The 114,670-nt window shown below is 32.5% G+C and overlaps 9 protein-coding genes across 18 annotated transcripts; 7 read left to right on the forward strand and 2 right to left on the reverse strand.

Annotated features, from left to right (window-relative positions):
- Nucleotides 1-27,299: 27,299 nt before the first annotated feature.
- Nucleotides 27,300-29,081, forward strand: LOC7455187 (uncharacterized). The gene is made up of 2 exons (XM_024601327.2): nt 27,300-27,829; nt 28,505-29,081. Exons 1-2 carry the CDS (start codon nt 27,312-27,314, stop codon nt 28,509-28,511), a joined length of 525 nt encoding a protein of 174 aa, XP_024457095.2. The 5' UTR covers nt 27,300-27,311; the 3' UTR covers nt 28,512-29,081.
- Nucleotides 29,082-30,084: 1,003 nt separating this feature from the next.
- Nucleotides 30,085-37,939, reverse strand: LOC18099054 (uncharacterized). 2 transcript variants are annotated; one of them, XM_006382830.3, is made up of 14 exons: nt 37,583-37,939; nt 37,312-37,388; nt 36,782-36,940; nt 36,215-36,428; nt 35,155-35,241; nt 34,925-35,064; nt 33,781-33,861; nt 33,614-33,678; nt 33,096-33,271; nt 32,842-32,972; nt 32,635-32,719; nt 31,399-31,612; nt 31,171-31,271; nt 30,085-30,916 (listed from the first exon to the last, which is right to left on the reverse strand). In XM_006382830.3, exons 1-14 carry the CDS (start codon nt 37,748-37,750, stop codon nt 30,455-30,457), a joined length of 2,160 nt encoding a protein of 719 aa, XP_006382892.1. In that variant the 5' UTR covers nt 37,751-37,939; the 3' UTR covers nt 30,085-30,454. The 2 variants fall into 2 exon arrangements, with proteins under 2 accessions (XP_006382892.1, XP_024458110.1); XM_024602342.2 differs by having other exon boundaries at nt 36,782-36,918; nt 37,583-37,645.
- A 1,741-nt stretch (nt 37,940-39,680) lies between these two features.
- LOC7455189 (histone H3.3) lies at nt 39,681-69,766 on the forward strand. 4 transcript variants are annotated; one of them, XM_052452894.1, is made up of 5 exons: nt 39,681-39,687; nt 68,713-68,786; nt 68,900-68,976; nt 69,095-69,185; nt 69,289-69,766. In XM_052452894.1, exons 2-5 carry the CDS (start codon nt 68,715-68,717, stop codon nt 69,457-69,459), a joined length of 411 nt encoding a protein of 136 aa, XP_052308854.1. In that variant the 5' UTR covers nt 39,681-39,687; nt 68,713-68,714; the 3' UTR covers nt 69,460-69,766. The 4 variants fall into 4 exon arrangements, with proteins under 4 accessions (XP_052308854.1, XP_052308853.1, XP_006382893.1 ...); XM_052452893.1 differs by lacking the exon at nt 39,681-39,687 and adding an exon at nt 67,995-68,087; XM_006382831.3 differs by lacking the exon at nt 39,681-39,687 and adding an exon at nt 68,012-68,103 and having other exon boundaries at nt 68,715-68,786.
- LOC7479181 (uncharacterized) lies at nt 55,657-62,951 on the forward strand. 2 transcript variants are annotated; one of them, XM_024602279.2, is made up of 9 exons: nt 55,657-56,415; nt 57,996-58,202; nt 58,325-58,594; nt 59,120-59,186; nt 59,273-59,464; nt 59,584-59,675; nt 61,356-61,535; nt 61,624-61,760; nt 62,008-62,951. In XM_024602279.2, exons 1-9 carry the CDS (start codon nt 55,906-55,908, stop codon nt 62,201-62,203), a joined length of 1,851 nt encoding a protein of 616 aa, XP_024458047.1. In that variant the 5' UTR covers nt 55,657-55,905; the 3' UTR covers nt 62,204-62,951. The 2 variants fall into 2 exon arrangements, 1 of the variants encoding a protein (XP_024458047.1); XR_002982048.2 differs by lacking the exon at nt 62,008-62,951 and having other exon boundaries at nt 59,584-59,679.
- Nucleotides 69,767-74,993: 5,227 nt separating the features above from the next.
- LOC7455190 (uncharacterized) lies at nt 74,994-78,218 on the forward strand. Of its 3 annotated transcripts, none has more exons than XM_002306259.4 (3): nt 74,994-75,187; nt 75,398-75,556; nt 76,100-78,218. In XM_002306259.4, the coding sequence occupies exon 3, from the start codon at nt 76,125-76,127 to the stop codon at nt 77,952-77,954; it is 1,830 nt and encodes a 609-aa protein (XP_002306295.4). In that variant the 5' UTR covers nt 74,994-75,187; nt 75,398-75,556; nt 76,100-76,124; the 3' UTR covers nt 77,955-78,218. The 3 variants fall into 3 exon arrangements, with proteins under 3 accessions (XP_002306295.4, XP_052308848.1, XP_024456656.2); XM_052452888.1 differs by having other exon boundaries at nt 75,447-75,556; XM_024600888.2 differs by having other exon boundaries at nt 75,470-75,556.
- A 3,601-nt stretch (nt 78,219-81,819) lies between these two features.
- LOC7455191 (lanC-like protein GCL1) lies at nt 81,820-87,097 on the forward strand. Its single transcript, XM_002306260.4, has 5 exons — nt 81,820-82,255; nt 82,796-82,983; nt 83,996-84,107; nt 85,542-86,012; nt 86,601-87,097. The coding sequence occupies exons 1-5, from the start codon at nt 82,103-82,105 to the stop codon at nt 86,940-86,942; spliced, it is 1,266 nt and encodes a 421-aa protein (XP_002306296.2). The 5' UTR covers nt 81,820-82,102; the 3' UTR covers nt 86,943-87,097.
- Nucleotides 87,098-92,184: 5,087 nt separating this feature from the next.
- LOC7455192 (serine/threonine-protein kinase SAPK2-like) lies at nt 92,185-94,944 on the forward strand. 3 transcript variants are annotated; one of them, XM_052452889.1, is made up of 9 exons: nt 92,185-92,517; nt 92,830-92,904; nt 93,329-93,430; nt 93,528-93,581; nt 93,693-93,785; nt 93,869-93,961; nt 94,060-94,164; nt 94,251-94,349; nt 94,468-94,944. In XM_052452889.1, the coding sequence occupies exons 1-9, from the start codon at nt 92,398-92,400 to the stop codon at nt 94,747-94,749; spliced, it is 1,023 nt and encodes a 340-aa protein (XP_052308849.1). In that variant the 5' UTR covers nt 92,185-92,397; the 3' UTR covers nt 94,750-94,944. The 3 variants fall into 3 exon arrangements, with proteins under 3 accessions (XP_052308849.1, XP_052308850.1, XP_052308851.1); XM_052452890.1 differs by lacking the exon at nt 93,329-93,430; XM_052452891.1 differs by lacking the exons at nt 93,329-93,430; nt 93,528-93,581.
- Nucleotides 94,945-96,626: 1,682 nt separating this feature from the next.
- LOC7455193 (40S ribosomal protein S6) lies at nt 96,627-98,871 on the forward strand. The gene is made up of 6 exons (XM_006382832.3): nt 96,627-96,791; nt 96,888-96,952; nt 97,641-97,698; nt 97,797-97,905; nt 98,000-98,272; nt 98,423-98,871. Exons 1-6 carry the CDS (start codon nt 96,786-96,788, stop codon nt 98,659-98,661), a joined length of 750 nt encoding a protein of 249 aa, XP_006382894.1. The 5' UTR covers nt 96,627-96,785; the 3' UTR covers nt 98,662-98,871.
- Nucleotides 98,872-109,335: 10,464 nt separating this feature from the next.
- LOC7455194 (peroxidase 17) lies at nt 109,336-111,536 on the reverse strand. The gene is made up of 3 exons (XM_002307034.4): nt 111,235-111,536; nt 110,915-111,106; nt 109,336-110,137 (listed from the first exon to the last, which is right to left on the reverse strand). The coding sequence occupies exons 1-3, from the start codon at nt 111,439-111,441 to the stop codon at nt 109,544-109,546; spliced, it is 993 nt and encodes a 330-aa protein (XP_002307070.1). The 5' UTR covers nt 111,442-111,536; the 3' UTR covers nt 109,336-109,543.
- Between the last annotated feature and the right edge of the window lie 3,134 nt (nt 111,537-114,670).

The raw sequence follows: 114,670 nt of genomic DNA on the forward strand, positions 1-114,670 counted from the left end.
AGAAAAGAGGAAAAGGAAAGAAAGAAAATTAAAAAAAAATAGAGGAGTATAAACTACTACTATAAAATAAATAAAAAATAAATAAAAGTAAATTACGAAAGCTCAGAATTCAAAAAGAAAAAAAAAAAGAAGATTTAAGAGAACCTAAAAAGAAGAGTTTACATGATTGGATGCCGAAACATACGTGTCTAATGGGAGCCGCAGCTTTCTGGCGCCCCTTAACATCCTACGCTTTTATCATCCCACTTTTGTGCTAAAGTTCGTGAAAATAGCACTCCCCCTTTTCTGGACCACATGATAGTATATATATATATATATATTTTTAACAAACTATCACCTTTTAAAAAAAAGAAAAATGGAAAAATAACATAGTTAATGGATTGTTCTATACATTCTTAATAGATTATTATGTTCTAAACAATGCAATTTATTGAATAATTTTTTAATGAATTACAGTGATTAATATGTTGAAATATCGTTAATATTTCTATCAATGTTTTAATACAAATTGTATACATTTAGGAAACTTAGCTGTATTTTTAATTTATCAAACAATAATTAAGAATCCCAAACTAGCTAAATTAAGTATTGTAATTGTATATAAACTCTATTAAAAAACCATTTTTATTCTTAAAAATATATGTTTTGTTCACCCAATGGGTTTTTAATTAAAAAAAAAAAGAATAGTTTTTTGAATAGACTTTGTATAGAAATGGCAAACTTAATTACGAATTTTTCATTGTAGAGAAGAATAATGAAGAATCCTAGTCTAGTTAAACTATTGCCTATTATTTTTTTAATTTTTAAAAATAAAAATACATTTTTTTAATATAAAAATAAAAATAAAAAATAATTTTCTTAAATAGAATTTGTATACAAAGAGTAAAGATAATATATATATATATATGTTGATTGCAAAAATGTTGTTTCGATATATTACATTGTTATCATGAAATAATAATATATAATTAGTTTTTTGCATTCAAATGATTGCTTTATTAAGAATCACGCAACTTATTAAATTGCATTATTTTCAAAAATACAATCTATTAATTTATATTGTTTTAAATAGTGTAATCTATGGGTTTTATCATTAGAAAAAACGCAACCCATTAACACAGCTAATTTTTAAATTATTTTCTTAATTATGCTAGTTTATATATAAAAAAACAATTGGCACGTGAAATATTCAAAATAATTCCACTTTTCACTCTCTCCTCGTAATTAAGAAAAAACATAATTATTACTATTACTTACACCGATGTGACCTTGGAATTGATGACTGATTAGTGATTTGGTTGTTTTTTTTCTTTTTTCTTTTTTCGCGGTCCGATATCCTGGGACTTATGTAGGAAACCTCACGTGGCTTGATTCTCGTTTTGTTTTCCTTTATGTTCTTGGTTTTTTAGTGTTTTGAAAATAATTTTTTAAAATTATTACGCTGAAATTCATTTATGCTCCTGAATTTCATAGAGAGTTTTATCTTCGTTTGTAGTGTTTATATATATATATATATATCCTAGAATGATAATGTAGGAACAATCTCACTTATGAGGTGACCATATTTTTTAGAATATTAGAATTTTATTAGTTTTAAAATATTTTTTTATATTTTTAAATCATTTTAATATACTAATATTAAAAATAATAACATTTTGATCCATCTCCAAACAAAATACTTTGAAAAATAACATTTACTATATTCTCAAATATATTCTTGACATTAAACTAAGTTCACATATCCAAGTTTGTACACACACACACACATATATATATATATAGGAAACTTAATTATGCTAGTTATTTTAGAAAAGAATAATTAAGAATCCTAATCTTGCTAACTTTTTGCTCCTTGATTTTAATTTTATTTTTACAAAAGAATAAATAGATTCTACCCCTTTACTCACGTAGGGAAATCTCATGTGGCATGGTTGTCGTTTTCTTTTCCTTTTTTTTTTTGGTTTTTAGGGTTGTGAAAATAAATTTTAAAAATAAAAAAGAGTTGGAAGAAATGATGACTTTGGATATAAAAAATATGAAAAAACCTAGCATAGTTAGTGAAAATTTTGAAAAAAAAATTTGAAGAAAAGAACAGAGAAAAAAAAGAAGATACAATGATACCTGGAACTTATTGAGTTCCAATAATATAATTGATTGAGTTGGGAATATATTTTTGATAATATATTGTTGAAATGATTTAATAAACTGATAAGATTTTTTTTTCTATGCATTGGAAGTCCATATCCATTGATGGAATATGTTTTTCTACTTTTTTATTTATTAAAAAAGGCATATACAAATGAACTCTTCTCTAATTTATCTTTAAAACGATTTCCTCTCCCAACAAAAATAAAAAATGGATATGAAAATCGATCTTGGTATTAGAACCAATTAACGCCCCATAATTAATTACTGGTGATACCAGATGACTAGCTAGGTGTCCCCTAAACTCGACCCAATAGCCCAGCAAGCAAGTCGACCCGAATATACACACAGGAAATGCCCAAGGGTTCGAAGCATCACCAGCAGCGAAGCGAGGATGCATCGCCTAAGGGCGGAGCAGCCACTGAGAAACAGAAAACGATTTAATCGACCGACTGTTACTCTTTCAGGCGCCTCCCGATGAGAGAACCGATCGATCTATGGGAACCATGATAGATATCCCACTATACTCTATATACCACCACAGACCACAGAAGCTGGCATCTGCCACCGTTCAGATTCTACCCATTAATGCCTAGGCATGCTTGTTGGATAGGTGATGTCCGTACGTCACTATCATTCAAGTCGCAAGCCACACCCCTTACTGGAATATTGAAGACAGATCTGTCTCCCATAGTTGCACGTAGGGCTGTTGAGATCACAGACAACCCCTCATTAGGTACTCTTTCTACATGGACTCATTGGTATGAATATTCTCAAAGGCATCCCACGCAGCGCCAGAAATTCTACGCTTCATCATACAGCAGGGATCTAAAACAAGCCACATCATTCTCAGTATCCGTTCGTTGTGTGTAAAATATTTTATAGAAAGAGACACCTGAAAAACTATAAAATACAATAAAAAATATTGTTAAAATAAATTAAAATCATATAGAAACTTGTGAGTTTATTTCGAGAATAATGTATGGATCAATGTTTTACATAATGATATAGTACAGTCATTTATGGAGGGAGTGTCATTAACATTTTAAACTTTTAAATTAAAATAATTCTTTGATTGAGTATTAATCAATTAAAATCTTTTAATCAAGCAGTTAAGAATTTAAATCTCATCAATTTTATTATTTTAAATTAAATTAATTTATGTGCTATTTTTTTTAATATCTCAGTAAAAACAAAAGAGAAACAACGAGATAGAATGCCCCACCATTGTAGTGAATCAAGCTGGTTGCCACGTAAACTCTCCAATCACTTGTCTAAAAAGCAAGTTGTCTTTTTCTTTAGTTTGCGATGTAAATATTGTTTTTAAAAATATTTTTGTATTTAAAAATATATTTTTTTTATTTTATAAAATTTATGTTTTAATCAGCTCATTAAAATAATGTATAATTATTAAAAGATAATTTAAATTTAATTTTTTTAAAAAAAATTCTTAAAAATACAATTGAAACACATGAACTGAATTTTGCCTTGTTTCTTTCTCTTCTTTTGCGCGTACGGTTTGTTGACAGCAAGCGTAAAACTCGCTCTAGTACTCTGTTATCAAGCACAGAGGTTGCACATGCACTGCCTCTTCCCCCCTCTTCCACACCCACTGCTCAACTTAGCTTTTTGTGATTGTGCGTGTGTACTCTCTGAATCTATATTTGTACACGTGTACGGTGATGGCCCCCTGAATGGATGTCACATCATGAATTTACTTGCCCAGTTCGAGGCTTCGATGAGGCCATGGCCAGTTACATGCATTCACGGGATATGCTCTGCTCATGCATGCATGGACTTTTTTTTTACCGGGGGGAGATGTAACTATCACAGTAAATTAAAAAAAAAAACCCTTCATGGCCTGAAGGCCCTGAACTACTTGGGATTTGGCATAGCACGAAATTTGATAGTTCTGTCCAGAATTTTTCAATTGAAAAAAAACTCTATTTAATTATTATTGGATAAGTTGTTGACGCATTATGTTCATCTTTGCCAAAATAATTTAGAGCCTTAATATGTATAGTATACTTTTCTATCAAAAGGATAACATATTGATAGGGAGATGAAGTAGCTAAAAACATTAGACGTTAAACTCGATTTGATTTGAAAAGTTAATTAAAATACAGTGATTTAAAATTTTATCCGAATCAGGTGTGACATCAAATCAATTTTGCAAAATTAAATTTGATTGGCATAGTTAAAACAATCAAAAATATTTTCAAAACGCAAAAAGACTTAGTTCTAAAGAATAAAGATGAATTATTACATGAATAGTTATTATCGGAATAATTTTCAAGGATGTAGAGGTTGTTTTAAAACATATTTAATGAGTTAATAGATTGTAGGGTAAATTGTCGGTGGACACTGAGAGATCAGAGATGGTTAAGATATTAGCAATGTTTGGAGATAAAACGTAAGAAAAGGAATGACAATAGTTTAAAAGAAACAATGAGTTACAATTTAACCCTCTTGAGGGTGAATTTTAACCTTCTTCATAAAATAAGAGGCACCCTTGTTCTTTTTTTTCGATGAGCAAATATTCTTAAATTTTCATAAAATACTGTAAATGTTCTGGTCTTCTTGGAGTCTCACATGGAGGTGCTGATTAATTATGCTAGCCAGAGCACTCCAAAAATATTCGCAAGCGGTGCTAGCTAGGATCAAATCAATCAACTGTAGGACGGATAAGCTCGAACCATCCGCTACCATTTACGTATATTGCCTAGAGACCATCGAAGAGAAGCTACACCTCTCCATCACTACGATAGAAACAAAAGGCAGTCAGTGAACTTCCAGGCTAATTCTACGTACTGGGTCTAGTGGGCAGAACCTACACAAGGTGATCCTCAGTAGCTCTGAATTTGGACTTGACTGGTGCACTGAGTTCCACTAGCAGGGACCTTGGATCGACCGCTTACGATAGATGTGTGATGGTTCACTGTGCATCTTGTTGGAAACAGAAGAGAGTCCAATTACTTTTGCTTCCCACGATTCAAGTAACAGGAAAGGTGCTAGGCTAGCTAGCTTTACTAGCTATCCAAAAAGGGACGGTCCCCTACATTTTATCTCCGGTGGGCCCCCTTTAATGTATACTTTTCTTGCGGGGATTGGTGGAGGCATGTGATGCGGGGCCCTTGATTGCATCAAAACAAAGAGTCATTCTCATCATGGGTCACCATCTCTTGGAAATTAATTTGCTGCAAAGCTGGAGCCTTGAGAGGAGAAGAAATGTGCCATGTTCCCACTCCTTGGAGCCCATTGATTAGTGACAGCTCATCTACTGGGACAACATGTACGCCATGTAAACTACAGCTGATCAGAGAAAAATATCGAACCTAACCCCCCCAGCTCTGCTTCGAACGCCTCCCACTTCAACCGCACCGCCTGGCTCACGCCAGCCCAGCTCTAAGGCACCGTGGCCAAATCATAAAATCCCTTTCTCTTATTCCTTTAATATGATCTGGTTCTTTTCGAGTGATATGGACACCTGTGATTTTCGATGCATATGCATAGGTGTAATTGCATGACATTAGAGAGACAGTGGGCCCAAGTTTTTTAAAACGGGAATCTCTTTGTTGCTTCTCCTTTTCTCCCTCCAGGTGCTTCACGTTAGCTTATTTTAATCCCGCTCTCTATCCCCACTTTCTCTACTTGATTAACGAAATACATTGCTTTGTTTACTTTTGTAATCTTGCTTATTTGTTTATAATCATAACACTTTCCCACCCTTTAATTTTATTTGGAAATCCCAGGCAGCTTGCACAGAGGGTGGTATGCTCCGCTTTGTTCACACAAAGAATACAATGTTCTGGGCTCCATATAACATTCCAAAAGCAACCTCATCAGTGTTTTTTTTTTTTTTTTGGCGTTTGGTTTGCCTTTTCGTTTTGTTCTTTTTGTGATCTCTTTTAACCCCTTGATGGATTTCAAAGTGCATGAACCACTTACGTAGGTTATGAACCCCAATGATGCATGTTCAAGGTGTTGAACACAAGTATATATTTAGCCAATCGATCATTCTCACGAGACTTAGGCAGCCATCAATTGATATCTTTGGATTTCGGCGTTGAAATTTCGCAGGGAGATGCCATGTTTGAGAAGAGTGAAGCATCGAACATTTGACAAAAAAAAAAAAAAAAACGCAATGACAAATTGATTATATATATCTTCACTTCGAAAAGGAACTTCTAGGGGAAGGATTATCTGGCTAAAATATGATGATGGAACATCCAATTTCAAATATCTCACTTTAAATATCATATTATTATAATAACAAATATACGAGACTAAAAATAAGATAACTACCAAATGGACCCCATATTCCACACACATGCCATGGCCTCAGCAACCACAAAGTATCTTTTTCTAAGAAATTATGACAAAAAAATATTAAAGAAGAGTCTTTCAATAAAGAAAATGATGATGGTTGTGTGTGTTTGGTGGATTTTTTTTTATATAGAAAAAAGTAGAAAACCAAGGATTTTATGTTGTCATTTGGAGGTGTGTTATGAGAATCTTAAGATATGCCCTAGGTAGAAAACTATATATACCTAGGCTGGAACTCCTGGGGTCACCCTTAAGTCCATTAGCTAGCCAGCCACGTACGAACTGTATGTTCTAGATGATCAAATTATTGTTTAATTTGCACTCGTCAAGATTCAAATAAAAGAGAACTCCGGTCCATTTTGTAAACTATATTATACTAAGTATCCTATTTTTAACTTAATTAATAGATTAGCCTGGAAGATTTAGAATCTTGTTAAAATATTTTGATAAGGAGAGAGCATCATATAAGAAGCCTTGTTTGAGACTCTGATTGCGACCCCATACACCGTCTAAACCAAGTATCGCTTACGATGGTTCAAGAACCATTCAAAATACAGTGGTTGAATTTAAAGAAAATAAAATAAATATTCAAATTAAGAGTAGTTGCTTGGGCAGCTTATTTTTCATCGTTGAAATTAAAGAAGTTTTTCAAATAAAATATGCAGCGATGAAACGTTACAGGTGACTGGCAGAGATCTAAGTTCTCTTATCAACCACTCCCTTGGTCGATCGCGCCATGTTCTTTGGGGGTGGGAAGCTTGCCTTACTCTTAATTTATAGCTTAAAATACATTAATGTAGGCTTTTTAACATTATTATTCAACGTTTCGTGATTGCTAATTGTTTTACTTACTAACTAAAAATGCGATTCCTTGAGTATTCGAGATAGGCAATATTAGCCAAAGTTATTTAGGAATATCAGCCGTAACTCATACAATTTATTATATCAAGTCATGAGATTTTGATTCTCATGAATTTCTTAGGTCTAATATAATTGGTACATTTGTTTTTTATTCGGACTAAAAATATTGATTTAATTGATATTATCATATTAAAATTATCAAAAAAACAACTAAAAATACTAATTTAATAATTTTCATACAAAAAATAAATTAAAAACAATTTAAAAAGCAGAAAAGATAATTTAAATTCTTGTTGATTTAGTTAAAAGTACAAGCGAATTCATAATTTCTTATGTTGGAGGCACGCATCTCAAATAATTTCTTTTAGGATTTAAGTTTAATAAACTTATTAAGTACCTAAAGTTAAGCTTAATCATGAATTCTGAATGATGCAAAAAAAAAATGGTTACTAGAATAATCACACCATCAAAACAAGGGCAGGGAGCTCGTGTTAATTGAAAGGACAAAAACGGAAGATGGATCGGACGGTCAGTTTTTAGCCTGAGTGGCGTGGAAGACAATAAAGTGTGACGGAGACAGTAACTTGGGGCCTGTTTGATTAGATTTGGAAAGTTCAATAAGACGGCGCCGTTCAGGACAAGCCAACGAGAGTGACTGACACCGTGGAATGGTTTTTCTCTTCCAGGGTCAATATCTTTGACCTACTGCAATTCTTTGTGTGGGTCCTACAGGTGATGACTTGGAAGCCATATTCGAACCAATCTTTCTTGGACACATCCCCAAGTGGTTCTGAGTAGCTGTAAGTAATTGTTATGCCAATCACAATCGTCCGACATCATAAATATATACACATTTTGTTAATAAATAAAAAATTAAATAGTTATATAAAATTTGGTCAATGATGTCAATCCCTGGATAAATTAATAACATTATTTTTTATGAATGAATATCAATTATTTTCCCAAAGAAAAATTAAAGTCAGTGCTTGGAACATCACAATCCAGACCACGCCCTCTTCTTCCCTGCAAGAAAGCAAGATGAATGATCAAGTCATATATGTTTGGCTTCTAATATGATAACTACTAGAAAATAGAGCGATTTAAAACATGTGAAATATAATGAAGTAGACTTATATATCAAATCTGTTCATGTGAATAATCCTGGCCATGTTTATGATTCATATGTATGTGTGGTGTGTTTGGAACTATACAATCACACAGACACACACATAAATGAGGAGGGAGAAGCAAAACTAGCTGCCAGAAAACAGCCCAAAAGGGCACATGAGGTGAAATTATGAACACAGATGTATGCGGGTTACAAAAGTCTAAAGGATTTGAACATGTAAATAAGGATTATATCATGCAAAAAGTCTACTAAACTCATTTATTCAATATGAGTGATCTATTTAAGGAGTTGAGACAAACCACGTCAAAATTATAATTCAATATGATTTCTATTCAGCTTCAAATCTGTTTTTTGTTTGTATTTTCATCTGCGTCGTCATGTTTTTTTTTAAAAAGAAGCTATATTTACAAAGCTACAGTCACCAATCCATAACAGTATAATATGAACATTGTGAAACTGTCGAAGTTGTCGAGTCTTGAATGAATAGAAGCACTCACGCGGGAAATAAATCCGACGAGAACTGGCCACCGAGAAAACACAAACACCAAGCCTCTACAAGGTGATATGATATATATTTTTCAACAATTATCCAAATTAACATATAAACAACTATGACCTGCATATATGAAAGATGAAGGCTAGATAGCTTTTAACTCCAGAGTAGAGTGATTTATCTGTCAACGTTTTCACAGTTACCCCAAAAAAAAAAAAAAAACTCTGCATTTTGTGAAGTTACCGAGAAAGACAACTCCAGCCGGACTGCTGAGAACTATCAATACATATCTCACGGGTCTTATCACAGGCTTGTATTAATATGATATGGGTTGATAAAGTGTACTTCGCCTGATAGATTGTCCACTAAGTTACTCGTGTAAGGGCCTGGATCATACGTACCGTCCTGTTTTCTTCAAAGCTGGGAGATACAGGGACATATATATAGACCACCCAGGGAAGGGTCTGAGCGGGTATTTTCTTAATCATTTTGATTCCATTAATAATGAAGATTCAGAGTATTACAACTTATTCAATCAAAGAGAGATTGTTTTTTATTTTGAACTTTGAATACGAGTTTGAAATTGATGGCGGGCTGTTCATTTTGGAGAAGGGAAAGGAGATGATGATGGGTTTGGATGGATTCTAGTGGTTGGAATCAAGCTTTTTTGTACTCTATTGCTATTATTTTTCTTTATTTCAAGTTCTTCAAGCAAGTCCTTGTTATCCCTGCCAGCAGCCAGTAATTAGCTGATGCTTGTTCTAAAGAAAAGAGTAGATGAATCAAAATCAACGAAGTAAGAGGTTAATTAGGAGTTTGGTTCAGAGGGACTTGAGGTCAATTAGCCTTAAGGCTTCTAGAAGGATGCATGGGTTGTGTGCGTGAGTGGACCATGGCTCCATTCTAGCTCAAATGTTTATTGCGATCCTTTTTTTTTTTTTTTTACTTAATTTATCGTTTGTGGAGCTTAACCAAATAGCTATTGCGGGTGGGGTCACTGGTTTTGTATTATTATTAAACCATCATTGTCCACGTAGTACTTCTGATTAGTACAATTCAACTGTTGCTGATGTTTCATGTACTCCCTCTGTAAAGTTACTAATATTTCTTTACCCGTTTTATATATACCCAAGTTAGATTATTAATTTGCGCTCAGCCTTGAAAGTAAAGAAATATTTAAATATTGATAATAATTTAAATTTTTCAGTGAAAAATAAATAAATTATGTAGAGATTGATTCGTTGTGACTCGGTTGATTTTATAGTTTTTAAAGTAACCCAGATAATTTATAAAAACATAGTTTAACTTGGAAAAAATTTCAAGAATATTTTTTTTAATATTAAGATAACAACATATTGAATTAGTTTTATGTGAAATTTGTGATATGGGTTATGAGACCATGATAATCCTATAAAAAATAAATCAAAATAAATTATAAAGTTTAATTTTCAATCAATTAAATATTGAAGGATAAAATTAAAAATAATAATTAAAAAGAAACATAAAAAGCAAACTGAGCTAGTCTGTCAAACTAGCTACTCAAGTCATAAGACCGAGATAACCACGTAGAAAGCAAATCAAAATAAATTAAGAACTTCAATTCCTAATCAACTCAATATATATTAAAGGATGAGATTATAAAAGATGAAAATAACATCTTGAAAAAAAGACTTGATTTATTTTGTAAATTTTTTTTATATCTTACATTTGGATGGGCAAGACATGCATGAAGAGCTTGTAGGATTGGCAAATATTTTTTTTTAGAGTTAAATAGATTTGGCAAAATAAGTAAAACCTCTCCACCTTATCAACGCAATATAATTTCTTCGTATTATTCTAGCAGATATTAATTAGATTATTGGATCTTGCTAGTAGTTTGAATTAATTTTTTCAATATAAAAAATATTAAAATTATATGAGAATTGATTCAATGTGACTTGGTCACCTTGACAGATCTAAAAACAATCTAAATGACCGATAAAAATATAGTTTGACTCAAAATAAATATTTAAGATGAGATTTTTCAATAAATATTGAGACAACAACATATTAGATCTATTCGAGTTAACTTGTCAATCTGCATACCAAGTCATAAGATCACAACAACCCTATAGAAATCAATTTAAAACAAATTACAAAACTCAGTTTCTAATAAAATCATATTGAATGAGAAAACTGGAAAAAAAATCAATTAAAAAAAAACCTAAAAAAATGACTCCCTTCTCCTTAAATTTTTTTTGTTAATGTGATGATTTAGATGTTATGTGAGTCATTTCATTAATATATTGATTAGAAAAAAATTATGAAGCTCAATCTACTACAAGTCTAATGTTAAAGGATAAAATCAAAATAAAAAAAATAAATTAGAAATAAAAAACCAAAAGAGAGGAAAAAAATCATTATTCCAATTAATAATATTATGTGATGAGTGATACAATAAAACTCCCTTCTCCTTTAATTTTTTTTTGTTAATGTGATGATTTAGATGTTATGTGAGTCATTTCATTAATATATTGATTACAATCAAGTTTCTTCCTATACAAAATTATCATATTTATAAGAATTATAAATCAAGGACTACGGTATTTTTTTTTATTTCTTAAAAGAAATTTGGGTTAACCTACCGTTCATTAAGTCAATCCAAATATATTATTTTTATTAAAAATAATATTTTAATTTTTTAAAAATTATTTTATTTTTAATTTCATCACATCAAACTAATTTCAGATCAGCCCATAACATTATCTTGATTTTAATCATGTTAATAGTAAAATCATTTTAAAAATTAAAATTTAACCCAAATTAGCTTTAAATCTCCTATTTATCATGTTAATTTGTAACACTGAAATTAATAACTTTATTTTAAAGCTTTTAATTTATTGTAAATATAGTAATTATTTATGCTAAAACATTCTTCACGATAAGATCCTACATAAAATATATCTTATAAAACTGTGACACATTTCATTGGCTGCATTTGTGGTCCAGACACTAATGCAGGCCGGCCTTTCACTTCTTCATTCTAGAATCTTGATATCCATGGTTTTTCTTTTTTTTTTTTCTTTTTTTTTTTTTCTTTTTTTTTTCCTTCTCCTTTAAACAATAGCAAACTTTCGTTCAAATTTGAAATACTGGCCGGAAATATATGCTCTCTCACACACACATAGAGGCTCCAAATTTAAAGGATGTAAGAAATAAATATTTATTGAATTATGAAATCAAGGATATTTGAAATAAAATGCGTGCAAGAAGTTATTTGCATTTTATAAAATCTAAAGCCAACCAAAAGTTTACTTTGCAAGCAGGTGGTGGAATATGCATTTAACTCTCTCCGAGCTGCTTAAATTTGACCCCCAAAAAAATATTGTCAATGGAAACAAGCTTCCTGGGAGATGAAGTTTAATTAATTTTCATCGCATAAAAAAATTAGTTTCATTGGCAAAGAACATCTAAATTATCAAGAATATCACTTTGTTTTGGTACGACATTCAGTTATGATTTCACAACTTAAGCTTTTCTCTTCATTTTTTTTAATAAATCTAATTTTATTAAAAAATTAAAGTTGTGAGAAAAGCTGAAATAAGCGATTTGGAGACAATATATACGTCGGTGCTATTAGTAACGCGGCATAAACAGCTCTGCATAAGAATTTGAATGTTTTTTATTTAAAATTATTTTGTATATATTTTTATATTATTTTGATATATATACTAATATTAAAAACTATCCCCAGTAAAAACAAGATTAGCGAGAGGAATAATTAAATACAAGTTGGTTGAAAATGGTGGGAATTGGATTGGAGACAAGAAGAAGAAAACATGAAGGGTACTATTTTATCTTTTTGCTTTTATACATTGATGATCGATCTTCCAATAAAAGAACAACACCCCCTTTCCCTTTCTAAAGATCAGCAGGTGATTCAAGTGTTTTTTATATCGATTCTTCTTCTTTTCCATGTCTTTCTCACTACAAATATGCTGTCAAGGAGGGAGGTCTCTCCCCCCATCAACCTTTTTAAAAATTTGCAGTTCGGCATCCGTCTTATTTTCGTGGTGTCGTGGGGACACGGCATTGAAAAGCTGTATATCCCAAGATTATACTTGTCAAGGCCATCTTTGAAATTCTGGATCTATTTCTTGCAAGGAACACTCATGTCTCTTTCCATCCTGTCACTGTCATCTTAAGCCAAATTCTTCGTAAGCCTCGGCTAAATGGCTATATATTTAAGCTTAGCTGCTGTTGATCCAATCAAAATACCTAACGTTTTACCTGTGGAAAACACGAAATGGGAGAGGATTTCAACAGGAGATTATATATTAATACGTTGCGATATCATAGTTTAACGCAAGAGATTTCAACGTGCAGGACCACATTAGTAGATCAAATCTCAATAAATATCTTGATATTATATATTAATTATACGTTGATTATTAACGTTTTACCTGTGGAAAACATGAAATGGGAGAGGATTACGGCTTGCGATATCATAGTTTTATCAATACATGTTAATTATATATCGCCGTTAATCTTTATACATCGTGTGTATGGTTTTAGTCGAAGTAATTAGGATTAAATTTGAAAGAGAGAGATCCACACGCAATGAACAGATCCCAGGGAAAAAACTATGGGCATGGAGTAGTTATTTGAGTGAATTATAGATCCCGGGGAAAAAAGATGCGGTCAAAGTGAACGTTTATTTTTCAAATTACACCGACTAATTTGTAGCAAAATCTCAGCTAACTGAAATATGTGATGGTTACTTTAACTAGTTTGCCATGGCCCCAGCAGGAAGAATATCGGTGTGTGTTTTCACATCTTAATTGTGATGTCACTATACCATTTTAAGCAATGGTAGGGTCGATTTATATCACATAAATTGCAAGATTTTCCACGATTAATCATAATTATTATAGAGACCTCAACAGGAGGGAGGTCAATTTATCATTTTAATTCTTACACGAATTTCCACAGGTTAATTATCAATGTAAAGACGCACATCATCTTGGGGCCCAAGTTGGGTATTTTTCTTTTTGAAGGCTCTTCCATTGACAATAATGCCTCGTCTTAATTTATTAATCTCCCTCTCTGTCTGTTTTCCAGGTTAACCGGTGGTGTTAATTAATTTAAAGTTTAAACCATTTTGTCACTTCATGTTTGTCTCCAGGGAACTATTGTAAAAAATAAAATAAAAAAGGAATCCAATTACTTTTATGTTAACCAGAAATCCTCTAGATAAATGGTTAGTTATATAATAAAAAATATAACAATTACTTTATATATCTAATCTAAAATAGGTTATTTCATGCTTATTTTGAATGATAAAGATATCTAATATATTTACACGCTAAGAATTTATTTAAATTAGTATATATATAAAATACTAAGAGACCTGAGGCCAGTAAAAAATAATAAACATTAATATATTTAATATTATAATAATTGAAACATATCAAAAGATCACCACTCCCACTCAATAAATGTACATAGAATTACATTGAACCGGTCCATATTTAATATTACGAGGGTAAAATTATGTTCTTACATGGAAGAATCTGATGACGCAATCTGATAGTGAGAACATGTAATATTTATTGATGGGAATAGGGAGGGCATACAATTTAAAAATTCAAATAAATATGCACTGTTTACATTTTGAAAATATGTAATGTTTATTTATTGGTAGGGGGACAATACAGGCCTGGAGCTTCGTAGTTTGTCTAAGCTCTCTTTCGAAGAAGAGAAGATCTATTTCCTCTGTAAATATTTTATTGGAATAAAAAAATATATGTTCTCTTGGACAACCATATGAAGAAACCAATTAGTGCATCCTTATCACATAGCTGATATGCTTCGAATTCGATCAACATGCTGGTTGATAAAATCCCTAACAATCTAGCTAGCTAGGGATCGATAAGCCTCTCTTCTTCTAGCTATACAGTTTTTGCTTCGTCATCTCCATGCTTTTCACCCACCAAACTCGGCATGTGCACCATTTCTAACATGTTCACGAAATAAAGTTGACATTGGCATTATTTAGCATATGACTTTTTTTTTTTTTAGAAAAATGAATTAAAAAACAGAGAGAATCCCGTTGTGATTTGAAATGAAACTCTCCATTAAAAGAGAAGGAAATACGCGAGTAAAAGTAAATAGAGAATGTTCGAGAAATAATATAAATTATATTTTGAAATTTTATTTAATAGTTTAAAATATTATGTTGAGATGTTTTTTTGACATGATATCAGCGTCTTGATAACCAGCGGTTATGAGTTCGAATTTCACCATCTCCATTTATATTTGATAAAAAATAAAAGTATAAATAATATGAGTTTGTGTAAGTTTCAAGAAAAAAAAACGGTTGTATATTAAAAAAATATATGTTAGAAAGCATAAGATCTTGTAATTAATTTGTCCTCATCTTGACATGAAATCATTTTGGAGTCCTTTTATATCTCTTTTTTCTTCATCAAGAGCATATAAAGTTATATTTATTTTATCAATATTCTCAGACAAATGCATCTCAGTGTCTCGTAGCAGCCGATCCCTAGGATTATTCTCTCTCTTTTTACGCTTAACCTCATGTGAACTCCAAGTTGCCCCGCTAATTAAGAGATAAATAACATGGGTGCTTTATATAGAATATAAGTATTTTTTGTCTGGACCTACAAGTTAGGCTTCCCATGCCCATATGCATTATTTTTAGAGGCAGAAGAGACAAGGATAATATAGCAAGGCGAGAGTTTCCTTCTTCACCACACTGCAGTATAATACATAAATAAAATAATAGTTAATTAAAGAATTTAATTTCTCTGAAACATATGAATTCAACAATCGGTTTTAATGGCATACGATACCACTAAATTATCTTTTCCCATGTGGTTGGCTTAGTATAAAATATATAAGACTCATTCATAGCCGGCCACAGCATATTAGTAATTTGAGAATGGTTGAAGACGTACCTTCATTTAATAAAAAAAAAAACTTTAAGAATAAATAAGGTATATTTATCAAAATTTAATAAAAAATTTAAAATACAAAATGAAGATAGCTCAAAACCATATATAAAAAATAAAAAATATATTTCTTAAATATTTTAAAAAATATCTTTTATAATTTTGTTCAAAGTTCTTATTCATCTTAAATCGGCTATAAACTCACTTGATACACTTTGAAAACAGTTGAGGAATACAAGAGGGTGAGTTAGGGGTAATCATTTTTTGTTCGATTCGGTTTTTATAAAAAAAAAGTAACCAAACCGAATTTTTTTTTAAAAAAACCAAAACCGGTTCAAACCGATCGATTTCGATTCGGTTTTTAAGGACAAAAACCGAGTCAAATCGATTTTTCTGGTTTGGCTCGGTTTTTTTTCCGGTTTGACACGGTTTGGGTTCGGTTTCAGGCTTATAAACCCGAAACCGAACCGGTCGGTTTTTTTAAAATTTTAATCGGTTTAATCTGTTTTTTTCATGGTTCGGCTTTTTTGGTTATTTTTTTTTCCGGTTTAATCGGTTTTTTGATTTTTTTTCTCCTCGGCTGAGTGCATGAAAATCTTCAAAAATAGAAAGTTTCTAAAATAAAGAAAACAAAAGTCCCACTTTTTTAAGGAATTATAATTAAATAACATGTCCTTAAACATAATTTCCTTTTCTATTTTTGGAGAGTATTTAAAAAAAAATAGAAAATAGTAAAGTTTGGGCTTTTGGCCCTTTGTCATGAAAGTCATATTTATATATATATAAAAAAAAAAACTCACAAAATAGAAAAAAATAAAAATGATCCCTGAAAGCAAAGAAAAAAAGAAAAGAAAAGCCGTGCCATCATGACTAAAATTTTTGTATGGGAAGTTTCCTTCCTTTCCATTAAACAGACGATTCGCCTGATTTCAATTTTTTTTTTTAAAAAGAGAGTTTCATCTCTAAAAATAAATAACTATATAAATAGTCCATATTTTACAAAAGGGTGTATTTAAGAATTTTAATTACCTCTCCCTGCTTTCTCCGTCCTTAAATTTGCCCCTTGGCGTAGTGAGAGCTGCCAACAACAATATTGGTGGAATATTAGTGGTTCAGACTCTCAGAGTAATTCTTTTGGTTTTTCTCTTTTCATCACATCACCTCCAAAAAAATGGACAGTAAATGAGCAGAGTGACGGTGCTAGTTATACGTTGGCAAATGGCAGTAGCGGTGGAGAACCGGAAGATCAAAAGAGACTTTGTTTTTTAGGCTGTTCTTGCTTTTTTTTACGTACTTTTTTTTTTGTAAAATAAATTTTTAAATTTTTTTTAATGATTTTAATATATTAACATTAAAAATTAAAAAAAAATATTTTTTAATATATTCTCAATTGAATAGTATTTTAAAAGAAATATTAAATACATCAGAAGTTAGGGTAGTATGCAGAAAGGGTGCTTTTTCAAGGGGTTCACAAAAGTCAGTATCTAAGGTGGGGGCCAAATGGGCCCTCACTCCCAAAGAGCCCGGACAAAATGGCCCAATGAAAGCTATGGTTGATAGGATTCTCTTTATCCCCGAGAATTGCATTATGTTTTGCATAAAACAAGCGTGAAAAACACCAACAATAGATTTTTTTTTTAAAAAAAAAAAATACTTCAACCATGAATAAATTTCTTATTACGGTCCACACAAAAGGTTAAATGTTAATTAATTTTTCACATTAAAACTTATATCTTACAAAAAGAATTCTGTTTGGTTCGGTTGGATTTTCATTTTGAGAGCTGGTTTTTTTAAAAAATAGTGATAGAACTCATCCTTAAAATCGTATTTTTCTCCATTTTAAATACTAATATTAATATTACCTTATAAATACTATTAAATGCCATCAGCATTACATCTTAACTATCCATGCTGAGAATGAAGATCTTTGGAAGAATCTAACTTTACATATATAATGGAAGATTTTGAATTAGGTTAAGAGTAGAATATGTTCATCTCTGTCAAGTTTTACAAAAAATAATGGCAACGTGCAGTCATATCAAGAACTCATGCTGGTTTGAAAAGGGTTTTGACGTTCACTAGTAAGAAAAGAAAAACTGGTTAATTCAAAAAAAAAAAAAAAAAGAAACCTCCATCGATCTCATGTGGGATTGACGAAGCCTATGGCTACTCCAAAATAGAAGGGATAATGGAAAGTCGAAGCCGTTTCTTCATGGAGATTTGCATAAGAACATGGTCGTATCACGAACATCAACTGGATAACCTGGGATAAAAAGATAAGCAATATCACCATCGGAAATAAGAATATGCTCGTATCGTGGAGGAAAAATCACAATAAAAGATGGCGAGAAAAGGAGGAAGAGGGCGCGTGGGAGAGGTAAATCCAGGGAGAGGGGTCACATGGTTGGTGAGAGAGGGAGCCCCCACGAACACATCAATTCAGCTTCTTTTTTCTACCATCAAAAGAAGACGACGACGTCAGGGTTGGCTTTTGGATCCATCCAATAGCTTTCCCTGTTAACATCCGTCCTCCTCTTCTGGCTTCCACTTCATCCCTGTTCTTGAGCTCTGTTTTTCTGCAATTAGTTTGGGTTATTTGAATTTTTTTCTTAAGATTCTTTTGGATTGTTAATCACAATAAGAAATAAAATATAATTAAATTGGTGTCACCTAACACACATTGAATCGGTTGAGTTTTGAGTTCTTGTAGATAGATTAATCAAAGAATTCGTGGAATCATTGTTTGAGTATTTTATCATGGTATTGCGCAATCATTTTATGGATAATATGATAATTTTCAGATTTTTTTTATTTTCTACAAAAATATATTAAGAATACTAAAACAAACCTATTCATTTTTTTTATAACAAAAGTATTTTTAAAATGCAATAATTACAGTTTTTTTTTTTTTAAAAAAAAAAAAACAGACGGCCTTCAAGGAGCGGAGAAGACAAGAAGAAGAGAGATAAATTACCCGGGTAAAGAAAGAGATGGATGGGAAATGGGGCCCAGTGAAGGACTATTTAGTCTTTCTAGCAGTCAGGTAGTGGGACCCAATAGCAGTAGTCTCACGTCACCAATGTTTGACTCCCTTGCCCATGCCCACAGCATATCTCAGATTTTATGCAAAATAAATGAAAAGAAATTGTTTGCTTAGCAGTTTTGTTTTCTTACACAGATCCCTAGAAAATCATGGGCACCCCTAGAATTCTGTGCCCACTGTTATGGGGCTCAAACTACTTGGTGGATTGCTGTTTTTGGGATTTGAGAAACACTGTTGTTCCAAGTGGCTTTAGCCGATGAGCCAATCTCCTTGTTTTCTGCTCGCCATCTCTCTCTCTCTCTCATCAATTTCTTTATTCATACAAAGGGTACATCCCCTCGTTTTCCAAAGATTCCACGCTAGGCAATAACCTCACCAATTACATGATAAAAATATGATTTTATTTATCAATATAAATAGTGTTTTAACTAAATCTTTATATAATCATTTTGTTAATGTGTTTTCTTCTCTTGAATTTTATAATTCAGCTATTCAACAACTATAAGATCTAGGGGATGTTTGAGTGAGCGGTGCAATTTTTATTTTCACAAAATTTTAAGATTATTTGAACTATAATAATGTTAAACAACCTAGGCAATTTATGATGTAGCAGCACTTGCCTTACTTTTATCAAGCAAGCTCATCAACAACGCACAATTCAGCACCCACAATATATATGATCTTCTACCTCCGAGAGTGCACCAGCTGGTTGGCTGTCCGATGGAGCAAACCATATCCATGAAAATTTTAGCTTTGCTAGTGAGTGACATCAAATTGAAGTTGATAGAGATACACCAAATCTTCAAACAGAAGAAATTACATGATTAATGACGTGTGTGATTTTCCTATGTCTTGTCAAGAAAACAAAGACGCTTCAATTCAGACAATAGAATGAAGCATTTCAACACATCAAAGTTATCTCTCTCAGGAAAGATTGATATAATGTTCCACCTAGAAATAAAAGAAAGTAGAAAAGGAAATATTTCACTTCTCAGGCCAGTCGTACTAGTCCCAGCTTCCAGTATTTATGGATCGAACTTCTGGCCAGAAACATGAACCAGGGATCGATTGATTCCAAAATATGTGTGTGTGTGTGTGTGTGTGTTGCGAGTTGCATATTCAAATTTAACCCTATATAGCATGTCCTATTTGAAATGTCACTTCGGCTGGCCTACCTAGCTAAATAAGTACAAGGGTCTGGCTTTTTTTCATGATGTTTTGATCGAAGCTGGATAGACATCTGGACCAAAGATGTCCATTCCTTTGAGGTCATAAAGAGATAGGAACCTCCATGAAAAATATAGATGGCAATATGCCCCTAGAATGCAATGAAAGATGAAAGCTCCCTCACATGCTATCCGTTAGGCAAGGCATTAAACTTGTAGAAAACAGTGACTCGTGGGGACACCTAGCTAGCACAAATTTCACAGATTTGGTTTGATTGCTTGAGGTGATAGGACACATTAGCTAACTAATTTATGAAAAGATAGAACAACCCAGAACCAGAAGAACCCACATCAAGAGAAAGCTCTGTTCCTGTATAAAATGTGTCATCCACAGTACGTTCCATGTATTGTGGCCTTATCTTCCATGAAACAAGAATGGAATGCGGCAACTTTGAGAGGAATATATCGTGATGGCAATCGATCTGATACAGTTTCTTCTAAGAACGAATTCAGGTTAAACATGATCGAGGAACATATGGTTATATATCGTGATGGCAATCGATCTGATACAGTTTCTTCTAAGAACGAATTCAGGTTAAACATGATCGAGGAACATATGGTTATTTGGCTGGGCTTGCAAGAGGCTTCTATAACAATACAGGATTTGGTCATCTGGGGAGAATTATTAGATTGATCGGATCATTCATATGGATCGAATTGTCTTATTAAGTAACTTTATTTTTTTATTTATTGCTAAAATGAATGTTTAATCCGCTAATAATCCCTTTCGAATTATCATATCTAACATACAAATAAGTCTTTATAAACTAATACATCTGCGGCAAGAGAATTTATTAATTAAGCGAGATGTTAATTATTTAATCGATAACTTATACATTAATTAATAAGAAAATAATTTATCAAGATCTTTTTTTATTTTTTTCAAAACATTAAACTTAATACATTTATAGTGTATTGTAATTATACGAGTATTGCTTAATTATCAAATTAATACTTAACTCATATACTTCATCGACATTGAATAAAGCAAGACCGATATCAGTAAAAATATTATTGCACTGCAAGAGAATGGATAAATCTAAAAAGGGTTTGCAGAAGGAAAAAGCATTTACAGGGATGTGTTGGGTGGTTTGAAACCTTGAATTAGTGTTATGCTTCTGCATGAATGGCTTCATTGCATAACAAAAAATTCACCTTCCAAGCACAGAATAGAAAATCTGCTTTTTTTCCAAACTGAAAATGGTGGAAGCCTCATCGAATAGAGGAGGGAAAATGGATGGTGTATGCATAAAAAAAAAATCTAAAAGCAAAATCAGCTAAATCCAAGAACTGAAACTACACTTTTTTTTCATGGAAATATTTTGGGTTGAAAGATTTATTCAAAGCGAAAATGCATTAACGCATTATTGTTTTAGACTTCAGTGCTGAGTGATTTGCCTGTTTAAGAAAAAACCACTGACTCTATAAGAGTTTAGATTAATAGGCTAAGGAGGGAACTGGTAGAAAAGCTTTTCTTATAATACATATTAATGTGTTCTTGGTGAGGACATAATTTGCCCCACAAAATTTGCAGGCAGCTTCCATCACCAAGTAGAGAGGGTCAATCAATCTCTTATTGAAGAAGAGTCTTTAAGCCCAGTAATAAAAGTATAAGCCCATTAATATGAGCCCAAGTTTCGACCCAGCCAGAAATAGCATAACTTCGAAATGGAACCAAGTTTTCAAGCCCGGTAATAAAAGTATAAGCCCATTAACATGAGCCCAAGTTTGGACCCAGTCACAAATAGCATAACTTCGAAATGGAACCACCCACCTCTTGTCCACTTGCTGTAATCCCAAGTAAATTTGATGTTTCGATTGATGGAGGATCAGGTGTTCGTCCAACCAGTGTCAAGCTGCTAATTTGCAGTTCATGTGCATCAATGAAGGAAATTTCAGCTGCGATTTCACTCCTCTTAATTTTTTCCCTTTTAATTAAAGGGGATTGGTCTGATTGTTAAGATTTTATTTAATAATTGAGTTTCAAATCTTAGATCTAACTGTAAGAAATAAATTTTGTATACATTCTTTAATTTTTATATAGATAATCTATCTTTAATGGAATTTGAGAGGTGAATTTATAACGAAAGTTGACCTGTTTATGATACCTTAGCCTTAGAAATGTTTTTTTAAAAAAAAAAAAAATTCGCTACTTTTACTCCTCCAATTTGTGTTTTTTTCTTTTTTAATATGGACTGAAGGCTTTGATGGGAACTCAACCCCTGGACACTTTTATTTTACAAGAAGAAAATGCTGGAAATTTATTTTAATTAAATAGATTATAGCTGAATGGAAAATTAATTTAAAAGAATTTTTAGTTTTTCTACTTAAATAACCCTTTGTTTTTATAGATTTAATTTTTTTTATTATGATAATTAATCAAAGTTGATAATGGTGAGAATTAATTATTAATTCTTTAACCTTTTAGCTTATGAAATTCACTATGGAAAGAAGGTATTGGAAAAGTTTTTAACTTGGATTTTTTTATATTTTACACCCTTTTTCTCATCTCATTTTTATTGTTTTTCTTCTCCTTTTTATGTTTTGGTTTGCCTCCCAAATCGAGAACTTAGGTTTATCTTATTGAGAGATATTTGAGATGCATAATTTCTTGTTTAAAAATCTTTTTTATTAATGCATCTAAACTAAAGTAGTGTTGTTAGAATCTTCTGAAGTATATTGCAAACATTTTAGTTACACAAGTGAGAAGCAATAAAGTTTTATTGACAAGGCATTAACAACAAAAAGAGATTTATTATTTTAAAGTGTTTTAACAAATACCCTTCTTATTTAATTTAAACATAGTTAATTTTATTATTAGTATACATGCTAGAATTTTTTATTTTATATTAATTACAAGTTTGAATATATATTTAGCATGCATGCTAGTATTTTATTATTATTTTTATGTTGAAAGCATGTTTACCTTTCATAATACTCTTACATGCTTATAATTTTAAATATATATAAAATTCAGGTTTTTGGTGGATATTTTTTTTGTTTATCATGCTTTTATAATATGAACTAAATTATCACTAGTAGAATATATATGTTTATAAACTCTGATTTACAGAAGAATATTGAGCTATAGACACGTTAGTGAGGTAAAGTGTATTGGGTTTTGGTCAAAGTTTTACTTGGGCTTTGGGCCCAGGAATGTGGGTTCTGTTTTCGACATGAAGCAGTCTTCTGTCACGAATCTAAGGTGAAAGATTTTCGAGCTCCAAGCCACATAAAGTTCGATGTTTTGAAAGGTAAGTGCGAAGCAAAACATAGTGGATGGAACATGCACGAAGCCATAAGCAGATTCAGCAGCCATCAATGATGCCGTTCTATACCAGTTGTTTTCTTTCTTTATTATGTTAAAGGAAGATTAAATTTCATTAACCGGCAAACCAAATACAAGGAAATCCAAAGAAAACAGATTACATACTACAATACAGGCCAATGGTTGTCCCAATAATTTCTTTTTTTTTTTTTTTTTTGTAACCGGGGTGTCCAGGCAGCTTACGTGCACCACAACTAATCTCCGGGCCCACTGAACATCCTACAAGCCCAGTGAGCATGTAAGGCACCGCGGGGGTGACAGGCGTGCACAGTAAGGTTTGAACCCTGATGCAGAGGAAGGGAACAAGTCCCTTCCACCGCTGGGCCACAACCTCAAGTGCCCCAATAATTACTTTGACACAAGGTGATCATGGTTTCGGTAGTTTTTGTTTTTGCGGTGGCACCGTGTTTTAAAAAAAAATTAATTTTTTTTTGTTTTAAATTAATTTTTTTTATGCTTTTGAATCGTTTTAATGTATTGATATCAAAAATAAATCTTAAAAAATAAAAACATATATTATTTTAATATATTTTTAAATAAAAAAACACTTTAATAACAAACAATACCACAGTAGTTTTGTTTTAATTTTCAGTCAAGCCACCAAATGGGCTGCCCCTTTATCACCTAGTATGAGATTAAAATGTTTTTAATCTGTATGGCAAAATTGAATTTAGATCTGTCCTAGTGGTCTGGATATTAATTGTATGCAATTAATCTCGGATGAAATGTTGCTGTCATAGAATCAACAGACATGAATGCTCCTTTTTTGCTTAATGGTTTCTCATCTCAATGTAATTTTCCATCGAACAAGGAACTATGAAACCCATCGAACCAATCCTATGTCGTATCGATATCGCTGATCCTGGTTGCTCGTTTCACCTACATCCCATGTGGCATCAACCCCAATGAACACTGCAAATAGGGATGGCATTTTCTTTTATAATTTATATGCTGTTATTTTTATTATTAATATTTGTGTAAAAAATATATTTTTCCATGAAATTAATCACCAACTCAATGATAAGGTTTTTTTTAGATTGAAATAGCTGCATAAAATATATAGTGAAATACAACTCTAAATCTTAAAAATATAACATTAAATAACCGTCTAGGTGATGGTCCAGTGGTAAGAGGTTGTGACCAAGAGGTTTGCTCCGTCTGTGGTCTCAGGTTCAAGCCATGTGGTTGCTCATATGATGCCCACTGGAGGCTTACATGATCGTTAACTTCAGGGCCCGTGGGATTAGTCGAGGTGCGCGCAAGCTGGCCCGGACACCCACGCTAAACTAAAAAGAAATTGTAACATTAAAGGATCAAATTAAAATTAAAAAAAAAACAATGATCAAGGATAAAAAAGAAAAAGAAAAAGAAAGAACCCCAAAGCTAGCACCACTGTTTTTTTAAAAATAAAAGGCCTGATTTTTTATTTTTTTTTCAATTTTAATCCTTTTCATTTTTTTTTTCTCAAAATCAATAAAATTAAAATTAAAAAAAAACCGTGAAACCATGCTCTTATTCGATGCCAAGATCCTCTTAGCGTAGATATAATACTATTAGCGTAGATATCAAAAACCCTCGTGCGGATGCGACTGACGTTTTGGTACCAAACCACACGTGGCTCTGGAGACCACAGACTATCCTTTCCACGTGCATTACCGACACGTAAGGAGATTGCTACGTATCGCTCAATCCGCCATGACACTAGCTGTATGGTATCTGTCTTTAATTAATTAAGTGGGCACCCACTTTTCTGGGCTTTATGACCCTGCCGTCCATTTTGTTGTGCTGTTCAACTTCGAATGCTCCAACTGACCGTGCAAGCTATTAATTGAAAAACTAAAACTACGAATTAATTAATTAATTAATGCTACATGGAGAATGGTCTGAACTTTGAAGTCAAATCTAGCCCACCTCTAATATAAATAAATTGTGATAGATACATCAAGTTTCCGGTGAAAAAAGCATGAGATGAAATGAGACAAATCTCAAACCAATTAATTATTTTATGGTTTGGTAGATTGACGTGAATTCAAAATAAAGTTATATGGGATGAAATGGAGGGCATCTATACATGTTAATTAATTCACCCAGATAAAAAAGAAAAGAGAGATCTTATATAATTGGACCTTATGCACTCATTAGGATATCTCTTGCTAATTTCACCCTACCTTTCATTTGATTTGAATTGAAGAATTTAGAATTGAACATCTCAAGTTGTAACCGCTAACTAAAATGTTATTTTATAAAATTTTAAAATTTTTCACCATTTAATTTTTCAGAATCACTAATGGAGTCTACGCTCTTAATATAAATAATATTTTCTTAAAAATATTATATAAAGAGTGTTTGTTTTTGTGGCAGCTGCTGCATTTATAACACAATATAATTAAAGTATTTGGTTAGCATTTAAACTATAGTTTTAGAATGTGGGATCCATTGAAATTGGCAGTCCAACCACATGTTAATGAGAAGCATTTCACATTTGTTTTTGCTGATTTGCAACCTCATTTAATTCATCTTTTTTCACCGACAACTTTTGACAAAAAAGAGAAAAGAATTGTTGTTTTATTGGCTAACCAAAATACTCTCATCATCTTCTCAATCGGCCTCCTTTTCTTCTGTGTTTCCTTGAGTGATCTCTGGTCCTCCCTACCTTGTTGTTTTGCTTTTCTATTGTTTTGAGATTGACAATATGAGGTCATAACTCATTTTGTTCTCTCCAAAAGAAAATCTTTACCCAAAAAACAAGTCATCAAATTTTATATGGGCAGAAATTACCCTCATCTTCTTCTAAAATCCCTAATATTCTTCCATCAGATCTACCTGGCTTTTATCTTCTTCTCTTTTATGCTAACAAACCACTATGATTTACATGAATAGATCTTAGTAAGCTAACCTTAACAATTTATTACACCCATTTTCAATCTCTACATGTCAATGTTATATAACTATTTCTCAAGTGAAAAACATCACCTTTTTTTTTTTTTGTTAAGTTAAAGCTTTTCATTTTGTTTTATTGCAAGAACGAAAGTTGAATTTTTCTTATCAACAGAGCTCTCATCAGTCAAAAATATATTATCAAATTTAAAATCTTTGTATTTTTGAACCTCCTCAACTAATTTCTGGCTATTTTCTAGGCGCTCTAGCATTCTCTTCTCACTGCTATTATTTTTTCTGGATTTCATCCGAATATATATATATTTTTGGAAGAGAAACGTGAATTTAAAGAATAGCCAAAAAATAGATTATGAGAGTAGTTGTAGTGGTATTGACTTGGATTATTATTCTGTTTGGAATTTAGATGAGAATAGTTAGGTTTGAAATTGCAATATCTAATGATCAAAATTCAAATAAGAAATTAATTCTTGTTTGTTTTTTTTTGTCATTTTATTTACAACATCAATTTCAACTACAATTTTAAACAAATACTTTTTAACATGTTTTTGGTTAAATAATAATTAATTCAATTATAATTTTAATCAAATATATATTTTAATTCAAATCAACTACAACTAAAAATAATTTTTCTAAATTTTTTTTAATTACAACCATAAAAATAACCACAATATCAAATTCTATCAAAAATATTTACATGATATTATTATAAAATTTATGGTGGGGTTTACGATAGCAGTTGGCAAACAGACGTAAATTCGGAGTGGTCCAATATTCAATACAATGAACCTTCGTGGAAATTAATGAATTAATAATTAATTCGTATGTGTCTCTGAATCTACATGACCAATCATCATCTACGTTCTTCTTATCTTATATATATATATATATATATATAAACATAGACAAGACATGGCAAGAAAGATAAACATGAGTTGTCACTTAAAAGCAAATTCAAAGTTAGGTTCGATCATCACAGAGAAAATACAAACCATGGGAGTTTCTGAGCCAGGAAAAGTATGCAAGAATCATCCATATCACGATCAGAAACAAGGGGTTTGTGCATCATGTTTAAGAGATAGATTAACGCAGCTAATCTATGTCAATACTTTACAATCAGCAGTGCTTGCACCTCCTTCATCATCATCTTCTCCTGATCATCCCTACTCTTTTGTTGCCTCTACAAACCATGTATCTCGCCGCCAGCATCACCGGAACATTTCAGATAATTATAATATGGGTTCAGTATCTTTCAGGGTAAGTGTCGGTAACCGCTTGAAGAAGAGTAGATCAATTGCTTTTGTGACAAGAAACCATACTGGAGAGGTAAAAAATGGGAAGAAGAGTAATGGGTTCTGGACTAAGTTGCTTCATTTGAAGGGAAAGAAGGATCGGGTTTTGATGCGTTCTGCTGTCTCTATGAATGAAAGGTTGTATTAAGAGGGGTATAATTTTATGTATGAAATTAAGCTTCTTCTTCTCCTTTTATTTCTTTTGTGAGAGAATTTGAGGCTATTACAAAATAATTAATTAATTAGGAGCTATGTGTATAAGTTTGTCTATGATTACAAAGTTAATTATGCAACGGGTTTAATTTGTTTTTGTTATGACATGTTGAGCTCTACTTCCAATGGTTTTAACTTTTAATTAGTTGAAGAATTGTGAAGTTTCTTTGCACATTCTATGTGAATGCTATCCTCTCTGATCTTTTTCTTTTTCATAGAGGTATTTGATTGATGTTATTATGTTATTTTTAATTAAATCCTTAAAATATAGTAAACAGATATAAGAAAATACATAAAAAGAATTTATCGATAAAATAAATGTATTTGAAAATAATTTTTTATATAAAAAATACAAGAAACATGTCTTATGCTTTCGTTATCTCTGTCTTGTATATTTTTATGTTGGTAATAAGCAAAGAAGTGTTTAGTTTTTTAAAGTGTTTTTACTTGTAAATATTTTAAAATAATATTTTTTATTTTTTAAAATTTAATTTTCATCGAGTAAATTAAAAACACAAAAATAATCAAAAATTCATAAAACTCTAATTTGACGGCTGTCCAAACGAGAATTTGTCGATTCGAGTCTGTGATTTTTTTTAGATCATGAGCCCATGGATTTGGATGGGTAGCGTTTCTATGTATCTCGCAGCCCCTACACGCCTGCCTGCCAACAAAAATTGCATCTCGAACACTTAAATATAGATTTTCATGATAATTTAATTAAGCTGCCTTCCTTCCTTCCTGAGATGAGTAGTAGATGGAGGGAGATGTTATCACGGACAGCACATTGGTAAGACAAATGCTTTGTGTTCCTTGACATGTAAGTTAGGTCTTGCATATGCGATATTCTTTGACTAACTGGTCATTTCTCCATTCCATTGTCATGCTCTACCTCCATGTTCTTGCGAATTTCTTGAACACCCAAGTGTGGTGGAATATTGACTTGAAGAGCCGTGTTCAAACACATAATCATTGATTATATATGATGTCGGGACAGCCAGGTGATTGCTTCTGAAATGGTCTTCACTTTTACAGGTGGTTTGTTCTGCCGTAGATCATTTGGTTTCCTTTCTGCATGTAATTTGAGATGAATTGATTTATTAATTATACTTTCCATATTAAAAAGGGGATGCAAATGCAATGCACGGCGAAGAAGGTGTCTTCTTCTTGGTTTTCTTTTTCCTTTTTTTTTCCATTTTACATCTCCTTTTTTTTCCTTTCAATTTATCATTTTATTTTCAATTTCATCTTTTAATATTTTTTATTTTAAATTTATCTTCATAAATTATTTTAGTTTATTTTCTATAAATTTATCACAATTTAAAATAAACATGGATGTTTGACTTGTGCTTGGTATATGCTTAATTTTTATTATCGTATAATTAAAAGAAAAAAAATAGCAAAGTTTTTAAATCCAGGAAAGTCCATCGTCCGGATTGCAGATTTTACGGGTTAAGCCGCAAAGCCCAAGTCAATTAAATATATCATCATTTTAATATTAAAAAAAATCATCTTAAGTATTTTTTAATATCAAACTATGTTTTTTACCAGTCGTGTGAGTTACTTTTAGACTCACGTCAAGGCAACTCTAACACGATTTAATTTTAAACTCAAGTCAAGCAAAGAGCTAGGTCAAAAAATTTCTACGTTGACCATTGAATCAGATTTAATAACAATTAAATCAGATTTAATAACAATACTAAATAGTTTTCTATCATCTAAATTTTTTTTTATATTACAAAAACAAAATTGATTCAAGTCGTAGCACAGCTTAGAATGATATATTTTAATATTTTAAAATCCATTAAAATGAGTAATTAGAAGAAACATATCTTTAGAGCTGTGACCTTATATATATTTTAGCTTTAAAGACACGGCCGACTAGTTTCCAACAAAACAATATATGCATAATAGATTATTTATTTTTACGTTTTAAAATTATTTTAAAAAAATTAAGTTCAAAATTTTTTATATATTTTTATACTGGTATTAAAAATAAATTTTAAAAAATAATAAAAAATTGTTATTTTAATTTACTTTCATATATTTTTTTCACTTGTCTTGAAACTTGTACAAGAAGAATAGAATCAGCAAGCAAAACTTTAATCAAAATCCCCTGAGCTTAAATTCCAAACCAGAGGGAAACGATCCAGTATGAAGACATTAAATACTATAGAGCATCAACTAAATCGTGATAAAAATGTTATTAGTGTATAAACTGCCCATCAAAGGAAGCTCATGCCAAGATCGGTTTAATGGTACAATTGACAAGAAAGAATTTTGCCTGCACAAATTCAGTGGTGTTCATAAACATAATCCTCTACTTTTGCTATTGTATCATCTGAGTTTCTAATTGCTGATACACGTATGGAGTCTCCATGATACATCCCCCAGGCTTCCATCAAAAAATGTTGTATTTGCTGGGTGTCGCCCTTTATCTATACACCTTGTATTCCAGTCTACAACAGGCATTTTAGTTTCATAGTGTCCTGGGCAAGACTAACATTATCTGGTAGGACCTGGAATCTTGATATCAGTCCCATGCCCATATCAATCATCATCATCACTGAGACTTCCATGGTCTGCAGATGGTCGTTTCAGTCTCTGGAATATCTCATCGAGGGGTTGAGATGATGAATCGTGAGACCCAAGTTGTGGTTCCTGCGCTTGGCGTAATGGAAGAAATTTGTTGGCTCCTATATTCACTTTAAAACTTTGAAAACCGTTCTTCATTGATTCCCATTTAAAGGCCAAACCAGCCAATGGCCCAGCTGTCGTGTTGTGGGAGTGAGAGCTGCCAGCATCAAGCAATGGCACCTTTGCAGAGGCAATGTTCTCCACCGGCCTTGTATTGGCATGCCTGCTCTGTGCTCTAACAGCAGCATACTTGTTACTGATGGCTTCTTTGCTTGTGTTGTATCTCTGACTTTCTTTCAAGGGTCTGGCTCGACTTCCCTTCCTCTCATCAGAGGCTAAACTGCTCGTTGCCTTCATTCCAGCGGCAGTCCTATCCTGAGCATTTTACATGTGGGTTAGAAGGATCATAAGAAATCTAGCTATCATTTTAAGATGAATAGGAAATACAATTGACGATGTTTTTATGGTGGTATCACATAAATGAACCTCAGCATGAGTTGCAAATCTGTCATTCAAGTGGGGATCTAATCCAGACAAATCACATGTGATATGTACATAAATGCAGATACACACATGTATAAAAACAGCGAAAAAATAGATAGATTTCATTGCTTGACATGAATACATACTGTACTGTTGCTGCCAGTCTCCACATCAACACCGTTAAAGTTTCTTGCCAGTGGCACAACCAGCTCACCAACTTTTAGTCCTTGATCCAACCAAGATCTTTCTGTAAAAAATATACAAGAGAAGGAGAGGGCTTATAAACTATCAAGGAATAATTGGACAACTTTTTAATTTCAAGCATATAATATCATAAGCTCAAACCATTAATAAGGAGATTATGGTACACTTACCTTTTTGTAGGATAATTAATCCCGATGGATCAAATCCATCAGTACCATCTGCCTCAGTTTGAAACCTAAATCTATTCAAGCTCCCAAAGAAACCAATCACACGATCAAAGAAATTGCTCGCAACCAACAGGGTGTATATAACCATAATAAGTGGATAGATTCTGTTAAAATCATTTCCAAAGAAAGGGACGGCATTGTCGATTTTTCCCATTCGCTGCAACCAGAAATCATGAGAGACCGAAGTAAAAGAGTCAATTTTCATGCGGGAAAAAGATTAAAATTCTCCTGTAGAAGTTCTATGGTTATAGCAGTTAGTTAGTCACCAGACCAAGGAAACTTAAAAATAAAAGTACAAGTAGAAACTCTCTTATTTATATAGAGATGCAAGCATATATTATGTGTTCACATAACTTTTTTCTTAACAGAAACAAGTGAGGTGCAAATTGAAGCCCAGCTAGGGAACAGGAATATTGATTTGATAGAAATTCATTCAGATCTTGAGGGTGAAAATTAATTATTAGAAGCTTAGATCATCCAAGGATTCTTATAAAGAAAGAGATGCCATAACAGATCATTCAAAATTGAAAAATATAAGTAGTGAACCCATTTCCTAAAATGCATGTCTTTCTCAATCCTTCCCAAATGTTATACAAAAAGAAATACAGATAAGTCCAATTTGAGAACATCCACAGTTGCATGAAGTACCAAAAATGGAGATCAATTTCTGAGCTTTCGATCCGGTCCCTCAATTATAGGAAAAACAATAAACAAAAGAGATCCCACTTGAAACCCGATCCAAAAACTAGAACATTGCACTATACAAATATTGGAATTTTCTATTACGTCAATCTCACATGCTCAACTAGTCAAGTTTTTTCTAAAAGCAAAACTGCCAAAAGAGGTCCAGTATTAAAACAAAATAAATAAAAAATTTATGCTTCAATCAGAACATACATGAAAGTTTAACCACTGGAAAAACACTAGGAAATCTTATATATTTGATACCTCAAATGCTGATCTTGGTAAATAAATAAAAAATTTATGCTTCAATCAGAACATACATGAAAGTTTAACCACTGGAAAAACACTAGGAAATCTTATATATTTGATACCTCAAATGCTGATCTTGGTACCAGATGGGACAGAAAGACCCAAAATATCACTTTATTCTATTTGCAATTACAACTGGTACTAAACATAAATATAGAAGAGAGAGAGAGAGGGAGAGAGAACTACCTTCTCAAATATAGTTTGCTTAGGATCCAGATTAATGAGGTTGAGAAAATTGTACGAAATTGGAGGAGCATATCGAGCAACCATCCTAACAAAGATGCCACAATAAGATAAACTGACTTTTCTCAAATGAGAGGAGGGGCCAAAGAAGGGTGCAGAGCAGGAGAGGGGGGAATTCATGACAGCATAGCTCTGAATGGAAAAACTTACGAGCATATCATAAGCAAGCTGACTGAACTTGTCTGCCTAGGTGTTAAAGAGTAAAACATTAACATTCCGATTTTGAACAAGGAGTAGTATGTGCAGATGCACATATACATCAAAGGTACAAAAGCCAAAACCTGGAATACATTAACAGTAGAAGAGTAGAGCAAAATATAAGAGTGTACTCCATAACTATAAGCACAGTGCACATAAACCACATATAGCCATGTAAGAATTGTAAACAAAAGAAAAGAATCTACCTGCATAGGTAGCTCTTGTTTTCCTGCAGAGTTTATAAGGATTGAAAATAGAGAGAGATCAACTCCACCAATTAGTATAGTTGCCTCTGCTAAAAGAATTGTAGCTGACATGGTGCCAAGTATGACAGCCAACACCTTCTCAAGTTGCTTTCTTAAGATGCATTGCCACAAAAATTCTGCACAAGGCAACAATTTTTTCCAAGGTTTCGGCTTCAAAGCATGTCAAAACAACAGACCACTTCTACATACATGTGTTTGTGCATGTGTGTGTGTGTGTACAGTGTGTACATATAGAAATAGAATATGTGCATCATAACCCCTCAAATTAAGCAGAATTGATTACACTTGGGAATACAGTCACTGCAAAAGCATGTTATTTTCTGAGTTCACATCTGGACCTCAATATCAAGGCCATCTATCAAGCTAAATATAATGACAAACCAAAAAAGAATCCTCGTTGTGATGCTTTGAAACTCAAACTCAAAGGAAAGAAAAGGGATAATGTATCTGGAAATTACCCATTCTATCAAAGGAAGCACCCAACTTCCCAGTGCGAGCAGGCCTGAAGCTTGAAATATATTTCCTAACATGACAGCATACAAATATTTCAAGTCCAGAGAGTCCAGCTTGGAACACAAATAGAAAGAGACGGGAAAATGATAATAAAAACATAATTAGGACAAACCATCCAGTTGAACTGCTGCGTTCATAGTTTTTAACAGTGTCTTCCAGTTCAAGCGCTTCCATGACATAGGTCATATACTCGCTGCAAATAAATAAAGTAAAATATATAAAAGCAGCATGAGCAGTAAAAGCATTCACTCAAAACTATTTTGTTAAAATATGACAGGTATCCAAGAAGCAAATCTGAAAGATACTAAAAGCATCCTGTGACCACAAACACATCAACAGCTTGACACAATATCATAAACCAGAACATGAACATATTAATTTCAGAAGGTTATATCTAAAAGGAAAAAAAACACAAGTCTAAAAAGTCCCCAGATATGGAAAAGAGAAATCAAGCGCGAAACAAACGACAAGCCATACAAGAGCCAACACCCAAAAGTGTGAGATATTATGAATAATACCATGCGAGGAACAAAACAGCCACACAAACATCAATCAAAATTAAGAGGTTCACACCGAGAAGTAGAAGACAAACATGGGAGCATTTTTTTTTTAATTTTAACTAAATAAGAACTTAGAAGAGAATCTTTTTTAAATGACTGCATAGAGTACATACACTGTGATGAGGATTTTGAGTGTCTGTGCATGCATCTGTGTATGTATTCATGTGTGCAGCCATTGATGCTAGCCTGTGTGTATGAACTAGGAGTTGAGTAGTGGGAAGAGCACTTCGTTACACTCCTTGCATGTTCAGTTAACTTCACCGGTTCATATATAAAGTGACATCTCCATTAATTCAAGTGACTCCCAAGAATTTTTTCTTTCTCTTGATCTCTTCTATTAAATGAAAGGCAATGATACTGCCTTCTCCCAAATAATGTCACCCAGCCCCACCAATTGGGGGGGGGAAATTCTGAAAGAGTTTATAATCACATCCATGCAGTCAGAAAGAAAAACTCTCTGGGAACAGATCAGGGCATCCCCTAAAAGAAGTGACATGACATAGTTGTTGCAAAAGAGGTATGCAGCATATAAATATATATGAATTTATACATGACTCTGTTCCAATATAAAGAAACTACAAGGCAAATCTACATGTCGAGAAAAAACAAATATTAATAAGAACAACTTGGAGATAAATGAGCAAATCCTCTACAGATGAACACACATCAAAGATTCAATTTTAGCATTCAATTCACCTTCTACAGCGATAATACTCTTCTCGAGCTCCTTGAAGATGACGCCTGAGTGTTGCCATTGATTTCTCATCCGTGTCAAAGTCCATATCATTTTCTCCCAACCGACCACCTTGTGGTTTAAAGGATGGGTCTTGCTTAAACTTAAAAATAGAAAAATGCCATTATAAGGAGCACTTTACTGGAACAAGTGAAGTTCTAGGAAGTGAGCAAGACATATTAAGAAGAATTACCATTTGTGCTAGCATATTATCAATAACATCCATGTAGGGCCTCAAAGGGTCACGCTTGGACATCTGATTGGATGTTGCTTGAGCAACCTATTCAGTAAATCGTCACCAATATTTAAGCAACATATCAGTAAGAAATCAGGTCAGACACAGCCATGCTAGGTAATATGAAACTAGAAGTTTTCTTAAAATGCAGACCTGGATACATATCTAATTATACCTTATCTCCACAGAAAAAAAATGAACAAACTACTGACAGGTACAACTAGATGAGAATTTGCTTACTGTATAAAACAGATGTTGAAACAGTGGGGTGTTTATTGCCCAATAAAAGGATCCTGATATCAAAGCAATTATAGATAATTATGTTTTGGAAACCCCAAAATGGACCACTTAGCACTCAACACTCACTACCCATCTAGGGCTTTAAATCCCATCCCAATCATACTGTTTTAAGAGCAGGCTATAGCAAGTGAACATGTACAACCATGGCTTACCATGATTGTAGTTGTCTGTCAGATAATGCCATAACAGACTGTGAAGTGTTGATAAACTAAAGATTCATTACATAACAGCCAATACAGTACATATGTAGCAGGCTCTAGAGTATTGGCAATCTAGAAACAAAAACCTTGCATGCATATACAGACAAAGTACATCACATCCTCTATAAATTTATGACATGTAAATCTTACTGACCAGGAAATGGAAATGCAGAAGGACTAGAAGTTCATTTGGCAAGACAAATAGAACACCATAAACTGCTTACTATTGATCCAGGATGTCTCTCAAGTTTCCGAAAAACACAAAAAATAAAGATCAATGTGTCCATCCCACAGACCAACTTCAATGGAACCGAGGAGACAGATAAAGAAAATTTCATCGAGCACAGGTGAAGATAGAAAAAATAAAACCTTTATAAGAGACAAGAATAAGGATCAGCCTGTGGTGATAATTGGTAAAACTAGAAACTTAAGAAACTCAACAGTAAAATTAAAAACTCTACTACTCTATGTATAACTTTTCAAACCAATTTAAAATAAGAAATGTGAAGAATACTTACTACAATAGCATTTGAAAGATCTTGATGAGCATCATCAAGTTTCACAGCCATTTTGGCAATTTTATGAGAAAGTACTTTTTGGCGGACTGACCACTCTGAATTTCTCCACAGGCTCTTGGGAATTTCACTCAAACCAAAACCAAGAAGAAATGCACCAGTAACAAGTCCAAAAGTATTTGAGCAGGCCATGGCAACAGCAAGCACGTTTCCAATCCTGTTGAGGAAGATGGAGAATCACGAAATAAGTGAGCAATTTTCTCACAAAGCCAAGAAAAAAAAGTGCCAATGATTCATATTGTTGTTCATAACTTTACAAGAATCCGCCTCCATACCACGTCCAACATGACTAGTCAATAACAAAATTATTTGAACATGCAAAGTATGATAGTAGGTGAAGAAGAAGATTTTACAAATAAAAAAATAAGCTTCTGTAGTGATGAAGTGAACGAAAAAGGTTAAAAAATAGAGCAAAAATAAATCTGTAAAAAGCAAACTCTATGAATATAAAGGAAAAAAACTATACTCCACTACAAAGCAAGTAACTTTTTCAGAGGGAAAGGAAGGAACCTTATCTTGTTCATCGTGATGAGAAGAATAAATCCAAAGAGGCCAATGGCTCCCACAATTAAATAGAAGACTAAGTTTGCACGTACACTAGTCTTTAATCTTTCCATCACGGTAAAATCTCCTGCATCTTCAAAACCCTGAATAAGGGGCACCGCACCCCTGCTTAGAGATAACATAATTTAAATTCCATGAGGAAACATGCATCTACAAACTAAGAAAAAAAAAATTACCGGTATTTTCATAACAAAATGATATGCAACATCAATTAAGAGTATAAAAAATTGAAAACGTGAATTTACTTATAATTCCACGAAGATAGACTATTACAGGTTCACATCTGCGCACAAGTCCATCCAGCTACAAGCAAACAGATTCTACATGGTTCGGTTTACGACATACCAACAGAAAGGACATCAATCGTATGATTACTATAAAAGCTTAAAAACAATCTTAAAATCATGTCAACCACTTTCAGCATTACAACTCAGTAAGGTAAAGATGCAATCACTACGTATACTCGGACGACTTACCAGGTCAGTAAAAATGTACTCCAATACGACCAACTCCAAAAGAAAGAAATGCCTTCGCGATCAAGATCAAATTTAGTCTGCACGTATAACAAGAACATAAACCGGCTATTTTGCCTAGTGCAGCCACAGCGGCAGCATTACAAGTTTTTATTTATTATTGTTTTTTAATCAACAGACCGAAAAAACAACTCGGGTTAAAAATACATATAAAATTAAAGCATAATTCAATAAAAATTGGCAAAAAAAAGAGTAAAAATAGAAAAGAAGTTACCGTGTAGATATCGGCAGGGACGAGGATGATGATGGAGAGAGAACAGAACCAGGTGTATCCGACAGTGAAGAAGACATACCGAGGAACCTCAGGTCCTGCGAAGTATCTGGCAGTTAAAATCACCATGCCTAGTGTTAGAGGTAACCATATCAAATAAAGCACCCACATCTCTCTCTCTCCAGCGATTTTTCTCCTTTTCTTTTTCTTTCTCCGCAATTTGTGAAATGAATTAATTTGTTCTTCTTTGACAGAGAAGACGAGGAAAGAAATGGCAGGGACCCGGTAAAAAGGCTCCGAGACAGGTCCGATTGCTGCTATTTTTTTATTTTTTTTTCTAAGCTAACGTGCGCTTCTGCTTTCCTCCCTCTCTCTCTTTATATAATAATCCGCCTGTTGCTGGCCAGAGTGCAGACTAGTTTCTTTTTGGGAAACCTCAAATCCAGTCCCTAAGTTTTAAATACATTTCCGATTGGGTGTTAATACATGCTATTTTATCAATTGTATCTCAAGTGTTGAAGATATTTCTTAATTGGGTCCTTTTTTTGATGCTTTTTTTGTCTGTGTGCTATTAAAAATATGATTTTTGAAAAAAATAATAGTAATATATAAAAGGGAAATTTTTTAAATGTAAGAGGCGTTTAGGTTTTATTTGAGAAAATATTTTGTTTTGGGACTGGAATGAAATTTAGATGATACATTCAAGATTGATTTGAGGTTGTTCCATCCACGGTTATATGATTAGAAATGTTTTTTATAATGAGTTTTGGAATTGATTTGTCTTTTGTTTTTTTTTTAAATTATTATTATTATTGTACCGTCGGTTGGGAAGAAGAATATATATATATATATATATATATATATGCTAAACAGATCTGAAGTCTTTGATTTGAGTATGTTTTTCGCCTTTTTTTAAGGAAATGTGATTTGCATACATTTCTTTGGCCAAAGCTTTATTTCCCTTGTTCCTCCACATGACAATCCCTTCAAATCTAAAATTCTCCCCATACATAAGAGCTCTGTAACCTAACTAAACTAGAGAAAAAAACTGAAAAACTAATTAAATCAAGAAAATTTAAAAAACAATAACTAAAAAAACCGAATTATAAAAAATATATGTTATGCAAACATGAAGTCTTTGATTTGATTGTGTTTTTCTCCTTGTAAAAGGAAATGTGATTTGCATGCATTTCTTTGGCCAAAGCTTTATTTTCCTTATTCCTCCACTGGGATGAAATTGAAAACTGCATTAAAGAATTATCATAGAATTGAGGAATAAATCGAACAAAGATGAAAAAAATATACGGTACATATAATGCACGAGTCACATGTGAGAAGGCTGCCACATTGTGGAGGTGCTTGTTGATTCTTCTGAGCTTCGATAGCTGCCTTTTCCGGTGTTGTTGTGATTATCTAGATAAGAGCTTCTTTTTTAAATGGCGGGTGACAATGTAGCTATGGTATGGTTCTGAGTCTAATTTTTTCTATTTTTTGTTAGAGGTTTTATTTTTTTTATGTTAAAGTTGATCTTTGTTATTTTAATTGTTATTTTAATCATAATTATAATTTGATTTTGCAAGATTGATTTTCAATTAATCATATAATAGAATGCTGTCAAGAATCATGAACACACAGGATAATGCAAAATGACGGAAATATTTGGAAAAAAATGGAAATGCATCATAGGAGGATAAAATCGTAAAGACCAAAACTTTGAATACCAAAAAAAGTACATTAATGATGAAACGAGTTTGAGTGAACCGAGAATGAATAGGAAATGAGCAGGTAGTTTTAGTTTTTTTTTAATTTAATTTTTAATTGTTTAATGTTAGATGTGCTAGTAGTATATTCGATTTATTATTATTATTATTGGATGACATTAAAATTTTTTATAGTGGAAAAATAAATATGTAATAAATGTGAATTATCTTTAAAGTAAAACTATTTACATTATCGAAATAAAATATTTAAAAATAAAAGATAAAGCTAAATACTTATTTTTTTTTATTAATATATATATCCAGATCAGCTTGTGTGCACCTCAACTAATTTTACGTGTCATATAGTTAACAACTATGTAAGTATCTAGTGGTCCTGAGGAGATTCAAACTCATAATTATTAGGGAACAAACTCAAGATCTGACAAATTAAGTTACTTCTCAAGTTACTATTGACCTGTTATTTAGATTATTATGATGTTGATTTTTTATTCTTGAATTTCTATAAATAAGAGTTGTTATATTTAAGAACATGGTAAATTCGATAATATTTTTACCATCGGAAAAAGATACATGTAATATTAAATGATGGCCCAAGCTTTGATTATTTTAGTTTAGTTTAGTTTAGGTAATGTTGTCTTCCGTTAATGTTTTTTATTTTCAATATACTTTGTTCGACATCTAATTTAAAACTCAGTAATCACCTCTCAAAAAGTAACAATCGGAGAAAAAAAATGTAAATAAAAACATGCAAGCGATTTGAAAATCACTTTGGTTTGTCATCACTCTGGTTCTTTTTATATTTAGCTTGATAGATGGCCTTGGTTCAGGTGGGGGCACGCAAACATTCACTTGGATGGAAACATGCTAGGTCTTGATTAGTATTGTAGTGGAATTGTGTTTTTAAATTTTTTTGATTTTTTTTAGTTTAAAATTATTATTTCTTTATAATTTTAAATAATTTTGATGTGTTGATGTTAAAAATAAATTTTTAAAATAAAAATATATTATTTTGATATATTTTCAAATAAAACATATCTTGAAAAATAATAACTACCACGTTTACTAAAACTAACATATAGACTTCATTTCTCAACCTGGTTTCCATCACCGGTCCTTCTTACACGTAACTCTTTTTGTATTTTTTGTTTGAATTGCAACATTCATCTTCCCATGGCAGTCCTTCAAATCTAAAAGTATCCCCATATATACCTCTGGAACTAACTATTACAACTTCATCAAACCTTTTTTTTATCTTGGATATTCAAGCTAATTTGTGTGTATTTCAATTAATCTCACAAGATCCTAAAATTAATGATTAGGTAAGTTTCAAGTGATCATTAAAAAGACTCGAACTGATGATCATTAAAGAACAAACCTAAGACCTAATAAGTTAAACTACCTCTCGGGATGAACTCATCAAAAATCCATTCTTACACATATCATGTATGTCCTAGAGAGAGAGAAAAAAAAATCAGCTTGAGCTTTTTACATGTGTGATTGTAGAAATATTCCTTCAATTGAATGTGTTTATTTTAATATCACTCCAACTACAAAGGTCTATTTTTAATATTTTCATAACAAATTCTGACGAACTCTTGACTCAAGTAAGATCATATGTTTTTTTATAGCTCAATACGCATACCACACAAGTCCCTTTGCAACCTGACTTTTCATTCTCCTAAACTCCTGAAATATTTAATGGATATCTAACAATTATGACATTTATTAATTGTATCTTTGAATCCTAAAAACCCATCAACCCTCGTGCAACTCTTCTCGCACATTTGATGTTTCAATATGTAATTCAAAGAACCTCTAGTATTTTAATACTAAGATATGTTTGTAATTGTATTCTAAACAACTATTTATAAAAATTACTTTTTTATATTTTTTTTTATCGTTTTGAGTTTTGATTTTAATATACTGATATCAATAATAATTTTTTAAAAATAATTACAACCGCATTTAAAAAAAAATTATGAATTGAGATCCTCTCCCTGGCTATGATTCTCACTGCCTATTCTTCTGACCTGTATCAATTATTAAGAGAGAAACCACCCATCCCCATAAAAAAAAAAACACATAATGGTGATGGCCAGTCCAATACAGCGGGCACCAGCCTGCTCCTTGGAATTTGTAGGCTCGGCAACAAATTGATGAATTTCCAGTTTTTGGGCCACAAACTAGAGAAGAGAAAGAACTTGCCGACCAAAAGGCCCACAACATGATTCGTTCGGGCTAAGGGTGTTTGCAGCCTGATAATTTATAATTGGGATCCTGCACTCAGCAGACTTTTTAGGCATTGCAACATTTCGGTGGATCTCTTTCTTTTGTTCAATAAAAGAGCTCGGGGTCAATCTAATGACTCCATCACACACACATATATGTTAGAATTTCGAGTGAAACAATGACAAGAAAGAAAAGGGAAAATAGAGTAAATTAACGGGGAGTTTTTTGCAAATAATAAAAGAATAGTTGATGAATTTTTTATCTAGAATTCTATAGCCATGCTCTTGCGAAAACAAAAACCAGAAAAAAAAAAAAAAAAGATGGGAATTATTCGTTGCATGGAGTTCACACTCCCTTCCATCACATACAAGTGAAGTCCATGAATAATCTTCACCATGGACACGAACATGGTAGATATAAGCAAGACTACAGCCTCATTCGTTTTACAAGATCTAAATTAACCACATTTCTAATTAAATCATGGAAGCTCCCTTAAAACGTAAAATATGGCATAGAATGAGAATATTGTTTCCACGTAGTTATATTTTTGTAAGGTGTTTTTTTTTAGAAAAATATTGAAATAATATTTTTTTTATTTTTTAAAATTTATTTTTAATATCAATACATTTAAATAATATAAAAATATCAAAATAAATTAATTTAAAAAAAACATTTATAAAACCAAAAAGACCAACTGGGCCTAGCGAATTATGATAAATGCATTTGCGCTTGAAAGTTGAAAGTTGAAACCCCACTTATGTGGTTTCCATGTTCTTTTGACAGTTCTGTCGCTTGAAGACATTTTTCTTCTTTTCCTGACCTCTACAAATTCCAAGTTCGAAACCAACCTATCTCAAATCCATGTCTGTCCTATTTCAAATACTATTTTCAATTGAGTGCAAGGATTGGGCCACTAGGGCACACACAAACTTCGAAGCACAAGCTATCACGTATACAAGAAACTGTCAAGATTTGAAGCTTCCTTTCCTCTCACCATCATTACATGCTCCCCTTTTCTTCATCACTAATTCACTATCTTCGGATCACTTTCTCTTCCCTTTCTTGACCCTTGAATAATGGGCATGCTTTGGAAGATTCTCAAGACATACTCTGCGAGAAAGCTCTATTAATGCACTTCCTTTGGTGGCTGGCTGGCCATCGGGTTCTTTTTGTGTGACATCAAGGGCCATTTTAGCTTTTATCCTCTCTTTTTTCCAGAGCAATATACTTCTACTCGATCGCCTGACAAATTTCTTCATTGGTGGTGATCGCCACCACACGTGGCTGTGAAATCATCCTCTAAAAAAGTTGATTGATCAACTGAACGGCTTGCCATTACCAAAGAAAATAAAGAGACACTAGAGCAATTTGCTTTGTCCGACGCCATCAATATTCAACTCTCGAAAGAAAGCAGAACCGCCAAATTGCCACTAGAAAGGAAAACGAGAATCTAAAGAGATGGATGGAAGAAGACTCGATCGACTCGATTAGTCATGTGGATCTACTTTCAATTAACTCTAAAAATAATAAGTTTGACTCTTTTTCTAAACCCTAATGAAGCCTTCAAATGAAAGACAGGAATATGCCTTTGTTTTCTAAAGGGTAAAAGTTATACTGAATGCAGTAATTATAAATCGGGAAGAAGGTTTTGAAATAGGAGCTCGCATTAATTAAACTAATAAAAATAAATAATTCTTTCAGACTTTTTTAGTTTTGGTATGGATCTGTATACTTTTTTACCAAATTAGAGATTTATAAATATAATCACCGACAGTTAATAAAAAATACATGAACTCTTGATTGAAAAACAGAATTTAAAATAAAAAGTGCTTGAAAACATTGAGAATTCCTAACAAGTTGACGTTGAATTGGTTTTACAAGTCGAGTCCTCATTCTAATAATAATAATAATAATAATAATAATAACAATAATAGAAAAAAAGTCTAGTCCTCCTATAATTCAGACCATGACATTGGAAAGTTCATATCGTAGCTATCTGATTTAACTCATCCGCTACTAAAGTACACGGGAGTATGTTGGTTTATGTTGTTTTTTATATGTTTTAAAAATATTAAATTAATGATATTTTTATATTTTTTTATAATTTTGATATGTTGATATTAAAAATAAAAAATATATATTTTAATATATTTTAATATATTTTCAAATAAAAAATAATCTTAAACTCAGCATATAGCATCTGTAAATACGAGTCAAAACATGTATTATGTTTCCTCTTATTATATTTGTACTAAAAAATATATTTTACTATCAAAATTTAAATTTGGTTCAATAATTAAAAAAAAATTCAATTTATAAAGTTTAATAACTTTCTTTACACAAATTTATTTATTTATAATATTATTTAATAATTTTAACAACAATCATTTTTAGTGTCGCTGCTATCACTGTCATCACTCATACGCTAGAACCATCATCCCTACTTCATCATTTAATATATTATTATATATTCTTTTATTATTGTATTTTCACCGTATTATTTATCAAATATCATAAAATATTTTTCATATAAAATAATATTTTACATATACATAAAACTAACATCTTTCATGTTAGGGTTTTTTTATTATATAGTTTTGATATTTTTATATTAAAATAATTCAAAATCACATAAAATTAATGTTTGATCATTTCAAATGTACTTTTGAAAATTAATATTTTTCATTAAAAATAATATTTTACATATACGTAAAACTAACATCTTTCGTGTTGATGTTTTTTAGGTTTTTTTATTATATAGTTTTAATATTTTTATATCAACATGATTCAAAATCACGTGTTTGATCATTTCACATGTACTTTGAAAACTTCTTTTTTGAAACACAGTCTGAACAAATTATCAAACACATACAAAACTGTAATTCAAACTAGCCCAAGAAAGTCCCAATCCCTTATTAGTTGTCCGGGTTTGGCTATATGCAGATACGTCAGTGCATTCAATTTTGTCGTGGATTCAATTTTCCACGAGAAGCCGATAAGAAATGGATGAGAAAAATGTGCTTCAGATCTCAGCTCCACCAAGGAAATTGCACAAACGGCAGGGAATTTCACCTAATAAAGTAAAAGAAAACGACTTCCATTGAGAATAGCGAAAGCAAATGAAAGGCCATGCAATCAAAGTCTAGAAGAGACTAAAGCTGGAGCAACTTTAACTTTATGCATAAGATTAAAACGGCAACCATTTTGATGGTCTTTAGTAGTAACAACTTGGGATTAAGAGATTTGTTTTCTATGTGGTCTCAGGTTCGAGCCCTGTGGTTGCTCATATGATGACCACTGGAAGTTTACATGGTCGTTAACTTTAGGGTCCGTGAAATTAATCGAGGTATGCGCAAGTTGATCCGAACACCCACATTAAACTAAAAAAAAAATCCAGCTGCAATGTATTAATTTCCATGCAAGAAATCGAATTCAGACAAGTATCATCCAACCCCTCCCCCGTACAATAATTCATTCTATCATGCTCTCTTATTTGGTTACGTGCGCATCTGGGCTCCGGCGCCCTAGGGGTCCTCGTAAAAATTAATAATTTAAAAGATAAAGACATGGACTTGTCACTTGTAAAGAGGAATTGTAAGTTTCTTCTTACAATTTTGTTGTGTTTATTTTAAAGTTTTTTAAGAATCAACAAGCCATGCTGGATTATTGTATCAAGGCTAGCTTTTCTCTACATCCGTAGACACAAACTCTAAGTAGTCGGTCGTACATTTAAGTCAATAGTTATCTTAAAGATCTTCGTAAGATGATTGTACAGTACTATGCTCAAAATATCCCATCAAGTTGTCCACGGCACATATATTTTTTCTAAAAACAAATTGGCAAATAACTATATAATAGTTTTAAAATTTGATTTAAAAAAAATAAATTAAAGTTTTTTTTAATATATCCATTCCAAAAAAAGAAACAAATTGGAGCATCAAAAACTTAATGAACTTGTTTCAATATGAGATTGAAACAAAATTATTTTTTTAATTTTTTAAATATTTTTTTTTAGAATCACTAATACTTACATTGTGTTTATTTTGAATATGTAGAAATTATTGGAAAGAAAAAATTATGATTCAATTAATTTTAAGATAATTTATAAATTGAAAATTGAATGTAGAAGATACTCATTAATTTTGACAAATAAAAAAACTAACAATAATTATTCAAGATAGTTTAAATGATGATAATTAATGATTAATTTTTTGTAATACTTCTTTGTTAATTGTATTTTAAATGTGAATTTCATGAATACTTTATGTTTTTATTGACCCAACTTACTTACTCGTGATCCGGTAATTGTACCGGGTTTAAAAACTTCGGTTATAATAAGAAGGCGGTTTCTTTCAGTTCTGGAAATCCACCTCATTACAAACAAGAAGAAGAGCGTGAACGGTCCATTTTCCATTGATTGTCATGGAAAAAGGAGGACACGAACGAGCCATGAGTGTTTGGCTTGAGCGCGACGTATCATATCTGTCACATCTTTTGTCTTTTCAAAGGTCAACTCTTACATTTAAAAAAGGCATCAAATAGTTAATCTAAGATAAAACATCATTACTTGTTTGCAAGAACATTGGATTCACCTACGGTTTATGTATGCATGTATTGTTTGTTTTCATACTTGGATTTGTAATTAAACCTTACATTTATTATTTATTATTTGTTGTTGAGATGAATTGTAGTGTTTAGTATTGCATGATTATTTTTTAAAATAATTTTTACTTAAAAATATATTAAAATAATATATTTTTTATTTTTTAAATTTTTTTTTAACATCAAAATATTAAAAAATTATTTTTTTGAGAAAGGCCTAGTATTCTACTTGCCGCTTTTTTAACATGATTCTATTTATACTCTCAACGACAATATCAAAATCATGGGTCTAGCTGCTGTGAGGGTCTAGCTGCTGTGGTCAATCGTGTGACTTGTTCCGCCCCCGTTCCGGGTTCGACACTCTATGTGCACGCCTGTCACCCCCGCAGTGCCTTACCTGTTCCTGGGCTTGCAGGATGTCCAGTATGCCGTGGGGAATAGTCGTGGTGCGCGTAAGCTGGTCAGGACACCCCACGTAAATAAAAAAAAAAAATAATTCATGGGTCTATTCTTGGACCAAATCAATTTATTTGATTGATTGACGTGGTAGAAGCTACTGTCATTGTTGGTTATTACATAATTAATGATTTTTCTCATGCAAAATCTTAATCTATAAACATATTATAATGTGTGAGGTCATTACCTGCTTAATCGTGTTATATTTATTTATTTATTTATTAAAACGTCACATAGTAAGCCTTTGTGATTTATATACATTTTGGCAAAGCTTTTCTCAACCAAAGAGGTAAAATCATAACCAGCATGATTGCCTAAAATACCACATGGAAACAATTATTTCACGAGGAAAACCAGGGCGCAAGCATGTTCCAATATTGAATGATTGATCACAACAAGACAATAAAATTAAATTAATTAACTGAGACCCAAAAGCTCCTCTGACTTTTTTTCATCTTTGCAATAATTAAGACCACATTGCAAACTGGGTGTCGTGCAATTAACATGATGAAATTTCTCTGTGATTCTAGAATTCCTCTTTCATAGGAGAATATATATTTTGACTGAATTTTTTTATGTTTTTTCTATTGTTTTATTGTTGAAAATAAATTTTTAAAAATAAAAAATATATTATTTTTATATTTTTATAAACAAAAATACTTTAAAAAATAATTACTATTATTGTCCCGAACACCCTCCAAATTTGCTTATATGAAAATAATGAGATATGCCGGGTGGCCCTTAGATCTTTTTTTCCCAAATAATTTTAACTTTTGGCTTTTTCTAGAAAAGAAATTTTAATTTAACCTAAGAAACAAAATTTTTGGCTCTCGATATGTATAGAAATTAATAATTTAAGATAAGAAAGAACAAAATAGCAATAATAAATTAAAAATAAATGATGAAAATGATTATGCTTATGATCATGCAAATTGAAAAACCACTAATGCAATTCTAATAGAAATTTAGGTTGTTTTAGCCGTTATATATTGAGTTAGGAATATATGTAGCATGCATGTAGAGGAATACTTAGTTTCTTTATTTAAAAACCTGGCATTAGTATAAATAACCTAATATCAAATCCCATTCGATTATGAATCAGAGAAATCAAGAAAAATTGATAGTTATCTCGTTATGCAATGAAAGCATACTTTTCAAACCCGGCCCGACTGGTTGACCCGGGATCCAGCAGATCCGGAGTTGGGCCGGGTTAAAGAAAAAACAAAAAAAAAAAAATTCAGCATGATCCGGTTAAAAACTTGATTATAACCTGTTTACTTTTATTTACTCGGTCAAAATCCATGATAATAACGGGTCTTGAATTAAAGCATTAGCATGAGGCCGTGAATAATATAGGCATGCACGAGATCCAAGGAATATTATTACCTATTCTCCAAACCGCGTGAAAAAAAAAAATGTGGCCATTTAGTGTTTTTCCCATTTTGCCCTTGTAACAAAACACTTTTATTGGCACCTTAAAAAAACAGAAAACAGGTGTAAAACAGTCATTTTATAGGATGTAAAAGTCAATGTATAATTGTTGAAGGATGTAAACGATTTTTCATAAATTTTGTGGACTTAGAAACACTACTTTGCCCTCGAATGAAGAAAGAAATGTTTGATGCTGAGGAGTGATGGGATTTTCTAATTTTTTGCACAGTGTAATTACTCAATTAACCTTGGAATTAAATTTGTTAAACCTTTGCTTTAGGGTTTTTTTTTTTTTTGTATTTTTGCACATGTTTTTCTGTTATTATCAGATGTTTTTTGAAAAATGTTATACCGTCCAAGGTGTTTTTTGATTTTTCACAGTAGAGCCAACCATGCTGCGCGACTAGTGGGAGTCTATTCACGCCAGTTCAGTCCCCATTTGGTTTTTTTGTCTTTTTCCTTTCGTTCTTTCTTTTCCTTCTCTACCTTCCTTGTCTGTACGAAGAGATGACACGGTCAGCTACAGCGGAGCCACGAGTACATCTTAAGGCATCCATGACCCAATATTGTATATTTCAACAAATAACAAAAGATTAATTTAAATAGTAAGCTTGCCCGGGTTCATGCCAGTTCATGTTAGGATAATAAATTATTTATGTTTCAATGGAGATGGAAGTGGTGGATGGAAAATTCTTTGGATCATGTAACATAACTGGGATGCATTTGCCAGCCCTGAGATATATTTATAGAAAATATACTTTTCTAATCTTTTAAAAAACATTCTTTTCAGGTCTAACAGAACCATAGGCATGCCACATTTAGAAAATGTTTGGGAATGTAGTTGCGGTTATTTTTTAAATTGTTTTTTACTTAAAAAAATATTTAAAAAATATTTTTTTATTTTTAAAAAATTATTTTTGACATTATTGTATCAAAATGATCAAAAAATACTAAAAAAATATTAATTTAAAGCAAAAAAAAAAATTTAAATTTAAATTTTTTTAAAAATACATTTGAAACACAAACAAAAAATTGTTTTTTTTCCCTTTTCAAAGAAAATTAGTGGTCTTTGATATTGGGGAGTATATTAGTTTTTTTTCAGTGTCTATTAGTTTTCAACCAATTGATTTGGGATAGAATCATTTTTTTATTTTTTAAGTACATCAAAATAACTCAATTATTTTTAAAATTAAAATCTTTAAAACTACCGTTTAGAGGTTTTTTAATCTTTTCATTTTTTTAACATAGGAAAATGAATAAATTACTCATATAAGCAAAATTTTAAAACTTGTGTCCATGAACTTTTTTATCTCTTCATTATTTATTTTATTGTCATCAAGTTGAACGACAGTAATTTAGTATTTTAATAATAATAAGATATTATTATAACAATATTTAAATTGTATGGAAACATTATTGTTTCCCCACACATAATTTACTGTGGATTACAACAGTAATTCAAAGTGTTTTTCTTCTCTCTTTTTTTATGCTAACTTTCCCTTTTTTCTTTTTTTTTGTTTTTTTTTCTAAATTATTTTTTTTTCATTTATTTTTTCTTTTTTTTAAAAAATTATTTTTATTGATTTTACTTTTTAAATATTGACCTGGTTAAAATTTTTACTTTGTAATTTTTTTCTTTAAAATACTGTGGATTGCTGTGATGTTTTTCCATATAGTTTTTCTATTTTATTTCTTTATTTTTCAAAATTATATTTGTCGATTTTTTTTAATATGGAGCTGATTGAGAATTTAGTTTTGTAATTTTTTTTCTTTAAAACATTGTTGATTGCTATTGTGTTTCTCCGCGTGATTTTTTTATGATTTTCTCTAAAATTATCTTTTTTAATTTTATTTTTTAATATTGAGTTGGTTAAAAATTACAGTTACAATATGTGAGGAAAGCACTGTAACTTTCCTTGAAAATTATTGTTGCTTGCTACAGTGTTTTTTCTCACGTGGTTTTTTTCTGTTTTTGTTATATTTTTCCCTAAAATTATCTTTGTCAATTTTATTTTTTAAATATTAAGCTAGTTAAGAATTGCAATTACAAGTAAATACAAGTTTTTCCTCACAAAACACTATGGATTGATACAATTTTTCCTCACATAGTTTTTTTTCTAGTTTTTTTGTGTTTTCTTTTTTTGTAATATTTTTTTCCAAAATTATCTTTGTCAATTTTATTTTTTTTAATATTAAGTTGGTTAGAATTTAACTTTGTAATAAAACTTAATTATGTAGGGAAAGCATTGTAGTTTTGCTCATGAAACATTGTGGATTGCTACAGTATCTTTCCACGTGGTTTTTTTGTGATAATTTTTTTCAAATTATCTTTTTTAATTTTATTTTTTTAATATTGAGTTGTTTGTGAATTACAAGTCATTACAAATAAGGTTAAATCATATGGGGAAGCACTGTAGCTTTCATCACAAAACACTGTGAATTGCTACAGTGTTTCCAACATGATTTTTTTTCTTTTTTTTTGTGTTTGTTTTTTTTTTCTAAAATTATCTCTGTCAATAATTTTTTTTTTTAATATTGAGCTGATTAATAATTTAGCTTTGTAATTTTTTTTCTTTAAAACACTGTGAATTGTTGCAGTGTTTTCCCATGTGATTTTTTTATGATTTTTTCCAAAATTATCTTTGTCGATTTTTTTGTAATATTGAGTTGGTTAATAATTATAATTACAATAAAGCTAAATCATATGAGGAAAGCGTTGTAGTTTTTCTCATAAAACACCGTGGATTGCTACAATATTTCTCTAAATGATTTTTTATTTTATTTTATTGGGAAAAGCGCTGTAGTTTTCCTCACAAAACATTGTCAATTATTGCAACGTTTTTTCTCATGAGTTTTTTTCCTTCCAAAATTATCTTTGTTGGTTTTTTTTTTAATATTAAGTTGGTAGAGAATTTAGCTTTGTAATTTTTTTTGCTTTTTATTAACTGAAAAGCTAGATCATGTGGTGAAAACACTGTATCTTTCCTCACGAAACACTGTAGATTGCTACAAATCATTTTGTTCAGTCTCTAAGTTTTTGATCACCAACACAACTTTTTTTTCCGTCATGAAATATTTGCTTCATCATATCTTTAATAACTATTACTTATCTAGTGTTGGTTCACAATTATAACACCATCAAGTGCATTTGTTTTATAAGCCTGCGGCAGCGCGCGGGTATGTCATCTCGTTTAAATAAAAAGGTATGTGGGAGGCATTTATAATCTTTTTGCGGTGCATGCAATTCTCTCGGTAGTAAAAGACTACTTTTTATTGTGTCATTGGAATTGTTGTGGTATCTTCTTCTTGGCACGGCAATGGAAGTGAGGCGGTTTGCTACTGATAGTATCCCCCCTCTATTCTCTCTCTTTTCGTCTAAATTTGTATCAACCATTCAAAATTTTAAAATTATCATTTTAATTATTGATATTTAAACTCTAACAATTATCTTTCTGGTTTTTAATTTATGTTATTGGTCATTTTATGAAATTTTTATTTATTTTTAATTTTATCATTCAATTTTAATTTGTGATATGTTATTTTTTTAATTTAATCATTATTTTTTTTATTGTTTTTTTCTTCTTTTTATTGAATTGATTTTTCTTTTCAATTTCATCATTCAATAAAAAATTAGTAGTTGTCATCTAATTTATTTTTATTTGAATTTTTATCCTCATTTTTTAAATTACTATTTTTGGTTTTGGATCCCTTTGTATAATTGATTTTTTTTTCAATTTTATCATTTAATATTTGACTGTTAGGAATTGAGTTTCGTGATTTTTTCAAATATGGTGCTTTGAATCTAATGACCCGGGTCACGAGTTTAAAAAGTTAATGCGGGTTGACATCATTTTTTTATCTTTTTTTTATTTCATCATTCAACATATTTTTTTTAAAAAAAGGGCTTTGAGGTTTTATTTTTTACTAGGTTTTTCTAATATCATGATCTAGATCACGAGTTTGATATGCTAACTTGTGTTGGTTCATCCGTTATTACCTAAGTTATAAATTTGTTATGCTAACTCGAGTTGACCCGACTTTTTTTTTGTCTATTTTTTTTATCCAATTTCATTGTTCCATGTTAATTAGTTAAGAATTGAGCTACGTTATTTTTTTTACAAAATTTGTTTTTAAGTTATTGTGATCATTTTTTAAATTTAATCTATTTTTTATTATTTTGTTATAATCTAATTAAAATAAAACCAATTTATTTAACTTATTCGATTCTAATTTTTCCTCTTCTTTAATAAGTGCCTATGATATTTAAATATTTTTTTTTATGGAAAAAAATCTGACCCATATAGGCTCATGTCTAATCCTAGGCTCCTAGCTATTGCCAAATGTAATATCGCATCGTTTATACTTTATACCCCTTGACGTGAATTGTTCTCACAGTGTCCACTGTCCACCACATGCAATCATTTTTCTGCGCAAAATGTCATATTGTTCACGTCCCTTGTTGTCAAAATGAGCACATTTTCTACCCACGGATTTTCTAGCACGGACACCATCGATGAAGAGGTGAATTCAATTTCATGAGATATATACAAGCTCATATGTACCGATAAATATGTATAGAATAGCTTGATCTGCTAAATTAAAGAAAAAAATTAAAATAAACACACCAACCGAAAAGAAAACGATGATATTGGATCTAAAAAAAAAAAAAAAAGCCATTGATAAAGGTTCCTTGCACCCCAAAATCCTCATGGATTTGCCAGCCATTATCAGCCGACCACCGATCAAATCATTTTTATAAAGCACCGGACAAATCACAGTATAAAAGCACTCGCAGCATATTTGTATCTAACTTTGTGAAAATGCCTCGTAACTGTCCGAGATGCCATTGCTCAAAGCTTTATCACGTTGGATTCCCTTCGATAGTCAAATTCACTTGTCAACCTTGGATGATCAAACTATAAAAGGAATTAGCTTTGATTATTTCCAACCTTGTCCCTGTGTTGTCTGTATGGTCATCCCGTTCACCTACTGATTTCTATCGATTTATTCTTGGGGCAAGTACACTTTCCTCGAGAGACCAATCCCATACCGTTTCACTCTTTTTAGGACATAACTGCTCACATTTTATTCGAAGGTTGATTCTAATTTCTAGGTAAAGAGTTGGTGGATGGATGGCTAATAAAGAAACAAATTTCCAAAACTTGACGAGGTTTATTCACTGGATTTGAGTCTTTTCCAAAACTAGTGGATGGCTTATTCACGTTTATATAGCCACGACTCATACTAATTTGAATAGAAATAAGGCTAGTAGTTAACTTCCGAGTGGAAAGAAATTGACTTCACAAGAGTCATCTAAAAAAACAAATTGTTATTTTTTTTAAAATATTTTTAAGATGGTTTTGAAGTGTTAATTTTAAAAATATAAAAATAAGAAACCACTTTCCAAATTTTTCTGTGTTTGTTTGCCATTAGAAAAGTTGGTCAACGGAAAACATTTTCCAGTCAAAGAAAAATTTGGCTTGATTTCCAGGAAAGTGTTTTCCTATAAATTTTGGGCGGAAAACACTTTCTGAAAATTGTGAAAAATTTAGAAAAGTCATATTATTTCCTGATTATATCAAATTTAGTCATAAAAACTTTTGATTGCTATATATATTTTGTTTTGAATATTTATTTTTTAATTTCATCTCTTAAAATTTAATTTTTATATTAACTTTGGTTCTCATTTTTATAATTGTTATTTGCTTTTCTCTTATCATTTTTTTATTGAAATTTTTTATCTATCAAATTTGATCCTTATTCTTTTGATTGTTACTTATTTTATTTGAAATAATTTATAAAATGTTAATTATTATTATTTTAATTTCTTCATCTTTTATTTTTTTTATTTTTTAGATTTGATCTCTATTATTTTGATTATCATTTATTTTATTTGAGATAATTTATGAAATTATATTTTTTTCAATTTCATTCTCATTCAACTTTTTAGTTTGTAAGATTTGTTCCTCATTACTTAATAAACTTGAGAAAAATAAAACATTAATAAGTTATTTTCCAACTCATTTTCCATGACATAACCAAACACTGAAAAATGTTTTCCAACTTATTTTTCATTATATTATCAAATATTAGAAAATAATTTACTTTCTCGGAATTCATTTTTTTAAAATTTATTTTTTTTAAAAAAATATTTTCCAGCAAATAAACAAGATCTTGGAAATCCAATTGAAAAATGTGAAGCAAATAATTGACGCGATATCAGATTTTTTATTTTTTTTATTTTATTATTATTATTTTGGCCCTATTATTATTATTATTATTATTATTATTGCCCCTTGCTTGCCAGTGGATGTTTTGTTCTCTGCAACGCAGGAAATGAGCCAGCTGAAATGCAGAATTCATGGGGGAGCAATCATAAATTACTCCATCAGATCAAGCATCATGCCATGATCAAGACAAAAAAAAATCAATTAAGGAAAAATAAACACAATCATCCTCTCGAATCGGTAGCTCTCATTTCTCCCCCGTTCGATCACCAGAAATCACATCGAACGATTAAAAACTTATAAAGCACCGTCCTCCTCCAAAATCACACAGATATTTCTTCTTTATTAGTTTCGGGTTTCTTGACTTTTTTTCTGCTCCTCCGATATGATGCTTTCCCCCATATTAAACCTCATATTACAAAAATAAGCAATCAAGTCATTGAATTTTAATTTTGTAGAAATACTTGGCCGTCAACCCTGAATATTCCCTGCCATAAATGATATGTCAAACTCAAGATTTAAACATTATTTTGTTGTATGTTCGTCGTATGAATTATAGATCATTCTTCATTTTCACAATATAAACATTAATATAAAAACGGTCATAAATGGTACGTCAAACTCAAGATGTAAACATTATTTTGCACGCTTATTATTATACAAATTACAAATTATTTTTTATTTTCACAATGTAAACATTAACATAAAAACTTTAGTCTATTCTTTTAAATAGATTTTCAGATAAAATATTTTTACTCATCCAATATTTTTTGCATCTAAACTTGATAGCTTTTAGTTAGATATTTTCGATGAAAAATATCTTTCATTAAACTATCTAGTAGGTGGCTCAGTGGTAAGAGCTTGAGACCAATGAGTTTGCTCTCCCTGTGGTCTCAGGTTCGAATCATATAGTTGTTAATATTGATGGCCACTGGAGGTTTATATGGTCGTTAATTTCAGGACATGTGAGGATTAGTCGAGGTGCGCACAAGCTGGTCTGGACACCCCGCGTGAATAAAAAAAAAAGAAATCTTTCATTATCTTTGAGTCTCATCTAAAATTTTTATATTTTTTAGGATTTGAACTTAAAATTTATTAATAAAAATCTTAAAATTGAGGTATTAGAATATCTTTGTTATGATAAATTGCACTTGATACAGAGCTAAATTGCTTAACATCTAGACAACTTTCAAGAGTAAATATTCGAAAAAGAAAAAGCAAAATTGGACGGGAATTGCCATAAAATAGATTCAAGAAATGCACTCCACGGTCGCATAATTTATTATTCAAGGATCAATATAAGAAAATAAACCAGCACAGGGATGATAATTGACTAATATCACTAAACCATAAATATTGACAATTTGACACCCCCCGCCCTCCTCTCTCTAACATATGCCCGGGTATCACTGAGAATCAGCTTCTGTTATTTCAATGCAACTCGCTCCATTGCTACAACAATAAAAAAAAAAAAACTAATCACTCCAAAATAAATAAATAAAAGTAAAAAAAAATACATATAAAAGCCAGGCAACTCATTAGCTAAAGGAAAACACGACGCTCTCTCTCTCCCTCTACATTTTCTCATGAGAACCAGCAGCGGTAACAAGCACCGGTGAGTTACAACGCCGTCGTTTTTTCTTACCAACCCGGTTTTCCCATGGCGAAGAAAGAAAACGACGACGTCTCAAAAACCTTCCACTCCTTGGTAGAAAGCGCAGACCGGAAGTTCGCTCGAGTCCGCGACCTGCCATTGTACGGACGCTCCCCGCAGAATCACTACTTTCAGAAAGTGTTCAAGGCGTACATGAGGTTATGGAAGTACCAGCAGGACAACCGGTCAAAGCTAGTTGACTCCGGTTTGAACCGGTGGGAAATCGGAGAGATCGCGAGTCGGATCGGGCAGTTGTATTATAATCAGTACATGAGGAGTAATGAAGCCAGGTTTTTAGTTGAAGCGTACGTGTTTTACGAAGCGATTTTGGAGAGGAAGTATTTTGATGCCGGCGGAAGTGGTAAAGCGAAGGTTGATGTCGGTGTTAGGTTTAAGGAGTTGAGATTTTATGCTCGGTTCTTGCTTGTTGCTTTGATTTTGAGCAAGATGGATATGGTGAGATTGCTTGCTGAGAGGTTTAAAGCTCTTGTTGATGACTGCAAGACGAATTTTCGAGTAAGTTGATTTTTTAATTTTGCTTTGTTTTTTTTTTAGAAGAAAATGTTTAGTTTTTGTTGATTATTTATGTGATTTTGGCTGCAGATGTTTTGTCTCCATTTTAGGATTTTTTTATTTGTTTTTTTGGTGGATTATTGTTTTTTTTCTTTTATAGTAATTTACTGACTTTGAATTTTTTATTTATGTGGATTCGTCTTCTTGTGGAGAATTGTTTTTTTATTGAACTTGGTAAGGAAGGAAATTGTGGAATAGGAAACGGTTAATTAATTGACTTTGAAGAAAATTAAGCGGCTCGTTTGGTGTAGAAAGGCAATTTTTCGGATTAGTTAGAAGTCAGATTGCTGAATTTGTGAAAATTGGAGCTCAATTTTACGTTTGTTTGGTGAAGGTTTAAGAATTCTTATGTTTTGGGGTGATAGAATGAAAATTTAGCTTTTGATATCTGTTAAGGAAAAGAATTAATTAATTTTTTAAAGTTAATTTGGCGCTTTGATTCTCGGGGATGCGTTTCTCAAACTTAATATAGAGAGATCGTTGCTAAACACTGGATTGGGTTTCTATTTACAGTTTACTGGAAATAAAGACCTTGGAAGTTGGAAATAAAGGGGTAGCAATCCTAAAGAGGCTTAGACCTTTTTAGTTCTAGGTGATAAAGGGGTCTTTTGTCAATGAATTTTCAAGTATTTACATGTTAATCTACTTTAAACAGTTCTTTAAATAAAGTTGACACACTCCTATGGGAGGTTTTTGTGTTTAGTACTTGTGTGTTTTGGTATTGTGGTGCAGAGTGCTTTTCAAAAATGCCTTTTGCTTGAAAATGCATTGAAATGATTTTTTTCAGATTTTTTTTTCATTTTTGATATAAGCGCATCAAAACCATCGAAAAGCACTAAAAAACATCAATTTGATGTTTTTTCAAATGAAACACACTTTTGAAACGCACCCAAAAGCAGAAGCTACAACACTCTCAAACACTACAAGATGGTAAAGTTACTGTTCCAGGACATGCCAGCTAGATGTGGCATCTGGTTTTATGTCATTTCATGTGAATGAATTTTGTGTAATTGCAGCTGGCATTATGCATTATATATTATACCTATCTTATAAAAAAACACCCTATTTTGACGGAAAGGAAGCGTGGCATCGTTTATTATGTTCCTTCTCTATTGACCATCTATGGAGCATCATGTCCAAATGGTTAAGAGCACCAACAATGCTCATAACGATTGGTAGTTAGTTCAGTTGGCCTAGTTGCATTGGTTCTTCCAAAGTGATAATTGATAGATCATTGCCAAGAATAGAGTTCAAGCAATAGAATTTGTGAGGCTATGTTGGGTGAGGCAATGGATGCAATGGAAAGTATAGCTACTTATTTGGTAGAATGAATAATTTACAGTGTAAATTTGACTTCTGTGCATTTCTATATGAGACATGGACTAGGAGGCTTGTGGTTAATATGTCCAAATTAACTAGGGAAAATTATTGATTTTCTGTGTTACCATTATAAGTTGAAATGCTACATGTAACTTTCTGTCAACACTTGCATGAACAATAACAAATGAATTATTTGTCCTCAGGAAACAAACTTCAAAGAATGGAAGCTAGTGGTGCAAGAAATTTTCCGCTTTATGGAAGTTGATAGTGCCTTCACTAATGTCAGGCCTTTGCGGTACTGTGCTCTATTTGATTCTCATGCAGCTTCTCGTCCTTATTTGGCTCGTTTCCATGCGAGGAAGATTGTAAAATTCAGAGATGCTCTCTTGACAAGCTATCATAAAAATGAGGTAAAATATTTTTTAGAGTTTGTAGGACTGGTTATTGATAAGTTCACATGGAGCTTAAATTAGCTAGTTGGCCCAATTAAGTGAATTTTTTTGTAACAAGTTATGTTTTTTGTCATTTTCAGGTTAAATTTGCGGAACTTACTTTGGACACTTACAGGATGATGCAATGTTTAGAATGGGAACCTAGTGAATCTTTCTACCAAAAGCGTCCAGTTGAATCAGTTTACAAAAAGCATCCAGTTGAATTGAGTGAAAATGGCACTCTAATTGATCATTCTGGAGCTTCTGGATTGATAAATATAAACTTGGCTGCAGATTTGACCGATCCATCTTTACCATCAAATCCAAGGAAAGCTGTTCTTTATCGTCCTTCAGTGACATATTTGCTTGCGGTTAGTTCTGAAGATCTTACATTATTAAGTTACCCAGCTCTGTCTTTTATGCCTCAGTTGAGGCTGCTCTGCTTTTGAAGCAATTGATGTCATTTTTGTGAGGCTTTTCTGTTTGCATTATCAGGATTTCCTGTCAACCAGGCCCCATGCGAAATTTTTTCATTTCATCGAAAAAATTGTGTGGTAACTTCACTAGCATGGAACACAGTCGTAGTCAGTGTATGTTGTGGCAGAATTTTTCTGTGCAAGTAAATTTTGTATGACACAGTGACATCAGCTGTAGAACACGGCTCAATTTAACAAAATCTTATACAAGTAACATGTAGTTTACTATTTGAAAACCATGGTACAAGTATACTCGTGACTTAGTTTTCCCATTGGAAATCAGCGGGTAAGGTTCATATATAAGTTTCTGACCATTTCACATTTATTCCTTGAGGGCATATTTTTATTTTTCATTCCTTCATTGCCATGCTATATACTCCAAAATGCTGGTTTCAGTTTGACTAAATTATTCACTCACAGGTTATGGCAACAATTTGTGAAGAGCTCCCTCCAGAGAGCATCGCGCTCATATATTTATCAGCCTCAGGTTAATGATCCTCCATAAGCTAGTACAAGTCAACTGATTGTGTCTCATCATCCTAGACTAATTGTCTTCATGAATCACTTCTTCAGGGAAGGCTGCTCGAAGTAATGTTTTTCAAGTAGAAAGCTCTGGAGAATCAAAGAAATCTTCCAAAGACAGAGTTGTCTCTGGAGCATTCAGTGAACAGAAAATCCATGCACTTGAATCCCATTGTAACGGGAAGAGAGAGTCAAGTGACTACCATGACAACTGTCTCTGGTTAGGTCCTCGGGGAAATGGTGGTGAGTGGCTGCACTTCTTTGTTGCTCTTTCTAGTGTTTAGCCTCAGTTTACTGAATTTACTTTATCACTTTCCTGTGTTGCTGTTCCACTCTAAGGTGTGATGCTTTTGGATTTTCAGGGTCAAATGCCCTTTACCCTGGCGATATAATTCCTTTCACTCGAAGACCCCTTTTCTTGATTATTGATAGTGACAACAGCCATGCATTCAAGGCAGGTTTGTCATAACCTGTGAATAGCTTGTCGTAGAAATTGGATTGATTCTACAGTCTAGTGTTTAGAATTATTTTTTCTGGCTTGTGGTGGAACTGCATTTAAATTTAACATATGATGATTTCGTGTCTACAAATATCATTGAACATGATGGATTGCATTCATGCTTGCCCATTGATGTGGGTGTCTGTGTTTTGGGAGGGAGAGAAAATATGTTGCAGATTGTTCAAAAAAGAAAGAAAGAAGGAAGGAAAAGGAAAGGAAAACATGTTGCAGAGGATCTTTCTAAATTAAATATTTCATCGGTGCATGCATTGGATTTTTTCTGGCTTGTGGTGGAACTGCATTTAAATTTAACATATGATGATTTCGTGTCTACAAATATCATTGAACATGTTGGATTGCATTATCCATTGATGTGGGTGTTTGTGTTTAAGGAGGGAGAGAAAATATGTTGCAGATTGTTCAAAAAAGAAAGAAAGGAAAGGAAAGGAAAGGAAAACATGTTGCAGTCATTAGTGCATACATTGGAATTTTTTCTGGCATGTGGTGGAACTGCATTTAAATTTGACATATGACAATTTTGTGTCTACAAATATCATTGAACATGATGGATTGCATTGTATGCTTGCCCCTTGATGTGGGTGTCTGTGTTTTTGGAGGGAGAGAAAAATGTTGCAGATTGTTCAAGAAAGAAAGAAAGAAAGAAAGGAAAGGAAAACATGTTGCGGAGGATCTTTCTAAATTAAATATTTCATCGGTTTATTGCATTGGAATAACTTGCTGTTTGCATGCACATGCAGTTTAAAACTGCACTAGCTTTCATCAATCAAACTGTTGGATGTAACTTACTATTAATAATGCCAACTTCAAGCTTGATTGTTTATTGATCTGTCTTGCATTTGTTGTAATTAATAAAATTGTTCTTTAAACATGAAGAGCTGTCTGTTTAGACAATAATACCTATTGGTATGATGTACTTGAAAACTGCAACTCTATCTATATAAAAAAAAAATTTAGGTAAACTGAAGTGATTGATCTATAAAACTTAACACCAGTATCTAGAATATATATATAGACAGACTTATCATCTCACACCCTATGTCTTTCTATAGTACAGTGATGGTATCAACTCCTATGGCCGTGTTCTATTCAGCAAAATAAAAATAAAATAGTAAAATATTTACTACTTTTAATCTATACCTGGTGTGTTCAACTGATGTGCACAGTAGATGCAAAAGCCAAGGTTTTATGTTCCACTGATGCACATGGCAGCTGCTTGCCTGATTTATTTTAATCCCTTAATCAATATGCTAGTGCTGATTTATTTATTCCTTAATCTTCACTGTACTGTGGAGGAAGCAGCTACATTGTTGACCTCTTTTGGTAGCGAGTTTGATGGGATTCATTTCTTCCTTAATCTTCAATGTACTGTGGAGGTAGCTGCTGGGCATGCATAGCCTCATCTTATGACATGCATTTAGATCTGACTCCTTTCTACCAATGTCAATTTGTCTTGCTGGCATAACTGCAGAGGGATTTATGAGGCAAATATTGTCAATGCTTCTTATCATTCATCTGCAGGGTGTATCATACCTAGGATTCTCTGCATTTCATCTTGCCCTATTTAGTTCTGGTTTATCCGTAAAGTTGTTTATTTGAGTTGTGGATGATTTTCAGGTCCTGCATGGTGCAGAAAGGGGAGAGCCAGCTGCTTTGCTTCTTTCACCTTTGAGGCCAGCATTCAAGAATCCATCTGCTGTTGATACAACACATAATGGAAGTCAATTTACCTTTTTCCTGACTGCTCCTCTGCAGGCATTCTGCCAGATGGTTGGCATCACTTCTGATTCTGATATGGTAAGTTGTTGGTCTAAGTTCTTTAATTTGTATGATAATTTTCTTATTCCTAGTTTTTCTTTTATGGCTAATGACACTGTTCTTTTAGGATTCTTATAATGATGCTGAGGAGATACTTTCCCTTGCATTCTCTGAGTGGGAGGTTATTCTCTGTACATCAAAAGGCCTGGATCTGGTTTGGGCACAAGTTTTATCTGATCCATTTCTACGGAGGCTTATTCTTAGGTACAGTTATCTCTCAATAGAAGCAAAGTATTAGTAATCTGTGGAGTTGTTCAATATCCTTTATGCATTTTGATGGTTCTTGACTTGTGGCTGAAATGGTTCTTACAACAATAGGTTGGCCATGTAGATGCAGGACCCTTTCCCTTTTCATTCTTTGCTCCTTTCTATGTAATGATTGTTTTTAGTTTGGATATATTATTGGATTTTAGCTAATCCTCCAACATATGTTTATGGAATGTGTCTCCAGATTCATATTCTGCAGATCCGTGCTCTCGGTCTTCTGCCCTCCTGAAGATGATGAGCAATATCTGCCCGTTTGCCTACCCCATCTTCCCAGTTCTGTCTCTGCGAGATCTGAAGTTGTGCAGTCAGCTATAATCCAGCTCGCAAATCATCTTAAGGTTGCAGATTGTTTTCAATTTGATGACAAGGAAGCAAGATAAAAGTGCGGGTTTCTGGCTCTGAACTTCAATTAATTTAATGAGGTAAATAACTCCAGGAATTAGACCAGTTGGTTTTAAAGGCATTTCAAACTGCTGGTCGAGAAGAGAAAATTAGCCGCGCATGGTTGTTTCTGCTTGTTTAATGGTTGACATGCCAACTTACACGTTGTGGTTTGCTGTCTTAGGATGGTGCTTGATGATTTCCAGTTGTTAATGAAAATAGATGCTAAGTTGTTTAGGTGTTCGTCGGTGTATAATCTAATTGATTTATACTTTCTTAGAGTTGTTATCAAGCTAGTGCTAATTTTTTTTGTTCTTGTAATAGAAAATCAGGTTAGTCAGTCGAAGGGAATATATGTTTTTTTTTTTTTTAATTTTATAGTGGCAACGGATTCATGCATTATTGCTGAAGCCGCGGGAAAGGCACATGTAAATGAGCACTGGAATCCTTTAAAATTGCTGTGCAATTTACAAATTCGACTCGGTTTAATTGTTCGGTGTTCTTGGGTGGGTCCCTGTTCGAGCTACGGTTGTGCTCACCGCTTCTCTTTTCGGGATTTTATTCCCACAGCAATGGATGTAATAATTAGTTTTACTTGTTTAATCTTCATATTACTTAAATCTAATTCATAAATAACGTAATCATCTCAATAAAATGTATCCAAATTATGTCAGATGACAATTGAAATGTAATTTTTATTTTGAGACAATGTAATAGATGTACAATCAGCGTGATCAATCTTCTGTCTGTCTAAGATCTATCTATCAATGTAATAGCAAAAGGCTACATCAACAGAAAGACTACGCTTGAATATGGTTACGGCGAATCATGTTCATGCCTCGTGTAAAAAAAACAAAGAAAACTACGAAGTGAGACGAGTTTATTATGTCATTTTCTATATATAAAAAACAGGAAAAAAAAAATGAAGTATTCATGAAGTTTTTGCTGTTTAGAAGCTATAGATTAGTGCTTGTTTTATGCCGCAGGCCAATTAAAAAAATATTGTAAAAAAAGATGTTTAAATGCAGTTATAGTATTTTAAATAAGAAAGAAAAATCTCACTGCTTGTGTAATAGATATTTCTAGGTCCAATAATTGTTGGTCTTATTTACTTGTATGAGAACAAAAAGATAATGAGACCAAGTTTTTTTAAAAAAACTGATCATGATGATTTGCATAAAAAGAGTACTTGTTAAAAAAAATAAATTATAAAATTTAATTTTAAAACAATTCAATACTAAATGATAAAAAAAAAATGCAAGTTAGTATGCGAAACCCACAACCCAAGTAGTGATTTCAAGATAACCATATAGAAAACAAATCAAAGAAAGTGTTGAAGTCGAATTTCCAACGAACTCAACATAGAAAAATAAAATTAAATGAAAAATCAACCAACAGAACAAAAAAAAACACCAGTAAAACCGAGTAAACCCTCCAAACCTTATGGCTAGACCATCTGAATGGGATAGCCTAATAGAAGGCAAAACAAGAAAAATTATGAAGTTCAATTCTAAAAAAAACCTAAAGTTCAAGGACGAAATTGAAAAAACCTTAATTTTTTTTATAAAAAAACACCGTAAAAAATATATTTGAGTCAACACAAACTGAATTGTCAAACCCGCGATCTAAATTATGAAATTGAGATAGCCTCATAAAAATAAGACCGAAAAAAATTATGAAACTTAGTCTCTAGCAAATTCATTTTTGACGAATGAATTTGAAAAAGAAAATCAATGTAAAAAAAGATCTAAAAAAGAACAATGTTAAGCTGGGTGAACTTTTCAAACTCGTAGCCCAAGTCATGAGACCGGAATTACCTCCATGGAAAAAATCATGAAATTCAATTCCTAACTAATCAAATATTGAAAGATTAAATTGAAAAAAAATCAATTGTAAAAAAGACAAAAAAAAAATCAAAAGAAAAGGAACCCAATCTAAAATAAAAACAAAATGAGAGGACAACTTTGAATTTTTTTTTATAGATAAGTGTGAATTCTAAGGAGAGGAGAGAAAAAAAAATATGAAAAAAAAAATTGCCTTCCATGTGCAACCAACCATCACACGCATCACACTGCTAGATATGTCTCTCGATGACACATGGAATGCCACAAAGATAGCAACATTCTAACACTAAAAGAAGCTGCATGTGCCTTTAAAACTCGACGAATTCCTTTACATGTTTTCGTGTGCATTGCCCATTTGCCATTACCCTTTAACCCCATTTGTTTTCTTTTTTAAATATGTTCCCTCAAGCCATAATTATTTTAGATAAATAAAGTTAAGCTTTATTTTGCAAAACTGAGCATCAACCACTCATCAAAAGTTTTCCTTGATACAATGAAATCCTTATATCTAGACAAACAAAAAAAATTGTTAAGTCCAATCTCGAAACAATTACATTTTAAGGGATAGAGTTTAAAAGAATAAAAATTGAGTAACCAGAAAAAACTTGGGGCTCATATTTTCCTTGCATGCACTTCAGTCTTTGATTCTTTTAAGAAGAGGGGGTTGAATATTTGTCTATTGTTCAAATTTAGTCCCCATAACTTAAATTATTTTAAAACAATACAACCTCATTTAATTTTGCCAAAACAAGTATCTACTTAGTGCAATTTTTCCCCTGACATTGCGAGAACCCTACTCGAAACTATCTAAAGCAAAATATCAAGTTCAATCGCAATTCAACCCAATTTAAAAGGATGAAATTGAATTTCCATATAAAACTTGAGTGACTAGAAAAAAATACCATCACAATCCATAGTAATTTTATGTCTCGGGGAACAATATTTTCCCTTAGAGTTTTAGTTTTTTTTTTTGCAATTGTAATTGTAACTAGATATTACAAAAGTTTAGGTTATATAGCATGCGTTTTTATGTGGTCAAGTTAAACCAGTAAAGAGATCAAAGCAATCTAGTATGCGTGTGCACACATATATATAGGATTATAGTTTAAGCATAAAAAATCCTAGTACGCACTATCACATACAAAGCAAAACTAATTAATGATAAAATAGTACATGTTTAAGTTGTTGACATTTATTGGAGAATCGACAATTTATTTTGTCTTGTATTGGAAAATTCTTGGGTAAGTTTAAGGCACTTACTTACTTAAGATCATAGAATCAAAAACAAGTAATAATTTGATGATGTTAATGATAAATCATTTGTCCTCAAGCTTTTATTGCTCCTCACATGATGTGAACATGATAATTATGTAATTATCCTCCCATATTCCAAGTACTCCTTATTTAAATGCATTATTAAACAAGGTTTAGGAACTAGAGAAATTTAAAACTCAAAATCCCTAAATAACAAGCACTAGATTAGGGAATGAAAAAAGTTAAAGACATGGCAAAAGGAATGGTAAAATAAGCTAAAAAAAACCACATGGAAAAAGGTTAAAGAGCTACAATTTAGTGTGATGAACATCTTCCATTTAACTCGTATCTATACTAATTTTTTGAACCTACATTGGTGAAGGATTAATCATGAGAAATAACCATAATTAATTCTCATCTTTTGACCTTAAATAACCCTTTAAAAAGAAATAAAAATTTGATAATTTTTAGCTTTAAAACCATATGTATTTCCTTTGAAAACTATTCAGGAAGATGAAGAAGATTAAATGTTCAGACTCTTTATTCATGGGTTGGATATTCATAAATGGACCAACAAAAAAATAATTCTATATGAGTAGAGAATTATTTATAAAAAACTCAAATCCGAGTCCAAAATAAATTAGCAAAAAACATAATCAAACCGACACTTGAGGCCTATGCCCGAGCCGAGCCAAGTACGTGCGCGTTAAACTCAAACTATTTTGCGAAGACTTATTTATGACTCTTCAACTTTCCACTATATAAACTACAAGAAAATCTTATTTTTTTTCTATGTGGGATACAAAGTATTGAACTTTATTTCATAAAAACATGTTAACTAAAGGTTCTTTGAGATTAATTTTTTATTTATCTATAATTTATTTTAATTATGTTAATATTCCATGACAATGAACTCCTATTAATGAATAATTTCCAATGGAATTTTAACCCTAAAAAAAAAGAATTCCACTTTAAACTTGACCTCATATATCTTTTATTAAAATAAATTATAATAGTTTAGAGATTTTTTATGTGTCTTAGTGTTCAAGAGATAAAAAAAGAAGGATGAAAGTTGGAGGGGTAATAAAAAAAAACAAAAACAAAAACACGATGAAGATTGGGCAAATGACTCAATTTATTCTTGCATAATTGAACATTTTATATGTACTTACATGTTTAATTATTATATATATTTTTTATAATATACATCCACATAAATTATTTTTTAATTTTTCGATGTGAAATAACTATATATAGCCTATATTCACATGGATTATTTCTTAACTTTTCAATGTAGGGTAACTATATAACACTTTATATTTTTACGTTTCGATGTGAAATAATTATACTATACTTCATGCCTCGTATTTTTTTTAATAACCTACATCCACTTACATTGTTTCTTAATTTTTCGATATGAGATAACTATATATGGCTACATTAACATGCATTATTTTTTAATTTTTTAATATGGGGTAACTATATATAGCAATATCCATATAAATTGTTTTTAAAATTTTTGATATGAAATAAATATGCTACACTTCACATTTCTTTTTTATAGTCTACATTCACGTAGATTGTTTGTTAACTTTCCAATGTGAGATAACTATACTATACTTTTTACCTCATATTTGTTTTTTATAGTTCACATTTACATGCATTGTTTCATAATTTTTCTATGTGAGATATTAAAATTTCAAACATATTTTTTAAAAACTTTCCGGGTTTACTTGAGTCAACCTGTGACCCACGACTCGGCTCCTTGCTTGGTCAATCTCCAGGCCGCGTTTAATAACTATGCTTATAACTAGTGTTTTTATTACTTAAGTTTGTGGAACACAAAGTTAAAGAACATTTGTTAACGATCTCGTTATCAAACACATCCTTAAATTTGTAATACTTAAGACACCATTTATTTTCTTGTTTGGAGCTGTGTTTGCGTATATTTTAAAGGTATGTTTGGTTTGAAAAATTATTAAATTGATATTCTTAGTATTTTCTATAATCTTGATATGTTTATATATAAAATAAAAAAATAAAAAATAAAAAGTATTTTATTATATTTTCAAATAATAATTACTTTAAAAAATTATGGTACACTACAATAACACACAACCAATTAGTTTTGGCCCATTGATCTTTTAGAACATAAATGTAATTTCACAACTCCTATGCTCCGTTTGTTTACTCGCAATAAGATTTTTATGAGGCTCCGTGAATTTTAATTGTTTATTAATCAAAATAAGATTGGAAGCATACACTTACTAAGAAATGTACTTACATAATTTAAATGAGTAGACAGTATAATCAAATTATAAATTTCAATTCATTTCTAAACATTCCAAACTACATGATTCGATTTTAATATTAGCATATTAAAATAATAATAAAATATATAAAAAATAATTTTAAATAAAAACAAATATTAAATTTTTGGCGACCTTTATTAAGATCGAGTTCCATGTTACAAAATTCACGATACATAAAAGTACAGAAAACAAAAGTGTCACTTCCCTCGGCCAATAGAACTGTAGAATCAAGCCTTCGCGATCCTCGTCACTTCTCTAAGACCACATCCTTGCCGTTCATATCAAGTAGAGAAAACACAAATTAACAATGTTTAAACCGTCCGATAACAAGGAGAGAAAGCACAAAGATATCCAATCTTACCCGTCCGATTCCTAACTCCAAATCTCTATAAGTAAGCCTTGACTTCACTAGATTTCAAACTTTACAAAAATTCGACGCAGGGAGGGAGCGAGAGATTCTCGAAGAGATTCAAAGTTGCCTTTTTCGGAGTATTCTATTTTCTCTTGTTCCTAATTTAGGGTTTCTGATTAAGTTCTTCGATCATTAGGGTTACTTGTTGTTTGAAATTAAAGTCTGCTTTGGGGGATTTTGGGTATTGAATTTGTGTGTTCTTGATTCGGTGTTTGAAATTGTTGGATCCTTTTCGAAGTTTACGGTTTATTTATCATTTTCGTTTCAATTAATTAATTTTTCTTGCGTTGTTATGATTGCAATTATTGATATCAACTTTCAAACCAATTTAGGATTTTTTAGACTTATAAGTTTTGATGGAACTGTTTTTTTATGTCACTAGTTGTGTAATAGTTTCAAGGTCATTCATATTTCGATAACATTTGTTGAATTGTGGTTATGTTTGCTTGCTGAGAAAATGTAAGGAAAACACATTTTCGTTCATGGCCTATGTTATAAGCTTGATCAAAGATATGAATTCTGCATAAGACGTGTGGTTTTGATTATGTTTTCTTCTGTTTCTCAAATGTTGCCCAGGAGGCCTAAAGCGAGGTGGTCAATATCTGCATGAAGTTGTGTTAATGAATGTTAAATGTTGTCTTTTATTTGTTATTTGGATGATTGTATCTGATGAATTGGTTGTGTATAGATGGCCCGTACCAAGCAAACTGCTCGTAAGTCTACTGGAGGAAAGGCACCAAGGAAGCAGCTCGCTACCAAGGTACTTTTTTTCTCTTTTATTCCATCAGGTCTAATTATTTGTGTTTTGGCGGGCGTAACTTGCAATAAATTGTGTTATTCTGTTAATTCGAAATCTCTGTTGTTTATTAATAGGCTGCTCGTAAGTCTGCCCCAACCACTGGTGGAGTGAAGAAGCCTCACCGTTACCGCCCTGGAACTGTTGCTCTTCGGTGAGTTATAAACTGTTCCTTTTTCGAAGGGGCTGTGCACTTGTTCATTGCTTGTTTCTGATTAGGTATTTTGTTGTTAATTAACTAAATGTTAATATGTTGATGTTATGCAATGCAGTGAAATCCGTAAGTATCAGAAGAGTACTGAGCTCCTGATTAGGAAACTCCCTTTCCAGAGGCTTGTTCGTGAAATTGCCCAGGATTTTAAGGTATGATTTATTGATTCGGTAGTTATTATCTTGATAGTGTTTATGGATGTGGATTTGGTGTTTCGATACTGATGATAGTGCGTTTTTTTTTTTTTTTGTGTAGACTGATCTGCGTTTCCAAAGCCATGCTGTGTTGGCACTGCAAGAGGCAGCTGAGGCATACCTTGTTGGGCTGTTCGAAGACACCAACCTTTGTGCCATCCATGCCAAACGGGTCACCATAATGCCCAAGGATATTCAGCTGGCTAGGAGGATCAGAGGTGAACGTGCTTAAGGGGGCACAAGCTGAAAGGGGAGAACACTGTTCTTTTAATCAGCAGCAGCAAAGTTTAGGTAGTTGATAGGTAGGTTTGGTGGTAGTGGTGTAAGGCTGTGTGATGGTTGGGTTAGTAGAAAGCTGTGTGATGGTGGGGTTAGTAGATGGTGTTTTATCTTGTGGGGATTGAACCTTTGATATATTTTATTCCGTTGTAACTCTGTTTGACCGGTTGTCTTTTCTTTCGTGACATGAGGCCACAAGGAAGTGGTTGCATGAACAAATGCTATATTTTTGATCTAATTCTTAGTTTAGTTTTGTTAAATCTAGAGTTTTGATCATTTTTTCGTTGTCAACTGGGAAGATGTTGGCGAAACGAATTTTTGGTTTCCGTGTAGTTTTGGGGCTTCCAGCGGTAGGTGTTTTACGCAAACTATGTTCTCAACGTCAAAATTGACGGTGGGTTGTTATGTTTGGATCTGGAAGAGGAGCTACTATGGTGTGTCCATTGTCTCTTTGCGGTGTTCTCGATAGGCGCCGCCCGTTCGGTTGAGTGCCGCCGCCTTGTCGGGGTCTTGTCTTGGTAATTTGGCAGCCTATTATTAACTGTTTGGTGATTGGTATTTTTGGTAGTATTTGTTGGCCATTTTTATATACCACAGTTAAAATAGCCCCTGTTTATTCACAGCATCTTCTCAGGAGGGATGGGACAGTAGAGAGATAATTAAGATTTAAGTTTTGTATTTTTAAAACAGAGTTTTTATATCCCTTTAAAAAATTTTATTTTAAAATTATTCGATTAAAATATTTAAAGATTAATTTACTTAATATAATTTTAAAATTTCTTTTGGGGGTTGGATATGGAACAAAGCATCACTTGATGATGTGAGGGTTGATTCGGTGCGAGTCTGTCACAATTGAAGTTGACTGTTAACCGGATTAGCCTAATAATAATAGTAGATATGATTGTAGATGTGATCACGGTTTTAAAACTTGATTTGATTGAGGGTCGTCTCGCAATAAGGTCAATAAGATCTGGATTATGTGTCGGGGGGTTAACTTAACTTATTTGTATCAATGTAAACTTTATTATTATAATTTTATAATTTTTAATTCAAGGGACAGCTTGGAGCAAAGTCAGGATCAAGAGGGTTAATTTGTGTTTACCCTAGTCAAGTCAATGTTAAGCAAGGTAAAATCTAGGTTATAGGTTAAGAGATTTAATAATTTAGGTTATAGGTTGAGAGGTTTAATACGGGTTGATTCGGGTCAATATATGGATAAAAATAATAATTATTATAATTTTGAAGTTGCGGATCAACCCTTTAAGTTGATCTTAGTTTTATAATTAAAGTTATTTTAATATTATTAATTTCAATACTCAGTATATATAAATCAAAATAAAAAAAATAATATTTAATTTTTTTAAATTAATAAGTTCGATAATAATGTATATTAAAAATAAAATAATTATATATATATTTTTTTATCTTGTATATTATTACTAAACATATTTTTATTTTTATTTTTTTTATTCTAAAAGAGTAGTATTTATATAGTTTTTAATGGAGAGGCTCTTTTATGATTTATTTTGTATGCAAAAGTTTATCATATTCTAATCTTATCGCATATTTTAAGTCTTGGTTATGATATATTTTGTAAACATGAATCTCATTATAACATTTTTCAAAATTTATTTTTTAAAATCACAATTAAAAATATTTTAAACTTATTTTAACCGCCAAAGCTATCGCAAGGGTTGGTGTGGCTTGTGCTGTTGAGACTCCCGAGTTTCGAAGCTTGAAAGGATTAATAGGCTATGTACTTCTTTTGTTTCAAAAGAGATTTTGGATATCCCGGCTCTTGCATGACGAAGAACATAGCAAAATGTGATACTTTCGTTCGGCCAAACACACTAAGGCCTGCTTTTCTGTTGGTTAGGTTCGTGCCCGCTCTCCATTGTTCAAATTTTGTCATCGTTGATGGAGTGATGCAAAATCTTTAGTTTCAAGATTTGCACCCTTTTATATGTAAAAGCGAAATGTTTGTGTGTACCGTGGTCCCTCTAGGCTCTGTAGGTTCGAATGAATTATTCAGAACTGCAACACGCCATCAACAGAATGGACCTTAGCATCAAGTTTTTGAGAAAGCCGACCTTGGCAATGCCAGTGTAATTTGCGAATAAAATGATTTCACTAGTGTCCCAGCTGCACGCAAAATATAATATGGTCTGAGGCATGGTTTTTGGCAACCTTGGTCTGAGCTCTGGCGACCAAGGCAGCGCTCGTATAGAAATGTACAAGGCGCTGATAGGCGTTCTGACATGGGTATACTTTTAAATTTTCCCAGGACTTTTAACCAGGTCATAATTAGAATGATGGTCCTCCCTGACCGTGGAAGTCAAGAATGGAATCCCTGAGAAATACAAGTCATGTGATTGCAGGGGGGCTTGCTGAGCCAAGATCAGCTGCCCAATCAGGGTTTACATAATACCTACCGTTAGGCAATAGCTGGTACGATTAGCTAAACCCCCCCTTTGTCAATGCTTCAAATCTGGGGGTAGCAGATATGATTAAGATAGTTCAACTATTCGATCAAATGCCCAAAAAGACTTGGGTAGCTTGGAACCCTGTAATGCAAACCTGCCTTCAGATTTGAAAATGCACATCTCTGATATGCTCCTCAATCACAAATGCCTACTGGAGAAAAGGTGGCATCCATGAACGCGCTGCCTGCGCCCCCCCACCCCCCAAAAAGAGCTCCCGCATCAATGCCCAAGAGGACGGTGGTATCATGGGCATCGCATCGGTTATTCGTTTGCTTATAAATGGTCATGTGGAGTGCTGTAACTTGGATGCAGAGAGGGGGCACATGCATAAGGTCGGATGGGATGTATTTGAAAAGCTTAATATTACATGTAATGTTAAAACGCATTTTCACTACTCTAACTGTCATTTGCTAAAAACGCTGGTTTCTAGCCTGATGTTTTAGTCTTCGGCAGGGCATGCGTGAAAGAGGTTGATTTGGAAGCATTGATGTATCACATTCAAAGATATTTTATAAGGTTAAGCTACAGTTTTTCCAGTCATTGTTTCAGGTTTTCCTGCCTGCTCTAGTCTTTTGTCTACCAAAAAAGCCAAAGTCTTGCAGCTGTTATAAGAAAATGGTTTTGATTCTCTTGAATCACATGTGGTGTCTTGTTTATATTGTGGAGAACATGTGTCATTTAATCTAGAGTTAACTCGCTTTAATTGGATTGAATTGCAACATTCCTGAGCTTATTGTGTAGCAGAAACCTTCCTTTTCTACTTCTCTCTGCAGAAGAGCTCAGAGGAACGTTATTTCCTGGATATTGTATGTTTGAAGTGCCTTCACTTAAAGATTACAGGGAAGATAACCTGTTTACGAACAGAGATTGTACAAGGCAAGTTCCTTCTATAGTTGAATTATCCAAAGACAGCTTATTTGAAGAGGAGTAGAATCAATTAACATTCTAAAGTTGATTATTTTGATCTTTTAATTATTTCACTACATATATTGCTCACGTCATTCTGTGCAACGGGGAAGAAGAAGTCACAGTGGACATCAAGAAGTTGAGAGGTAGTAACAGAGACAAGAGTATCTCTTCCAAGGTTCCTTGACAAATGCTCTTCATCTTCTCATTTAAGACCCTTACTCCTGGATATGGAGAAATGGCTCTTTAATGTAAGGAGCTTTGATATGAATATTGTGTTGGGGTTTCTTTTTATATACATGCGCTCGTATACATATAATATCGATGAATATATGAATGTTGAATTAAACATTGATTTTATAAAATAGAGCTATAATTGCTATTAAAAATTGAAATTAAAAGAAGAAGATTTATTTAAAAAAACAAAAACAAAATAGAATCCATTTAGATTATATAAAACTTTACTTTAATCCTTAAAGCTTCAATTTATCTATTATTTAATCCATGTTGTTTTACCAATTCATATTTCAAGTATAAACTTTATTATTTTTCATGCTTTAGTCTTTGGATGATTATTGAGGTTCTTTGGATGTTTTTAAGATTTAACAACTCGAACTCTAATTTTTTTTTTATCACTATGCGCTCGTATATATATAATATCGGTGAATATATGAATGTTGAATTAAATATTAATTTTGTGAAATAGAGCTTTAATTGCTGTTAAAAATTGAAATTAAAAGAAGAAGATTTATTTAAAAAAAAAAAAACAAAATAGAATCCATTTAGATTACATAAAACTTTAATTTAATCCCTAAAACTTCAATTTATCTATTATTTGATCCATGTTGTTTTACCAATTTATATTTCAATTATAAACTTTATTATTTTTCATGCTTTAGTCTTTGGATGATTATTGAGGTTTTTAGTGTGTTTTTAAGAGTAATCCTAATTTTTTTTTTTTTATCACTAAAGAGATATAATTAAAAACTATCACATTAAAAGACTTAAATAGACAACATGTTGTTTAATTTTTTTTTATTAAAAAAACCTAATTGTTGCTTTGCTTGCCAGGCCTAAAAGCATCCAACTTTTTTTTATATATTAGTTTTTATATATAAATCTTAATCAATATCCTTTTTTATTTTTTTAAATATGTAGTTTTAGTTTTTTTTAAATAGTAATTAATCTTTATAATTATTATATTTTAATTTCATAATAATTCAAAGAAATTATTATAATTTATTCACAATCATTCCCTCCCTCCTATATTTTATATAAACAAGTTGCATGTATAACACATTTGTTATGAGCAATGAGAATTAATATTTAAGATAAAAAGAGTATAGAATAAAAAGAATAATAAGTACATCTATCGTTTGCTTTTATTAGAAAGATTAGTTTTTCATTTTACTATGTAATTAGCGTCAACAAATTTTATTTATTTATTTATTGGTTAATAAATATTTTTAAATTATTTTATTGAGTATAAAGATCATCTTTTTATTTTTTATTTAAAAAATCTTCATTGACTCACAAACACATTTATAACACAAAGGTCTTAAAAATTAATTTGAAAGCGTGGGTCATAGGCCCAGTGGCAAAACTAAAAAAAAAAGAATTTTTGGTGACAACACCAGAGGAGGCTTCCTCCCATGGCCACGTACCTACCTGACACTGACTATTGTTTTTCAAAGCAGCATCTACAGAGAATGTTTCAGTTCTTGGAATTCTTCGCCGATCGTGTCATGCCGGCTATGAGCAACTATAATTTAACACGAGCTGACTGGGCCAATATCAACAACTCAACCGATTTCTTACCAGAGAGCCAATAAAAGATATTTTTAAATTGATTTATATATTAATTAAGATTTAATCTTCTTCCTAAATAATATTAAGAATGCACCCTTAACATCATCTAGTAAATTTTAAAAAAATGAATTCTTTTAAATACAAATTGAGAAATCAAACCCATTAAGATTGAAGGAAAACAACAAATCTCTTTGACTTTGAACCCCTTTTTATTATATATTTATATTATTCTTCAGTTTATAGCCTTTAGTATGGCCTAGTGGAAAACCCGCCAACTTGGGTTATTTCTTACATATCCAAACAAACCAAACCCAACGCTCTCTCTCTCTCTCTCTCTCTGTGATTTCTCGAAGAAAAATATTGTTTTTGAGAGATCCTTGTCTTGAAGTTTCCAAATCTAGAAGATGCATGATAACTAACAAGGAACAATTCAATAACGTTGTCATCCAAACAGAACCTATGCATTAGTTGGTTATTTCCTAGGTAAGTCGTTTCCTTTCTTGCACCTTATTTCCTTGAAGATTCCATGCGTTATTTTCTCTTTATTATGTGTCATATCTTTTAATGTTTTTCTTGTTTTGGATTTTTTTTTTTTGGCTTTGAATGGTTCTTTTGTTTCTTCCTCTCTTTGCCTCTTGAACTTTTAATATATTATTCTGTGGTTTCATGCATATATTTGGCGTGGTTTCAAAGTCCATGGAGATTTCTATGAAATTAAGAACCCTTCCTTGACTGTATCTAAGCCATTTCTGCTTCGAAACATAGCAAAGGGAACGAGCAAACATACTAATCAATCTAAAGTCTATCAAGCCCTTCCAACAACAGCCCTGAAAGATCACATACTCATCTGAGGTAACAATCCTGTTTACTTTTCAATTTTTTTTTCAATTTCCTGTGTTCCGGCCTTTGTTGTTATTCAATATCTATGTAGGATTGTATTGAATTCTCCTTTGACTGTACACAAATGTCTAATATGGGGCAAAGAGAGTTTTGTGCTTAAATTCTCATAATTCTGATAGAAACCAAACAAGACTTGCAGGATATTATTTGTTTGATCATTTCTTTGATTTGGTTAATCATGCTATTCCCAGAACTTTTTAGAAAATTTAGCTCTTCGTTGTATAGTCTGATCCTATTTGTTTTTGTTTGCTCAGTTTCTGTATTAAAACGTACACATTGAGCATTTGAGTTTCCTATTTGATGATTGACAATGGATTTTGGCTGCTCATTTTTTAGTTTTATTCCTTGGATTTCCTCCCTTTTTCAATTTCCCCCTTACTATTTCTTTCCTGTTCTACATCAAATTCTCCTTTCCAATCACCGCGCAATAGTTCAGAATTTGAGTCAAGGTAGTTCATATAATAATCATGTGTTTTTGTTCTTTGTCGTGGCTAGAACGGAATCTTTAAGAGTTGAAAAGATGCAACAAGATAAGGGGCAAGTTGAAGGGGAGCTGAGGAATTTAAAGCAGAGGCTGGATGTAGCAGAAAGGGAAAGACATAGAGCACGTGATGAGCTTAAAGAGATGAAGAAGGTGGCCGATGAGTCAAATTCCAGGTTAAAAGAAGCAATGTCTAATGGGAAGGTTGCTGATATATTTGTGGAACTCAATTCAGTAGTGGAATCATTGTCAAAATCAAATCAAGAGTTGAAGATCAAAGAAATGGCTATCACATCCTTGAAAGCTGAAGTTGGAAAGCTACGAGAGGCGGATAACTCTTTGGAAAAACTGAACAAAGAGTTAAGTAATGTTAAATCAACCGAGGCACGTACATTGGATTTATTATCCCATAGCAAGAAAAGAATTCAAGAACTTGAGGCTGAGGTACAGAAAGGGAACGAAGCAGAAACGAAGTTGCTAGATTCATTTGCCGCCCAAACGAAGCAGCTTGAGCAGACCAAGATACTGCTTGAAGAATCGAAGCTTGAGATTACTTCCCTTCGCAAGCAGGTAGAGGAGTTGGAGAAACATGATGGAGATAAAGTTTCATTGCAAAAAGAATTAGAGAGTCTCAAGTCTGAACTTCACCTGGAAAGACAGAACCGGACTCATGCTCAAGAGGGCGAAAAACATTCGGCATCGAAGACCAAGAGTCTACTCGAGGAGATGGAATTGCTTAAACGTGAACTGAAGCTAGCAAATGAAGCAGAAGAGAACAGCAAGAAGGCAATGGATGGCTTGGCAATGGCGCTAACAGAAGTTGCAACAGAATCCACTCAAACAAGGGAGAAGCTCAAGTTAACCCAGGAAGAGCTGGAGCGCTTCAAAAAGGAGGCAGAAATCTTACAGGAGAACATAAATAGCTTTGAGGACAAGCATAGAACTCTTTTGAATGAAGAAAGGAAAGAAGCGGATCGATATAAAAAAACAGCAGAGAGGTTGCAAATAGAAGCTGAAGAGTCGCTTCTGGCATGGAATGCGAAAGAGACAGGCTTTGTCGATTGTATCAAAAGAGCTGAAGAGGAAAAGTCATACGCATGTGAAGAGAACAATAAACTTCTTGAATTGCTAAGAACAGCCGAGAACATGAACAAGATAGCTAAACAAGAGAATCAGAAGGTGCGCGATATACTTAAACAGGCCCTGAATGAAGCTAATGTTGCAAAAGAAGCTGCCGGGATTGCCAGGGATGAAAATTCCCAACTCAAAGACGTCTTAGCTGAAAAAGACAATGCTTTGGTTTTCATTACTCAAGAGAACGAAAACCTTAGGATCAATGAAGCTGCAACTCTCGAGCAAATTAAAGAGTTGAAGCAGTTTCTCTCTGAAGCATCGGAAAGGGAGCTTAAAGTAGAAGATAAGGAAAACCAACTCAAGGAAAAGCCACAGAATGCAGAGGAGAAACAGGACAAAGACGGCAAGAAACTGGGCCGTACATGCAGTTTCAGTTTTAAAGAGCTAATAATTCCAAACAAACACAGGGATGTAGATGAGAACAACAAAACTACAGATAAACAAAACAACAATGATGAGGATGAGGACTCTGAAAATCCTGATCTACTTAGGGGATCAATATTTGATAAGCAAGCAGAATCACCAACCGCAGCAGTGCCTCGCAAGAAAAAATTCACAGATGTTGGAAAAGAAACAAAACCGGGTGATTATGACCATATAGACGGGGCTCATACCAATGATCCAGAGAGTGAAAGAAACTCTACGAGAAAAAGAGCATATATACGAAGATTTGGTGATATTCTACTGAGGAGAGGAGGATCACACAGAAGGGGACAATCAGTTGGTGGTGAATAACCATTTGTACTTGTTGTCTACATGCATTTAATTTTGTTTCAGTGGTATACATAGTTTATCTTTTTTCACAAGGCAAAAGTTCACCTGATCAGCTCACAATGTGAATATTTTTTTCTCATTATCCACTTGGATTACATTATTACCAGAAAAAAATAGAGAGACTTGAGGCTTCGAGGTTCTAATGCCTTATCAAAGGACCAATTTCTGACCTCAACGGTTAGATTAGTCGATCAAACCTAGCGTTTTGAATGCTATTTTATTTAATGATGCAAGGCGACGCTTCTACTAATTCTCTTCTAAATATTTCCTTCTAGTTGAGCAAATCATTTTAGGGCGAGGGCTATATTCGTATTCAAGACTTCATGAATTTGTTCTCGGAATCTGAATACTTGGGCATGCATAGAATTGTTTTTTTTTTTTTTTTTTCTGGTTACAATGCAGGGACTTTTCTGTTGAAGCTTCTGCTACTTTTCTTCCTCCATTCTTGGCAAGGCTGAATATTAAATAGTCCACAAAGCTCTTTCTTAAACTTTGAGTTTTTTTACCAATTCAAATCTTATTGGCTTTGCCCATAGACTTGTTATGATATCACTTTCACCAAATGAAACTTCTACGAAATTCCGGTGAATTTTCCAAGGTTGAGTCTCCTTCAGGTTGCAATCTACTTTATCAAGGCTACTTTCTTGTTACAGTCTCTTTTTTTTTTTTATTTAACTTGAAACGACTTCGTCAAATGGAAAACTCAAAAGAAAATATCAAACATAAACAAAATAATTTTAAAAAAATTCTATAAAAAAAAATACAAAACCTGTGACAGTGTGACCTATATAATAAGACTAAGATAAACCTATTAAAATAAAATAAAAAATAATCACAAAACCAATATAAAAAAACTAATGCAGAACGATAATATTGTAAAAGAAAATGAGCAAAACAAAGATGTTTAATAAAATTAACTTTTCAAACTCGTGATCCAGGTTATTAGATCAAAATCGCTACAAATGAAAAAAATACAGAGCCGAATACTCAATAAATCAAATGTCAAAAAATGAAACCAAGAAAAAAAAATCAATTACACAAAAAGAATCTAAGAAAAAATTTTAATTAAAAGAATGAGAGTAAAAATAAAATTAAAATTAATTAGAGGGAAACCAAAAACTTTCAATTCGAGGGTTAAATTGAATTGAAAAATATATTTAATAAAAAAAATAAATCAAAAGAATGAAGGTGAAATTAAAAAAAATAAAACAACATAAACTTTGATTGAAAGATGAAATTCAAAGCCAATAAAACTTTAACAAAAAAGCCAAGAAAATAAATTAAAAATTAAAAGAATAAGGACCGAAATGAACAAAAAACATATGAGAAATTATAATTGAAGGACTAAATTGAAAACAAACAAAATTTTTATAAAATAAAAAAGAATGAAATAAGAAATCAAAAGAATGAGGATTGAAATTAAAAAAAAAAACAAAGAGAACAATTGTTTACTTTATCTGGCGAAACAGAGAAAAGAAGTGGAAAAAAAAGATCACCGACAACAATCCGATTATCATACATATCACGTGCCACACCATGAGAAAGAGGATACAATGACGTTTTTAAAAACATGACATACGGTTATTTTTGGGTATTGAGCAATCGGATTTTTCTTAGGATAGAAATATGTTTTTTAAAAAAACCAATATGGGATTTAATAGCAGTGGAAGGCAGTAAATTAAATTTCTTCCGTATCTAAAGCGACTGTTATTTGTTTTTGGTTGTACCATTGTGTTCTTCATTTGTTAGATCAGGAGACTAAATTTCTTCAGTTGCTAGTGAGGATTCGAATTCTGTTTGCCTATTGTCACGGGGTTAATTTGCCAAGTCGCCAGCTCAAAGACTTGCACAGACTCTTGTACGCTGCCTGCCGAATTCGTTTCTGCCGCAGTCCATCGCTGCCGAATTCTAGGCAATGTGCCTTCGTTGGCGCGCCCCGCGCCTAGAGCTCTAACACCTTCCTATTTTTTTTTTCTTTTTCATTTTTTGAAAAAAAACCTTTTTTCATTGTTACTTGGGTGCGATGTCATTTCTCATAAGAAATAATGGAGATAAGAAGTCAAATTTAGGGATAAAAAGCTGGAACACATACAAAGAACAAGAAAAAATTGGACAGAAAGTGGCTGCTACAAACAAACAACGATATTGATTGAACCGAAATATAAAATTGAAATAAAACACGAAGAATCACAGATCCAAATAACAAGAACTAATTTGGTAGCTTTATAGGACACTAAAACCGCCCAAGCAAGTTCTTTCTGAATTATACATATTTTTTTTTTATTAATATAGGTGTTCGGATCAGATTATACGTACATCTACTAATCTCACGGGTCCTGAAGTTAACAACCATGTAAGCTTTCAGTGGCTTTGACGTTTGTAAGACTCGAACTGGTGATCTCTAGGAAGCAAACCTAAGTTCTGACCAATTGAACTACTCCCCTCAGGATTTACATATATTTTATAACAAGATAAACTTGTTATAATTAAAAGGACATGAAGTTGTAAATAAAATATAAATCATCTTTTTATATAGTAAGATAAACTTCTTAATGATTTAAAGTTAAACTGTTAAAATAATTGAGATCAAATACGAAAGAAGGCTACAATTCTGAATAATCTATTTATTATGAATGCATTGTCTTAATCTAAATACAAATAAAGTATATATAGATCAAACTGAAAGTATTATTCTACCCTTAATAAATAAGACTACATAAATATTATTTAACAAAACAACCTTTAATCATGATATATAGATCCATTTTCGTTATTCTTCTTTTTAGGTTTTACATCTTATGATATATGCTTTCAATTAACTTAAATAAAAAGAATTGTTTGAAAGATTCTCACTTTTAAGTTTTTTGTCTGAAAAGATAATCTTAATTAATTTCTTTAACGTATTTCACACGTGTCATCACATGATGGGAACATACTATTTAAAAATGTAATTTAATTTTTGGCTAATTTATCGGTTTTGCATATATGTATATGATAGACAATTTAAGGTAATGTTTTAATTTAATAACTTTATCCACAAAATAAAGTACACACAAAAAAAAAAAAAAAGATATTGATTGATGTTTCAACAAGACGTTGGTGGTTCCTAGTTCAATCAATGTTCCATAATCATGACTTCTAACCAGCGGCTGGTATTTACACATCATTCTCCGTCCATAGAATTGTTTGGAAGTGACTTTTAATTTTTTTTGGTTAAAAATTAATTTTTTAATATTTTTTTATTGTTTTAAGATACTAATATTAAAAATAAAATTTTAAAAATAAAAAAAATATTATTTTAATAATTTTCCAAGCAAAAAATAATTTAAAAAACAATAATTATTATATTCTTTAACATTATTCGGAGCTCTTATCACTTGAAAACAACCTAAGCTACATATTTTTTTTCATATTTAATGACTGTATGTTTAGGTTTAATAATAATATTAAGAAATTTCCTTGAACGCCTATTTATTTTTATATTTAGACAAATCTTGGTTGCGCACGTAAACATACAAACTAGTATGATACGAAGAAAAACCACCACTACAAAATATCATTTTAGTGGCAATTTTTCCATAGCTATACCAATATTTTGAATAAAATATCATTACAAGTAAAAAGATTAATAATAATACGATGCGAGACCAGTTTTTATTCCATTTAATAATTATTTATCATAAATGATAATTAATAGCTATTAAACCGAACTCAACCAATTTTACATTAATCCTAACAAACAATAGAATTATAGAACCATCCACCGTAATTAAATACCTACCTAACCAAGGCTATCAATATTTATCCATTGAGCGGACAACGTGGCAAATGTAAAAATGTCTCCCTGTTCTACACCGCCAATATTCGAAACCGTAACCTAACACCAAAACACACACACACACACACACACACACACACATTCACACCCCGTCACATCCTATTTTCGTTGCTCCTCTTTGCCTTCCCTCCTGGGTTTCCCTAAGAGAAAAGGAGAAAACGAAATCCTCTAACAATCAGAGCTAGACGCAGAAGTGAAGTTGAGAGCTCGGATAGATAAGGGATATTGAGAGAGAGTTCTTTTCTTTCTACAACAAGAGGAGAAATTAACCATGTCATATCTGGTGGGGGTAGCTTCTCAAGAGAACCACGAGGAGAACAACAACGAACGGCTAGATTTGACTCACCGCATAGATCCGACGTCCACAGATATGCTACTCCCTCATGAAACTCTTCTCAGAGCTGCCATTTCTCTCAAGAACCAGGTATGCATTTCTTATGTTTTTGCCTCTGTACAGGTCGACCTTGTAGTCCTCTGTTCACAGGTTCTTGTCATAAAAAAAAAAAAACTTGAGAAGATGACTTAAGCAAGAGAGATGTCTATTTTCTTTTTCTAAAAACATTTAAAATAAATTGTAATGCATTTTGCCGTCCGATAACCCATAATTTTCTTTTGTTTTGGCCGGATTAGTCCATTTGTAGATGAGCTTACAGTTTATCTGGCACTCTTTATCTTTTGAGAAATATTAAGTTTGAAACTCTTTTTTTTTTTTGTAGAAAAAGTATCTTTTTCTTCATTGAAATTAAAAGTTTACATATTTAGTATTTTTCCCAACTTTATGTGCAGAACATCTAAAAGGAATTTTTATCATCATTTTTCTTCAACTTTTTACCGGTAAATAACAAATATATAAAATAAGTATCTTTAAGAGAAAGAAAAGTTATATTAAAAAAATACAGCGCGTCTCGTGAGCGTGTGGTTTGGGCGATCCAAGGCAGGTGAATTATTGTGTCGTGCTATGCAGGTAGTTGAAGTGACGTGGGAAAGAGATGGTAAAACAGGTACGGGTATTGACCCGACAGTGTATACGGGTTTGCTCGGGACAGCTTTCACCTGCTTGCGGTCGTACGAAGTTACCGGTAACGAGCAGGACTTGCTGTTGTGCTCCGAGATTGTTGACACATGTTCCGTTTCCGCACGGACCTCCTCTAGGTAAATTATGGGCTGTGACCCAGAATATGCCGACATGAATTATGGTATTTGTGTAAAAAATGAGGTTAAATCTTAAAGACAACATTTTAAAGAATTTAACAAAATGAAAAATGCTGCTCTAAAACAACTGGATTGTTCTAATAATTGTTGGCCATTGGATTTCAAATCTTACCTAGTTAAGAGTCTCTGTATTCCGTGGAATTTTATTTTTTTGGATTTTTTTTAGTATGAACCAACATTAGAAAATAAATTAATGAAAAACAGTGTAATTCTTTTATTTCCATCATTAATTTTTGATTGTGAATGAGAAGTATTTTTTTTTTTCATAGCAAAAATATAAATAAGAAAGATTTTCCCATCCAGGAAAACATTTTTCGCAAAACAAATATGCATCAATCTTCTAATTATGGCACACATAAGTTGTTTTAAGTGAATGAAAAGATTTAATCTGGGTATGTAAAAGATATTTTAAGAGTGTCACTCGTTAAATTATAAAAACAAAAGAGCAATAAATAATTTTTTTCTTGATTAAGAGCAATAAATAAATCTAAGCTATCAACCTCCCCCTTGAATGAGTTTCCACATGAATGATCAGTAAGTCTTGCTTCAGTTCCATTTCAGTGAATGTCCATATCATTCATGTGGAAACAAATTCAATAACTTCGGTGGTCCAATTTGTTTAAATCGAGCAACCTTTTGTCTCCTAAATGAACCAAAATGTTTATGGACTGACGCGGCCAATTATCAAATCTTCTGTGTGAAATCGACACGGAGTGTGTTGTTGTAATAAGCAAATTAAATCAATTGCTCAAGAAATCTCAAATGCAGGAAGGTTGATATGATAGAATAAGATGAAGTAATGGTGGATGAGTATTCTTTTTTTATTTTGAAACCAGAGAAATGACCACCCTGATTGCACAGCAATGATTTTTTATCTTTTGGCTCTGTTTTCTTTTGTTCTCTCTCTCTCTCTCTCTCTCTCTCTGATATGGTTGAAGTGGTGGATGTATAGGCACATCACCTTCTTATGTGGAAGAGGAGGCTTATATGCACTAGGAGCCGTGGCTGCTAGCTACAAGGGGGACCGTAGAAGACGTGACTTCTTTGTGAATCTTTTCCTTGAGGTACCATCAAATATATCCATTTTCATCTCTATCAACATAATTCCTAATATCCTCTGTCATATATATATATAGTAGCATAATATCTTGCCTACCCAGAAGAAAACAAATTTAAGATGATATAGGAATATCTTTTGGGGCCATGAAAGATGCTTGGTCCAAGCATGTCGTTCATAAAACCCAATTATATGAGTTTGCTGTTTCACATATACTTGCACATGACCCTTTTCTTCAGAGGAGCTTTTACTGAATTTCTTCCTCTGTGGATCCAGTTCTATACATTTCATATTTGTCCGTCATCCAAAATCCTTCACTGCAGTTGGAAACACTTACTCGACATTACTTTCTTGAAGTTTATTGCTACCTTAGGCATTCATAAAAATGAAAAAAGAAAAAAAGAAAAAAGAATCTGGACAATCACAATTGGATCTTTCAAGCAATATGAGCTAAAAATCACTCAACTGCCAAGCTCAGACCTAACACTAACGAGACGATTGCTTTAATTGTTATCATGGATGCCTATATAATGGGAAGGCATCATTTGAACTTAGAAAGCTGATCAATTTGTTGCTTTCCAGATGGGGTCCAATACCTTATCTTCTTGTCTACAGTAGGTAATTTATTCCTTCTTTTTGGGAATGTGGTCCAGTAGTCTTGTGGGAACTTCCTTATTTCCACATGTTGAAAGTGATAGATTAGATGCCTCCAATGTTTGGTGCCGGTACACTGCTATGACTCATGAGACAAGCTTATAGCTCACCTTAGTGGGTGGGAACGCCTATGAGTCGTGAAACATCAATTTTGGCCTCCGTGGCTCAATCTGATACAGTACCCACTTGCAGTTGGTCTGTTCGTTGAATTATCAGCTAGGTTGCCTCTGCCCTTTGGAAGGCAAAGAGTTAGATGCACCTTCCATTATATCATGAATATCCGCGCTTGTTCTGGATTTCACTAAACATTTACTTTATCTTCACTTCGGTGCTTGGTAGCATGGCTTTAATTGCCAGATTATTATATCTTACTATTGAACACTGTATATTAATGTTGTAGTAATCTTCTCATACGTCTTTCTTTCCGGCCCTTAATTTGGAAGCGGCAGTAGTTCCAAACAAAATAAGATGATATAATTCCACAAATTGAAGGGGTCCTGCAGTGTTTTATGAGCTGTGAACTTTTTTTTTCCCTATCAGGACTCCTGCTCTTATGCTAGAACATAGAAGTACAGTATCTCTGGGGATAATTGATGGGGCAACATGCCTTATCCTTTTCTAAACCATCAAGTTTAAAAATAATGATGATTTTTCATCCAATCTAATCTGCTTAACTTCATCAAAATGACGGTGATTTTTCACCTAATCTATAACTGGGACAGTTTTTGTCAACTGACTCAATCCAATGGAAAACAACAATCTTACTATATGTTTGATTGATTTATAGGTTGCACAAGAGAGAGCCCTCCCCGTTGGACCTGAGGAAGGTGGTTTTGGGATGTCGTATGAGCTTATGTATGGGAGAGCTGGGTTTTTATGGGCTGCTTTGTTCATCAACAAGCATCTTGGCGAAGGGACATTGCCTTGTGATCTTCTTATGCCTGTTGTTGATGCTGTTTTAGCTGGGGGAAGGGCAGGGGCATCTGATAATGCTGCTTGCCCACTGATGTACAGATGGCATGGGACAAGATACTGGGGTGCGCCCAATGGCCTTGCTGGAATCTTGCAAGTGCTACTTCACTTTCCTCTCTCCATTGAGGATGTCGAGGATGTTAAGGCAACTTTAAGGTACATGATGAGCAACCGGTTCCCTCATAGTGGAAATTACCCTTCAAGCGAAGGAAACCCGAGGGACAAATTGGTGCAGTGGTCTCATGGTGCAACTGGCATGGCCATCACCCTCTGCAAGGCATCTGAGGTAGGCAATTGATACTCAGTCAAGTTCATTTGATAGTGTTTGTGCATTTGGATCCATCCATGGTGACAATTTTACATAAGGAAAAAGCTACACTACTCATGCTCAACCCAGCTTCTTCTATCACATATTATTACACTGGTTTTTTTTTTTGGTATAAACCACGCGGTGTCCTGGATGCTGGTTCAGACTAATCCACGCTCGCACCAGGTCGGCCCACAGAGGGGTAAAGTGCTCCCCAAGAGAGGATCTCCATAATATTATTACACTGGTTTAATTTCAAACATTGCACATCAAAGTTGCAAAAATTGCTGACTTGACACTGTACTTTGCTTAAGCCTAAAAGGTGATTCATGTAGCAAATTATGCACATAGTAATTGCATTTGAAAGTAGGAATAGTTGGAAATTGCAGTTATATTATAACTGCTGATAGTTATAAAGATAAGAAGACCTACAGAGTCTAACTGTTCTGGTGTATAATGAAGCAATTACCTGTTAAAATGAGAAACACATATATTGAATCCAAGAATTTTATCAGTCTAACATTGAGGCTTAATTGTTGGTGCTAACAACTCTTACTGTTTCTGCAGATGTTTCCAAATGATAGAGAGTTCCGAAATGCTGCCATAGAAGCAGGGGAAGTTGTTTGGAAGAGTGGGTTAGTGAAGAAGGTAGGCCTTGCCGATGGTGCGGCAGGAAACGCTTATGCCTTCCTTTCCCTTTATCGTCTTACTGGAGAGAGCATATATGAGGAGAGAGCAAATGCGTTTGCAAGCTTCCTGTATCATAATGCTAGTGAACTTGTGACAATAGGGGATGCTCGTGGAGCTAATCATGCCTATTCTCTTTTCCAAGGACTAGCCGGAACAGCTTGCCTTTGGTTTGATCTTCTCAAACCTGAGAGTTCCAGGTTCCCAGGTTATGAACTTTAAGTGAAACAGTTTAGCTGAAATCTACATTATGCGTGTGGAATTTAAGGCTAACATGTATGTAGTAAGAGTGTAACTTCAACGCTCTAATTCTAAATATGAAGAAAACTCGGATATAGATATCTTTCCAAGGTTATATTTACTAATGATTTGCGTCATCATGGTTCTAAATGGTTTCTCTGTGATGTCTTGCTTTTTGCATCGAGTCTTTTAATAAACTAAGCATCCACGCAAGAACGTTATACCGATGAGCCAAGCTGTTGAAGCGACGATTTGAACACAATTTGTGTCTGATAACTTGATCAAAATGTAATTGATAGACAAGATTAGACATGACTACAAACACTATAATCCTGGTTTTCTGGGTTTTTCTTCTTGTGCTCTTCAAACTATTTCCCTTAGATCCTCATCTTTGGCTGGGTGAATCTACCTGCATGCTCTATACAAGCGTGTCTTGGGTTCTATCTAATTTGATGTCAGTTGAAATGATTTGGTGGGAATGCCATCTTCACTCCACTTAATTTGGAACAAACCAATAATGCTACATGCCTGATTGGAGTCATCTGTGTGCGATCATGTGCCAAGAATGCATGGTGGCATACTATTGGAACAGCTGCTGGCGTAGGTTGTACTGTAGAGATTCATCCAATAGGGAAGTAGAAGAACTAGAACTCAATGCTTCTATTGAGTGATTTTGTACTTACCCTTTTAAGAATACGGTTTAGACTTCGATGTGTTGGGTCTCAAATCCACTCAACTTCCTAATCAAACAACACAGTCTTCTTGTCTTCTGGATCACTCATCACTTATCTATGAGTTGACACTTTAGATGTGAAAGGACGTGCACATCAGATATCACATCATTTGCAATACTGAATGGACATACTTCGAGTTAATTGTATCTGCTGGGAGAAGCCATTGATTAGTCTGAAGTTCCGGTAGCAAGAACATGCTTTTAATCTAGTCGACGTTTTACTAAATCTAAAGGGTTTTGCAAATGATGTGAGATGAGCATCACACCCTACTATTCACGAGTCAAAGTGAAGCCGTGGTGCTCGGAGAATGATCATACTGACGGGGGGTGGCTAGGTGGACTGGACTGGTCAATTTTTTAGAGGGTTAACGGTAGCTGCAAAGCACACGTGTATGATTGTTGTGGTCGATTGGTCCGATAACTCGAGGAAAATGTTTGGTAATGTGTTCCAAAAACATCTTCGCTTATCAACGGAGTAGTGATTCATTTAAATATTCTTTGATTCAGTCACAAAACCGGGGGCTTTTTTATGGTTTTTGGATTTGGTTGCGTCTGTCACTATCATCACAAGTTCCATAAGCTTGCTTGTATGGATTGACATTGGTTCCAATCGTCAAAATTACTGAAGAAGCAAAGATAACTTCACAATTATAAGGAAAATATGCTTAATTATATACGTAAATGGGCACGGAACAGCTTATTAGGTCATGAATAACGATCCAACAATTTTTTTTTTTGAACTGGAATGATGCAAGAAGAAGCCAGACTTTGCTGCTGCCGAAGTACAAAAAAAGACTATAATAATCCGTAGGTACACCGTCTTCATACTCATTCCTCTATCTTATCCTTAAAGATGGAAATGAGGTCATAGATATGGCTATTGCCAGATTGTTCATTTGCTCGGTCAACTGTTATAATGTGTAGAAGATGCATAAAATATCAAACAAAGATTTGTCCACTTGCTGGGTAGTTTAGTTGATAAAGGATAAAAAAAATATTGGGAAAAATATTATGTAGTGTTGTGGGGATCATTTTTCCGGATTGGAAATGATATGAATAGAAAAGATAATAAGTTCATTTATTTTATTGATAAAAAAAAACATCTCCCGATATTTTGATTACTAAAAATCTTAATTGGTCTTAAAATCTTTGTAAAAGGACTGATTGTATAAAAGAAAAGAATTAACATCCCTAATACATTTTACTCGAGATAAACTGCATTATTTATTTGTATGATGTAAACTAAGATAATATTATATTTTCTAATTATTTGTTTATCAAGAGTTAAAAAAAGTCTTTATCTTACCAGTTTAAAACCTAATCATTCTAATGCCAACATAAAAATAAAATAAACTGATTTTTTTATTTAATATTAAAAATATATTTTATGTATAAGTTCATAATTTTATATATTAAAATATAAAAAATGTTTTTGATATTTTTAAAATGTTTGCCAAATCAATTCTCACCGGTAATTAAGAATTTACCAAATTGTATTAATTTCACTGTTCAAACGGACATTACCAAAGAAACATACGCACAAAAAGCATTTCTAAGTTGCTAAACCAAAAAATAAAAATTCTTAACCAAAAAGAAGTTAAAAATTCCCAGCAAAAAATAAAATAAAAAAATCATGACAATACACACAACGACGCTCACAAGCACGCACACCGAGGTTTGCAACTTGATCATTTAGCATCAAACTGATTCCAACGTGAAAATATGGAGTGGAAGTACACGATTTGAGAGAGAAAAAAAACTTAACCAATGCGAAATTCAGGCATGAGATTTGAAATTAAAAAAACAACTGCCATAGATTAGGGTTATGCGAAAAATAACTCTAATTTTTTAATTTCGGTTTTTTGATAAAAATTCATATAATAACACATTTGTAAAAAAAAAAAAAAAAATCGGGTCTCAACCAGGTTTTACAGGATTTTTGCCCATCCTAATCATTTACCTCACCTGAACCGGTCCAGCCGCCGGGTCGACCTGTCAGGTCAGACCGAGCTTAATAACTATGATATTGACTATTATGGCCGGAACATATAGTAACAAAATTGTATAGGTATTAAAAAAATAATCTTGACTTGTATACAAAATTGTATAGCTATTAAAAAAAATAATCTAACAAATTCAATGAATCTAGATATTTGTTTTTTATGTGTTGGAAAAAAAAATTAAAAAAATTACTTTATAATTTACTCAAATCCAAGTACAGCCGACTATATGCTTGTGACTTAAATCCAAATCATACTTAGCCTATAGTCTCTCATTCCTCTCAAATTTTTGGTGCCCCACGTACCAAATTTTAACTTTTTCAAGTTTCTATTAAACAAGTCGTAAAAAATATTGTAATATTTGAATGTGAGATTGAAGTTTTGAATTTGTATAAACATATCAATCAAAAATTCTTTTAAGATCAATTTTTTATTTATGTTTTATTATTTTGTTGGATAACAATTTTTAAAGAAATCTTAACCAAAGAAATGAGTGTAGTCTATATTTAATTTAATATCAAATATGTTCATCACTATGTTTTAATAGTAAATTCTAACAAGGAAAAAAAACCACTATCTTATGTTTTCCTCTAAAAATATTAAATTAATACTTTTTAAATATGTTTTTATAATTAACATTCTTATATAAAAAAAATTAAAAATACAAGAAAAAGCATTTGAAAAAGCACTGAAATGTAGTATCAAATAGTGCCTTAAATCAGACTAATTACATCTTAACAAGGTACGGCTCCCTTAATTATCTAATTGAAAAAAGATATATCATTAAATAATCGAAAATAAGTAGAACACAACGAATAGATTGAAGTAGCCTAAACGAGAGGATGGTCCAAAATAGAACCACGTTGGTTAACAACTTGTTTGAGTGTGTTTTTTATATTATGATTGTTTTCATGAATATAATTTAAAAATATAGATTTTAAAAAAAGTTATAAATTGCAATATTTTTTAATAAAGTTTACAATAGAGAGTTTTTAATGGGATTTATATAAAAATATTGTGTATATTAATTAACTAAACATTTTTAAATTTGTGATTGATACAAAATGCAAACTACATCACAATGCTAAACAGAGCTTTATTAATACAACTTGGGATTCTAAAATCTAACATGATGGCACGTGTAATTTATTCTTTTTAGTAGTGTTTTGTTACTGTCTCGAGACAGAAATAATAGAGACAGTAAAAATAAAAATATGTTTGGGGGAAAAGATAGAGACAAAGACATAAAAATAAATGTCTTTAGGGTAATTTTAAAATAAATTTTTGTTTTTTCAAAATATAAGGTATAGAGAAGACATGTCTCTAAAGACAATATTTTTTATTCATAAAATATTTTATAAAAAACTCTCAATTTCAAAATTGTTCAATGTAAAGATAAAAATTATTACTATCATAGTTTTAAAACTAAATTTAGTGGTCGATCTAAGAAAAGACCTGAGTCATAGTTCAGATTGTCCCAGGTTGATTCTAGTCAACGAATGAATAAAAATAATTATTATAATAGTTTTAATACCTCACTCGGGGGTCAACTCAAGACAAAGTTTGGGTCACGGGTCAGGTTGCCTCGAGTTGACCCAAGTCAATATAAAAACAAAAGGTGTTATTATCATAATTTTAAAACCTGATTTAGGAGCCAACTCGGTGTAAAGCCTGACTCACGGGTCGAGGGGGTCACCTTGGGTTAACCCAAGTCAACGTAAGAATAAAAATGATTATTATCATAGTTTAAAAACTTGATTCGAGGGTAAACTCAGGGAAAGGTCAAGGTCACAGGTCACAAGTCAACAAGAATAAAAGTTGTTATCATATTTTTAAAATCCAACTCGGGGGTCGATTAGGACAATGTACAAGTCATGGATCAGGAGGGTCAACCCAATTGATCCATTTTTTTAAAATAATCAAAGCATCTTTGTTTTGACCAAAATAAAATCTTAAAAAAATGATTGTGTTTTTTGACATGTATTTTATTTCGGGTTGACCCGAGTTTTTGACCGGATCATGTCGAGTCAATCATTCCTTTATTTTTTTATAACTTGGGCCAATTTAGGTTTCGGGTCGGCCAAGTTTAAGGTCAACCTGTCAGGTCAATCTGAATTTTATAACTAGAGTTATTATAATATTATTAATTTTAAAGCTTAATATAAACTAAAATAAAAAAATAATATTTAATTATTTTTTAAAATATATAAATTTGAAAATAATATATACTTAGAGTAAAATAATTTTTTTAATATTTTATCTTATCTTATCTATCCTAACCAAATATACGAGTCTCAATCCAGAAAGGTGTTGCTTACTACTACCAGCTATAACTTTATCATAATATATTTTTTATCTTATTTTATTTTTTATCTCCACTATTTATATCTAAAATATTTTCTAAATAACTTTACTGTCCTTGTCTGCTGACACCATTCTCAGCTTCCAAAGACTTTTACTTTCATTTTCCTTTGACGGACCATTAATAGCAGGGCACCTTCACACAATCACTTAGCGCACAGAGTCCGCAGCTTTTTCATTCGTGGCCAAGAAAATCCATGTAGATTCTCAACGCAAACAAATAATGAGGCAGGCAGTGCTAGAGAAAAAGGATAGAATATATATAGAGGGCATCAGAGTAGCTGGTCTTCATTGTTTCCTAGTTTCCTTCATTATTTAACTTAATATAGTTAGCTAGCTACCAATGGAACGTTATGAGATTTTGAAAGATATTGGGTCAGGGAACTTTGGTTTTGCTAAGCTAGTTAGAGAGATAAAGACCGGTGAACTCTATGCTGTAAAGCATATTGAAAGAGGCCAAAAGGTGATCTATGTTTAGCTTCATGATTTCTCTCTGAATTTTTCCATGTTTCAATTTAAAATATTTCCATTTTTTAGGTGGGGTGGGTGGTGGAATTTCATAAAGATGTGTTAAATGTTTGTTGAAGATAAGATTTTGCGAAGTAGATGCTGTGCCTGTGTATTTTATTCTTATGGTCTTGTATGGGCTGTGTGCTAGTTTCTTCATATATTAATCTAGGCTGGGGGACCCTTTTTTTTTTATGAAGTTTCTTTCAACTTGGTGTTCTATTTTATCTGATGGTAGTGATTCTGGAGTGTTGTTTGGTTTCTGCAGATTGATGAGCATGTTCAGAGAGAGATTATGAACCACAGGTCGTTGAAGCATCCCGACATAATTAGATTCAAAGAGGTATGCGAAGTGTCATGTATTTTCTTCTTATTAGATTATAAAAAGTAAAAGAATTTTGTTTGACTAGGTCCTTCAACTCAAAGTAAAGATGGATTTAGTATTTCTCTCAACTCTCAGATAATTTTGAAAGAATATGAATTGATATGGAAGTTTCAGTTATAATCTATGCAATTTCTTTCATTCAAAATGGAGGCTTTGATATATAAAAAATGCACTTAGACATGTACTTTTCATGTCAATAGGACACTAATTCTTGATGCCAAGAATTATAAGAACTTGAAGATTTTGAATCTTGAAAAGGATTTTGAAGTCCAAACGCCAATTTACATTTAGATACCAAAATTCGAAACCAAGAGCCTTGCCTCCGCTCTTCAACGTGCCTTTGCATTCTTCAAGTTTCAGGACAGGTGAATTCGTTGTGCAGGTTCTGCTAACACCAACTCATTTAGCCATAGTCATGGAATATGCAGCTGGTGGAGAACTTTTTGAGAGAATATGCACTAATGGTAGATTCAGTGAGGATGAGGCAAGGATAGCACAGAACAAAACATTTTTCAGATTCTGACGTCTTGTTTATGTGGGAGTTTAATCATTTAATTTTTGGTTCCTTTAAATATTATCAGGCAAGATTTTTCTTTCGACAACTCATATCAGGAGTCAGTCACTGCCATTCTATGGTACTAATTCCTATCAATCTTCATTATCGATTAGTATAGACACAGTCCATGCTTATTTTGACTCTGCCTATTACTCTTCAATAACTAATCAATCACTCTCTTTTGCTGTAGCAAATTTGCCATAGAGATCTTAAGTTGGAAAACACCCTCTTAGATGGAAGCTCAGCGCCGCGTCTTAAGATATGCGACTTTGGCTATTCCAAGGCAATGAACTTACTGATTTGCCTTACATAGAAGACATTTGATTGTAACCCAGATAATCAATGTTTTACCCCCACTTTGTGCAGTCTTCTGTGTTGCATTCCCAACCCAAGTCTACTGTGGGATCACCGGCCTATATTGCTCCAGAAGTCTTATCAAGAAAGGAGTACGATGGGAAGGTATTTAAGACCATTTCAATCTTGTTTTTGCTCATTTCTTTTTGGGCCACTTTGGTCACCTAAACCCCAGCATTACTATTTGATTCTTCGAATTATAGATTGCAGATGTTTGGTCTTGTGGGGTTACCTTGTATGTGATGCTGGTTGGGGCTTATCCATTTGAAGATCCTGAAGATCCAAGAAACTTCAAAAAAACAATTCACGTTAGTTAACAGCTTTAACATTAAATGACCCCATTGCAATCATGATTTGATGTGTTAGTAAGAATAGACTGTTTGACCAACGACAGCGGATTCTTAGTGTCCACTACTCAATTCCAGACTACGTTCGAGTTTCCAAGGAATGCAAGCATCTTCTGTCTCTGATTTTTGTAGCAAATCCTGAAAAGGTAACAGAGAGAACTTTCATTTGCTGGTCAGCGCTCTATTACGTAGTACTTACTGTAGTTCTTTTTTTTTTTTTTTTTTGGGGGGGGGGGGGGGTTCCTTTGGGCTTAAATTTTGCAGAGAATTACTATCCCAGAAATCAAAGGGCACCCTTGGTTTCTGAAGAACTTGCCTGTAGAGTTAACTGAAGAGGAGGATGGCAGCTTACAAATTGACGATGCAAAAGAGGAATCACAACGTATTGAAGAGATATTAGCTATGATTCAAGAGGCTAGGAAACCTGCAGAGGGGCACAGAATAGGCGGACAAGTTTTTGGTGGGAGCATGGATCCTGATGATATAGATGCTGACGCTGACATAGATGATATAGAGACAAGTGGTGATTTTGTCTGTGCTTTGTGAAATGCCAGCTTTAAAATCACGCATAGCTTTGCTTTACTATCCTGATATTACTGAGAAGGAAGTTGAGGATAAGGGCTTTTTTTCCTTTGCTATGGGAATCAAACGATCTGTAGATTCTGTACAATGGGGTGGCTGTTTAACACCCTTTTTCCTTTCGTTTTCCTAAAATTAAAAGTGTTATAATTTTACTTTGAACATGCACGATAAAGTTAAAATTGTTTTTTAAAATATTTTTTATTTAAAAATATATTAAAATAATATTTTTTTAAAAAAATATATTATTAACATTAACCTATTAAAATTATCTAAAAAAATTAAATACAATTGGGCCAAAAAAACAAATATTATCTTACTATTGTCATCCATGTTGTATTATGTTTTGATCTTCGAGCAGCATTATGTTGTGTCATAAGTTAAAAGATATTATTTGTAAAAATAGTAGTATTTAAAATTGACTTATCATGTTTTTAGGTAATTTAATTTTTACAAACAGAAAATAATAAGTTTCATAATAAACTTAAAAATGGTTTAAACTTAAAAATTTTATATTGATTTTTTATTTAGTTCGAATTTTAAATTAAATCGTATAAAAATTATTACAACATGAACTAGTTGAATGAACAAGTTCAAAGAAAAAAAATCATGGCAATTAACCTTAGTTAATTTGCCAAACTCATAACTCGGGTTATGTATTCTACTTGGTTAAATTAGTTTTTTTAATTTTATTACATGATAAAAATACAATAATTGATTTACAATTAAGTAAGTATTAAAGAATAAAATTCAATAGAAACTCAATATTTAAAAATGGAACAGAACATAAAACAGAAAATGAAAAAATAATGGTTTAATTGATTTTTTTTTTAATTTTATTCTTTAATATTGAGTTTATTGAAAATTTGGCTTAATAATTTGTTTTATTTTTTTATTGGGTTTTTACACTTTCATTACCTCATATCACAAAATTATTAGGTTAACTCATATTAATTCAATATATTATCGTTTTAATATTTAGAAAGAAGATATCGTCTTAAATTTTTTCGAGTGAGATTATAATTTTACCGGCTATCTGTGTTGTCTTTAAACCTTTCAAGTTGATCAGATCATATCGAGTCAATTTTCATAAGATTAATTGTTTTTTTACTAGAGAGAGCACGTTTACAACACTTTAGTATATTTTTATTTTCATAAAAAATTAATCTAATTCGTGAGCTTAATGTATGCCAATAATCTAATACATACCTACAATCCTAAGATATTAGAATATTAATAAAGAACACAATAATGAAAAAAATATTTCTAATCTTTGGCCACCATGGAAAAATTATACAAGTAGTTATAGTCTAATAGTTGTGTGTGTGTGTGTGTGTGTGTGTGTGTGTGTGTGTGTGTGTGTGTGTGTGTGTGTGTGTGTGTGTGTGTGTGTGTGTGTGTGTGTGTGTGTGTGTGTCTATATTACCTTTAAAATGATCTAAATTTCCATAATTGTGCCATATTATTGTTTCATAGTTCATCTAGTTATGTAAAATTACATTTGATTAATATTTTGGAATAGAAAAAACAAATACAATACAAAAATATATTTAGTTAAAAAAAATAATTATGAATACAGAAAAAATTTTCTAGTTCAATTTTAAAATAAATTTTTATATTTTCAAACTTTAAAGCTGAGAAATATATCCTTTATATTTCTGTTATCAATGTCTTTTTTTTTTCAAAAAAAAAAACTGAAATAGTAACCAAACTAGAATGTAGGATTCATATTTTGTTGTATTATTAAGTAAAGCCCAAACATATATCAAGCCCAAGAGCCCAAAAGTAAGCAATACCCAAAACTAAATTCCACGTGTCTTCATCTAAACCCAACTACACATTTAACCAATTGATTTAAGCCACACGCAAGAACCCCCTCTCCATATAAAAACAAAAGACAAAACCCTAATGCGCCACAACACAGAGAAACCCTAATAGAGCAGGAAGAGACACTCTCTCCTTAACACAACTTGGGTGCCGTGTAGTGAGAGACTCCATTCAAAATGAAGGTTCAATTTTTAATCTCTTGTACTGTCTTTCTTTCTTTAGCAAAACCTTTATTTGTTTTCTGACTTGTTGTTTTCATATTTTTTTTATATGGGCAGTTTAACATTGCAAATCCAACTACTGGGTGCCAGAAGAAGCTTGAAATCGATGATGACCAGAAATTGTACGGTTCTCTCATTTTAGCATTTCATTGGTTTTGCTGTCTTGTGTAGATAGGTGTGTGTTTTGAGATTTTGGAATTTTAAGTGATTTGTGAGCTCAAGTCATCGAAATTGAGCTTGTTAGATATGATGCTGGTATGTGTACGGGAAAGTTTGATTCCTTAATTGTGTGTTTGCATTTTAGGCATCATGGAACTAAAAAGCAGTGTTGATTTTCATGAGGTGCATGATAGGAACTTAACGTATGAAATTTTGGGGTTTTATGATTCTCCATTTGGGGTCAGATCTCATAGGTTTGCGTAGATTTCTTTTTAGGGGAAAACTACGGTTTAGTTTAGCATAATGCATCCTGAAATACGATGAATATAGTGTAATCCAAAATGTATCTTAATGTCGATATGTAGTGTCTAGACCTTGAGGATAAATATGCACTGGAACTGTAAGTTTAGTCTATTTTTCATCCTTCTAATTCCAATTCCACGAAAAATACTAAACAATTATTTAGCAGTTCTGACCACTAATGTGGTTTTGTTCTTACAATTTAGCCATTTTCACAAAGTATTAGAAGTCCTACTTGGTGTGTCTGTGCATAAGTATCCCCTGGCAATTATCAATTCACTTTCTTCATCTTAGTGGACTTATGGGAAAACTTTCGTCTTAGTTTTTAATCTTTTATTATTTTTATGGCAGGCGGGCATTCTTTGACAAGAGGATCTCACAAGAAGTCAGTGGAGATGCACTGGGTGAGGTATGCTTTTGCCAGGAGTTGACTGGCTGAGCTAGTGTTTCAAAGTTATGTTGTATTTTTTATTTTCTTATGTCAACACATCTGGTTGTATTATACAGGAATTCAAAGGTTATGTATTTAAGATTATGGGAGGGTGTGACAAGCAGGGTTTCCCAATGAAGCAAGGAGTTCTAACTCCAGGCCGTGTTCGTCTTTTGCTGTACAGAGGTTTGTGGATTTGTACCTGGCATGTGTTTCTAAGCGTGTGGTATTTGTTTTTTTTGCAGGATTTAGCTAATTCATATACAATGCTCATTAACAGGTACCCCTTGCTTCCGTGGATATGGCAGGAGAAATGGAGAGCGCAGAAGGAAGTCTGTTCGGGGATGCATTGTTAGTCAAGATCTCTCAGTTTTGAACTTGGTCATCGTAAAGAAGGGTGAGAATGATCTTCCTGGCCTGACAGATGTTGAGAAGCCAAGGATGAGAGGTCCAAAGAGGGCATCAAAGATCAGGAAACTGTTTAACCTCTCTAAGGAGGATGATGTTCGGAAGTATGTTAACACATACCGCCGGACATTTACAACCAAATCTGGTCAGTTACTGTCTCATTATTCCTTTATTTATTTATTATTTTATTTGAATTTGGTAAGGACTCAGAAAGTTAATTACTAGATCATGATCTGGTAAAGTTAAGCATTACCTTAACAAAAATAACAAGGCACCTTTTTTTCTGGTTCTTCAGGCAAGAAGGTTAGCAAAGCTCCCAAAATTCAAAGGTTGGTTACTCCCCTGACTTTGCAAAGGAAGCGTGCAAGAATATCTGACAAGAAGAAGAGAATCTCAAAGGCTAAGGCTGAGGCAGCAGAGTACCAGAAGCTTCTCGCCACCAGGCTGAAGGAGCAGCGTGAGCGCCGCAGTGAGAGCTTGGCCAAGAAGAGATCTAGACTATCTGTTGCCTCAAAGCCCTCAGTTGTGGCTTAAGTGTTTTGTAACTTGGTCCATGAGTAATGTCAGTGCTGAATTTCTTCAATAGCTCAAGGTAATTTTGGTTGTTATTTGGATTGTTGGGGTTAATTTTTAGATATTCAATGATTTCAAGCATCTGAGTTTTTGGTTTTGCTTCCATTATGTTGTGGAATGTGTAACTGTCTTCTTTCAGATATTTTTGGCTTGCCAAGTCAATTCTGGATTCATGGTGTGTTTACTTGGATGCTTGAATCCTCAAATTTACGAGGTCTACATGGTCATGAAGCAATCTCATCTGAATGTTAAATTGTTTTTGGGTTTCTCTTTAGATCACATCCGTCAGTTTGTCCTATTGAAATAAAACAAATCAATTTGATTGTCTGGGGTTTCTATGGGTTACCTTGGAAAAACGCTTCATGTCTGTTTTAATTATTATTTGATTGAATAAAAAATTAATTTTAATAAATGAATTTAGCAAATTCAAGTGGATAAATATTTCATGCTGCTAGATTTTGATTTATACTTATTTTTTGATTTTTCAAATTTGATTTTTAATTATTATATAGGTTTGTCTGGGGTTTTTAATTTGATAAGTATTAATTATTATTTATACTTTTTAATATATTTAATTAGATGATCATATAAACTTTTTTGATGATCATAATTTTTTTATATTAAAAAATAGATTGGAAAAACCTATATAATTAATTTTTTTGGAAAAAAAAAATACTAACCCTCTGCGAAACCGGGGCTTGGGTGAAATAACTAGTCAGATGGAAAATGTGAAGGATTTTAATAGGTTTGGGATAATTTTTATAAATTAATGGAATAATTACAAAAAACATATATAGTTTAACTGCGTTTTTATTTTCCCATTATATTTTAAAAAAGTACACTTCGCTCGCTAAAGTTTAAAATGTTCATTATAATTTACGTCCTGAAGCTTGAGTTTCAAAAAAATCAATAAAAAACATCCAATTATTTTCAGGATTACCTTGTAATTAAAAAAACCCTAGCCACCATCCACTTGACCCAAACTTAGATCTCCAATAACAAAGAAAATTCTGACCACCAGTTATATGAAACCAATCTTGATTTCTATTTTTCCTTTTTGTGTTTGTCAAGAATCAATGCTCATTTTGTTTAAAAATCCTAAACAAATCTTAGATTAAAGCTTGCAGAGAACCCTAATTTATTAAAACAAGGTTTTGGACACAAGCTTATGGGAGAAACAACTGATGATGGGTATGCAGGTTTTGATGAGATTGAATTCAAAATAAAAAACAGAGAGAAGAAGAAGAAGAAGAAGATATACACGTGGGGGATCGGGAATGCCATGTGGGTGCAGTCCAATAAGATTATCATTGCCTTGGTACTTGTAATTGTAAAGCACACGCAACAGGCGGTTCGCGGGGAATCCAAAAACATTGATTTCGAAATGTCTTGCTATCTTCTCCTTGGTACATCGGCGAAGCCAGCACTCTGACAGCTACAAAAGTTGGATGTATGTGCAGGTTTTGCAATGGAGATGAGGGCAAGAGAGAGTTGGGATTTCTAGGTTTGGATGTAAAGGGGAGATTAATATCGCTTTAGGGATAAATATGTTTGGTTAGAAATAATTTTTTATTAAAATTAAAATTTTGTTTTAAAATTGAGTTGAAATTTTGGTTTAACTTTAAATGCATTTTTTTTTGTTTAAAAAGGTTGTTTTAAATTATTTTTACAAATATATTTTCATCTTAAAATAAATTTAATTTGTTTTTATTATAAGCTATTTTTTAAAAAAATACTTTTAAATTGTAAATCAAAGTGAATTTTTAATTCATGTTAAATAAAATCTTACCTTCTTTATTTCTTATATTAACAACCTATGTTAGTTTAACCATACTTCTTTTTTTTAACCACCACCACACCACCAGTATAGGCATAATCCACTTTTTCAGTTAAATTAAAAAAAAAATTAAAAGAGTTCAATCTTTCACTTCATTGTATATAAAAACATAAATCATCGTGGATCGAAACAATAGAATCGATTTCCTTATATTTTTAGTATATTAAAATGATTTAATTACCTTAAAAACATAAAAATATTAAATTAGTGTCTAAGTTTTTCTTTTATCATTTTACTTTTTTAAACATAGTAAATTAATTAAATTACACTTAAAATTATAGATTACTAAACTAGCGCTCAGGGGATTTTTTGTTTTTTTATCCTAATTTTTTATTATAATTAAGTTGATTGAAGGGTAATTTATTAATTTAATAAATATAAATATTATTTAAGAAAATGGTCGACATGTGTATTACACATGTAGCACATAGGTTTTGGTTGAGCCATTTGGGAGGCATGTGAGGGGGTTTTTGATGGCCAACTAGTGGCTTTCAAGGTGGCATTCAAGTCGTCTCGGTGACCTCTCCAACCATGGGTAACACATGTGGTAAAAGAACATTCAGTTTGGCACCAACAATTTGTTTTTCTTTCCTTTCTCTTTCCTCTTTGATTTCTGCATTTTACCCTTCAAATTCTCAAAACAACCCTATGTCAAGCCTTTTAATTTATTAAGACAAGAGAGAACCATGCTTTTGAAGTTGTGTTTTGATTATACAAGCAAATTACAAAAACAACTTTAGTCATATTTAAATTAGTTGGGTTATTGTTTTGTTTATTTTTTAGTTATTATTAGATATTTTAAAGATATTAGAGTCTTTATTTAAATTTAGGTTCATTGGACTGTTATCATTTATTAGGTTTATCCATATTTACTAAGGATATCATATTAGATTTATGATTCTATTATAAATACTCTTTTATAGAGACTTTTTTAGGGAAGACTATTTTTAATAAAGAAATCGACATTCTTACTATTTCTTTTTGTGGTTGAGTGATTTCCACACTAAGTTCTTAATTAATTAAACTTACAAGCTTTTCAAATGATTGATCAACTTTATTATGATTTTATACTACTCGTTTGCATCTTTTTATAGGTGTAGAGTGAGAGTGATCATTGCGTATAACTTTGGTTCTCAAAAGCAGGTTTTTGTTGGGTCAAGTTGCAAACCATTCAAATCTGATTGTAGCATCTTTTAAGAGGTGTCTACACCATATTATGTGGACTTGAGGGCTATTTTATGACACATTGTGGTACATTTTAAGGTTGTTACAATCATGTATTCCTGTTGTATTTGATTATTGTTTTGACTGAATATCGTAATATAATAGAGGACTGTATGAATAGCGTGATGCGATGCATTTTGGGAATCGTTAAATTAGTTCAAGTATATTGGGATGATGATCAATATAATAGCCTAAAAGTGAAAGATGATGAGCTGTTAGGATAATCTCGGATACTGGTAAGAGAAGAGTTATAGTGACAACTGATTTAGTAAGAAAATGAACTTCGTGGTTAAGAAAGAACACATGTATGTGTTATGATAAATAACTAAAATAGTGGGTGTGTTTGTTAATGCACAAACAATTATATATACATGAAATATCATTGAAGGCAGAACAATTATGGAGGTTTCTAGAATAAATTAAATAGGTTAAAATAAAGGTTGATGGTTCAATGTGTATAATTGGATAAGTGAAATGTTGATCATGTTTGAATTGTAGAAAGATGCATGATGAAATACCTGTGTTCTCGGTGCGGGTATGACATGAGTGTCATATAGGGATCTACCCTAACTACAACGTATCTTAAACATCGATGTTGTAAGACAAAATAGTACAAGAATCAAAGCTGCATGCTGGGTCGAAAGGAATAGACTTCCAAGGTGGATTCTTGAATGCCACATCATTTCTGGCTAAAATTGGGAAATGAAATGAAATACTTGTAAAAGATTAAAGAGTCAATAAATAAATCTAGAAAAGAAGATTTTACTAAGGCATGTAATGGAGAAATTATCAATGGCATGTGCGACTGAGGTTACATGTAATGTAAGACTTTGGTAAATAGAAAATTATCAAGTATTGATTTATTGCTTGTGGAGCCACTGACTGAGTGTAATAATAAGTTTTAGAGCATAGAATTTATTATGGCTTTGTGGTTGCAGGAGCTTCATGGTAAATCTTTGTCAACTGAAATCTAAACATGTTATCCATTTAGCACTAAATAAAAACAATGTATATTTATCATTTGGCGTGTTGTAATCAAATGGATTCAAACTATAATGTAAATAGTTATTTGTAATAGTTCTGGCAATGTAACTACCTCCTAAAGTAAAGCCATGTGTAATTGTTTAACATACACAATGAATAATGGTATGTTTTATGGGTATTAATATGTATACCATTAACTAAAATGATGATGAGTTGGAAAGATTGTGTTGTGGGAATTTGTGTTGTGGGAATTTGAAATTCCATCGGTTGTTATGTAGATGTTATAGGTTGATGGAGAACTGATTAGGGACCTAGACAAAGCAAACTCTGCCAAAATTCTATTAGAAATTGAAAGTATCAAGTTTACTAGAATGAATTTAAAGTGTAAATGGCAATGGAAAGTCAATAGTATAAAAATACATAACCCATATTGTTACATTTAAGATTGTTGGAATAAAGATAATTACATTTGAAAGTCCCAGAGTGTTATAACATTGAGGAGTGAAGAGTGGTGTATATTGGTATACTGATCCTTACTTGAAATTGATGAAGAAGTTGGTAATTGACTGAGTAAAAAAAATAATCATTGGTTTGTGGTGCATGTTCTGCACAAAAAAATATTTGTGTGAGCGACTCCTGAGAACTTGAAAAAAATATATAAATATGTGTGTTTTATGCTACATTGGACTAACCAAAGTGAGTCATGATTAAGCGATAAAATGACCTTTTAGGATTCTAGCCATTTAGGTCTGACTCGAACAGCTATGATCGCTAGCTGTTTAGGCCAGACCTAAATGACCAGTAGGTTTTGTATTGACATGTATGATATATATGTTAGATAAGTGAGTCAATTGTTACCTTTGAACGGTGCTTATGTTTTTAAATATCCATAAATTTTTCTTGTCAATATCTTTATAATAGCATTGAGAGTATCATACTCAGAACTCTGTCAAAATTCTATTAGAAATTGAAAGTATCAAGTTTACTAAAATTGATTTTAAATTAATATGAATGGTGTTAGTGGCAATGGCAATGAAAAGTCAATAGTATCAAAAAACAATTACTGATATTTTTACATATATGATTGTTGGAATGAGAAAAATTGCATTTGAAACTCCGGGTTGTTACAACATTGACGAGTGAAGAATGGTGTACATTGGTATTGAAATTGATGAAGAAGTTGGTAATTAACCGAGTAAAAAAAACAACCATTGGTTTGTGATGCATGTTTTGCATAAAAAATATTCTGCTCTTGAGAACTTGAAAAAATACATAAATGTGTGTGTCTGATGCTACATTGAACAAACCAAAATGAGTTAGAATTAAGCGATGAAAAAGGCTTTTTAAGATTCTAGCCATTTGGGCTTTGACTCGAACAACTAGGATAGCTAGTTATTTAGGCTAGACCCAAGTTATTAATAGGTTTTTTATTGGCGTGTATAGTGCATGTGCTAAATAAGTGAGTCAATTATCCAGTGTTTTAAAACCCGGACCGGCCTGGCGGGTCGACCCGGGCCTGGGACCGTTCCGGGTGGAGGCAAAAACCCGCCCGGGAAAACCCGGTCGACCCGGGACCAGGTCCACCCGGTCAAACCCGGGTGAGACCCGGTTAATTTTTTTTATTTTGACTGTCATTAAACGACGTCGTTTTTGGCTTTCTAAAATCCAAAACGCTGAAGACTGAAGAGTGAAGAAGAATGAAGCAAAATCAGTAACCTAATTAATTCTTTAAAACCCAGCTGAGGAGCAGAGAGGGACGTCTGACTATTGATCGTTGTTGTTTCTCTGTGAAAAAGGTTTGAATCTCTTTTTTTCACTCTCTGTTTTTTATGGCCTTTAGCCTTCTACCCCTCTCCTGACGTCGAGCCGCTTCGCCCCTTAGTCCAGAGAGGCTCGATGGAGATGATTCAAATCAAGCGAAAGCAAAGGCATTCGTTGGCATCCGAGATGCTAAGGATCGAACGATTAGGAAATGAAGGAAGTCTTGCAGCTCATCTTGATTGAGACAAGTGCAAATTGCTTCGCGTTTTCTTTTCTTCTTCCCGCCCTAGGAGCACAAAAGGAGGGATTAGTATTATTGACCCAACTAACACCTGGGGCTCCGTGCACTGGGAAAACAACAACTTCAACCATATGGGGGAAATAATACTATTTTTCACTCAGAATTGGGGAAAACAGCAACACCTGGGGCTCTACCTTTTACAGATTGTGGGGGAAATAATGTACTCCACACTTTTTTGTGTCATCCTTTTTTCAGTTAATTTTTTGTCCTTTGCTCATAACCTGAGTTGTTATTGCAGGTGAATGTTACCATTTCACCTAAGGACAATTATTGCATCGAGATTGTTCTTCGTTGTTTGGCAGTAGAGGGTGATGGACTTGGATCACACCAAGTTAATGATGGTGGTGTTTTGGGTACTGTCATGACAGCTGGCTTCAAAGGTTAGAAATTATCAATTGATTATATGATGCTTGGATTTTTGAATTTTCCACTGAATATACAGTGGTGTCCATGCAGTTCTTCCTTGTTTAGTTGAGGTATGATGTGAATGCGCACCAAAGTGTGTGCTCATGTGTGCACTCATGCACAAATGTATCCATAACTATATATAAATGCTCAAATTTTGTTGAAACAATTGATTTGTTGGAACTGAGTTGTTTTTTAGTGAATGGAGAGGTATGATCAGCTCATTAATTTTCTGTAATCTTCTCTAAGCATATCTGCAGGTTCTTGGACCTTTGTGTAAATGGTTGGCTAACTAAGAATCTTTTTTTTTGAAACCCATCTAACCCGTGACCCGATCACTTGACCGGATCGATGACCGGGTCGGGTTTTAAAACTATACAATTATCTCCTTTAAATGATACTTATAGTTTTTAATATTTATAAATTTTTCTTGTTAATATCTTTATAATAGCGTTGAGATGTTGTACTCAAAACTCCGTTTGTTTCTCTCTTGATATTTTTTTCTCCCTTCTACTTTGTTTTTTGTGCCGGCCTATTTCTCCCCTTCTTTCCTTGTCAGTTGGATATTTGCTTATTTACTCCTAGCCAGTAGATCCGCGTACAAAATTTAAGATGACCGTGTAAAGATGCATTTTTGGAATTCTTGGAAGAGGAAGTCTGGGGAAGAGAGGGATTTGGTGTGGAGGGAACTACGGAATTAACATCCTAGTCATCTGGGCCTGCCCAAATGTCTAGGATTTTTTTTCCTGTACCATCAATCATCATCCCTCCATTTTTGCCCCTATGAAAGCAATAAAGACAAGTTGCCAAAATATCTCCTCGTGAATATTCTTCGCGGTGTTCAAGGGCGGTGGGGCTTGATTCTGGTCTCGGTGCAATGTCTTTCAAAAGCAAGTCTCAGCACCACCGTCCCTTTTGTGTAAAACATTGATCAGAAGGTCCCAGCCCATGTCACCATTAATTTGTGTAAAAAATGGGTTCATGTTGGTGGCTAGAGAGGACAATGGTGATGATAATTTGAATTTCTTTCATCAATTAATCAATGGATTGTCGGTCTTTATCAAAACAAAGTTGATTTGCTTGTTTGGCGGCTTTATTACTTCCAAAATATCACAAATTAAAGCAAATTAAGTTGCCATTTCATGTTTTTGACAGAGCATCATGCTGTACTCCTGCCGGATGGAGTACTAGAGCTCACATCACTGTGTTCCATTCACCGTGCCACGGTCACCTGAAAAGCGCAACTCCATTAATTTTATTGGGATGTACGTTGATGCTTTGAAGATTAGCACAACGTTAGTAGCCTAATAATTACTGAATCTGTGTGTGTATTGATTTGCTAGTTTGGTGGCTTTATTGCTTCGAGAACATCACAAATTAAACTAGTTATTTTGATGGCCAACGTTAAAGACGCGGTCTTTCTCATTAATAAATCATCCCTTCTCAACTTCAAGGTCTAATCTATGGGTTAAATTTAGGCATTGCATTTTATGAAGCATGCATGGTAGCTTAGGTCTTGGTGTTAATTTGAGGTAGAGATGCGTCGTGCTTGTAACAAGGCTGGTGGAAATGTTCCGGTTCCATGGAAGGATGATGAGTTGCCGTGATGTTTTGTTAAAATATATGCAGCTGAAGAGGAGGAGCTCAATGTCCTGAAGCATTAATTGATTGCGCTGAAAATCATGCTAGGGAGACTTCATAGTTCTATCCCCACACACGTCTTAATTTGCAGGATATTGAAGCAAGTGGCTTTGGCGGTTTGACAGATTTGGAGTAGTTGACATCAATTAATTAATGTTCAAATAATTTTTTTATTATTTTTTATATTATGAGTGTTTTATTATTGTGATAAAAATTATTTGTTAAAGTGATTTTTATTTGAACAAGTATTAAAATAATAATTTTTTATTTTTTAAAATTTATTTTTAACATTAACACATTACAATAAAACAAGAACATTACAAAAACTTAACTTGAAGAATATTTTTAAAAAATTTTAACAATAAAAAACTAGTTCAATTTCAATTTTAAACCGCCCTAATAAAAAAAATACTTTGAGACGAAACGAGTGCCGTTGAGAATGGGACGAGTCGAGCACAAACATGCTAGGAGGGGATTGAGAGAATTTATGATGGTGAAAACGATGTGGACTCTTACTTAATTCATGCTTTCAACTATCTTTTCAAATATTTTTTTTATTAACATGAATATTCGGTTAATCTATACGCATCTCGATTAATTTTATTGATCTTAAAATTAACAATTATATAAATCTCTAGTGACCCTGAGCTTGAGATTTGTGAGACTTGAATTGATGACCTCTATATAATAAATCTAAAATCTAATCAGTTGAGTTACACCTTTCATGGTTTTTTCTATAATATTTTTTACATCTTAGGTAAATGGCTCCGTACGAGTGAAATGTAATCTGTATGAACATAAATATTTTATTTCTAATTTACTTGGTGGGTTAAAAAATACGTACGTCCCATTAATGGAACTAAGATGCTTCAAACAAAATGAGAGCATGCATGGTACCGTAGGGAAGGTATCGTTGTAAAAGTTTAAAAGCATGTTTGGAAATACAGTGAAAACAATGTTTTTTAAAATTATATTTTCTTAAATTATAATTAAATTTTTTAATTTTTATTTGTTAAAATTTATTTTTTTTATATTTTCATAGTATATCAAAAATAATTTTTTTAAATAAAAAATATTATTTTAATATATTTTTAAATATAAAATACTTTAAACTACCACAGTCTCAAAATCTCAAACAGATACTAGTTGTCTCTTCCTTCACTAGCCAATAGACCACAGTTTCTGTGCATCCCTCCCTGCTGGCAAGAATTGTCAAACAAGATTTCATCACCCTTGCTTCTAAAGTGGGCCAGCTGTTCCCATAAGCGTCCCCTGCTTGTGTGATTGCGTATAACTCCTATGCATACACTCTTTTGCTGTCAGATTCTTATTGGAAGTCCTGGAGATGACAATGTTCCCGTTTCCATGAAGGCAGGCTCGAAGTAACAACAAGGAACTGCGGTAATTTTTTTTTATTATGTATTTCAAAAAAATATTTTATTTGAAAAAAATATTAAATTAAAAATTTTATAGTATTTTTTTATGATGATATAAAAAATATATAAAAATTATTTTGATATATTTTTAATTTATTTATTTTTAAAAAATATAATGTACCATAATACTAAATACATATTTAAATAGTAAGAACACATAAAAATATGAGATTTATATGAATTTAAAGACAGATTTAACCCCTTTATATTTATTTATAATTTTATTGTATATGTAAAATATCTTATTTTTTAAATAAATTCTATACTTTATTACATTGAAATTGATTATAAGAAACATTATATATACGAACCTTTTTCACCGGAGGTTTTTTTTTTGGAGAAAGAGAGAAATGAAGGATTGAAAATTGACTCCAATAAAAACGAAGTTAAATATTAAGGTCAAGAGATATACGAAAAACGAGTAGAAGATAAGAGAATGGAATTCTACTGCCATCCTTGCTCACTTTAAGTTAAAGAACTGTCTTTAATCTAAAACCGAACATTACAAATTTCCTTATAAGCGTCGCAAAATAGATCAATATTGGTTTTTTTTTTAAGGAATATTATAATAACTGGTCGAAACATTTAATGTTAGGTTGAAAATCATGTGTTTCATCAAAAAAGAACTTCTCCTTGTCATCATCTGAAGGTCCTCAAGCCTTATCTAGTGAAGAATCTTACATCAAACTGGTATTAGTTGGTGCTCGATTGGCATTATAGGCACCATGAATCAACAACATTTTTGAAAATGTTTTTTTGAAGAAATTATTTGACAGTGGATGTGTAATAATTGTTTGAAAATCCCACTTTTATATACGTTGGTGAGCAATCTTCTAGATCACTACAGAGTAATCTCAGCTTCGTTGCTGTCTGAACTATATCAGTGGAAGGAGGACTCCTAATAAACAATTTGATTGTGTGAAAGAGAGAGAAAAATCGTGGAGCTCTCATTGCCGATCTTGTTGCTAAAATATATTTTAACAAGAAACATAGATAAAAGGGAACGTAGACAGACAAAAACAAGGAGGAAATGGAGGGGGGCAGAATCAACAAAATAGTCTTCTAGGAGTAATATTTAAATTTCCAAGGATACCACCAAAGGGCATCCTTCATAAGGATAAAATTGATAGTAATCAATAATCCCACTTAAGAATTTGATCACCATTCCTAGCATTATCCCAGAAGACATTTTTCACCAGATGAATTATATTTAATCTTATTGTATTTGTATATATACTAAGCCTAATCTCTCACTCAAGACTCCAACAGTGCATTAACAGGCCGGCTGTTGACCATCCTGCAATTGCTTCTAATCTCTCCAGGCCGCCCAGACTGCAGATCACCCATCTTTATCATGCCCTCAACGAAGGCGTTAAAAAATGTCCGCTGGTCTTTGCTGAAAAGGGCTACATACTTCCTTGTTTCAGGAAATGTGTAAAGTGTTTGGTCAGAATTAAGAAACCCTCTCCCAGCAGCCAAGTCCTTGAAATATCTGTTATCAAACATAGTTGGTGTTGCATCGAGGTCTCCTGTCACATTTTCATCTCCACCGAGTGGGCAAAGCCTGTTCAGCTTCTCTTTATACCTTGGCTCAATTGTTGGGTCAGGCTTGCCAGAGCCTGATTGATTATAGAGCCTGAAGACTATAGAGAAGCACCGAGCCTGACCTATAGAATGTGACCCTGAAAGGGCTACCATATCCTTGACAGAGAGATTGTATCCTTCAAAGAGGTCCATGAGAAGGCTTGCATTAGCTCTTGGACTAGGCATGATATTGTTGGCATCCTCTTGGCTGGCTGTTAAGCTGTCTTCCCTCCCTAACTTCACTTCCCAATCAGGTCCTCCGCTCTGATTCAAAACAGAGGATAGAATGAAGAGTAAGGTTTCAGATAAAAAAAGGGCAAAAAAATCAGTTCATTAACAAAGTGTTCTGTCTGACCAAGTTTTGTCTATTCTTCTGAGATTTTTCTCTTCATTACTTCTGGAGTGGAATTAGGATACCAGCATCTATAACACGTTACTATCAATTAAACCTTAAGCCACTAGATTTCATTGTGGAATAGTGCAGGGACCCACTACATTCAAATGGGAGGTCTAGAATACAATTATTGTCGAACTGTGAGCTTTCATAAGCTACAATTATTGCCCCTCTATGATTTTTCTCTAGCAGACTAGAGAAAAGGCCACATCCACATACACAGTGCTTGTGACCAGATGTTCAACATTAGCAAGCTAGTGGGGATATATATTAGCCCAATAGTGCTCAACTCCTAGGAAGGGGATCAGAGGTAGGGCTCAAATTTGAAGTACAGTCCTGGCTAGTCACTGTAATAATGAACCAGGAAAAAAAGGGGTGAAGCATGACCTTTTTTAAAGACTACCTATAGCTACGCCGTTGCCTCTTCAAATGTATGGATGATAAAGGACAAAAGGCAGACACAGAGGACCCATTTCGCAGAATATCCTGAGCGAAAGCTTGCTGCCTAGGTGGCTAGGCAACCCAAGACCCAATTGTCTTACGGCCAAGTTGTTAGTACCGTAGTGGTACATTAGGTTATAATTTTGTTCTATTAAGAATTAAAGAAAAAAGACCGGAGTTCTACATCACAGAGAGAAATTAATTACCAGGACAACTGCATCTCTAGAGGCCATGATGATTATATCTGCACAAGAAACCGTCCCAGGACAAACCCTCTCCAACTCTTCCTTAATTTCATCAACAACTTCATAAGACCTTAAAGAATCTATGTTGGACAGAGAGAGCTTCTCTCCTAGCATGTTTGGTGTGTCATCGAGCAGCATAGAAGCATCACAACCCTGTAAGAAAAGGAAGAAGAAGAAGAACCCATCAAATAAAGCCGAATCAAGATCCTTGTTAGAAAAAAAAAATGCAAGGTTGAAATGGAAGCATGTGTAAAGTTTTTGGTGTATATATCAAAGTTTACATTAACAAAACAATCATGGAATTGAAAACGCATGACTGAGGCAGCACTTCTTGGTTCTCTTATCATGTTCCTCCTCATCACATCCTTGACTATGAATTCAGCTTCCGGGCACGTCTCGGCGTAAAATCCAGGCTGGAGTGGCACAACAGAGGCAGAGGTAAAGGCGATGGATATGAGCAAGAGAAAGGCTGGGAGGGGAGGAGACATTTTTTTTTCGTCTTCCAAGCGCTATAGTATTAGACTATTAGTTGATAGTTTATGAGGGGGAGATATGGGCTATTGTTGTTGTTCAGCATATGGACTTATAAACTTGTTGGAAATATGTATTTATGGAATATATCATGTATGGGAATCTATGTATGGTATGTTGTTGTCATCGAGTTATTGCCTTTATTAAACTGTCTATAAAAAAACAGAGTCGTCTTACACTAAAATACTGTTTGTTACTGTGTTCTAACGTGCTTTTAATTTTTTTTTAATTTTTTTAGTTTGAAATTAATTATTTTTTATATTTTTATATTTTTTTAATATATTTATGTTAAAAAATATTTTAAAAGCAATTTATATCACACTCTCGAATAGACCATAAAAGATTGTTTGACACTTATATTTTAACATTATATTTTGACATGTATTTGAATCTGTTTTAAAAATACATTTAATATAAAATAATATCAAATAAACAATTACTATTTTTTAATGATTTTAACATTAAAATATTAAAAATATTATTTTAATACATTATTGTTGGTCACAAAACACACGGTATTAACAAAATAGTTGAGTGATGGTTTACATTATGGGCAAGGAAAAGAAAAGCCTTCAGATTTTTTTGTGGGAGGGTGTCAAGATATTAATTAGTTTTTATTTTAAATTATCGTGGGTGTCTGGATTAGCTTGCGTATAATTCAACTTTCACAGATTTTAAAATTAACAACTATATAAATCTCTAGTGATTTTAAAAGGATTCAAATTCATAATTATTAAAAAATAAATCTAAAACATTAACAGTTAAATTATCCATCTGAATTAGATATTTACATGTTTTTGTTATTACAAGGGGAGGCAAGAAAAGCCAAAGGGGTATTGAAGTTAGGGGTGAGAGGGATATCTAACTGAAAGTGTACGCCTGTTGATGTGGGTGCGTCAACATTCGCGACACCCAAGATGCCCTTCTTCCCGACTTTGGATTCATTTCTTTCATGGAATTTGCTGTTCTTATCTTCCTGGATATAATCAAGTTATCAACAGGCTCAGCCGCCCTTTTTTTAATGGCTTTCTTTCCTCTTAGGAAAATTCATAATTAATTTGGGTTTAGATCCCTTTTTCACCATTGATGAATTGAATATATATTAATTAATTAACCCATTTTGTATTGTATAGTGCTCATCGACTGTCCATACTTCGTTTTTCTCACTTCAAAACATGTTCTCCAAGAACATAACGTCCAATAGCTCGAGCGGCGTGCTCAAAATCATGTGAGGATCATACGAGCATTTTTAATTTCTCTCGCATGATCATAGCCTGGAAAGTAAACAACTATCTGTATATATATTGCAGTGGAATTCATAGTGGAACCAAATATCACAAAGTATTATGGTGTCGTGTGCCTCTGAGTCAACAAATAAATCATGTCTACTGGAAACACTAAAAGATCATACCATCGTAAAATACCCATTAATTTTCAGCTGTTGCTTTCTTTTGTCCTTTTTGACCCATCAAACTTCATTTTCTCTTGTTCTTTTTTCGATATATAACTTAATATATAGCCTATATATGTACGTATTTTAGTGCTTACTGAAATCCAGGGTGTAGCTTTTCTTTTCTTTTTCTTTGGCCATGTGTTTTCCGAAAGAAATGGCCTCACTCGTGCCCCGGGATTGTCGTCTGGACAAGATTTTAATGGCATGCTAAAATTTCATGGAATACAAGGATGGGCACCAGTAAATTTATGCATTTCCATGCTAAAATGCCAAGTAAAGTTGCCCCCAAATAATTGTTCGTCACCGTAAAAATATAAAAAATATTATTTTAATATATTTTTTATAAAAAAACATTTTAAGAAACATGTTCCCTTTCACCCATGTCACCTTGCTCACAGGAGTTTCATTTTGATGGGACTGTTTTTTGTTTTTTACCCTTTGATGATTCCCCCGTATGCAAGTTACCCATGGATGTGGCTTAGGGCAGTTGGGGCATGTGGTTTGCCCGGAGATAAAGCTCGACTCCCATTTGTTTTTGAATTACCAGCCATCAAATCTCTCATGGCGGCCGGCATATTGTCCTCTGGAACAAGGGCCGGAAGCAAATGGCATCATTAAGTGTTGTCCCGGACCTCCCACTCCGCATATACTACAAGAAAAATCACACGACAATTCGTGATTTTTGTCAAAAGATCAGGTGTTTTATGCATTTCTTTAACTTGGATAAGAACATATGCCCAAAGATAACAAAATTGCTAAGATACTAAGGCTAAACGAGAGTAATTATCCTTCCGAGGACATGCTGAAAATATAGAGAGAGATCTCTGACGATCGACTGCAGATGTTCTCTGTGAAATAGAAGAGCATGGTGAAATAATTGGCCCAAAAAACCAACAGCGACGTTGTTGCTCTTGATTGGATTAGCCCGTGGAGCGGTCTTTATTGCATGACATACCCCTTAAGTGTCGAAGGCAGGGGAACAAGATGGAGGCCATTCATCCTAGAGATGTTGACATATGTCATGTCTTGAAGTATTATCATATTATTGCAAAAAATACATATAATAACGTAGAGCTGACGAAACATTCTTCTATATACATATATCATTATATCTATTTTTTTTAATTAACGTGAATATCAAGATTAACTTACATGTACTTTAATTAATCTTAGAGGTCCTGAAGTTAACAATCATATAAGTTTTCAGTAGTCCTGAGTTTTGTGAAATTCAAACTTGTGATCTCTAGAAAACAAATTTAGAATCTGATCAATTAAATTACACCCCTTAGAATTATCATCAAATCTATCTTCAAAGGGTGTGTGTGTAAACATCCCTCCAATATAAACTTTCCTTGCAGCAATCCACTGAATTTAAGTTGCTGTCATTTTTGTTCTTTAGCTAGAAATTTGAGATTTGAAACCCAGCTATTATCTCTTCCTCCCATGCTTTATTGTTATGTTTTTTAAATAAAATAAAAGGTGTAAGAGAAATACCCTACACTTAATAAATATAAAAAATCAAAACAAAAGATAGGTCATTCATAACAACATTCTCGAATTTTTTAAATGAAACTCAAACTCAAATGCTAAATTCAATACAAAGTCAGTGATTCATGATAAAATTTAAATTTTTCAGATGAAAATCAAACTTAATATCATTGATTTATTTCAAAAATCGGTTACAAATGAAGATTACAAGAATTTATGAGAATCCAATGCTCTTGGTTTGAATT

The sequence above is a fragment of the Populus trichocarpa genome, chromosome 5, assembly GCF_000002775.5.
Source record: "Populus trichocarpa isolate Nisqually-1 chromosome 5, P.trichocarpa_v4.1, whole genome shotgun sequence".
In the NCBI taxonomy this organism is placed as follows: domain Eukaryota; kingdom Viridiplantae; phylum Streptophyta; class Magnoliopsida; order Malpighiales; family Salicaceae; genus Populus; species Populus trichocarpa.

What these genes read in the sequence shown, in the direction of transcription:
- LOC7455187 (XM_024601327.2), top strand. Translation starts at nt 27,312, where the DNA reads ATGGCAAGAAAGATAAACATGAGTTGTCACTTAAAAGCAAATTCAAAG.
- LOC18099054 (XM_006382830.3), bottom strand. Translation starts at nt 37,750, where the DNA reads ATGTGGGTGCTTTATTTGATATGGTTACCTCTAACACTAGGCATGGTG. An exon ending in GAGTATTATCGCTGTAGAAG is followed by an intron (nt 33,862 to 34,924) that starts GTGAATTGAATG and finishes ATTTATTTGCAG; the next exon opens with CGAGTATATGACCTATGTCA. An exon ending in TGCTTCCTTTGATAGAATGG is followed by an intron (nt 33,272 to 33,613) that starts GTAATTTCCAGA and finishes TGCCTTGTGCAG; the next exon opens with AATTTTTGTGGCAATGCATC.
- LOC7479181 (XM_024602279.2), top strand. Translation starts at nt 55,906, where the DNA reads ATGGCGAAGAAAGAAAACGACGACGTCTCAAAAACCTTCCACTCCTTG. An exon ending in ACTGCAAGACGAATTTTCGA is followed by an intron (nt 56,416 to 57,995) that starts GTAAGTTGATTT and finishes ATTTGTCCTCAG; the next exon opens with GAAACAAACTTCAAAGAATG. An exon ending in AGGTCCTCGGGGAAATGGTG is followed by an intron (nt 59,465 to 59,583) that starts GTGAGTGGCTGC and finishes TTGGATTTTCAG; the next exon opens with GGTCAAATGCCCTTTACCCT.
- LOC7455189 (XM_052452894.1), top strand. Translation starts at nt 68,715, where the DNA reads ATGGCCCGTACCAAGCAAACTGCTCGTAAGTCTACTGGAGGAAAGGCA. An exon ending in GGAAGCAGCTCGCTACCAAG is followed by an intron (nt 68,787 to 68,899) that starts GTACTTTTTTTC and finishes GTTTATTAATAG; the next exon opens with GCTGCTCGTAAGTCTGCCCC. An exon ending in AAATTGCCCAGGATTTTAAG is followed by an intron (nt 69,186 to 69,288) that starts GTATGATTTATT and finishes TTTTTTGTGTAG; the next exon opens with ACTGATCTGCGTTTCCAAAG.
- LOC7455190 (XM_002306259.4), top strand. Translation starts at nt 76,125, where the DNA reads ATGCAACAAGATAAGGGGCAAGTTGAAGGGGAGCTGAGGAATTTAAAG.
- LOC7455191 (XM_002306260.4), top strand. Translation starts at nt 82,103, where the DNA reads ATGTCATATCTGGTGGGGGTAGCTTCTCAAGAGAACCACGAGGAGAAC. An exon ending in TCCGCACGGACCTCCTCTAG is followed by an intron (nt 82,984 to 83,995) that starts GTAAATTATGGG and finishes GTGGATGTATAG; the next exon opens with GCACATCACCTTCTTATGTG. An exon ending in TTGTGAATCTTTTCCTTGAG is followed by an intron (nt 84,108 to 85,541) that starts GTACCATCAAAT and finishes ATTGATTTATAG; the next exon opens with GTTGCACAAGAGAGAGCCCT.
- LOC7455192 (XM_052452889.1), top strand. Translation starts at nt 92,398, where the DNA reads ATGGAACGTTATGAGATTTTGAAAGATATTGGGTCAGGGAACTTTGGT. An exon ending in ATATTGAAAGAGGCCAAAAG is followed by an intron (nt 92,518 to 92,829) that starts GTGATCTATGTT and finishes TGGTTTCTGCAG; the next exon opens with ATTGATGAGCATGTTCAGAG. An exon ending in TCAGTCACTGCCATTCTATG is followed by an intron (nt 93,582 to 93,692) that starts GTACTAATTCCT and finishes CTTTTGCTGTAG; the next exon opens with CAAATTTGCCATAGAGATCT.
- LOC7455193 (XM_006382832.3), top strand. An exon ending in ATCGATGATGACCAGAAATT is followed by an intron (nt 96,953 to 97,640) that starts GTACGGTTCTCT and finishes TTTTTATGGCAG; the next exon opens with GCGGGCATTCTTTGACAAGA. An exon ending in TCGTCTTTTGCTGTACAGAG is followed by an intron (nt 97,906 to 97,999) that starts GTTTGTGGATTT and finishes GCTCATTAACAG; the next exon opens with GTACCCCTTGCTTCCGTGGA.
- LOC7455194 (XM_002307034.4), bottom strand. Translation starts at nt 111,441, where the DNA reads ATGTCTCCTCCCCTCCCAGCCTTTCTCTTGCTCATATCCATCGCCTTT. An exon ending in TCCATGATTGTTTTGTTAAT is followed by an intron (nt 111,107 to 111,234) that starts GTAAACTTTGAT and finishes CTTTTCTTACAG; the next exon opens with GGTTGTGATGCTTCTATGCT. An exon ending in CTAGAGATGCAGTTGTCCTG is followed by an intron (nt 110,138 to 110,914) that starts GTAATTAATTTC and finishes GTTTTGAATCAG; the next exon opens with AGCGGAGGACCTGATTGGGA.